This window comes from Tachysurus fulvidraco, chromosome 5, assembly GCF_022655615.1.
Source record: "Tachysurus fulvidraco isolate hzauxx_2018 chromosome 5, HZAU_PFXX_2.0, whole genome shotgun sequence".
NCBI classification, from domain to species: Eukaryota; Metazoa; Chordata; class Actinopteri; order Siluriformes; family Bagridae; genus Tachysurus; species Tachysurus fulvidraco.
Genome location: NC_062522.1, coordinates 7933282 through 8077460, shown reverse-complemented (window position 1 = coordinate 8077460; position 144179 = coordinate 7933282). Strand labels below are relative to the sequence as shown.

General features: G+C 37.3%; 1 protein-coding gene across 11 annotated transcripts; it reads right to left on the bottom strand.

Moving 5' to 3' along the window:
- Positions 1-49281: 49281 nt before the first annotated feature.
- Positions 49282-111933, bottom strand: brinp3a.1 (bone morphogenetic protein/retinoic acid inducible neural-specific 3a, tandem duplicate 1). 11 transcript variants are annotated; one of them, XM_047813059.1, is made up of 10 exons: positions 111708-111933; positions 111457-111528; positions 111299-111337; positions 108871-109151; positions 81521-81708; positions 78378-78562; positions 63973-64078; positions 63189-63425; positions 60849-61071; positions 49282-50988 (listed from the first exon to the last, which is right to left on the bottom strand). In XM_047813059.1, the coding sequence occupies exons 4-10, from the start codon at positions 109098-109100 to the stop codon at positions 49872-49874; spliced, it is 2286 nt and encodes a 761-aa protein (XP_047669015.1). In that variant the 5' UTR covers positions 109101-109151; positions 111299-111337; positions 111457-111528; positions 111708-111933; the 3' UTR covers positions 49282-49871. The 11 variants fall into 11 exon arrangements, with proteins under 11 accessions (XP_047669015.1, XP_027010206.1, XP_027010207.1 ...); XM_027154405.2 differs by having other exon boundaries at positions 108871-109154; positions 111244-111337; positions 111457-111933; XM_027154406.2 differs by having other exon boundaries at positions 111244-111337; positions 111457-111933.
- Between the last annotated feature and the right edge of the window lie 32246 nt (positions 111934-144179).

The window sequence follows — 144179 nt, the reverse complement described above, 5'->3', positions numbered from 1 at the left end:
ATAGATAGATAGATAGATAGAAAAGCACACAGATAGAAAAGCACACAGACAGACAGACAGACAGACAGACAGACAGATAGATAGATAGATAGATAGATAGATAGATAGATAGATAGATAGATAGATAGATAGATAGATAGATAGATATACTGCTCATAGATAGATAGATAGATAGATAGATAGATAGATAGATAGATAGATAGATAGATAGATAGATAGATAGATAGATAGATAGACTGAATATAGATAGATACAGTAGATAGACAGACAGACAGACAGACAGACAGACAGACAGATAGATAGATAGATAGATAGATAGATAGATAGATAGATAGATAGATAGATAGATAGATAGATAGATAGACTGAATATAGATAGATACAGTAGATAGACAGACAGACAGACAGACAGATAGATAGATAGATAGATAGATAGATAGATAGATAGATAGATAGATAGATAGATAGATAGATAGATAGATAGATAGATAGATAGATAGATAGATAGATAGATGTGATCAGATTCAGCTCTTCAGTGACTATGTTCCACAATGTGACTCCCTCTGGGGTTCTTTTCTTCTGTTGAACTACAGGAACAATGCACTTTGTACTGTACTGCCACATCTCCTTGACTCAAAAGCACCCAATCTGACAAGTGTAATAATGTTAAAATCTGATTAATTCTCACTAATGTTTTCATCAGTCACACTGGAATAGCACATGGCACAATCTCTATTTATAACATGGCCTACCATCTTTTGTGAAAGAATTGGCCAGTAAAGCCTCAAGGGAAAGACTCTCGTGGCTGTGTGGTTTCAGGAGACAGTGATGAATGAAGCCCACTGAGAATGGAGAATCGTTTTGTTTGTCCACAGGGCATTTGGTGACTTTTTGGGTAATATAAAATTAGAATGAGTTAAATGAAGCATTTAAGTAAAACACAAACCATTCTGAAGTATTCTGCTGTAGGAAAATAATCACTGATAGTCAGATGTGGGCCCAATAGGAAGCAGAGCTTTTACTGCCACGCTGAAGACATTAACAATTTAATCTACTATTTATATGAAAATAGACACATTATACATTTAATCTGTTTATAGTTTAATTTAATTTAGTTAGAGTTATTTCATATTATTTTCAGATTATAAACTAAAACATGAGGCTGACAGAGCCTTCAAATTTAACAGAATAGAAGCTTCCAGCAACAATAAAAAACTGATTAAAGAATTTCTAAGTAGTTACAGAGAGGAGAAGATAATGAAGAGAAAAGTGAGAGCAGACTAGTTGAAAAGAAGAGAAGAGAGTAGTTCCTTTGTAAGGACATGTCATTATATTGAACAGATCTGAGCGAAATCATTGACTGTTACGTACATTGGCACTGTTATTACACTGCAACATTCACAAAATCTTTGTCTGTCTAATACTTGTGAGCAAAATTATGACCAGGATGATGAGCCATTGGTTTCTTTTGGACTATGTTTACTGTTTATGTTCTGTAAAGCTGCTTTGAGACAATGTCTATTGTAAAAAGCGCTATACAAATAAACTAGAATTGAATTGAACTGTATAAAATTATACTGCATTTTATACTCCTAATAAATAAATCACTAAATACTAGATGCTTGTCTTGTGCTGACCCCAAATACAGATCCGCCACACACAAACACACACACACACACACACACAGATTATATATATATATATATATATATATATATATATATATATATATATATATATATATATATATATATATATATATATTTGATTAAATCATTTGATGATTAGTGATAAATTATTAGTCTTGGAGTCTGTTGACTGGCCAGCATACAGTACATATCTCTGTGCAAACTGTTCCAATAAAAATTATAATATAGTATAACAAAAGCTTTAATTTACATCAACCTATGATTTGATTTACAGATGAATTATTACAAACGTCTGTAATAAAAAATGGATCCACACCATATTTGACCAAACAGATTGCCCATGATTAATTCTACATCATTTTAAAGGGTAACAGAACATGAATAATCCTGCACTAATACCTGATTAAGACTTACTTAATGTGAACTAATGATGAGTAAGGCATGTACTATTAAAGATCTAACCTTAAACATGAAGTGAGTCTGATGAATTCATGTGTAAATAACAACCACCTTAAGTGCATGTTAGTGCATGTTAATGTATTAATTATCACATGGGGTAAACTTTGTAATAAGGGATACAAACTAAATGTGCATGCTTTCTAAAAGTTTATATAATTTGTGACATGCAATTGTTCACACAAACATCATTTGATGGCTTTGGATTATTCTTACAATTTACAATCATTCTTTTTCTAGAACATACAGTAGAAGGACACACTATTGATAAACACCTGTAAATTCATCTCAACTTATTTTGCATCTGTTTCTGTTCAAATCCCACTGTAGTACTAGTATGTGCTCTGGGTGGCTCAAGCCTTCTTTCATTGAAACCAATACAGTCACATGTATTTATTTAGAAGAAGCTATTAGCTACTAAAAGCAGTATTCTATATGATTATTTTCTGGTGACTTTTACTCCTTTGTCATTTACTCCAAAATTTTAAATAACACATTAACAATCAAACATATGCTAGTACGGATATGTGGTAGCTTCATCAGAAGGTTGTGAGTTCAAGTCCCAGGTTTACAAAGCTGCTACTAGGGCCCCTAAGCAAGGCCCTTAACCCTCAATATGAGTGTCTGCCAAATGGCATAAATGTCATCATATCCACAGTGTCGTGTTATGGTTATCTCCTCATTAGTACATGCCTTACATCTTCATTAATCCACATTTAACTAAGTAACGATTCAGATATTAGTGCAGGTTTATTCATGAACTGTTATTGTGAAAGTAAATGTAAATGTAAACTTGCTTTCTAGTTAATGTTGCAAAATCCCTTATTTTTACCACACGGTTATTCAGTCATTAAAGCTTTCCTTTAATAGCATGACTTCTTTCTGAGACACCTATCGAGTTCTGATATGACGGGGCAGTCCTTCCTTTCCATTTTATTTCACACAGCTTCAATAGATTAGTGACCTGCGTAGATTCTCTGCTGTAATTGCAAAGAGTGGTGATCGTAGTGGTTAAAGGTGTCTGTCAAATCAGCGTGTCGACTCTCCTACTTTCCCAGGACCTTTTTTCAGCAAATATAGCACCTACAGGCTGATAATTATCTTGACAGCAGTACTTCTCTTTAAAAAGAGCATGTGAAAATTGCCACTGACTTTTGTACATCTTGCGAGTATTATTCAACTTCAATGATAACTTTTCTCTCAGTGCACAATGCAGCTATTTCTGTAAGATTTTTTTTTTTTTCCTACATGCTAATTTTCTCAGCGAAAAGAAAGAAAAACAAAAGATACTGGAGCGTCTGTCATCTCAACTCTACTATTTCTCAAAATGATAGTACGATGCAAATTATAGTGACACTTCGGACATATGGCATCTGCTGAAATTTCTGACTAGCTTCTATAGCAATTTATTCTATGGGTTCATGACTTCCTTGTTTCACCATCCATTTCATGATGCTTTGTCATTGCTGCATGTTGCTGCAGAAATGTACAGATTTACTTATTATATTCCAAGAAATATTTTATCTTCTTTCTAGAAATAACGTTAGCAACGTCTATATCCATCTAGCAATTGTAGGAGCAATCACTCTATACTGGAGGAATACACATGGGATAGGGCTCTCTCTGTGTACTACCTCTCCTGCCTGAAACCCAGACATCTCATCCATCTTCCAAACAATAGAATTCTCTTTGCTGTTTGTTGCTTGTCCCAGATGCATATCTGACTGATTGACTACCCATTGTATAAGTACAAAAGTTAACATCCTCAGGCTAGCAAGGCATAAATATGACCAGTGATCATTGGAGTGTCATTATTTATGGTGAATCTTATATAACAGGTATTCTTTGGACAACAAATGGACGACATATTAAGGGTCCTTTTAGGCTTTTTTTAGAACAGTCATAAGTAACAGACTACATAGGAATACATAAACATTCAGAAAGAACAGATTTTATCTTTTAATCAGATACAAGGCAAATACAAAATAGCAAATGCACTCTTATAGTAGCTTTACCTAAACACTGCCTTACCGAACTCCAAAATAACTATAATGTCGCTATATTTCTGTCAAAAAAACAAAGAAATCACAGTAGAAATGTATAGCTCCATAAAGCCCTTCTTTTCTTTTTCATAACCCTTTATTGCTATTAAGTCAAAATGTGAAGTAAAATATTTAAATCAACAAAGAAAGAAAATAAATATATGAAATAAAATATAAATCATGACACAAATATTATCACTATAAAAAAAAAATGAAATGCTGCTTGCAAGTCTGATGTAGATTCTGATGTTGATGTCCAGCATAATAACGGAACACTTGTTTAATTAAACACTTGTATAATAAATAGTTGCCTGGGTTTGGAAAGACATTGTTTTGACATTGAGTCATAATGTTGCTAGTTAATTCATTCATGTATTAGGAAGCTTTATATACACTCGGTTAGTTAGATGATAAATTCAACCATTCATCTAAAACCTCTGCTGTTAAATGGTTTTGTTACAGTTGCAGCTGCCAAGAGCTGGGTTATTACAGTATTGGCAGCAAGTCAACAGTCAAGTCTCAAGTGTCAAAATTGATGTGTTGGAACCACAGTAAGCACTATGGGAAGAAAGAAAGCAGGTGGAGGTGGTGAGATGCTCTGAGCAGTGTTCTGATGGGTAACCTTGGGTTCTGACATTCACATGGATGTTACTTTGACATGTACCACCTACCTAAACATGGTTGCAAACAAAGTACACCCCTTCACGGGAAACGTATTCTATAACAGCAGTGGCCTCTTAACAGAATGCTAATGTATCCTGTCACTCTACAGAAATTGTTCTGGATCGGTTTGAAGAACACGAGCTCAAGGTGTTGACTTAGCCTTCAAAATCCCCAGATCTCAATCTGATCTGTTGGTGATAAATAGTAACCTAATTTAAAAATTTTACATTTTTATTTTGTTCCTACGCTTCCGTAAAGCTGCTTTGAGACAATATCAAATGTTAAAGGTCGAATACAAATAAATTGAATTGAAAATTGTTGGATTTGCCAGACCAACAAATCCAAACCTAGAATTTCTCACCTTGCATCTTACAGGACTTGAAGGAGCTGCAGCTAATCTTTTAGTACCAGATACCACAACACACCTTCAGAGGTCTTATGGAGTCTATGCCTTAATGGGTCGAAGCTGTTTTGGTGGCACAATGGCGCCCAACACCAGATTAGGTAACTGCTTTCAGGGAATGTTATAATTCTGTATAATTAGACCTGAAACACTTAGTTTGTGTTGTTGACTGTCAATATAACTTTAGTTATTTCAGATATCCGAGTATAAAAAAAAAAAAAACACTGATCTGAAAAATTAAATTCAAAGTGAAATACAGAATCACAGTATGAGATTATTAGCTTGGCCAAGTACAAAAGCAGCTTGAGTGAAAAAAAGCTACCCTTTGTAGCAAATACTCTGTACACTCATAAAAAAAAAAAAACTTATAAAACCACATTTGCTATGAATCCAGCAGACAAAAATGCAGAGACTGGCAACCATTTATCCATTTAATATATTCTTTTTGAAAAGTTGTCGGTGTTTAATTCATATTTTAAGAGATGTCATGATTTTACTCACTTTACCTGAACTGTAACAGGATTCTGGCTTACATAAATTTTATGTTGTTTTCTGATCAAGTCAAAGAGAGAAACATTCTAGCAAACGGATGCAGAGCTGATTAACTACACCAGGGGTATTCAATTAAAACTCCAAGAGGTCCAGTTACTAAAATTTCCTCCCAGCAAAGGTCCGAATCTTATATTGTCACTTAAAATAGTGTACACACATGTTAATAAAATCAATAACGCACATACATTTCTAAATAATTTATTGTTAAATTTCAAGTGTTTTCAAAGTCTGAACTTGTCTGGCACTCGAATGGAAAACAATCCTCTAGTTGTCTTTACTACATGTCAAGTAACAGACAACAGACACTGAATTTCTTCTGAATAAAATAAATAAAAAGTGTAAACACAGCTTTGTGCAGCCTGAACTTAGGGCCTATATTTCAAGTAATGTAAAACATTCTGAATCTTAAGCTGCCCTTTTTTAAACATTAACTACATTAATAACACAGGAACCTTGGGCAAAAGAAGATTTCAGGTAAAATAGAACAGGGCAGAATTTACTGAATAAAAGAAAAGTGCAGAGTTTTGAGCAGCTCCCTTTTTTCCTCTCTCCTTTCCACCTCTCCTTAATCCCTTTCCATCTTCCGTTCCTAGTGAGAGAAATGGGCATGTAACTTTCCTGCCAGCAGTTTCAATCTTAATTGTCCTTCCAGCGTAATTAGGTGCATTACTGCCACCTTCTGCTCTGGAGTATGGAACAGAAACAATATACATTAACTGTGCATGAACGAAAGATTTATCTTTTTATTAATATCAAAGAGCTTATATAATCCTATAATATTAGATTATAATAAGGAGATGCTTAATAAGATAATATTAGAATTTTAACAGGTCCGGGCAGACCCGTTACTCGGTCCGGATCCGGACCGCGGTCCGCCATTTGGTGATGCCCGAACTACACCAAACAAGTGACATAATTGTGAACAGCACGTTCCAACACGGGGCCTAATGGTTAGAGAGTTTGTCTCCTAACCCTAAGGTCGTGGGTTCGAGTCTCAGGCCGGCCACGACTGAGGTGCCCTTGAGCAAACCACAGAGCAGTGGCAGCCATTTATGCTGCGGCACCCCCCAACTGCTCCCCGGATGCACCAGCATAAATGGCTGCCCACTGCTCCGGGTGTGTGTGTTCACTGCTGTGTGTGCACTTTGGATGGGTTAAATGCACAGAACGAATTCTGAGTATGGGTCACCATACTTAGCCATATGTCACGTCACTTTCGCTTTTCACTTTCACTTTTCAAATAAATGACACAAATAATCTAAATCTAGTCAAACCGTCCTTTCTAAACATGTATTTTTTAATTCTGCTTTAATTGTGTGTGGTATAATAAAAATAATAAATAAGTCCCTAAACGTACTCAGTTATACATGACATTTTTAACAGGAATATACTGTTAGCATAGTTGCCAGGTATTCACTGTATAAACCTGCTTACGGTAAGCTACTGCAATGGCTGTTCACACTCATTATTATTTAATTACTGTAATTGGTGGCTGAAGTATTTTACTATGAACAATTCAATTGTACATTATCAAGCTTTAATTGTCGTATTTAGTCCATAATCAAGGTCCAAGAATACATTTAAAATACACTTAAAAATAAATGCATGCGAACACGAAGAGGTACAGTATGATAGCAGCTGAGACTTGACAATGAGCTGAGGTGTGTATACTGTATGTAGGGAGCCAGTGACACAAAGATAATGGGTCATACGACAGTTCAGGTAATAAACACTGTAGCAAAAGAGGACAAATCTACAGATTGAATTTATGAAGAACTTCCTGAATGATTTAAAATGATTGCAGTTGTTCAGAACTAGATCTACTAGATTTAGATCTACTAAAGGCGGTAGGGCGTATTCGTATTTAGCTTGCAAACATTGGAATAGCGTTCCTGACAGTGTTTTGGGGGCTAAGACCTAAATCTTAGAGATTGCGCTAGCTTCAGTTGTGTTCCGCTTCATGAAGATTTCGAACCAATAGTGAGAACAAGCCAACCATGTGAGGATCCTGATGCATCTAGGGATGTACTGTACCACCTCCAGTTGTCAGGAGCATGGGAGAGGGAAAAAGAAGGGGTATAACCAATTAGGAGGGTAAATAAATAAATAAATAAATAAATAAATAAACAAACCTGTCCAATACATGACCTCCAATGCAGAAATGAAGTGAGGCAGTGTCCCCCATGGAAAACCTGGAAGTGGAGTGGCGGCCCCCACAGGAACCGGAACGAGGCAAGGTCACGGGCACCAAATCAAAACAAAATCGCGACCGAAAACCAAAAAACATAGATAAAAAGTCTACTACCAAAGCCATCAGGTCAGGTGAGCTTGGGGTTATCCTGCTGGGTCTGTAAGTGTCAAAGTCCTTTCAGGAAAGTGAGCGTCTTCAAGAATAAAACCTGGCCCAAATGCAGGGATAACTAAACCACGGTTTATTAACGAAACAGGAGACGAGGACAGGGAAAAGGAACAACAAAAAACAGGAAAATAACACACGGCAAAACACTCTGCTGGAAAAAGTCCTGACAGTGTTTTATTCTTGAAGACGCTCACTTTCCTGAAAGGACTTTGACACTTACAGACCCAGCAGGATAACCCCAAGCTCACCTGACCTGATGGCTTTGGTAGCAGACTTTTTATCTATGTTTTTTGGTTTTCGGTCGCGATTTTGTTTTGATTTGGTGCCCGTGACCTTGCCTCGTTCCGGTTCCTGTGGGGGCCGCCACTCCACTTCCAGGTTTTCCATGGGGGACACTGCCTCACTTCATTTCTGCATTGGAGGTCATGTATCGGACAGGTTTGTTTATTTATTTATTTATTTATTTATTTATTTATTTACCCTCCTAATTGGTTATACCCCTTCTTTTTCCCTCTCCCATGCTCCTGTGGAAATGCAGCATGGTGTGGGCATTTTCAGGAGATGTTTCCTGCCCATCCACCCCCTTTAGAGTGCTCCTCTATTTGCTGGGCTGAGGGTGACACTCGGCCTGTTTGGCTCGGTTCTGGACTTTGCCTTGCCTTCTGTTTGGCGGTAGATGTCGCTCAGGACTCTTTGGCCTTGCTGCCATGTTCCTCGCTCCCCCATGCCTCTCCATAATCTTCGCTTCCCCCATGCCTCGCCATGTTCCTCGCTCCCCCTTGGGCCTCACTGGGACCCTTGCTTACTCTCTCAACCTCACTCCCCTTGCGCCTTCTTGGTTCTCGCCAGGATCAGGACTCTCCAGAATTTTTGGGCAGGGTCCATGATTGGCGTGTCGGGAGCCGCACCACGAGGGTGTTAGGACTGTTGCTTGGACATTCTGTTCTTGTCTCTTCTCACATGTTCTTAATTGACTGTCTATTACCATGTTTATTTATTTCATTGTTTGGCTCGGTTCGCCTTTTTTGTGTTTGTTTTGTTGTGTCATTTTGCTGGTTGTTGTTGTTCCTTTTCCCTGTGTGTGTTTCCTGTTTTGTTAATAAACCATGCTTTAGTTAGCCCTGCATTTGGGCCTAGTTTTGTTCCTGAAGTCACTCACTTTGCTGACATCCACTGTTTGTGTCCTAATGACAAGTTCTACTTCTTTTTTATTTATTTTTTTCAGTGCAAGGAATGTAAATTAGACTGTAAAAATAACTGCACTATGATAACCATGATCTATACCAATTACTGTACAAAAAGGATGGCAAAGTGTTTTATAATAGTCATTATTTAATAATCTGATCTTGCCAAGCGTCACTCACATTTTAATCCATTGTATTAAACGAAACGTGATATGCGTGCTGATTCTGTTCACTGCAGCGGCAGATTGTTTTGATCAGTGCAGCTTTTTTCAAATTCGCCCGAAGAGTGGAGTATACACAAACAGCAACCTTATTTTTCAGCTTTTCTCCGAACACCATGCTGTTAGATACATACAAAATACACCGACACGTCAGGCAGCGTTCGTGGCTCATGACGTGCATAAAATCAAGAGCACCGTGCAAGCGTCGCTCGGTCACTCCTACACACATGTCTATCGAGCATTAGTAACACTCGTGAGGAGTGGTTTAAGTCGACGGTGAGATGCTGCTGTTAATCAATATGTGATCTGATATTTCTGACGTGTCTGGAATCTACTAGTGAAAAATGCTTTACTGCCAGTTTTTAGTAGCATAAAGATTTTTTAAACATTAGCGATGTTAATTCATGGGCACCTAAGAAAACTGTTTAATTGTCACTATAGATCGATTCAAAGTATTAACATAACTTGAAAACCAACCTATTGTGTTGATTTAGGTTATTTTATGTACTCCATTTGAGAAAATGGAATGATCTGTTGTCATATCCAGATCTGTTGATATGTTGTCATATCCAGATCCTAATACAGAGCGTTAGAAACGTTTATGCTAATTTAAAAAAAAGTGTCTCTCATTCTTTTCTCCATTTGGAAGATTTATCCAGCAGCATGAAACTGTTAATACAAGTTTCCCCAGATCAATACATTTTAAATACCAAAAATGACTTGGAGCACTTTGGAGCAAAAAGTCTGATGACAACATTAAGAGGCACAGTTATATGAATTGATTACTAATACTTCATTTCTGGGGAAAGGAAATGACATTTTAAAAATCCTTGGTTTTCAGTGAAGGATGGTAGTCTCGCAAAAAGCACAGGCTGTCAATGAAAAATGGAAATAGTTGAGAGCCATTACATCCAAGCCATTAGAGAAAGCAGACTGCAATCTCTTGCAATCATCTGTGCTGTTTTTTCTGATATGCTGGGTGCGGGGCACAGAGGAGTATCTGTGAGTGTGACGTTGATCCAGACTATCTTGGTAATATCCGTCCATCCTTCCATCCATTTTCTGATCAGCTTATCCTAGACAGAGTCATGGGGAGCCTGGAGCCTATTCCTGGGGTCACGGGCCACAACTAAACACACACACACACTCTCACACACCAATTCGCACACTATGGACAATTTAAAGATGCCAATCAGCCTACAATGTTGCTGGCATGTCTTTGGACTGGAGCAAGTAACCGGAGTACCTGAGGAGATCCCTGAAGCTCACGGGAAATGGTTAAAATGTTGATTGAAGGGTTGAAATCCCAGTACCAGCAAATTGCCTCTGCTGGGCTCTTGCGGAAGACTGCCTTCAACTGCCTTTAGCTGGTCAGTTCAAATGAAATGTAAGCTGGTCTGAATTAAGACATCTGCCAAATCCCTTAAATGTAAATATAAATGCAGGAAATGAACCCTAAATCTTAGGGGTGTGACGTAAATGTGCTAACCACCAAGCCTATTGTGAATATCATGAATTATAATTGATCTCCAAGCATAAATCCTCTACCTGAAAAGATGCAGCAACAAGACTGAGAATGACATTTGACTTAATGCCATATTTGTTTCATTTTGCCTTAATCCATAAATAAAATGATTACTCAGTCTCCGTTCTAAGAAATGTCTAGACCTGCTTTACAGCATTTCTCAATTCTTATGACGTCTCACTTCATACAAGAGGACAGCACAATGGCCTACAATCACTCACAAAAGAAACATATTACCCATGTGAAATTGATTATTTCTTAATAACTGCACATGCCAGTTACTCTTTGTATATGTCTATTGTTACATGAAACAAGCTGGTTTGAATTACAGCTTCCATTACTGTCAGAGGTGCTGAGGAAAATTAATTAACACTTTCTGACCAGTCACTTTCAAGTTTGAATAAACCTAGATGTCTCCCACATTTACTCTAACATATAGAGTAAAATTTCTTTCCTAACTAGAGTTTTATTTAAATTATATCCCTTTTATAGTCTTTAAAATCACTAAAATAATTTCAGGTCAAAATATATATATATATATGGGGTGCACGGCTTAGTGGTTAGCACGTTCGCCTCACACCTCCAAGGTTGGGGGTTCGATTCCCACCTCCGCCTTGTGTGTGTGGAGTTTGCATGTTCTCCCCGTGCCTCGGGGGTTTCCTCCGGGTACTCCGGTTTCCTCCCCCCCCCCGGTCCAAAGACATGCATGGTAGGTTGATTGGCATCTCTGGAAAATTGTCCGTTGTGTGTGTGTGTGAATGAGAGTGTGTGTGTGCCCTGTGATGGGTTGGCACTCCGTCCAGGGTGTATCCTGCCTTGATGCCCGATGACGCCTGAGATAGGCACAGGCTCCCCAAGACCCGAGAAGTTCGGATAAGCGGTAGAAAATGAATGAATGAAATAATGAATGAATGAATATATAGATTTATGCGATTTGATAGACACCATCATCCAGAGTGTCATACTACATTTATCATATTTATACAACTGACCAATTGATGGTTAAGGGTCAAGGAGGGGCAGGTTGGTCGACCTGGCCTTCAAACTTACAACCTTCTGATTAGCAGTCTAACACCTTAAATACTGAGCTACTAGTTCCAAACAAGAGTGGTATTCTCTAAAAATGGCATTTTTACCTTCCTCAGAATGACGTTCAAGATAATGCAGCTGGATGCAGGCAAGATGTAGACCAAACAACACCAGGGGGAGTTGAATACAGTTCCTCAACACCCAGTGCATGAACTCCAAAATATTACACCATTTTAGAGTACTCTTAAAAAAAATAGCTGTAGTTAGAAAGGAGAAGTTAGAAAATAAATTCCTAAAATCTAACTCTTTCCCAAGTTTATTTCTAACTGTAACTTGCTGTGTAATGCTTCCTTACCTTGCCACCGTGAAATTTACATGGATATTTCAAATTTTTGTTTGTCTGCTTCACTGTCCGTGTGTTATTTTGTACTTTTGAGTCTTGTCTAGATCCCTGTCTTGTCAAAGTTTTATCTCCCCATTGTCTTGATTAAATGCACTCATTAGTTACTGATCAGTTTGTCTGTTTATATCTTAGTTTGTCTTTGTTTCAATGCAAATTCCACTCAAAACATCTGCCTTACAGTATAATGTCCGAGATTTGTTTCCAAGGACGTTTTCCTGGTCGCATGTTCTCTGTGACTTCCTAGTTTCTTGTTTCCTAGTTCCAGTGTCCTGTATGTGCCTTGCTCATTTTTTTTTTTTGGATTACATCCTGCTTCCAACCCTCACCTGTTTCCTTTTTATATGTTATTCAGTGTTCTGTCATTGTCTCGGAGGAAGCATGTGGTAGCCTTTACCTTTCCATGATTGGTAGTTGATGTGTGATTGAGGAGAGCTGGCAAAACCAGCAAAACTGGGGCATTAAAATATTGGGAAATATATACTGTAGGAAAGTTACCAGTATAATTTTAATTAGTAAAAATGTCTCTTGTTCCATGATCTACAAATGTCATGTCAAGAAAATGTTGTTGTCTTTTGACCATACATAATGAAATGAGACAGTTTCTTCAGGACCATGATGCTACATAAAACAACACAGAGCTAAAGACTTAAAGTAAGATGTCCTAGCAACATAAAGTCCATCATCTGAACCTAGTGCAAAACAGTGCGAGACAAAATACAGTGCAAACACGCTATACAAAACAATACAGGATACATATACACAAAATAGTCCTGCTCAGTGTGTATACTGTATATTATACAGTACATTGTGCAAAAATATAGGGGTGTAAAGAAAAAGGGCTCTAGAACAACATATAAAACATATACATTTGTTAAAACAGTAATTGAGTAAATATGCAATGTGTGTGTGTGTGTGTGTGTGTGTGTGTGTGTGTGTGTGTGTGTGTGTGTGTGTGTGTGTGTGTGTGTGTAGTAACAACATTATTAAGAAGCATACCATTATTAAAACAAAATTTTTATTAATATTTATATATATTTTGTTTGAATAAAGATCTAAGAAAAGTTACAAACTCTTTTAAAGCTCTAATTCTAATATCAGAAAGACGGTTGCTACAGAGTGGATAAAAAACAGACCCAAGCACGGGGATAACAAAACCAACATGATTTATTAACAAAAATAATCTAAAAACATCACCAGGGAAAAAACAACAGAAAACCTGGTACATGATACACCACCAACTAGAATACAAACACAGAAGAGACCCCAACTATACGGCAGGTCAAAAACGAAACAGAGACGAGGACACCGTGAAGTCACATGCAACGTGGAGGGAAGAAACAGGCAGGGTATGTGGAGGGAAGAAGGTCAGGCGAGTAAATGCGGAGAACAGACATGTGTAAACAAAACAAACAAAGACACGTGACGCAAAATCTCCCTGCCGTAACGCCCCCTTATGTTCTGGCAAGGAATGTCAAAGCATGACATACAGTATTACAATACAAACCATATTATTTTCCTAAACAAAGCATATGAATGAGAACATGATGGTTTAACCAGCACATACAGTACTACAGTCAATTTACAGTACAGACACAAATCCAATTAACTGGAGTGAGTAACATTCAAAATGTACTCGGGTTCCATTTCCCCGAATATCTCTTTATAAACTGTAATTGTATGAGAGTAGTTTAATCATATGTTATCTCCTCTTTAAGTTTGTAAAGAGACATTGCACTTTTACAGTACCTCTTTAAATTTAGCCCCCTTCTTCCATAAAAATGTACAGTAAATAACTACAATTCTGCATTTCTCTAGTATTTTTGTTGCCTCCACTCCTGATTCTTTAGCTTATTTAGCTTGGCATTGCTTGTCTCTTCCTCATATCTTACTGAAGTCATTGCAAGGCCATGCATTATAGGATTCTGTAGTTTCATTAAAACTGACAGCGGCCAAGACGGAAGAATTTAATGAAGAACGCAGTGATTCAGCAGAGGAAGTGTATCTCTTGCCACATAATGTAAACATCTCAGCTTCAACATTTCAGAAAATGTGTGCGTTGTCTACATTAGTGTTAGCCATGGGCATTTCCCCTAACTAGCAATCAGAAATTCCTGTATATGTTCTTATAATTCTTTCACAGATATGCAGGAGATAAAATATGTATGCTATGTGTTATAGTTTTATAAACTCTATCTACCTGTTTCTTAATAATAATAATAAAAAAAAAAGGCATGGAATTACGAGGTTCCATTAACATTTTTATCATCCAGATCCCCATAAAACAAAATTATTTTTTAGTTTTAATTGATTTTATATAATTATTTTAATTGATTACATAATACTCATGTTATATAATGAATATTATTTCATTTTGATTTATAAGGTCACTTTAACGATTAAATTATTAACCGAAATTATAGGTTGAAATTGATTATTTTTTTTTATTTGTTATATTTTAATTTAATCATTAGAGAATGTTCTTAGTCTCGCAATGATCTTATCAAGATAGCTAAAAAAAAATACAATAAAATAAAATAAAATAATAGTAAAAAATATCTCAACATTGTTCCCTATGAAAAGCAGAGTACAGCCACTAACAGCAAAGAAAATGAGATCCTGCTGCCTGAGGTGGGTGAACATGTATTTGAATAGAATATGTAAATATAAGTTTTTCTTAGATTCAATGCTGCACAATAAAAATCTGTTTTTAATTGTTACGAGAGCTAATCAGCGACGTTATTGTGACATAAGCCTTGTAATGTAATTTATATAAAACAAGATATGAATTCTTGAATAAAAATGGTTTCCTGGATACTGCTAGAGTTGAAAGGATAAAGATTTCCTAAACACAGAAACACATAAACATCTCCCCAGAGTTCAAATACACACTTATTAACCGCTCCATACAGAACTTAAAGTAATTACGCAGGGTTTGTGTACAATACAAACATACCAGAATAGATGATTTTTCTCTTTGTTTTGGCATCAGGATTGTAACACTGAAGTTTTAAAACAAGTTTAATGTCTTCAATTCCCCAAGCAGGTCCAGACCTACATTCCTCATGTAACTACACTCCTTTATTTTGAGCTTTGATGTAGATACTGAAAAGATGAATAATAACTGAATAAAGTTATGCGATTTAAAGTTTCAATCTTTTATAGTTAGAAATAAAGCATCTAAGATGACAGCATTATCAGTAGAGCATAACAAAACAACAAGGAAATGAGATGAGATGAGAAAAAACCCATTCAGATCGGCACTGACCTCCTGAAGTGACGCTGATGTTGCATGACTTGAACAGCTCACTTAATGATGACGGGGCTTATGTGTCTTTCGAGGGTTAGTCATAGGAATTCTAAGTTAAAGCTTTCTATGAAACTCACATTAATAAATCATTACAACAGTGCTCAGAATACGTCGTAAGTCGGTAATGATTTTTTTTTTATAGTAATAAAAAACAATACTAATGATGCTTCTGAAGGCTCAAATAATGAGCTGTTTGTGTTTGCTGTTAGGCTTGTAGTCTAGATCATCAATGTCAAATTCAAGACCAGAACTAGCAAAGATCAGTTCAAGACCATGTCATAAGCAGGTAAATCAAGGTCATGGTTCAGTTTGAATAACATCAAATCCCTTTCAAAAGCCACACTTTTATTTTAAGTTTGCAATCTGTGCTAAACCGAATTTCTATATTTTCTATATTCCCTAAAAAAATGGCATAAACCGTCAGATTTTTCAAGACGGCTAAACTTAGCAATGAAATTTCACCGCTGCCTGAAAAACATGAGTAAAGTCTCAAAGATAAACTTTATTTCAGCTCACAAGTAGTCAGGACAATGAATTACTTTAAGTAATGACTTAGAAAACTTCTAAACTTTAGTTAAATATAAGTGCTGTTTGACATTTGGTGTTTAATAGATGAAATAAGTTCAGGTAGCTTAGTGGGCTATCATATTGTAAAGTGTAGAATACTACAGAATCATTCTGGACAGATTTAAGAATGTAACTGACTTACCACTGGAAGACGACACAATCATCATTTATGCAAACTCTTGATCGAGAACAAAAAACAGTTAGTAAAACCAATGACCATTATCAAGGGAACTACAATACTATACATAATTCTGAGACATGTCCAAGTCGAAACATTTTTTTTTTTCTGGCTACTGGATTTGATAAAAATGCTCCATTTGACTAACATCATAAATGGGACATCAGAACTGCACTCACTTGAGCTACAATGTGAGGAAATAAGCCAAGGACGCATCAGTGTCTTTCTGCTTTAAGCAACTAGCTAGCTAACTCTGAGGAGTGATGTCTATTTACTCTCTGAACTATATAGTCATTTATATAGCTCTTAAAAACCTAGTAACCTTCAATATATACAGTGTTTAAGTATATACTACATACTTATACTGTGTATGTCATGTACAGAATATACAGTACAGTGCTACTTTGTTTGCTTTTCATGCAGAAAGCAGCCATGTTGCTGAACACATGGTTAAGGAGATGTACGAGGTTACGGTGCATTTTCTTAATGATTTCATTTCTAAATGTATCTTTCTGCACAACCTTTATGATAAAAACTAATAATAACCTATGAATAATTACAGCACTACTATAAAATTTAACAACATTACAAACATTACAAAAATTACATTTAATTCTAGACTTTGTCTCTCCATGTCAGCAGCGCGGAGTGACTAGTCCTCTGACAAGGTAAATATTCAGGCCCAAATGTGTGGATTGCAAAAACAGGAGTTTTAATAAAATAACAGACTCAACACATAGGAAAATCAGTGTAGTGTGTTATACTTGTCTAGTTTTGTTTCTGGTTATTGTAACAATACGACATTAAAGCTGTAGTCCAGCTGCAGTGTGTGCTTCATTTTATTTATTTATTTATTTATTTATTTATTTATTTATTTATTTCTCACTTCATGAGCTATTGTGAATTTTCATTATGCATTCAAATTCAAATTCAAACTAGGGGTGGCCACCAGTTGCCACCCCATGGGGGTGCCCCTGACACTAGGGAAAACCTAGGGCAGCTAAATACAAAACAAGATACAGGAAACCAGGAACATAAAACAAAGAACAAAACACAAAAGACAAATGCAACACAACGGGTATGAACGGGGACGCGGTAATGATACATTAGGAACCGCTATGCAGAAGTGGGAAAGGACTGAGGATCAAGTTCGCAATTAGACAGTGTTTATTGTTTTATTTGTTTTGAAATCTCAACATGGTAAAAACTATACCTCTAACCTCCATCTTAAGATCTTCTAACTAGGAGGTTTTAACTATTCTGTGGATCTGAATGAGGTTTAAAGGTTGCCCCTCTGTTCCCTGCTCTGAGATTATGGAACAACTTAATTGTTTTTCTTTTTTTTTTTGTAATAAAGCCATTCCCTCATTGTGGACATTTTTAAATCCAATTAAAAGCACATTTATTATCCCAAGCAATTGGATCTTTTTCATGTTTGCTTTGTCTGTTTTTTTTGTTTGTTTGTTTGTTTTATCGATTTATTACATTTTATTGTTTATTGACCTTAATTTTTATGTTTACTGTCTACACTTTTGTCTACACTATGTACATTTTTACTGTTTACCTTTTTTATTAAAGCAAATTAATGTCTATTACTGGATGAACCAAAAATGTAATGACAGTTGTACTGTAATTTGCATTGGTCATTAGTGTTATTAGTGTCACTTCTGGGTTACAAGCATGACCTCACCGGACTCACCTTCCCACAAGCCATCTCACAAGGTCACAGTCACCACCCTTCTAATTATGTTCACCTGTTTAAATGATTAATATTTGTCATTGTTACTGAGTAAAAGCACCTTCCCTAATCTTTCAGTTTTGTTGGTCTATGCCATTATCAAGCTTGCCTATTGTAAGTGATCTTTAAGTTTAGAAATTTGTCTCTCTTTTTTTTTTATTAATTTTATTTTATTTAATTTTGACCAATGAGCCAGCTACTGTATGTCCTTGTTACTCTGTTTCCACCTTGTTTTGACCACAGCCTGATCACTGGTTTTTGTCTATCATTTTTATACCAGCTCCACTTGGATTTCCCTTCACGAAGATTTCAGACATTCATCGAGAAGATGCCAAGTACATGTGGTCGTTGAAGACAACGACCTCCTCATCAATACACAATTGTCAGACTGTATATGATTGTAAAAAGGATATTCATATGATCATATATGCTTATTCATAATCACACACTCCAGTGTCACCCAAATGAGGAAGAGGTTTTGAGTCTGGTTCCTCTCAAGGTTTCTTCCTCTTCCATCTAAGGGAGTTTTTCCTCACCACAGTTACATCAGTCACCTCAATACAAACACATTCAAATATCAGTCTAACATTAATATTAAACCTTTTGTAATATATTTCTCATGTTCTGTAAAGCTGCTTTGAGAAAATGTTTGTTTCCTCACCGCATTGGGGCAGTGGTGGCTCAACTGGTTAAGGCTCTGGGTTGTTGATCGGAGGATTGGGGTTCAATGCCCAGCACAGCCAACCTGCCACTGTTGGGCCCTTGAGCAAGGCCCTCCCTGCTCCAGGGGCGCTGTATCATAGCTGCCCCTGCACTCTGGTATGTGAAGAAAAGAATTCCACTGTGCTGTAATGTATATGTGGTGATAATAAAGGCTTCTATGCCCCGGCTTGTGTTATGTTCTGTTCATTATAATGAATCGTAGCATGTGCATTATAAAGATGAAGGAATTACTTTTAGTGCATTGCAGAGTTTTTAATGTACGTATATGAGGCGTTATTACATACCTATTCAACAACACACACACACAAAACTTGTTAAACCCCTTGTAAATTTTTAGTTTGCATCAAAAACAATTTCCACATTCTGGGATTGTCAGCGCTCTTTGAAGATCTTAAATAAGAACCATATATTCATCGCTTTGTTTCTCTCGCTTTGTTTCTCTCGGAATAGAAAAGACTGCCAAGTGGAGAGTTTCATCTGTTTTTACAGTATTTACAGTCTCCACATGTACACAGTTTTTCTTTAATGGAAAGACTATAATTGCATTGTGCAAAAATCTCAGTGTGGGTGTATGTGTGTGTGTGTGTATATATATATATATATATATATATATATATATATATATATATATATATATATATATATATATATATATATATTCAAGAACCATGAAAAAAGCCATGCTTACAAATGATTGGCAAAATGTTTATTTGTAGTGTATTTTAGCTACTGGTAAAAATGCAAGGTTAGACTTTGGGCAGAAATTTGGGTGTATTAAAAATTAGTAAACATTACAAATTGTAGTAATGTAGCAAATGTAGTCATTGCCTTGCAGGTATCAATTAAATTCAGTGTTCTTTCTTATTTTAAGCCAGTTCATTTGCATCAGTTCTACTGAGTACTCTATATATTTCTATAACTTTAACATTAATATAATGCTTACTATGATACTGAGATTATATGTTAAGGGACTACAAAGAATAGCCTTAATATTAAAATGTGTGCGTGTGTGTAGGTGGGGATGTCTGCGGGTTGTGGGCTTAACATAGTTTGAAATATTATTAGTCTTATGTTAGTCTTATAATATTCTTTTTCATAAATATTATTACTAGAATAGGATTAGTCAAGGCTGTTTTTATTTAAAAAAAAAAAAAAGTATCCCAAAGAGCATGAGGAAAATAATTAAATAAATAAATACATTACAAATATGACTTAGTGACTCCGCTTTAAAAAAAAAAAAATTATATGTTCAGTTCAAACAAACACACATGTTGGAACAAAATGTCAAGGGGGTAAATACTTATGCATAAAGAGGCAGGATTAAATGCAATGAAAAAGCCATGTTTTTTCTTTATAAAAAATGCTTTGAAACATTTACATAGCCAAGACCCTGATGATCAAATGTCAGTCAGAAAATGAGTCTCAGTAGATAAATGATGTTTTTACAAGATTTCAGATTGTGTACTTCGCACTTGTTCTTGTAAACAACTCCTTAAAAGACTCCATATGGTTACCATGGCAAGCGATTGAGATTTGACTCAGATTGTTAAACTCCTTGAGGGAAGCATCATGTATTGTTAATTTGTTAGTTTGCATTGAGAACAATTTTCGTATTTTAGGATTGTTGGCTGCCTGAAGATCGTATATACAGTAAGAACCATATATTCAGCTCACGTTTTGTGTCTCTGTGCCTAGAAAAAAAAATGCATATCAAAAACTGCTGAGTGGAGATTTTTTACAGTGTTTACAGTCTTTAACATCTGCACCGTATTTCTTTAATGGAAAGACTATAATGGCATTGTGGCTTGTAAACAATAATCAGTGAATAAAGTCTGTAAATGATTAACAATCAATCAAGGTTTAATTCAGATTTTTAAATTATCATCTTATTATAAGGAAAAAAAAAAACCTTTTGAAATTCCTTTGACCTATCGTAAAAGTTTCTGCTAACAACATTTATTTTGTCTAGCCAGCATTCTGGGGAAACGCTTCTCTGTTTGCAATGAGGTTGCAATCTCCAGCATAATATTTTTGCCCTTATCACCATTTAAACAGCTGCTGGTTTATCAGTATACACACAAAGATGTATATGTTTTCCATAGTAATGTTTTCTATTGAACTTATCGGTTTAATTATTTCCTCTTTTCTAAATGCAAGTAGAATTGCACAGAGTAATCTACTGTTGTAGAAAAAATAGCCACCTTTTTATTGATTTCGGAAGTTCTATGAAGCAAAGAAAACATCTTCAGTAAATGTTAATGCATGGTTACTTTATATTTGTTCCATTATATATAGAACAATGAAATAATAGTACTGTCCTGTGTAAAAGTTTAGACACCCTTCCGCATCCAAGTCCCAGTCATTCAGGCCTAAATACATTTCTATGCCTTAATTGAGTTAGGAATTTTGGACATCGGGAAATTTGCATTAGGGATAGAAATTCCTGCATTTAATAAATTCTCTGACTCGTCAACCAAAGAGCTAACAGACAACAACCATGTGCCCTTAACGCAGCAGGTCTAGAAATGAACTTAAATTTTTTCTACAAAACAAAAGAAGGCTTTAAAATGTTATGGAAGCATTTTTAGTTCACAATTTCCACCACTGAAAATTTCATTAAATAAATGGGAGATAAGGAAATATGTTAAAGCAAGATCTGGAAGACCAAGAACATTTTCCAGTGCATGGTTTTACTAATTATGGACAGTGGTGGCTCAAGTGGTTATAGCTCTGGGTTGTTGATTTGTGGATCGTAGTTCAAGCCCTAGAATTGCCAAACTGCCACTGTTGGGCCCTTAATCATTGCCCTTAAACCTTTCTGCTCCCCAAACTGACCCAACCTCTAAAATTGGGATATGCAAAAGAAGAATTTCACTGTGCTGTAATGTGACAAAATAAAACAGGACTGTCAACTGTCACGCAGTGAGAGTGACAGTCACGCATTTCTGTCTTTTGTCACGCTCCTGCCACACATCGTATATCTCACGCAGAAAAACGTACTATTTATCATATATTTAATATGCACCCAAAATGTATTTGTCCGCCCTGCTGTCTCTATGGAACCGTCTCCCCTGGAGCTCTTAGTCAAGCCTGACACTTATCAGCCAATCAAAAAAAGAGGCTACACAATAGCCAATCAGAAAATAGCACTATTGTACCTGGGTAAGATTTAACATAACAACCAATAAAAAAAATAATAAAAAAAACATTCATTACAGAGGGTACTTTTTTAAACAAAACATCAACACATAAAACAGCTTGTCTCTGGACAGGACATTGTCCTCAATCATGGCCCTAAAAATGGCCGAACTGTTTTAAATGGGAGCAACATTACAAATGATAAAGGATTTAAATCCATTGAAATATAATCCATTAAGAGAATGAATTATTTTAACCTGGGGACAAAAATGAAATTTGTGCCTGTTTTGTTGTGTCCATGTCCAGCATTGAATGTCTTTGTCATGTCGACCTCCAGAGTGATGGTTAATATGATGCTCATATGAAAATAGACAGATCTTTAAAAATATATATATATATTTTTTTTCCTCAGTATTTACAATGGACAATATATTCATAGGTAAAATGGTTGTTTTTTCACACAAATCTTCAAACAAATGGTCATGTGTGTGGGAGGGGTTAAGGTGTCGGTCCACCAATCAGAAGGTTGTATGTTCAAATCCCAATTCCATCAATCTACCATCACTCGGCCCCTCAGCAAGGCATTTAGTCCTCAATATCTCAGATGTGTAAAATGTCACATGTATATGGCATCTAAATGTAAAAAAATGTCATTTCCCTGAGATTCCTTGTTCATAAACATCTAAAGTTTGAAGTGTATGTTTATCCCAACAGAGGTAAAAATATCTTACAGTGAAAGCCAACAGTGTCCTGGCTAATTTAATTTCAGACTTGGGGCCATAAAATAATTAATTTGTTTTTAACGATTAAAAATATCCACTAAGATTTGAATATCAGTGTACTAGGCAACTCTTTAGCTTAATAATGCCATGGATGTTACATTATGCAGAACCGCATGCAGTGGGTGAAAATGATGCTATTATTTGCACCCTGTACAAGACAGTTTCAGTTTTATTGCCTACACAGTTTTACACTTTGCTTCCTCTGTGTTCAGCATCCAAACCTAATAAACGCCATTATATAAGTCATGCGCTGTGTGGGAATTTTTGTATATCATATTAAATACAGAATTGGGTTCATGGCATACTTGCAGGAGGTAAAACAAGCGCTTCCTCATCTACAAACCGGGTTACAAATTAGAGTTTAGTGTTTTCAGTGGGGAAAACATGCTCTATCTCTACAAGATCCACTCAGTGAGAGAGGAGCAATGAGCATATGAGATGCCCTGTGGGCTATTAATCTGAATTTTTATACAAGATAATGAGCAACTGGAGTGTCCACTTGTCTCTGCAGTATCCGCATATTACTGCAGCTCTTAACTATAAACATCATATCGATGTACAGCATGGTTTATTTTTAATTTCATTTAATCTGCCAGAATTACAAAAAAGAAAAGAAAAGAAAATGAAATATAGTCAAAAGTCAGGTTTTTGACTGAGATATGTACTTTAATGAATAGGAGATACAGAGATGGAGCCAGATTTGGCTAAGCAAGAAAAGTACAGTCAATGTGGAACTGTCCTTAGGGGACTGAAGATGTCCTGAAGATGTCAGAGAACATGGTGGAACGAGTTTTAATGGATCAGGGGGAAAAAGCTGAGTTAAGCATATAAAATAACAGAGATAAAGAAACTCTGAGAAATTTCTCCCAGAGTTCCATGCATCATGAGGCATCACGGTCTAACATTTGCAAAGTTAGAACAACATGACTGTATGAAAACTGTTAAAGTTTAGGATTAATGGTCATAGGTGGCATTTGTACATTTTATTACGATGGTAGGAGAATATGAACAAAATTGAATCATGTAACTTTCATTTTTCATCAGTTTCAACTTAATTGGATATTTGGTTTCATTTTCTCAAGTTTATGGGTTTGCAAAGTAAAAAGAGAGAACTGATAAAAATACTTTGTACTATTTAGTAACTACATTACAGTTTATGTAATAAAATATATGTAAATAAACAGTATACACATTATCTAATTCTACATGAAGGACAACAATTGTTGTGTAGTGTTGTGTAGTGTAGTGTAGTGTAGTGTTGTGTAGTGTCGTGCAGTGTCGTGTAGTGTAGTGTAGTGTTGTGTTGTGTAGTGTGGTGTAGTGTAGTGTAGTGTAGTGTTGTGTAGTGTAGTGTAGTGTTGTGTAGTGTAGTGTGGTGTAGTGTAGTGTAGTGTTGTGTAGTGTAGTGTAGTGTTGTGTAGTGTAGTGTGGTGTAGTGTAGTGTAGTGTAGTGTTGTGTAGTGTTGTGTAGTGTAGTGTGGTGTAGTGTAGTGTAGTGTTGTGTAGTGTAGTGTAGTGTTGTGTAGTGTAGTGTGGTGTAGTGTTGTGTAGTGTAGTGTAGTGTTGTGTAGTGTTGTGTAGTGTAGTGTAGTGTAGTGTAGTGTAGTGTAGTGTAGTGTTGTGTAGTGTAGTGTAGTGTAGTGTGGTGTAGTGTAGTGTAGTGTTGTGTAGTGTAGTGTGGTGTAGTGTTGTGTAGTGTTGTGTAGTGTCATGTAGTGTTGTGTAGTGTGGTGTAGTGTTGTGTAGTGTTGTGTAGTGTAGTGTTGTGCAGTGTCGTGTAGTGTCGTGTAGTGTAGTGTAGTGTTGTGTGGTGTAGTGTAGTGTAGTGTAGTGTAGTGTAGTGTAGTGTCGTGCAGTGTCGTGTAGTGTCGTGTTGTGTAGTGTAGTGTTGTGTTGTGTAGTGTAGTGTTGTGTAGTGTAGTGTAGTGTTGTGTAGTGTAGTGTTGTGTTGCATTGTGTAGTGTATTGTAATGTTGTGTTGTGTAGTGTAGTGTAGTGTAGTGTTGTGTAGTGTAGTGTAGTGTAGTGAAGTGTTGTGTAGTGTTGTGTTGTGTAGTGTTGTGTAGTGTAGTGTAGTGAAGTGTTGTGTAGTGTAGTGTTGTGTTGTGTAGTGTAGTGTTGTGTAGTGTAGTGTAGTGTAGTGTTGTGTAGTGTAGTGTTGTGTAGTGTTGTGTAGTGTTGTGTAGTGTTGTGTAGTGTTGCGTTGTGTAGTGTATTGTAGTGCAGTGTTGTGTAGTGTAGTGTTGTGTTGTGTAGTGTAGTGTTGTGTAGTGTAGTGTTGTGTAGTGTTGTGTAGTGCAGTGTTGTGTAGTGTAGTGTTGCGTTGTGTAGTGTATTGTAGTGCAGTGTTGTGTAGTGTATTGTTGCGTTGTGTAGTGTAGTGTTGTGTTGCATTGTGTTGTGTTGCATTGTGTAGTGTTGTGTTGTGTAGTATAGTGTAGTGTAGTGTAGTGTTGTGTTGTGTTGTGTAGTGTTGTGTAGTGTATTGTTGCGTTGTGTAGTGTAGTGTTGTGTTGCATTGTGTTGTGTTGCATTGTGTAGTGTTGTGTTGTGTAGTATAGTGTGGTGTAGTATAGTGTAGTGTAGTGTTGTGTTGTGTTGTGTAGTGTTGTGTAGTGTAGTAGATAACAATATACACACACTCAAGACCATCAACGTTTCCTTTTTAGCTTTCACTTCATCAGGAAAGCTCCAGATTATAGTTTAATCCTTTACAGAACAGATACTTATCCCTAATCATATCACATGTTCAGATCCAGTTCATATGGACTCTAATGAATCGTGTCGTCAAGTGGTACTAATTATTTCAGCTCATAATAAATGGCAGATGTAATAATATGAGATGAGAGAGATCTCTTTTTTAAGGTAGGTTAAAAAGAATGAAATAAATAAAGTAAATAAAAGAAGGATGGAATGGTGCGAGAGCATGAATTACTATACTGTACGTATACAGCTGTGTGTGCGGTTTGAAACGACGGGCATCACTGACAGCACTCAAAACGTTTCTTCCTCAATTCTATCTAATCTGTTTTGAAATGCTTTGCTGTCCGACGCAGGATCTGTCACCACAATGTACAATAACTGATAGACATCAATGTCCCTGTCAGATAACTGTGAACAAGCATACTAATGAATATCAGGATAAACCTATCAAAAAGACCTACAAAGGAATGAGGTTAACAGTGAAACGTTCAAACCGTGCAAGCGCCACCTGGATCTTTCCAAGCTTCGCCTGCGTCCTGCTTTCAGGCAGCCGATAGGACTGTGCTGATTAGGGGCTTACTTCTCTGCTGTCAGCATTCTATTATTTATTTATTTATTTCCCCTCTTTCTCATCTCCTGCCTGGGAGTCTCTCTTGTATACTCAGGCATTCCATTTCCTCACTCTCTCCCCTCCATCACTTGTCCAGTCTTGTTATACAGAGCCCCATATTAGTCCAGCTTGTCCCTCCTCAGAGGCTTGCAGGCCTGTCAGCTCCAAACTTTAGTTAATCACTCAGTGAGCCTGGGCCTCCCTGGGCCAGCCACTCAGGCCCTGGACACAGAAAAGAGAGACGGGAGAAATCCAAACGCAACACCGGGGCCTCGTTAACACAGCAGGTATTTAAGGAAACAATCTGTTTCATATCAAAGGATGATTTGTCTTTGCATTCGAAGCCTGCGGCTCTACTGAGGAATAGCTGTGCGTTGTCGGCTCGTAAAATTCACACCAGCAGCACTGGGGAGGATGAACACGGCTGCTGTTAACACCATTAATTTAGCATTTAATATTTTTGGTGTCACACGCTGTATAATGGATCTTATAATACAGTGCTTTGATAATGTTAAGTGTTTTGTTGCCTGTATTTTTCTCCTCTTCCTCCCTCTTTCTGTTGTATTACGACTCAATAATGATCATAAATACTGTATGAGCCTCAGCAGTGTGACATAATCAGTGATGGAAAGATTACAAAACAGACAGACTGTATTTAGGAATAATACTGCTCTAATAATAATAATAATAATAATAATAATAATAATAATAATAATAATAATAATAATAATAATAATAATAATAATAATAATTCGTGCAAGTAAAAATAAAAGTAATGATTAAAAACATTTATCAAGTAAAAGAAAATGCTTCATTATATTTATACAATTGACAATTCTTCTAAAAATGTTCTTAGCTGGTTAGCAAATAGGTCAAATGCTACTGTTTTAAGTGGCTTGCTAGGTACAGTACATTCACACTTATGGCATTTGGGAGATGCCCTTACCAAGACTTAGATTTTTTACAACTAAGCAATTGAGGGTTTAGGGCCTTGCTCAGGGGCCCGGAGGTGGCATCTTGTTAGAACTAGTATTTTAGCTCACAACCTTCCTTTTGGTAGACCAATAGCTTAGCCACTAGGCTACACCAATGAAAGCCAATGAAAGCCTGATAGACTTTGCTAGCTAGCTTATATTAATTCAGACAAAGTTAGCTATCAAGCAAATATGCGTTTCCTTATGCATTTTGCAGATCGCTACAGAACATGGAAGAAAATGATTATAGCGATTTTAGATGTTAAACAACAAATCATCTTGCAAGCTACTCTAAATCATTTAGCCATGCTAACTGTTGCTTTTACATATTTCCGGAGGTTAAATGTTCGGCTGTGAAATAACAAGATACACATACACATTCTTGTATGCTTTACAGATCATTATCATGCAGTTTTCTTTGAAACTGATAGAACTGAGACAGAGATGTTAATCAGTCTTCACTGTCTCACACACTGCTGCTAAGCAACCTGAAGTAAAGGCCTTTGACATGAAGCTGCTTTATATTTTACCTAATGTCAATAGTGAATTATGTAAAATTGTGTTTTTATTGGCTTAGAGTCTGAATTATTACTTTTTACTCTGTCACAGTTCTCAAAAAAAAAATTTTTGGAAAACAAAATACCATGATGACTGTTACGCTGAACTCAAGTACTCTACGGAGAACGTGTAGTTAGTTACTTTCCACTATTTTACATAACGCTAAAGCTTTTGTTCTGCTTTCTGTAAAGCACTAGATAATCAAAGTAATTTAAAGTGATCTGCATAACCAGACTGTGTGTTTGCATTACAAAATAAATACATTACAAATGCACAAAAAGAAGAAAGGGAAAGGACAGGAAGAAAGAATTATTAGCGTTATCGGGAGTGAAACAGAATATGTTTTAAACTTTAATCCGACTTCGAACGTTGTACACTACTCTTCTTCAGTTGCTTGCACTACAAACATTGTCTTTTATGTATTAATAAAAAGTAGATGAAAAGGCGCAACCTACTTTTTTTATTTTTTCTTCCTTAAGACAGACTTGCCTCAGCTGCAATCCTTCTAGTCAGCCCACTTTCTCGGTTGGAGTTTTGATTAGTCTCGAGTATTTACTATTATGCTTTATTATTAAAGTGAACTTCACAGTGCTAAAAATGTCATATATCAGGTGTAATGAACTACGAGCCTGCTGTATTCCCCAAACTTCACCCGCTGCTGCTCGGGCATTAATCCACCAACTCTGTCACACTGGCACCGGTCCCTTCTCTCATTAGTGCTGGCAGGTAGGAGAATACAAATAATGAGGAACTGCCCGGCAGTCATAGCACACATACATATAAGAGAGAAAGAGAAGGAGAATAGGGAGGCAGTTTGGAAAAGTCCATGAAGTGTCATGAATGAAAAGCAATTACAAATCAGAAAATTTTTAGGAGAACCTGCTTGTTTGCACTAACTGCAGGGGGAATGTGCTGACAAGCAGTGCAGATTTCATTTTGTTTAGAAATGCCAGCAATCCCCTTCCAGTACTGTGTGCCAATCACTGTATACTTTGAGTCACTGCAGTGATCTAAGCTAGACAAGGACAAAAGAGTGGAAAGTATTCAATGCCAAAAATGCTCCTCACTGAGAGCTAAGATCCCACTCCTGTTTGCTTTGTTTACTGTATGGAAAACTAGGGATGTGTCTATAAAAAAAATAAAAAATAAAAAAAAAAGATTTTCCAGCCCACTGCATTTGTTCAACATTTCCCTCTGGGAGGAAAAAGGCAAATCTCTTAGTATTTCTGTATGTTGCATTGAAAAATGTCTCCTGCCTGGTCTTGCATGAAAGCATGGCAATTATCACAATCGACATGAGTAGTGCAGCCACCGGGGAGCTTTCCATTATAAGCCAAAATTGTTAGGTCACATTCTAAAAGATGAGGATTCACATATTTATATATATTTCTTTTTTTGATCTTTTTCTCTTCTCATTGTTTTTAATGTGCTGTTTTTATTAATGTAATAATTCATATGCACTTTGTGTTTCAGAAGCCTGATTTACCCACTGAACCTTAAGCTAAAACATGAAAACCACTTTCGTTTACAATTTGCATTTACAATTCAGCTGTAATGAGTCCGTGATTATACTGTAAATGCTCTGACAGTGGTGTATTGATTATGAGGTTGTTGTCCTCAAAGACCACATATAGATGGTATCTTCTCACTGAAGGAGTAAAATCTTCATGAAGATGAGCAGGTGGCCAGGGCGGCCCCCGGCAGAGCAGGAGGCCAGGGCGACGCCGGCAGAGCAGGAGGCCAGGGCGGAGCCGGCAGAGCAGGAGGCCAGGGTGGCGCCGGCAGAGCAGGTGGCCAGGGCGGCGCCGGCAGAGCAGGAGGCCAGGGTGGTGCCGGAGGCGGAGCCGAAGACCAGAGCAGGACCGGAGACCAGGGTGGTGCCGGAGGCGGAGCCGAAGACCAGAGCAGGACCGGAGACCAGGGTGGTGCCGGAGGCAGAGCCAGAGACCAGAGCAGGACCGGAGACCAGGGTGGTGCCGGAGGCAGAGCCAGAGACCAGAGCAGGACCGGAGACCAGGGTGATGCTGGGGGTGGAGCCAGAGACCAGTCCCACTCGCCTTTTGTCTCACCGTGTCACATCGTGACATCAGCAGACTCATTCATCCTCACCAATTTAACCCTTAGGAATTCGATGTTGGCGCCCGAGGGATCGCTTGGATTTTATTCTTATAGCAACAGGAACGAGTTAAAATACTCTGTTATTTTAGTCAGAAAAATAGAGAAAAGAGGACGACTTCATTCAAATCTGTTACAGGTTTTACCCTTTTAGTTGTGTTTGCATTTTAAAACTAGAGTAAAGTTCTAGGCTTTGACGAGGCAAGTATTCGCAAAGGTCGGTGCTTTTGGAGGCGAGTGGACATAAAACTTGTGAAATCTACTGGAGCGCTAGGGTGGCAAATCATTTGGAGGCAGGTGAAGACGAGCATGTGATGTCATCCGAAAACCTGTCACGCAGTTCCCCTTGTTTTGATGTCACATGCCCATATTATGCAAATTGTTTATTTTCATGTGACATCAAGTGACGTCACGTGACGTCATCAGAAAACCGTGAGGAAGTTCCCCTCATTGTGCTGTGTGTTTTGATATGTCACATGTCCATGTTGTAAAACGTTTTGGGAGTAGGGCTGCGGGACAACCAAAAGGCCAGTCGGTACACCAATTTAAAACTTTGTTCAGAGTATCGACCCTAAAGGAGCTGGCCGAGTTTGGTGTAAACAGTTTGAAAGCTTGCCGAGTTATAAACAGAATGTTGTCTTCTACAAAGCCAACATAATAAGAAAAGATACTAAACCAAAATCCAGTAAATCCACTGTGTCACTCTCTGAACGTCTGGGTCTCGTCTTAAACATTAACTGAAACTAAGCACATACCTAGCACAGAGGTGACATATATGTCTATAATAACCGTGAAGTTTTAAAATGAACAAATTTTTGATGCATGAAAATAAGCATAGGTAGTTTTTCTGGCTCAGCTCATTAGCGCCGATCTAGACACGTCCACCTGCAGAGCACTCTATTTTTATGGTAATGAATAGGGCGAGCCAAACAAACATGTTAAACGTCCTCATCAACTGTGACAAAATCCCGTACAAACATTAGGTTTTAGCAATCATTGTTGTTTTTTTTTTAAAAAGATCCATCTTTACATTTGAGTTTGCAATCCTTCTGTACTGCTTAGTTATGATTATCTCACATAATCCTCCTCTCAGCAATTCCCATTTTACAGTTAATGTTTACCTGCTATTTTTTTGTTTCTGCTTTGTTTCTATGTTGATCCAGACTTCACCTCTGTCCTGTAATTGGTTTGTTGTCCTATTATATGAACCTGTTCTGTGCCAGCTTCAGTTGTGTTCATCTTCATGAAGATTTTACTCCTTCAGTAAGAAGATACCATCTATGTGGTCTTTGAGGACAACAACCTCATAATCAATACACCACTGTCAGAGTATTTACAGTATAATCACACCCTCCAGTGTCACCCAAATGAGGATGGGGTTGACTTTTGAGTCTGGTTCCTCTCAAGGTTTCTTCCTCTTCCATCTAAGGGAGTTTTTCCTCACCACATTCACCTCAGTCACCTCAGGCTTGTTCATTAGGGATAAATACAAACACATTTAAATATAAATCTTGAACTTTTGTATAATAAACTTTTTCTATTTTATATTTATAGATCTGTTAAGCCGCTTTGAGACGACGTATTGAATTGAATTGAGGTTAGCACTTGATTAGTACGTTAATTTTTGTATCCCGTTTTGCAGGATTTGCCATTTTTTATGTCTTTCTTTTTCAAACCCCAGAAGTGTCAATTCTGAACATGTTTATTTAGATCATCACCTGAGACATTGAATGCATACAAAAATTAAGTTAATTATATTAAGGCAAGTGCACTGAGAAATGACTACATCCAGTTTTACATTGTGCAGACGTATTTTTAGATTATTATTTAATGAGCTCAATAAAGGCTTGGTAGAATTCTATAAAAGGCTGCGCTTTAATATGTTTTTCCTGTCAGATTATTCAATCCTCTAATGATAGATCAGTAATTAAAGAACATTTCTACATCCTGGTTACATCATAATCAATACGATGCAGGCTCGTGCAGCAACTAGGAGGAATATTCTTCACAGTGAGCCTGAGGTAATAAAGAACCTTTTTTCTTTTCTTTATGATGTTACATGTTTCATTTGCATTTCTCCACTGCCATGCTTTAAGCTGTCCCGGGAATTTTGTGTAATCCTGATACATTTAGCTATTGCTGGGGTTTAAATGAGTGTCATAGTAGGTTTTAAAAGGAGATTTTAATGAAGTTCATTTCTGAAGTTTTCCAACACTGGTTTTAGTCTCAGTGGAACTACACTGTTTGGCAGTGAACATCACATTATGTGTTCTAGGACCGAAAATCTATTTATTTATTTATTTATTTATTTATTTATTTATTTATTTATTTATTTATCTATTTATTTATTTATTTACATATTTACTTATTTACTTGTTTGTTTGTTTGTTTATGTATTTGTTTATTTGTGTATTTATTTATTTGTTTGTTTGTTTGTTTGTTTGTGTATTTAACAATGTGTTAATTTTTTCTGCCTCAGCAACACAAGCCCACAATGGAAAGCCAGCTTTAGAACGTAAAGCCCTAATGACATTCTGTGCACTGACAATCATGAGAATATCTTCTGAAAATTTCGAGGTGGACTCAAAGTTTCTGAAGTAAAATATTTATTAACTCTTCTTACCAGACCTTGTTTTGCAAGTGTTTAGATTTACAGCATTTAGCAGAGGCCCTTATCCAGAGCGACTTACATTTTATCTCATTTTTTATACAACTGAGCAATTGAGGGTTAAGGGCCTTGCTCAGGGGCCCAGCAGTGGCAGCTTTTTGGGTGTAGGAATCGATTTATATATCCCAACAAATTAACTACTAGGCCACCACATCCCTTTAATATGTTTAATATGTTTAATATAATACATTTAAATTAAATATTTATTTTCAAAATCTACAGGGAGCCGCAGCAGAGGGATGAAAGAGCCACTTGCGGCCACCGGAGCCGCTGGTTGCAGACCCCTGGCTCATACTGATTAAAAATGTTGAATGAGTTGTTTTTTGTTCTGCTGGTAAAACCGAATGATCCATTTGGAACTCACATGAATGTAAGAAGAGGATGAACTATCCTCAGGAAATAATACATGCTTAAAAATGATGTATTTGGCAATAAAATGCTCTTTTTTTTTGGCAATAACATACTGACACTTCTCTACTTTTGAATGATATGAAAATGTATGATGTGTTTATGTACTTGTTAATCATGTCTATGTCTTTCTGCAAATATCACACTGGTTAAAGGATCCAGATTAACAAATGCAGGGGTAAAAAATGCCTAAAGATTTCTAAAGCCATGGTAACTGAGTGTGATTTCTTTAGAAATTCAGTGTCATGCTTGGGCAAATTTGTTGTTAGATGCATAGCGGATTAAAGACTAATAAATTCAGTTTGTAATCAGTTATAGACTGTCAAAATGTCCACTGAGCCATCCAATTCAATTTTTCCAAATCCAATTTTTCACTCCTGGGCTTGTATTCATATATACTCTAATAATGATCTCAGAGATCTCCTAATTTAGCTTAAAAAATTCTAAGAAAGAAGTGATTCAGGACCAACCTCAGAGCAACTCTGAGCAAGGAAAAATACAACAACTTTTATCTTAGAGAGGAGGCGGGGCTTTCCGTGTTGCTAGGTATGTCACATTTTTTTAAAGAGTGATTGTTTGTGATTGTTAATTTTCTAATCACGCTTTTTTTTTTAGTTTTCTTTTGAGACTGCATCATGTAGGGATTGTCCTCAAGACCGATCATATTAGATTATAGCAATTCAGCTCTGTTTTCGAGATGTTAGTGTATCTAAATGGCATTGTGGTGTATATAAATATATATATATATATACAGTACTGTGCAAAAGTTTTAGGCAGGTGAAAAAAATACTGTAAACAAAGAATGCTTTCAGTAATATAAATATTGAGTGTTTATTTCTGTCAATTTACAAAATGCAAAGTGAGCGAACAAAAGAAAAATCTAAATCAGATCAATATTTGGTGTTTCTACCTTTTGCCTTCAAACCAGCATGAAGCGATGGCACGACCCCCACAGAGCCCCGATCTCAACATCATCCAGTGTGTCTGGGATTACATGAAGAGACAGAAGGATGTGAGAAAGCCGACATCCACAGAAGATCTGTGGTTAGTTCTCCAAGATGTTTGGAACGACCTACCGGCCGAGTTCCTGCAAAAACTTTGTGCAAGTGTACCTAGAAGAATTGCTGCTGTTTTGAAGACAAAGGGCGGTCCCACCAAATACTGAGTTGTTTTAGATTTCTCTTTTGTTCATTCACTGCATTTTGTGTGCATTTTCACACCTGCCTAAAACTTTTGCACAGTACTACTGAGTACTGATTATATATATATATATATATATATATATATATATATATATATATATATATATATATATATATATATACACTATATTACACTAATATATTAATAATAATTACTAATAATATTATTATATCACTATCATCATTAAGAGAGGAAAACAACAAGAGGACAAAGGTTATCCATAAAGCATTTTAACCCTTAAAAGAGCTCATAAGGTTAAAAAGTCTTAGGAGTAAAGTGGGTAACTTTTAAGACTTCCTTTAGCCGAGGAGAAAATGTGAAGAGTTAGAAAAAAAGAAGTTTTAAGGAGAAAACGCCCAAATTTCTAAGATGTTTCTTAGAATTTCGTCACAAGGAGAATCTCTTTACACTAAGAATTTTCATGAATACAGCCCTGGAATAAAAATAAATAGCTTGAGATGTATGCAAAAAGAGAAATAAACTTCGTGAAGGTTTTGTTTCCCAAACTGAAATTTTTGGTCTAGGAATTAATCCAGACCAAGGTGAAGATAATGCATTGACTTTTTTTGTGCTTGGCTCTACCTATTATTATATATTCATGGAAATTTCCCATTTTAATTACCTCCTATTCTGAATAGAGCTGGCTGTGTGTTTTGGGCCAGTCTGTCAGAGAAAGGAGAAGACCCCTGTAATTGCTTTACAACTGTTTTAGCATCCATGCTGTTCTTGGAGATGCAATAGAACTTATGCAAAGTTGAACCCATACATTAAAAAAATCGAGGTTCTAACCTTGAGTAATTGCTGATTATTATTGAAGTGAACAATTGAGATCTCCAAAGTCAGCTTGTCCTGCCATATGTTTCCAAAATAAAACTGGGAAATAAAAGGTTTCTCGACTATTAACACGGAGAGGACTAAATCAAATAAATAAATAAATAAATGAATATATAACAGAGAGAAGAATTCATGATGCCAGGAGGCTGGAAACAGATGGAGAATGACTGGAGTACAAATGATGTGCGGGATGAAGGCAAAGAAAAGCGAGTCCATGCAGTACTACAGAACAAGAAGATTATTTGATATAGGATGGTTGACATGGTGCAGCATTCCAACAAATCTTACACACTGATCAATATAACACAGTACACTCTGTCACTTTATAGACTAATTATGATAAATGCGCAGTAGAGATAATTTAATGATCAGGATATTATATGTTATGGATAATGCATGCTCTGAAAAACTCCACCAGGACTTCAATTACAGAACTCTTCCTTCCAGTGTTCATCTCTTTAATAAAAAACGAAATCTCGAGCTCTCACGTCGTTAAATATGTTGCATTAATACGGTGTCAGCACTGGTTGGATCCATATATTTCCTGATCCAAATGGAAATGATAAGTGCTGATTGAAACATTGACTGCTCCCAAGAGGGTTGCACTGGAACTTGGCCCACAAAATCATTACTTTTTTTATGGAGCCCTTTTCACTATTACATGCACTGGATGTTAATATAACTTTGGGTGCTTGGATTCCTGTACTCTATTAATTTGGTTTTATTGCCACTAAATTAGGTTCACTTGCCCCTTCTGGCAGAAGAAGCTAATGTGCATAAATATAATTCATGCACCTAAACATTTGCACCACAAATATTCAGCTCACACAAATGTCAATTAGTCGCTACAGTACATGCACTACACTCGGGCTTCCATAAAACACCCGCACTTTGCCTATTTATATTTAGGAATAGGTAATGCGAGCTGAAAAAACGTCTGGCGGCACTACCGGGGCACCTTGTACTCAAAACTGTAAAAGTTACGCAGTGAACAATTTCCTTGGAGAATTGTGTTTTCTTAATAATGTCACCTTGCCTTACTAAGGTAAAAAAAAAATGCAGGAGCAATTTCACTTTCATCCATTAACGATATCTTTCAGTGCTGTTATTATAGCTCAGTGGGTGCATATTTTATGTTGAAGGGGTCGGAGCAATGATGAGAAGACATCACTTTAGTAGAGTTCCTGATTGCATTTGTGTAGTGAACTATGAAGAACACGTCCAAAAATATGGCGTACAACCTGTCTTTTTGTTGATGTTTTTTCTTTTCTTCTTTATTTATTTATTTTTTTCCCGTTTTTAGAAATGCTTGCACTTGAAAGATGAAACAGAAACGTCACCACACGCATTAGTGCATTTAATGATCATGGTTAAGAGCGTACTTAGATTGCATAGTGCATCTGCACCATTTCTGGCTCATTGTTTATATTTTGCCCGGAATGGGCTGTAACACTTGAGAGCCAGAGGCAGAAGGGTATAATTGGAGAATCAGTTTAATTAGTTTGTTGGGAGAACTGGCGGCATAAAGCATAGCAGGAGCGAAGGTTAGAAAAGACAGATTTTTTTAAGTAGACTGCCACTAGCTGTATGTATTTCTTAGAAATACAAATTCTGAGAATGAGGATTAAAAATCAATGAAATTAATGTATTTAAGTATTTTTTTTTAATGTACAAGTACTACAACTTGGTATACTGTTCTGTTACTGTATTCATTCATTCATACTTTTATTCATTATTTTTTATTTACGTATAACAACCAAATTTTAGGGGGGCACAGTGGCTTAGTGGTTAGCAAGTTTGACTCACACCTCCAGGGTTGGGGGTTTGACTCCTGCCTCCGCCTTGTGTGTGGAGTTTGCATGTTCTCCCCGTGCCTTGGGGGTTTCCTCCGGGTACTCCGGTTTCCTCCCCCGGTCCAAAGACATGCATGGTAGGTTGATTGGCATCTCTGGAAAATTGTCCGTAGTGTGTGAGTGTGTGAGTGAATGAGAGAGTGTGTGTGTGCCCTGTGATGGGTTGGCACTCCGTCCAGGGTGTATCCTGCCTCGATGCCCGATGACGCCTGAGATAGGCACAGGCTCCCCATTACCCGAGGTAGTTCGGATAAACCGGTAGAAAATGAATGAATGAACAAAATTTTACTGAAATTTCCACCTGCCAATCTCAGACATCCATCAAATTTTCTTCTCTTTTACATCTCCAAACAAAAATAACCTTGTTGTTTATCCAGTGAATATTTCCTTCATCAATAGCTGGTGGGAAGTTTATCATTATGATACTTTTATTGACATAACGACAGCTGATTACACAAAGCAATAAGGAAATCAGGTATATGCTCAAATCAGCATTAATCTACGCTCAGGCATAAGACCTTGTCAATACATGCAAAACTTTTTCCAATATAGTCATGAGTGTGCTCCAGGGTGTGCTGTAAAAAGCCGAACAAGTGACAGCGGAGGCATTTGAGCTTGCAGAGAGTATTGTCTTGTCAATAGCAAGCTGAAGTGGGAAGAGTTTTGTAGGAGTCATGGAGAGATGATCGCACAGACGTGAGTTATTAAGACATCGACTTATTATTATTATTATTATTATTATTATTATTATTAATGATTGTAACAGCACATACCAAAAGAATACATATTAAATATTATAGATAATAGATAGATAATAGACATAGATAATAAATGTAAGTATTCAACCTCCTGAATTTAGAGAAAGCCTGAAACTTCAGACTGAAATGTCACAACTTTTTTCTTTTCTGGAAAATCGCTGTAGGATAAAAGCGTACCTAATAATCTTTCCTGTCTGTCTGCCTGTGTGTGTCTCTCTCTCTCTTTGTCAAGGTATACATGTACTCCTGCTGCCTGATGTGATGCTGCTGCTTGATCCTGACACATTTCTACTGCTGTGACTCCTCTCGCCCTCTGGATCTGCCTGATTCATCCTGATGCTCTACTTCCGCTTGGAGCTTTCCACACTGCTGATTCATCTTCTGCTGTTGTGGATGGCCTCACACGGATAGCACGGAAGATTTGCTTCCCGAGAATAGTGTACGCCCAAAACTCACCTTTTCTTCAGAGGATTATTTCACATGTACAAAACTGTACCTTTTTTAAACACTGTATTGGTGAAATATTATTTAAGCAGTATAATTGAAATCTAATAATCTTTTGAATTTAAAAAAGCACCTTTTACATACTTAAGGTACAAAGCTTGTACTAAGCTTGATTAGAGAGTAGTTAGTTAGTCCAATTTAAAGTTTAATCAATTATTTAGTTAAAGGTGGGTTTTCCGATTTTTGAAAAATGCTTCAGAAAACTGAGTCGGGCCGAAAACAAAAGAAAAATCAAAACAAACGTGTAGCCAATGAGCAGGAAGGGGCGGGGTCTGTCAATATGGGCGGAGAGAGTGTTCAGTGCGCATGTGTGACAGAATTCCCCCGAAACACGGGGAGAACATGCAAACTCCGACAGGAATCGACCCCCCAACCCTGGAGGTGTGAGGTGAACGTGCTAACCACTAAGTGACCGTGTCCCCCATGATAAAGACACATTTCTTTCCATTATTTGCCTGGGTTACGTATGTATGTGTGGGCAGAGCTATCAATACAGGGGTGGGACCTATTTGGGTTAGGGGCGTGTTTGTTTTAGTGATTTTATATGTCAACATTGGCTTTCAAAAATCGGAGACCCTGCCTTTAATGGTGTGTTAAGTGTCATGTACACCGAATATATGAAATCAATGCAATTCTGTTCAAATTGCAGGTTTTTGTAATGTAAAAAATTAAAGCAAGATGAATCATATCAAAACTATTTCCATCTTTATTGTGATACAGCAACGATAAAATTCAGGCAAAAGAAAAAAAAACAAACAGATAGAAAGACAATAAAGGGAAAGTTAAAGGGAAAAGAACAATGATCTGGTTTCAGAAGTGTGCAAAAGTAATTAGCATACATAAATCATCACTGAAATGATTCTGATTCCAAGTTTGGAATCCATCTGTTTATGTAGGATTTTAATGACATCATATTGGTTTCTTCAGGCTTCTGTTGCCGTGGTCTACAAAAAAGCATGAAGCATGTGCACTCCGAGATGCTGTAAAGCTAATTGTCAATAAGTGCAAAACTGGGCATCACTGTGACGTTACCAAGAATAGGATAGCTCTTTGTTTTAATCAGGGAGGATGCCAAGAGACAGATGGCAACATTAAAGGGACTGCAGACATGCCTGGCAAGTACTGGTCACTCTGCCTGTTACGTCAGTCTCTTGTGTTCTACACAAGTCTGGGCTTGAGCATGGTGTCTAGTTGGAAGCAAAGCAAAAAAAAAAAAAAAAAAAGGATTTGGGTTGGGGTAAAGGGTGAAGCATGGTGGGGCAACCCAGTCTCCCGGCAGTTTGTGAAATAGTCACGGAAATTGAATCTATTGATTCGTGTTCGCGGCCACGAATTTCCTTTTTTTCGTGTCACTCAGCACGACGTTCGATCTAATGTATTTCAGTGGGAAGCATCTTTCGTGTCTGCACCACGTTTTTCTTTCTGCCACTCGCAAGCATTGTTTTTGCTCATTTGTTATTCATTTTTAAACTTTAAGCACTACATTACTCAACATTTACTGAGGAGATTTTATCCTTGTTTTTATTGCTTTATATTCTGTAGGGTACTAAACATTGTGCTATGGTTTCTTTTCTGAGAAAAGCAGTTTTTCCATCTATTTGGTGTGTCAAATGGGACAGTAAACTAAATACTACAGTACCCATGAGCCTTATCTAATTTTACTGTGTTAAGGACGTCAGCTAAAACTACCTGATGACCCACCGCCGATTCTCTTTTAACACGAAAGTGTGCCTTTTCATTCAACAATACGATGTCATGGCCATCCGTTTTATTTGATTCTCCTGATTTCTGAATTCTTCCCGAATTCTCCTTCACTGCTCTCAAACCACTTCCCAGGTAATGTTACTTGAATGTAATAATCAAATTTGAACAATTAGAATTCGCGGCTTGCAGAAATCACCCAATCGCAAAGCAGACGCCCGCGTTACCCGTGAGCCTCAGCATCCGTTGCTGTGGAGACGGAGCCAGTCCGCTTTGCGATTGGGTGATTTCTGCAGGCTTTCATTGTTTCTAAATTTAAAATTTGATCATTACATTAGATCGAAAGTCTAATGGAAATCAATAGATTAAATCTTTGTGACTATGTCACGAACTGCTGTGAGACTGGGTTGGGTGGAGTGAAGCATGGTGGTGGCAGTACTATGGTTTGGTTCAGCTTCTCTTCACCTGGGCCTGAGGCTCTAGTTAAGGTATTCATGGATATATCATGATAGCATAAATATCAACCTATTTTTAGTCAAGAAATGCAGACCTCAGACAAACAGTTGAAAAATCAATTCAAACAGAAAATAAAACTTTGAAATGAACCAGTCAAAGATCCAAATGATATCAAAAATCTGTGCAACCTTGCATCCATAATAAAGTACTTTTGCACTGGGAAACTTTGGGTTTCATGTTCAATTCATCTTTTCATAAAACCTTAAAACTGACTTTTTTAATCTTTTATTATTATTATTATTATTATTATTATTATTATTATTATTATTATTATTATTATTATTATGTACCAAGTTTTGAGCTGCTGAGGGGATTTCCGATTTCAAGGTGAATTGCTGAGCTCTATTTTCAGATGTCTGAAAATCTGTAACTTAAAAGGTTCAGATGTCTTTTTTGAAAGACAAGATTAGTGTTAGCTCTGAGGATTACATTCCTCCAGTAACCTTGAAAATTATTGGCAACATTCCCGAACAAAAATGAAAATATAAAACCATTCTTATTGCATGTTTATGTATTCAACTCCTGGCAAAATTTCCATGGTCAAAAAAACGTCCAGAAAATTGAAACAGATAAATAAAAACAAGAGAGAGAGAGAGGGAGAGAGAGAGAGAGAGAGAGAGAGAGAGAGAGAGAGAGAGAGAGAGAGAGAGAAATTCAGCATTTCTGCATTCGTTATGATTTATTTATTTGTTTGTTTGTTTGTTTGTTTTTTTCACATATAAAAATTATAAAAATTTTGCCAAATGAAAGATGACAGTAGTTTTAAGGTCAGTAAGCCTACACTTTACTAGAATACTAGAACCATTCCAGCAATTTAATTAATCAGTCATAAAGGACTATTTACATGCTGTATAATATTATAATATAACTGATAGCTTTATTATTCCATGTAACATTTTGAAGCCCAGAGTTAAATCCTATCAATGCCCTGTGGAATGACTTGAGGGCTGTGCACGGGTTCTCTCCTCACAGTTTGATCTATCTGGTGATTTTTTGCATGAAAGTGTGGAATAAAATGACCAAATCAAGATGTGATTAATTTTGTAGGCTTGTTATGGCTGTGTTACAACCAAAAGGTGCTTTCACACTGAATTAATTAATCACACCTAGCAAGCCGATTTTTTGTTAGATTACTTTTCTGTATGTTTACTTGAATTCTGTTATTTGCTAAATCACATTAAAAGTTTTGTTCTGGTTTTTTATTTATTTTATTTTATTTATTTTTTTTTTAGCAGAATATCTGTGGTTTAAAAAGATTCATTTGGTTTATCTTCATATTTTTGTAACTTTTTATCAAGCCCACTTATGGACCATTGATCGTCGACCTTAATTTTTGTCTGTTCTGCCTACGGATTATTCCCTCCTTTATCCGCCATCTGGCAGAAAGTACTAGGGCATCCGAATCGCCACCACTAGTCCCTGCAACAGCTTTTACCCCGAAGCAGTCAGATTACTCAACCCCCTGCAGCCTCTTCAATGGTCACCTGGATTATTCTCAGTAACACTGCACACCTGCACGAAGCCTAATATATATTTTTTTATTTATGTATTTTTTTTTTTTTTTTGCTGTCAAGGTTACTGCTACTTTTATTCATAACACAATAGTTTAGAGCCCAGCTTTTGTCATTGACATTATTTAGTAGACGCCCTTATCCAGAGCGACTTACATTTTTTTATCTCGTTTTTGTACAACAGCAATTGAGGGATAAGACCCTTGCTCAGGGACCCAGCAGTGGCAGCTTGGTGGACGTAGGAATCGAACTCACAGCCTTCCGATTTTTTTATCCCAACACCTTAACCATTAGGCTACCACATCACACAACTATATTCTTTTGTCTTGTGTGTTCATTGTTCTGTATGTTAATTGTTCTAGTCGTAGTTGTGTAGTCTTGGTCGCTGTACTGCTATAGTCAAGTCAATTGGGTTTATATGGTCATTCCTTTGTATACCTTGTATACTGTACACTGGAACTAAATGTCCTTCAGGCTCGAGGTTCAACACACTGCAACACACAAAACTGGATAAAGTACAAATATACAACATTGTGCGACACATACTGTACAAGACACAACTTACACTGGACCATATGCGATAAACTGTAACACATAGACAACATGGACTATAACAGTGGACAGTGACTGTTGTACTTGGTTGGTGGAAGTTTGGGGTTTGGGGTCGTTCCTTTTCTATGCTTCAAACTGTGTGTAGAAATCGTTCAAAACATCTGAAGGTGAGGCTTCACCATCACATCTACAGCTTTATAATCTGTGAAGTCCTGAATGCTTTACCACAAACATTGTGTGTCCTTGATGTTTAGGAAGTGACCATGGATTCTTTCAGCATAGTTGTGCTTCATCTCTCTGATAGCTCGGCACAGATTATCCCTTGCTGTGCGGCGGACGGCCTTGTCATCAGACCTGAAGGCAGTGTCTTGGGGTATCAGTAGCACACACACCTCTGCAGTCATCCATGGTTTGTAGTTTGCATGTATAGTGACGGTCTTAGAGGTAGTCACATGATGCAGTTCATTCCTCTAAATTGTCACTGATGCAGGTTATTCCTTCACATTGTTATATTGCACCATGTCATTGGAGAAACCTTTTCAAATTAAAATGTATTTGTGTAGCTGTTTTAACAATGGACATTATCCCAAAGCAGCTTTACAGAACATAGAAATATACTACAAAAAGATTACTATTATACAAAAGTTCAAGATTAGTATTAAATGTGTTTCTATTTATCCCCATTGAACAAGACTGATGTTACTGTGGTGAGGAAAAACTCCCTCAGATGGAAGAGGAAGAAACCTTGAGAGGAACCGGACTCAAATGGAAACCTCATCCTCATTTGGGTGACACTGGAGGGTGTGATTATAAACTGTTATACATTTCCATTTACATTTAGATCATTTGGCAGATGCCCTTATCCTGTGCGACCTACAAAAGCGCTTAAGTCTCTATCACTGGATACATTAACTCTGGTTCACTAGATTAGATTAGATTAGATTAGATTAGATTAGATTAGATTAGATTAGATTCAACTTTATTGTCATTACATATGTACAAGTACAAGGCAACGAAATGCAGTTGAGGTCTAACCAGAGTGCAAAGTGCAGGATATACAGTTTGTACTAGATTTAGATAAGTTAAATAAAATAGTAATATGGAAGTGATTTACACATGTGTGTGTACTATGGACATGTCAAGACTCAACCGGGACTTTTGGCCACGTGCTGTTTTTGTCTATCTTCTTCGTCACGTGTCTGCCCCGCCTTCGTCTGCCCCTCCCTGTCTTCACACCTGATCCTTATTGTGTCATCGTGTCTTTTTATATTTAAGTGAGCCGCGTGTGTGTCTTCATTTGTATTGCTTTTGTTATCGTCTTATGTCTTTGTCTTTATTATTTATTAAACCCCTTTCCTTTGAAGCTATCCTGCATACGGGTCTGTCTCCTTCCGCTTCCGGTTGTGACAGGACATAATATACAGATGACTATAATTATAATATACAGATGACTATAATTATGAAATTTACAGAAGGATGTAACAAAATATATGGCTATTACTATAAACAGTAATTTACATATGTGTATGTACTATGAACATAATATACAGATAAATATATATGTACTATGAATATAATATGACTTGTGAGGCAAGTCGTGGCCTAATGGTTAGAGTGTCTGACTCGTAATCCTAAGGTTGTGGGTTCGAGTCTCGGGCCGGCCACGACTGAGGTGCCCTTGAGCAAGGCACCGAACCCCCCAACTGCTTCCCGGGTGCCGCAGCATAAATGGCTGCCCACTGCTCCGGGTGTGTGTTCACGGTGTGTGTGTGTGTTCACTGCTGTATGTGTGCACTTTGGATGGGTTATTAAATGCAGAGAACGAATTCTGAGTATGGGTCACCGTACTTAGCCGTATGTCACTCACTTATAATATACAGGTGAATATATATGTACTATGAATATAATATGCAGATGGCTAATAGTATAAACTGAAATTTACAGAATGGTATGTGCTATAAACAAAATATATGGCTATTAGTATAATGTATTGCTGTTACTATAAACAGAAATCAGGTGGATATATACAATGGTATGACAATGGTGAGCAATGCAAAAAAAGAGAGCAAGTGTGCAAGTGAGCATAGTTTGTGTAATAGTGCAATAACGTCCATTTTGTAAACTGTCCATTAGCGCAATAACGAAGTGTGAGGGGGGAGATGTAACAATGTATGAAGGAATAGGTTACGTACTAACTGTAAGATATCATGAGTCTAAAACGTTGTTCAAAGATTTTTTTTTCTTTTTTTTTCTGAAGTTGTAGTTGAAGTGTTTCCCGAATAAGTAAGTCTTCAACCATTGTTAGTTACTGTAGATAACCAGTGACTCAGCTCTCCGGACCCCTTAGGGGAAGTTCATTCCACCACCTTGGTGCCAGAACAGAAATCTTTGTAGTATTCTTACCTCTTACCCTGAGAGATGGTGGAACCAGTCAAACAGTGCTGGTAGATCTGAGGGTGCGAGGTGCAGTGCAAGGAGTGATGAGGGCTTTGAGGTAAGAGGGAGTTGGTCCATTTTTAGCTTTGTAGGCAAGCGTCAGTGTTTTGAATCAGATGTGTGCAGCTACCGGAAGCCAGTGGTGAGGGATCAACATGAATGTCCACAATCTTCATGAAGCGGAATCCAAGTGGAGCTGGTACATCTCTTGATGCCTCGGGATCCTCACCGGGTCGGGCTCTTCTCAATAAAGCTTTGAAATCTTCATGAAGTGAAACACTGGAGCTGTTCATCATATTATCCATCACTAGATAATGTGCATTTGATCAGAGCTAATTTCAGCCCAATATATACAAACTGTATAGAAAAATGACGATAAAAGTTCGACTTGACATACGTTTTGGACTGTGTATGTTAGATTTGTAGTCAACAGCACTTATTCATTCATTCATGCCTATCTCAGGCGTCATCGGGCATCGAGGCCAACAGCACTTATTTGTACTCAATATGAGTCGACAGCACTTATTTGTACTCAATATGCTTGACTGAACAGAATAAAAAAAGAAAACCAAGCAGCATCGACTGTACAAGGAAAAAAATGCTTTTTCACAGTAAATGGCACACCACCAGCAGCCCTGATGGTAAACACCATGCTTTCTGAAGTTGTTTATTGGATTCTAATAACCTGTGGCATATTTTTTTTGGTTCTCTCTTCCATTTCAAAGTAGTTTTACACCGGGAAAATTTGGGCAAATGTGCATGGGCTTCATGTTCAATTAGTGTAAAACTTTTTAACCTGTACCAATTTTTGCTTAGCTTTTGAGGGGATTTCAGATTTCAAGGTGAATCCAATGTGAATTTGTGAGCTCTACTTTCAGATGTCGAAAATGTTGTAACATAAAAGGTTCGTTTTTTTTTAAGGACAAGTTAAGTGTTTCGACAGAAGACGACTTAGTTTTGAGGATTACATTTTTCCAGTAACCTTGAGAACTATTGGCACCATTCCTGAACAAAAATTAAAATGTAAAACACTTTTTTTATAACATGCTCATGTATTCATGTCCTGGCAAAATTTCAACTGGTTCATTTTTTTTTTTTTTTTTTGAAACATTTCGGGAAATCCGACATGGTCAAAAAAAATTTGGTGGAGATTGAAATAAATAAATAAATAAATAAATAAATAAATAAATAAATAAATAAATAAATAAGTAAGAAAGAAAGTAAATAAATAAATAAATAAATAAATGCTATGAATTAATTATTCCAGTTCTCTTCAAGGATGACAATACGTTTAAGGTCAGTAAACCTATTCTTAGTTCTATTCCGTCAATTTAATGGATCATTGATAAAGGATTATTCTGCACATTACTATGTATATTATTCCGTGTAAAAGTTCTACGCTTGTCACATCTTGTTAAAATGTAATATATTAGAGAGTAGGTACCTGTCTTGACCATTTGTAGTTCAAATTAGTGAAGTAAAAGGGTGAAGGACCTCTTGGAATACATACCTATTTTAGTAAAGATCTCTAGTGCTAAATTAAAATAAAAATAACTCCTAAAGCACCGCTTTAATATTTACAGTGTCCGGCTAGACTCGTATGAAGACTGTTTGTGGTGATTAAACACTAGATATTGCTGTGTGCGTCCCCGCACGCACACACACATCCCAGCTGTGAGACATCTTCCAACCTCCAGTTATAATGAACTATAGTGAGAGAAATATGTGAGCTGATAGGATTTGATTCTTCGCATGTCTCTCTTGCTAGGCAATCATCTATCAGTGTAAATGTTGGAGACAGCCTGGGATGGGGACAGGTTACTCTCTTTATCAATGCAAAGTGGATTTCTGTCCACCTGGCTGACCTATGCAGAAAGCAATTTGGTCGTCGTGCATTGGCAGTGGACTAATACAGCTCAGATACAAACGGCCATTACATAGTACATCAAATAATGATATACTCCCTCACCGTTCATCTCTCTTTATAAATTGCCATCAAATTAAATAAATACCTGATTTTCATTTATTTATTTTTTTCTTCATTCTTCCTGCACATTTTATGTAATGTTAAGAAAGCAGCAATTAAAACATGAACTCTGTCAGGTGATAAAATGCCAGCTTATCTTGCATTAAGGGAACATACATTGGTTTACTTTACTAAGTTAGCTGGATTTCTGCCAATATGCAGCTCTGAGGCTTGTAGCAATGTCTGAATTCCCTGGGAGCCAAAGACAGGCACCCGCTATGTGTTTATTGTCTTGGCCATCTTAAGTACACAATGTCTAGCTCAGACATTTCCTGTTTTAACTGCACAGCATTCCCCGATGTGCCCTTTACACTCCCTATGGTACTATTTAGGCCACACAGCAGCCTCAGTCCAACTGCTCACCTGCTATGGAGCAGCGTTTTACCCAGTGTGTGATGGTTTTATCACCATGGCTTGTAGGTGTGCTGAACACCAAGCTCATACTATGGCATTCCACTATAAAATGAGTCTCTTGTCATCGTTTGCAATACTTAAAAGTTATATGACTTCAGGAAGTCTGTGCTGCTGCAACCTGGGGTCACTGTGAACATTCTACTACTGTACAAGGTTCTATTGCAAGGTTCTTCAGGTTTAAAATCAACCCAGCTATTGATGATCTCACTGTTGTCCTAAGGAATAGATACTGTAGCTAGGACATTTAAGCATCCAGTAGAAGTCCAGAATGCCAGTTCCATACATTGCGTCTGTCCTTGTTATTGCTAACCTTGGAATTTGAGATGATCATCTGTGGACTACTGAATAGAAGCCTGAGACTTTAATTTCCAGTATCACCAAGCTGCCAATGTTCAATGAGCAAGACCCTTAATCCGCATCTGCTCGAGACTATGCTATGTTACTTTGCTAAAAGAGGAAGCTTGTTAGGAAGTCGTTATACACCGTCCCCGCAGCAGGGAGGGTTAACGGCCTTGGTCAAGGGCCCAAGAGAAAAGTGTCTGCCAGACAATTAAAATGTTTTTTAATTAGAATGTTGGTCATTTTGTTGACACTTCTAAAGCAACTTGCATTTGTGACAGTATACAGCTGAGCCTAAAGAAGAGTACCTTCAAGAATGCTCTAACTGCAGCTTGGTGCTTTGGAGCTCTGAACTCATAACATTTTGGTCAGAATTGATCAGAGCGACCATTCCCATTATTGAAATATGTACTGTAGTCATACACTGTACATAACTGTAATTTTAGCTTTTCAAAATAAAGGTGCAAGGAAGAACCAAAACAGGGTTTTCAGAGTGATCCCATAGTAGAACATATCTTTCAACAAATTGACCTTTTTTGTTCCTTTTTTCTTATAAAGAATATTTTTTAGTCTACAGGAAGAACCTGTTTTCCCTACAAAGAACCTTTTATGCAACGGAAAGGTTCCATGGATGTTAAATGTTCTTCCTAGTACCATACATCCTGACAAACGACCATTTAAGAACCTTCATTTTTAAAAGTGTATGAACACCAGATAACCATCAGGGTTGCTTGTCCTTCAGAACCAGTAACTACCCCAAGAGAAACTGGAAAGACTTTGGATGAAGGTGGCGTTCATTGCAGATACTGTTCCATATGACTTTGCTGGAGGGTTTTAGAATACAGGCTCGGGTCGAATGATGTGAAGTCTCATCATCTCTGGGGTTTGCATTCACAGTACTACATACACAACTAACGGTTTTTCATTGAGATTAAATAACTTCCACTGGAAGCTCATTATTAAATATATAAAGTTATATATATATATATATATATAAATTTATATATATATATATATATATATATATATATATATATATATATATATATATAATTTTTTTTACAGAATTTCTCCTGATGCTGTATAGCACTATGGTTATGCAAAATCAACTCTCATCTATTAACCTAAATTAACCTTTAGTAACTATTGAAAAGCCTGTTCTGATAAGAAGTCCCTTTCACGCCCAAAGAGGTCTATGTAGAGAAGTCAAGGTTCGATGAGATTCACATTTTTAGATGAGATTGAACCAGTAAGTATTTTAGATGAACAAAGAGTCTTGTTGAAGTCCAGGGTTTACCTTGGCTTCTAGTATTTAATATCCAGCACGTGCCAAGCATCTGTACCAGAAGAACTGATGAATCGTTATGTCAAGAAAAAAATTCTCTAGCTTGCGATCCGAAGCCGTAACTTTTACACTTTAATCGCTACAAGCAGAGAGGATGTGATTCTATAGTGACAGCTGATTTATATAATCAGATCATTGTGTAAATCATGCGGATTACACTAAACTGAGATCGAATAGAGTCTGTTAAAACACAGAAAATCACAGCAGATAATGGTGAAAAGGCTATTGAAGTATTCTACCTTATTCGTGGTATTAACAAACCCTGAAAATTCAAACCATATTATCAGAGATGGCGCATAAAAATTTCATTTATTTAGTGTATTAACAAACCCATGTTCTGTACATTTTTATTGTCATTACCTCTGTAATATTTCACAAATAATATGTTTATAAATATAAAAGCACATAGAACATATAGTTAGGACATATGTCTTTTAAACAAAATTATTCCTATAGTTATAATGCATTTGTACAAATATCTGAGAAATATTTTTACCATCAAACTCAACTGCTGCTGAAGCAGATACAGTAATATGCGAGTGTTACAGGGCTGACAGATAGAGCTGTACACATGAAGAGGTCTGGATTTGTCCCAGAATGATGGTCAGATTACACTAATTTACATGAGTACTGTCTGTTATGCACGAGTGATGAAATCAAAACTGTCGAAACTGTGAAGCGAAAGCTAAATTGCAGTGATCTACATTTAGTCTACTCTATTATAATAATTATCAGTATGGAAATTAAATTACATTACTACTGAAATACCATAAACCTTGAATGTAGTTTAAACATGAAAAAGCAATGCATGGACTTCGGTCGTCCAATTAACGTTCCTGAAGTTAGAAAAACAATGTATGATTTAAATTCTTTAAAGCATGATCTGGTTTATGCTTTAGTGTTAGGAACAGAGTAAAATGTCTGATTAGCTACAGAGTTTAGTAGTTTCATACTCCATTGAGTTGGGCTGCTTTGCACTGAAGGCCTGTAAAGCAGCCTGAATTCGAACCACATCATTAGTGGAGAGTTTGAGGCGATGGCGCAGTAAGCAGGAGAAGAGGTCCAGAGGCTGCTGGCCTGGTGGAGACAGTCGGTTAACACGGTCTCGTATCTCTAGCAGCTGCAGCAGGGCTGAATCCCGGGATCCCTGTGTGTACGGATAGTCCAGCTGCAGGATCAAGTCCTGGATTGCTTCAGGATCAAAATGCATGCTGTAACCGAACAGCTGCATGCTGTTGATTTTCATATAACCCAGATTCCGTGACGAGTCCATGTATTCCAGTGGCTCATAAAAGATTGTGCCGTTTCCATGGCCTGATGGGGTTCTGACACGACTCCTCAGGTATATGTGTACGGTTTCGAAAAATGTCTTCCACTTGTTCCCCAGAGTGAGCGTCCAGTTATAACAGTCAAGAGGAATATCTAATTTGGTCCTCTCCCAGTCAGGGTAATTGTTCTGGTCTATGGGCATGATCCAGCTCTCTGAGTGACTCCCTCCAAACGGGTTGATGTAGATAGACAACACGGGTTCCAAGGTGCTGTTCTTAGTAAGGCAGATCTGAAGGGAAATCCCCAGGAGCATGTGCACATGACTGGACTTAAACTTGTTGCTTTTCAGCGTCAGGAGCATCCTCTTCCTCCAAGAAGGGTCAAACCAGTTGTTAAGCCTCACGTCATTGCTAATGAACATGGCGTGGATGCTGATTCGGCCGTCGCGTTTCTGAAGAAGATATCGCAACTCGAGGTCCTGGAGATCTGTCTCAAAACCTATGTAGTTATCAGTGGAGTCCGGGATGATGTTTCTACACAGTCCTTGGCTCAGGGTATACCCTGGGTTACAGCTGGCACACCGTGATCGGTTCTCATAGGAGCAGGAAGAACAAAGGTTCCCCTCACCCACCATGCATGGAATGATGCCCTGACAGGACAGGGTCTCATGCTGACAAAAGCAGGCCCTCCTCTCTTCCATATATGTGCCAAGATGATTATTTTCGCCGCAGTACATAAGGGAAAGGACGTAGTTCAGCCAGTAATTGTAAGATCTGCGTGGAGAGAGGAAAACAACTTTAAAAAGTGCTATATTTCATTTACAATAAACCCTGTATGAATATGACACGTGAATACTGTTGACGTGATCGCACACACCAGCCAATTAATACACTCTAAATCATTTCATGCATTATTTACAAAATGCATAACTGCCCTCCTTAGTAAGCGTAATCATAAATATTCATCATCAAATGTGCTAACCGGACATGCTCAGCATAATATTTTCCATGCTGTGATATAAATAACAGCTGATCATCTCCTCACAAACTCAAACTCAACCATCGACACCCTTATTTATTTTTTTTTTTGCTCACTGAACTGCAACCACACGTGAAAAGAGATCTCGGTATGTAGACAGTGCTCTAATGGGAACGCTTAGAGTTCTTCAGGGCATTGAACAGGAAAATCAGAAATGGTGGTCAGTGTGCTCACAGCACATATATTGCTGACTCGTTCTGTTCTGTGGATGTACTGCTGAATTGAATACATAAATCATTTGGTTTAGGCATTCTTGAATTGAATTATCTAGTGAACACTAATATTTCATGCATACATTAAGCCATGCTTAAGGATCTATCTATTATGTTTAGAAATACTTATCAGAAATAACTAATCACAAAGCAAGGATGGTAAAGCAGGTTACTCCCGAGTCTCTAAATTGCTCTTAAGTTTATATTTGCTCTTAATTTGTGAATGTGTAGGTTCATTGTGCTTTGTGATGGTCTTGTGTTCCATATACGTGGGTGTGTTCCTGCCTCATTCCAATAGTTCCCAAGATACTCTCTTATTAGAACTTACTGTAGTTGAATCCATTATACAAAGCGACCTATAGAATATTTTTTTTCTTTTATCCCTATCAAGGAATAAAGGGCTCTGACATGGGAGCTTACTTACAAACTATTATCTAAACACAGACACTAGGAATGGTCTCTTTAAACCAGCTTTACACTATTACGTCTCTGTCAAAGACTAAAATTCCCCATACAAGAGTTCTTTGCTCATGAGTGGAGACTACTGTGGGTAAAACACAATATTTTGTGCTTTGGGATTTAAAAGGAGATATATTTTGTGCTGGAAGAGAGAACATTTCATGTAAGGTCTTACATAAAGTCTATCATGATATACTTTAGATTAGGGCAAAAAGTTATGAGGCAGACATGACATGTACAGTAGCTTACCCCAATATAGTTTCCAGTTATGGTTATGACAAAAGGAAACTATTTCATGCTTCGCGATTTTCCATTATTTGGCTCATTCCTGAATTATGTTGAATGATGAATGCTGGATGTAGGAATTGTAAAAACTTCAGAGTCTGAAAAAGGAAACAGCAAGGCCTACTGAAGTATAAGAGCCAAGCCAGGAAATAGTACAGGAGCATGCATGTTAGGAATTATCTATATCTTGAGGACTGGTTACAGATTGTTGGTTATAATCTTCTCATTTGAAGGGGTTTTGGATGAATCTAGATTCAGGAGAAGAATTGGGATTGGTGTTTATTGTTGGACATTCATCACATTTGGTAGGGTGGATTATTTATCCTTGTATTATATATATATATATATATATATATATATATATATATATATATATATATATATATATATATATATACAATGACTGTTTGACCAAGGATTCTGATCTGTTCATTTTTCTGATTTGAAGTGTGTTCGTTTCTGTTACTGTACAGTGTATGCAGTGATGCATTGTGTACTTCCTAAACTTACATTAACATTTACATTTACAGCATTTGGCAGATGCCCTTATCCAGAGCGACGTACATAAGTGCTTTAATCTCTAACATTGAATACATTAATGCTGGTTCACTAGGTTACATACTTAAGATACCATGAGTTTAAAACATTTGTTCAAAGTTACAATGAAAAAGTGTCAAAGTTTTTTTTTTTTGTTTTTTTTTGCAAAAGATAAGGAAAGAAGTGCTAGTTGAATTGTTTCCTGAATAAGTAGGTCTTCAATCGCCGCTTGAAAATAGCCAGTGACTCAGCTGTCCGGACCTCTAGGGGAAGTTCATTCCAAACTTTAAAGTAACTAAGTAACTGCTGGATTTCCAAAGTTGTTACAGACAAACATGGCATAATGTGAGTAGAACCTATTAGATATAATAAATATCAGAGTAATCCTTTTCATTAAATAGTAGTTTAAAGCATTAACAGGGTAAGTCGTGTGTATGGAGTGTGTACAGTGTGTTTCAGGGTTGGACATGACATTATATTAACATTTGTCTTGTTTTTGTCTTTGAGCTTTCACTATATATTTATGTCGCTGAACTTCTGATCAATGAGGGAAAAAAAAAAACAGGGTCTCGTGGTTTAACACATAAGTGATGCCAAGCGGATGCATAAATATTCATGGCGCTCGCTTGACTGAGAGACAGTCAATGTGAAGGTGGGTGGTAGAGGGGGAAATCTCCACTGTCTGTCAGCATATTTCACTCAGAGCGAAGCGGAGATGTGCGAAAAGACAAAACACGGTCTGATCCGGTTAATCCAAAGAGAAATGATTTGTCCAGGATTACCTGTTTCAAGAGTGTTCAGAAATGGAATTGATGCGAATAAAAAGAACAATAACTGCTTAAATATTGCTAGCGTCTATCTTTCTATCGATTTAGCCAGATAAAACCAGATCCTTTCATTATTCTATCTTTTTTATACCAGAATTTTTGAAACTTTTGGTACAGATTTGCTAAAGTTTATGAAAATAAATTACATTTAATTATACAATTACAAACAATTCATTAGCTTAATATGGGAAAGCAAACTGTTCATACATAGACATATACATGCTAATTTCCACTGTGAAAGCAATCAATTCTAAAATTAAAATAATGTATATGTTACAGTATGAACCTGGCTGTGCAAGCTTATTATGCCCTCTTACACCCACACACACTGAGAAATCTGTAGAGAAGCAAAAATCTTCATCCAGGATCATGGTTGAAGATTTGCAGACAATGGTAGAATTTTCAGCCCAAGTCTCCAAAGGGACTCCACCTTTATGCCAAATTATTTGGAAGACATGATGGAACAAAGCCATTTCTTTCATCTAAACACAAATGTACTGTAAGTGCCAGGAGTTTCCTAGACACTACTGGAACATGGGTAGGAACTGGGTTATGTGGCTAATGAGACTAAAAAAGAGGTTTTTGGCAGCGCTCGTAGTTAGTTTAGTGTAAAAATAAGGACGGTTATACAGAAAATAACCTAATCCTTCTTAGGAAGCACAGTATGCAGTGGGTTGTTTTTTTTTTCTTCCTCCAAAGACCCTGGAAGCCTTGTTAGAATACGCTGCATCATGGACTCCGTGAAATATTAGCAGATGTTAAATTAAAATCTATCTGCTTCTGCCAAGAAGCTGCAACTGGGTCATGGTTGGATCTTCTACTGTAGCAGTTGCAATAACAGAACAAATCATTTCTCTGAGGAACATGGTTACAGATTTAAAGAAGACAAATGGATTTTAGGGGTCATCAAGTCAAAAAATACTTAATAAGATTAGCTCTAAGCCAAACACTTTGGAAGATGTGGCAGTAGAATGATTTTTTTTAATGACATATATAAGTGTTGGTTAATGTCTCATTTTTACCTAACCTACTATAGGCGATATACACTTAATAACAGTGTATATAAAAAAACATATTTTTATTTTCTTTACACAAATGTTTCTGTCTTCAAAGTCATTGGTAATATAAATCCTATTTCAATATCCTATTTCTGCTCTCTGAGATGTCTAAAGTGCAAATTTGTAGCCGTTATCTACCTGCTGCTTTCAGAATGTTTCTAGAAATTTGGTCTCCGAAAACAAAAATAAAGCTTTGTGGCAATAGGACCACCTCAGTATGATATTATTATTATTATTATTAGCAGTGTTGGGCAATAACGCGTTACTGTAACGCAGTTACTTTTGACAGTAACTAACACTCTAACGCATTACTTTTTAAATAAAGTAACTCCGTGGTGCAGTTGTCCGTTACTTTTTTAAATTAATTCATTTTGGCTGAAGTGTAGCCTACAGCCTAACCTGTTTACAGCAGCGACGCATTGTAGGATTGGTGGATGCCAACCTGTAAACACGAAGACGCCGCACTGTGGGTGTGTTTCCGTTTATTCAAGTATGTGCGGGAGTAACGGCGTGTCAAGGCGAGATCAAGACGAGTTTCTCAAAGTGGAAATATGCTCATTATTACACTTTAGTTGAGCATAAAGACAAAAATCCTTTAGTCAAATGTAAGCTGTGTCTTTCTGGTTCGAAGGTCCTATCTACTGTGATAGACAGTAACTCCAATCTGGAGGTAGAAACTACATGCTTCGACGAAGCTAGAAGCTAACCCTGTGTCGGTGGACACACTCGAAGTGAGTCAAGCCCCTCCAGCCAAACAACAGCGACTAGGTTTTAACCGGACTGCCAGGGACAGATAAACAAACAGTTTTGTGTTTGTATAGACCATAACGCATAAAAGGGCGTTAATGGGTACATTAAAGAACGTTCTTTAAAAAAGTAACTTAAAAGTTACTTTTAACAATAACGTGTTACTTTTTGGTGTAAGTAATCAACAAAGTAACTGAGTTACTGTTTGAATGAAGTAACTAATAACTGTAACTAGTTACTATTTCTTAGTAACTAGCACAACACTGATTATTATTATTATTATTATTATTATTATTATTATTATTAGTAGTAGTAGTAGTAGTAGTAGTAGTAGTAGTAGTAGTAGTAGTAGTAATAGTGCTGTTATTAATTACATGATTTGAAACTGAACACTGGTAAATCTATTGATGGTATAGTTATTGTTGTTACATTCACTACAACATGTTTGAGATATTTTACTCAGGTCCACTGAACAAAACAGTAAAAAATTATTATTATCATTATTAATTGACATTGGTCAAACTTATTAACATTAATATTCTTTCCAGGATTCGGTCGGATTGTTATTAGCTCAATATATCCAGCTCATAATTATAGTGTTCTGCATCAATAGCTTAAAGGTGGATTATGAATTATGCACCGATCTGGAGTTTTATTATTGTCAATACAGCAGGCAAACCAGAAGGATAAATCCTAAAACAAATATTAAACGATAACAATACAAAAAATCAAGGCAATATATTGAATTCCTATGTATGGAATTCTGTAGAATCTGTTGTTTCCTAATTTGCCAGTTATACTAGATTCAAGATTGTATTTGTCGCTTACATACATTATACGAGGAATAAAACTTGCAGTGAAATGAAAACCCAGCCATTCCTCCTTTACTGTGCATATAATAAACTAAAATTGCCATGAACTATAAATATGTACGGATTTTGTGAAGAAAAAGTGCACGTTTGTCACTGGGACATAGTGACATGTCGTAATAAAACAGAGCATTGTTGCCTACGTATTCAGCTTTTATTCAATCAATATACTTTATTCTACATTTCATTTATATCTCTTTAAAATGTCTCCTACCTTTCTACCTTAAGACAGCAAGGAGTTGTGGGCTAAAAAAAAATCCACACAGATCCACACTTTAAAAATTTACCCTAAATAGTAGACCATCTGGGTACCACTGGTACCTTTGGGACACTAATTCTAATCTCGGATACTGTTTAGGACGTTTAGTAGATGCCATGTGACTACTAAACATGTGGTGGAGCTTGTATTGTGGGAAGTAGTGTTAGTAGCAGTTGTGGAGGATTCTGGAATATTCATGGGAAATTTGAGTCAAAATACAAGTATAAGTATAAATTTTATAGAGCTTGCTAAACAACAAACAAAAGATGATTAGTGTGCCTTTAATATTAGAGGAGGATCGTAACTAGGTCAGGGAAAGTCACACGATGTTGTTGGTGTCCTTCGGGTGCATCCTGTTGAGAGTTTCCACAACAGATCATCTGATTCGCATATTTGATTTGGCACAAGTTTTATGTCGGATGCATTTCCTGACACAACCCTGCCATTTTTCCTGGCTTGAGACCAGCACTAAGGGTTAACCCCTCAATGGCTGTGTTGGTTTCCTGCCTGGGAATGGAGCGCAGGATCCTGCTGCTGGACCACCAGGGACCTCACAAAATGTCACTTTAGTGTTAGTGTTTTGTCCCTACCTATATTACCACCCAGGTAGAGTCATTAAATAAAACCTGGCAACCGCAATGTAATAGATTTGCCTACACGCCTAACTGGCAACACTGAAAACAAGTTTGTTGTGAAAGAATTGACTGTAGAACTTAATCTCTGTTAAAGGCAGGGTCTCCGATTTTTGAGAAATGCTTCAGAAAACTGAGTTGGGCCGATAATAAACAAAAATCAAAGCAAAAATCAAAACAAACGTGTAGCCAATGAGCAGAAAGGGGCGGGGCTTGCAAATAGGCGGCGGAGAGAGTGTTCAGTGCGCATGTGTGACATTAGCAGAAAACGGTTTTAACATTGACATGGAGGATAAAAACAAAGAAAGAAAGAGAAGAAAGGCTTACGATAAGGCAAGAAGTAGGACGTGTTAATATAGGATCAGCTTTCCAGCGCTGGAGAGAACTGAAGGAGCAGGAAGTTGGCCACATATTCACAGGTTGGAGTTTCCCGAGTCAATAACTCCTGAGCTAAACGCTGTTACTACACAAATAACACCTCTTTTCTATCATAGTAATGTAGAGAGGCAGCTACAACCGCGTTTTGTGTAGTAACAGCGTTTAGCTCAGGAGTTATTGACTCGGGAAATTCAACTTTACTTAAGACGCCGAGGCGCTTTTGTCCTTCTCGATAGGTGAGTAACGTTGGTTTTGCTTTGTTACACAGAACTAATATATGCCTTTGTCCTTTACATGATTATGCTTGTGTGTCATTTTTGCTTGTTTGTTTATCTGCAATCGTATTGTTCTTCCCTTCAGCTATGATAAAGACACATTTCTTTCCATTATTTGCCTGGGTTACGTATGTATGTGTGGGTGGAGCTATCAATACAGGGGTGGGACCCATTTGGGTTAGGGGCGTGTTTGTTTTGGTGATTTTATTTGTCAACATTGGCTTTCAAAAATCGGAGACCCTGCCTTTAGTATATGGAGTATATGTGGGGGTTTGGGGCTGTTTTTCCTCTAAAACACATGGGTGGGCAAACCATGTTAGGGTACACAAGACTTTGATTATAATTACTTCTTGTATGCTAAGAGATTTTAAATAAATCTCTGCTTGCCTTTGACAAGAAGTTACAACTGAGTCAAATTTACACCTTTCTGTAGGACAATCTTCCACTACAAGTGGTTTCATGATTGCAAATTTAGCCTTCAAACATGGCCATTCCAATGACCTAAACTCTACTGAAAGTCATTGAAAAAGCTTGACTATATAGTGTACAGCTATATTTTAACAAACAACGTTGCTAATAATTGCAGACCTGACTGTATTTTTACAGGGCAGCATTTCAATATGGACATCATTTAACAATCAGGGACAGCTGTTCATTCTACTTATAGTTATTTATTTATTTATTTTTTAAACTTTAATGTCACCGTAGAGATTTCCTTTGCAATCCTGCCTTCTAAATTTGTCCAAATTAATTCTGTCCATATGGTGTTTGCATGATAGACATGCCTTTATATTAGGAAAGCACAAATACAGTATAAAAAAAACAAAACACTGCTTTGAAATGTCCATGATGTAGGCTGTGCCAGGTTGTCTTCAGAGTAACTTATATAGCCTGCATTCAAAGACCAAGGATACTCTACACTGTTGTTACTATAGCCATTTTAGTCAGATCCTTCGAATGTATTAAGTAAAACCAGGAATCTCTAATCAGCCTTTGAGTCAAGTTATGTGACATGCTAAATAGTGAGATTTTGAATGTAGATAATATGGCCTTTGCTCACTCAAATTAATGAGCACATATCTGAATAGATAAAATTGTGCTTCTTTAGAAAACTGAATCCAATTATTTTATTCATCTTTTGACTTTGAAGACATTCTCATAAAAGAAGGTCTTATAATTACTAACCGAGTCCTAAGCATTAAAAATGCTTTTAAATGAAAAATTCTCTCTGGATGGGCATCCATGTCACGCATCCATGTCTAATCTAATCTAATCTATTTATCTTATGTAGCATGGCAGGCAAATTCTTTTCCAAATGGAAAATAAATAAATAAATAAATAAATAAATAAATAAATAAATAAATAAATAAATAAATAAATGGCAAAAAGAAATTAGCATTAGAATCATTAAACATATCACAAATGCACTATATGGCCACATATAAATATAAAACCTACTCATCGCAATCATACTACAGTACGTGCTTGTTGAACTTCCCATTACAGTCTTAGCTGGTGTAATGTTCCCAATTTTGGGAAGGCTTTATACTAGATCTGGGGATGTGGGGATTTCTGCCCATTCAGTCTGTTGAAGGGGAAGGAGGTCTGTGGCGTAGATGGTGTTTTAGGTCAGCCCAAAGGTGTTCATTGGTGTTGAGGTCAGAGCTCTGACACAGGATCTTCAACTCCATCCTTGGGAAACCATGTCGTCATGGGGCTTGCTTTGTGCACAGGAGCCTTGTCATGCTAGAACAGGTTTGAGGCTTTTTTTACTTCCAGTGAAGGCAAAAACAGCATACAGTACAAACACATCCTACACAATAGTGGGAAAGACCCACATATGGGTGTGATGTCTATATATGGCCATATAGTGTATTTTAAAATAAATGTTTAACACATCTCACAATGGATTTATTTTATGTAGCTCTTTTTACGAGAGGCCAAATGATGGAATTTGCCCCAGTGTTGTGCAGATATTAAGTGACATTTCATTGTCATGTCCCACTTCATCGTTATGGTTCATAGCCACTCGGACCTAGGGTTAGAATTTGTCTGTTTTAATTTGAACTTGTCTGTTTTTTTATTTTCTTCAGATAAATATTTCAACGTAAATGTTGATCTCAAACCAATATCTGCTTTATGAGATTCCACAAGTGCTTGTTTATAAGCATCCAACACTTGAATTTGTAAACTTCAACCATTAAAATTCAGGTTTTCCCAACATTTTACACTGAAAGGTTTCCTGGATAATTTGATATCAGACTTCCGTCAATAAAATAATTTATTTGTTTAGACGATAAAATGTCAGATACGTTTTCAGGAAAAAGGGTTAAACTCCTATTCGTTGATTGACCTCTTTGGATCCATTTAAAGCTCATAAAGTTCATGCTTAGAAGCAATTCTTTTACATTTACCACCTCCAGTCAAGAGCATTCCATTACCTTAGCCTGTATTTCAAACGGCAAGATAATCCATCTTTCCCTGCTTACACTTTTATACACTCCCACTCCATCAGTCTTTAGATGGAGAGATAAAACCTACTCATCCAGTTACACTAGGAATTATTACAGATATCCTCCGTGATTTGAGTGAGACTGGGATGGAAGCCAAGACACCAGCTTTAACATGATTGTTCTACCCATAACTGACCTTGGGTATGACCTGAACGGAGTGTTTAAATGCATTACCTAATTAATATGTTCAAAAGACTGACCTCCGCTAACCCTGCATCACATCTGCTTTGAATCTTTGCAAAGACAGGAACAAAAGTTTTGTGCTTTTTTTTCTGCTTTTTTTTTCTTTTCTACCCAATTCAAACGCTTGAATTTCCATTATATTTCATTTCATTTCTTTTCAGCTTATTCTTTTTTTTTCCACAGAAGAGACATTTCAAGCAGATTCTGTGGACAGTTAAAAATAAGCGAGTTCGTGCAAAGTCTCTCTGTTTGGTTACGATAATTTATTTATTTCCGCCAAGTGCTCATACAGTGAAAGATAATTACTATCCCTTGTCATGCGGGACTCGTGGCATAAATTCATTGCTCTGACATTTCTTACCTTTCTTTGGGCACAGATATTTTGGGCTGAGTTCGACACCTCTTGCTGAGAGTGAAAAGCTTGCTGACAATCCGCTGTGCTTTGCCGAGGAGCTGTCGAGTGCTAGTTTCCAGCAGTTGAAAGCGCTGGTGTATAGCCGGGTCCATTTTCCAAAAGTATCTTATAGCAGATGTGTTGAGAGCGTAGAATGTCGGTAATCTTCGCACAAAATTCTGGAACTCTTCTGGAAACCAGACAAGTGATGAGGATCAGCGGATTGAAGGATTTCCATATATTAGAAGAAAAAAAAAATGAAATCAATCCCGTATAAGGCAGGAAAATAGTGCAATTCTTTTTATCTCCTTTCTTTTTTGCATTCTTTTTAAAGTTTCATGATTAATCTTAATGCCAGCTGTTTGCTGAAATTCTGACAAGTCATTTTTGCATTGGAAATGTTTCACAAATGTACATTTATTCACAAACGAAGCTTTGTCTAATTTAATGTGCTTTCATTTGCATAATTAAACATCCTAGCCTCGGAATGCTGTTAAAATATAAACGTATTTATATAATTAGAGAGATGTTTTGAGTGATTTAGAGCTTTTAGTGATTTAAAGAAATGGAAAATAGTTAGAATACTAGAAATATATACACCTAGAAAATACTCACTGCTAAAAACATTACACTCGTCTTCTATATGAAATCGAACACGTTAATTTATTTATTTATTTATTTTAATTCCTCTGTAATTAGCATCAAATTAGGGATAGGAATGGATATGTAAAATATTATGAATAAAGATCATCTGCAAACCAAGCTTTTAAGAGATAAATGATATGGCACGGTTGGGTCAGATTCAGATTTCACAGCCTACTTTAAATCGTTTAGTTTAATACCTTTCAGGGGTCAAAACAGTGAAATAATCCTTTAATAAAACCTTAAAGAAGTTTTGATCGTTTCGTTACTAGCGCTAGAGAAGATATGATTATATATATATATATATATATATATATATATATATATATATATATATATATATATATATATATATATATATATATATATATATGCAATTAATGCAAATAAATTGTGAAAAACAAGTCAATAGTGAATTAGGAGCCTTGTCAGACCCTTCTCTTTTTCAGTGGTTTATTGTCAATAAAAAAATCCCAATACTGCCATTTCATAGATAGCCTTGGAAAAAATAGAAAATAGTCAACATTAACACGGTGACAAGATATACAGTACGAGCAAACACACTTCAGGTTGATGGAAGATTATTTCCATTGACAGCCAGAACAAAATCAATAACTGCATCATATAATATCCCTGGGTCAATGTTAGATAATATCTAAGCAGAAATTTGCTCAATATCTCTAATTAAAATCAAAGGTTCCCATAAAATCCTGATAACATCCCACTGGCATCTAATTGGCTTTTTTAACCATAACAGGTAATTGAAATAATTAAAATTTGGAGTGGAGTTGATCATGTGCAATATATTAAATCTAAATAGAAGGGACTTGATTTGAGCGATGATTTTAGAAGTGACAGCAGCTCTACAAAGAACGAAGCCTCAGCAAAGAATCAAGAAGTGATGGGGATATCATTTCACTACGCTGGGTGATTACTGCTTCTCTGTTAACTTCACAGTCATTAAGCACAAGTTTTTTCGAGCCTGTTGTAGCTACAGGAGGTAGAGATCCAATGACTAAAGCGGCCGGTTCTGGCCGCATGCCCGGTGCAGGGAAATCGATACAGGCCGTGTTTAAAATCCTGTCTTACTGCAATGATAATCAATCGCTGGAAGCACTTCCCACCATTTTCTTGCGATATCCTTAATGCAACATTGCGACTCTTTATATTCACAGGACTGAATACTTCAACTAAATGAACTCAAGTCATGGCAGAGCATTTATTTAGAGTGTATGCGCAATAAATTGATTAAATCGATCGAATATCTCTGAACTATAATACGTTTGCATTGTTCTAACTTGGAACTGACCTGAACTTTGTGGCCCAGACTTCATTCATTTAATGTTGGCCTTTTAAATTCTATTTAAACGTGACTATTTTATTTTATTTCATTATTCATTTATTTTTATTCCTTTACCTTTGGTACCACAAAGATGCTCATATTTACGTTTATTTACTTGTTAATATTGCAGAATTTTTGAGCTTTATAAGATCATTTGTAAAATATTTTGTTTTTTATCAATAAGCTCTAACAACAAGCCATAATATATTATATGCATTATTATGTGGCTAAAAAAAAACTCTAAGAAAAAAGAAATACATTAAAAAATTCAATCTACATTCTACAAAAATATATTCTACATACAATTTCATCTAGAGGCTCACCTGACTCCTCAAACTCATGGTTGGCTTGGTCCCAGGATTCTCTGATGTGCCTCAGGCTGTCCTGCATGGCCTCCAGGTTCTCAGTAGGGCAGTTGCACTGGGGGAAATCCACACTGCACTCGCACCAGCAGTCATTGTCCTTACACCTAAATTGGCCTTCGGAGTGGCAGCTGATGTAGCTGAGGGCTGCCTGGACAAATCGGCTCTTCAGGTAGGGAGGCAGAATAGCCTGAAGCCCTGAGGGAAGGACATAAGTGCCTTTCATTAAAGACCAGAATCATAGTCTATGTTTCTACCACAGTTGTGCAAGCAACTAAACAGGTAAACAAATACTAGCTTATTTACAGCAAGAGTTCTCAAATCAGTCCTCAGGGCCCTCCACAGTTTTTTTCTGAGTTGCATGAGTTGGGAACAAATGTCATTCTGGGGAGGGATCCAGTGCTTTTATAAAATGTATCTATAATCCAAAGTAAGTGATATGCAATGTATTATATCTAAGATTTCAGTCAATGACAAAGTTCAATTGTAAAGGTTATCCAAATGTTATTTTTTGTACGATGCCCCTTTTTCTAAAAGAGACATGTTTAAAATTCTCATAAAGAAGAACAGTGCACAATCTGATGTCTTAGCAAAATGTATGAGTAAAATTAACCAGTTACAAGATGCTGAAACAAATTTTGTTGGAATAGAATTAACTCAATACATTTAGACATTTTCACTTGCTATTCAGAGGCCATTATTATTAGTTTTGCAATGTGTGGCCAGTCAGTTGTGATTGTAATACCTTGTAAATAAATCTTGTTCTCAGGACTCTGAACCAGAACCGAACTGACAGAATCCAGGTTGTCATAGTTACTGCATCCTAGAGGGCCTGTCCTTGTTTCTGTAACCTGTAAGAGAAAGGAAAGAGACCTGTCAATGGTAGGTATTATACCTGTATATAACAAGCTCAAGTGGAATCAAGACTGCTGTGTCAAATACAAAATGGTATTAATCAACAGACAGTTTCTGTGTTTCTACAGTTATATACTATGTGTATATAGTGATACTATTGTGGATATACAGTAGTGATATGGCATTAGATGAGGTCTGGAGAACTCCGCTTTAATCCTAAAATTGTTCTTAAACAGTTTTCTCCAAAAGCGGTGACAACTGGAGTTATAACTGATCTGGCAATTATTAATTATTCTGTCATGTCCACTATACTGTATGTCCACCAAGCCACTGCCACTGCTGGGCCCTTGAGCAAGGCCTTTAACCCTTGTATGTCGTTTGGGTCTGTGGGACCCATATTCATAAACATCAATAGTTTTGAAAAACTTTGCTTCTTTGTAAATTTGTTGATTTTTTCCCACTCATAACTTGAATAAATTTGATTTTCTTTTTTTATTACATTTTATTAAAAAAACAACAAAAAACGAGTAGCACTTTAAAACTTTATATGCTGTTTATATTGCTTGGAATTGGGATGAAGTAAGTAAACATCTGTAGAGTATTTTAACATAAAATTAGAATTAAAATTAAATTAAAAATGAATTAAAAACCCAAAAATGCAGCGGGTCACCAGACCCACGGACACTGGCTGAGTAACACAGATACGAACAACATACAACCCTCGATTGCTCAGTTGTATAAAAATGAGATAAAAATGTAAGTCGCTCTAGATAAGGGCGTCTGCTAAATGCTGTAAATGTAAATGAACAGTTGCTCACGCGGGAGAAAATAAAGTCTAAATCCTTCCTTTCAAAATGTCAGATGCAAAAGTCACAGTTAATTGATTCATATCCATTATTTTCCAAAAGACCTTCACATTTTCAGTTCAGTGGTACTTTAACTCATAGAGCGTTGAATTAACATCCTGAGTCAAGAGCTATTACAAACTACAAAACCCATAGCACATTCTAAAGTGCAAAAAAGCATATAAATAGGATAAATAGCATCTTCTCAGTCAATGATATTACCCGCCAGCCTTTACTCATCCACTTGTGTACGAGGCGCAAGCACATTTTGAGCAAACTGTCACTAGGCCTCCTTGAATTGATGAAGTCAAGTGAGCTTGAAATGCAAGTTCAAGCTCTTTTGCTATCTGAAAACCGCTGTGCGATGCAAAAAAAAAAAAAAAAACATAGTTTGCTGATGTCAGGAAGGAAGTGAAGGTTTGCCTGAAAAATTTACATATCTATACTTTGTATTTTAACTAAGAATTTCAGCGGATGCATTATAGGGTCGAGTGCTGGCGTATCTCTAGAGAAAGTGCTGGAAGGTACAGTAAGAAGAGACAAACTACTAAAGTAACAGAATAAAAAAGTAGATGAAGAAGTCTCCTACAAACATGGTGAAGGGTGAGATCCTCTCATCTTCACAGCCAGAGCCTGGAGAAAACTGTATGCGCAATGGTGCAGCCTCGAGTGCGCTCTAAACCTGATTCCTTATTGTCTACGCAGGTACACATTCCCCTTTGACAAAATTCATCAGCCGTCTTGTCTAAGAATGTGAAGTAGGAAACATGGATGTAGCTTGACACCATATGTAAAGGGTATTATTGCGGTTAATTTCTTCTTAAAATAATAAACCATTGTTTTGTACTTCATCGCTAAGAAGCAGTAGATGATATTGACCTTGATCTAAATCTCTAATGAGCAACCCAAAGGCAACGGCGATGAGGGAAAAAACTTCCCTGAGACAGAATAACAAGTAAAAGCATTCAAAGAAGCAGACTCAAAACGAATCTTGTGGTCTTCCTGGGGACACGGATAATGAAAAGGAGCACGATATGTGAATATGATGAAGATCTATCAGATGATGAGTATGAGCATATTGTGAAAAGAGGCTTGAGGTGAGCATAATCACAGCTGCAGCTCTTGAGATGTTTCGAAAATAACTATGTGATATTATCTACATGGTAGGAAGTTGAAGTGCGAATAGCACTTAAGTGAAGAAGGACAAAAAAAAACAACAAAACAACAAAACATAAGGAGTAGAACATCAGGCTCGTGCATCAGTGTCATTTCTGGCAGGTCCAGAGAGAGAAAGGAACCAATGTACATGCAGTTCAGCTTCTGCTTGCACTATTCATTGTATTATTTCCTCTGAAATGTCACTGTGACATTCCAAAGTCTGTGGCTATATTCTGCAAACACAACGTGCCACACTCTCATATGGCTGTTTTGTTATCTTTCAATGAACATGTCAAGCATCCAAAATGTTTCTGACAATATGAATGTAAACTCAATCACAGTGTTATCTCCAAAAAATGGATCGTTCAACCTGCTTTGAGTTATTGGTGTAATATACACAGATCAGCCATAACATTAAAACCACCTGCCTACTAGAGTGAAGGTTTCCCTTGTGCCACTAAAATAGTTCTGACTCATTGAGCCATGGACTCCAGAAGACCTCTGGGTGGTTCCTCAGCTGTGGTATGTGGTATCAAAATACCAGAAGCAGATCCTTTAAGTTGGAAAGTGGGTGTTCCAAGGACCGGACCTGTTTGTTCAGCTGGATCATATTGAGATTTGGGGAATTTGGAAGCTAAGTCAACACCTTGAACTCTTTATATTTCTTAAACGGCTTCTAAAATATTTTCTGCAGTGTGGCAAAGAACATTCATTCATTCATTTTCTACCGCTTATCCGAAATACCTCGGGTCACGGGGAGCCTGTATCTCAGGCGTCATCGGGCATCGAGGCAGGATACACCCTGGACGGAGTGCCAACCCATCACAGGGCACACACACACTCTCATTCACTCACGCAATCACACACTACGGACAATTTTCCAGAGATGCCAATCAACCTACCATGCATGTCTTTGGACCAGGGGAGGAAACCGGAGTACCCGGAGGAAACCCCCGAGGCACGGGGAGAACATGCAAACTCCACACACACAAGGGGGAGGCGGGAATCGAACCCCGACCCTGGAAGTATGAGGCAAAAAGCATTATCCTGAATATTGTATCCGTAAAGAAGTGGTCTGCAATATTGTTTATGAAGGTGGTACATATCAAAATATCATCCACATGAAAGCCTGGACCTAAAGTTTCCAACAATTAGAAATAAACATTTTTATTAATTAAAGGATACCATACATCTTATTCATTGCGAGAAATATTGCGGTTATTACTGTAAGTTAGCTCCTGTTATCACTTACATTTGCAGCAGCTATAACCAACACTGTTGTTCTTTTACCAGCATGTTATTTATTGCTCTTTTAAAGTTAATGCCTTCAAGACTGGTACAACGTGCTTACTCTGGATCACGTTGGATCCACCTTTGCTGTGTTATAAGGCATTATAATAAGCCACGTACTGTACTGTATGTTGCACACAACAGTGTCTTAATCACCAGCAATCCAAAGCTGCAGCTCTATGGAAGGTTTAAGGACTCGAGTATGTACTATAAATATAACTCAGCTCTGATAGATCAGGCACAATCGATAATTCTCAGGACCCTGGGGAATCAATTGTTCTCATCCGTGTGTAATGAATAACTGTGATGGGAGATCAGTAAATCCAAGTCAGGAGCTCGTTGCCTGCATGCGATACACAGGCTCAGAGATGAAATGCTGAGTAGAGCAGGTTTTATTTGTGCAACAATGAGGAAGCCTTGGTGACCCAGAGTTCCCTTTTTTGGACTGTAGCACCAAAATCAGGCATGTTTCTTTTATCTTGTCCTGTGGGAAGATTAGAATGGACTAGCACACCTCCTCTTACCAGAATTTTAGTGACAGTTATTTATTTGTTTGTTTGTTTTGCTGCATTATTCCTGTATCTGCTCCTCACAATGCTTTCCATTGTGCTATTTTGTGTATTAGATACAACAAAGCATCCAAAGGCATTCATCAGGAAAAAATCTTCCTTCTTCAGGATGTATCTAACACTTGACCTTAGTGGTCTGCACAATTGCCATTCACCTCAAGGATCAGGTTCAATTCCCACCTCGGTTCTACAGGATGTGCATGGGGATTGCATGCTCTCCCTGGGCTTCCGGGGTTTCCTTAAGGTACTCTCTTTTGCTTCCCTAGACCAAAGACATGTGTTAGAGTCTGAATGTCATTTCTAAATTGTCTGTACTGTGAGAGTGTAAGAAAATGCCATGGAATGGGTAGGCACCTGACCAGGGAGTCCCTCATTTTGTGCCCTAAGACCCGTAGGATAGACTACAGTTTACGCCTGACCTTGTGAAGGATAAGTGGTACAGGAAATGGAAGGATGGACGGATAGATAGATAGATAGATAGAAAGGGTGGGTGGGTGGGTGGATGGATGGATAGAAGGATGAGGGGATGGATGGAGGGATGGTTAGATGCATGATTTCTCACGACATTAACTTTAATCAAAACCTGGGTTACATTACTGTACAAACATTTCTGCTAACATTAAATAACAATAAAAATGAGGTAAAAATCATTGATACATCTACAGGATTCTTAAAAAAAAAAATAAGTGGACGCATAATAAATAGATTTGTGGATCATTGCTGATTTTTTTGGGGTTTTTTTTCTATAATGTCTCCAAAACTGTTATATAAAGAACTTTTTTTGGGGTTCCATGTTTGAGGCGACCGATAGAACCGTTCCTTTTAGCGTTATAGTGTTATATTACTCGTCCTTATCGTTCCTTCGTATACTATATTAAGCTAAAAAAAAAAGGACTCAAGTCTGAATGTGTTATTTGCTCTGCCTATCCATTTTGGTTCTTGGTGATAATAAGAATTTCAAAATATGAAATATGAAAAGAAATCTGTTTTTCAAGAGACCTCAATATTGAGTTGCCCTGCTAATAAAACCAGATCAGTGCCATTTCAGCACAGCATTGCGGAGGAGTGATCACAGCCCAATCACTCCTGACAAAAGCTTGATTTAAAGCTCCTCTATGTCAAGGCTCTGACATATGGGAAGACAAAAAGGCTGCCTGAAGGCAAATCCATCTTTTTTTCCTGACACTTAAAAATGATTCTTCATACCATAGAAAGCTCTTTTAATATTTTCCCTGAAGGCAAAAAAAAAGTAACCACTCTTTCCTCCAGAAACTCAACGTTAATGATAGTTTAGCGATTCAGAAACGGATGTGTTTTGACATTAACTTTTGAGTCATATGTAGAAGTATGTGTGGAGGATGGACGAGAGAGGCAGAAAAATGGACTGGACGTAATTGTGTTGTGAGAAATTGATTCTAGGCGAACTACAGAAGAATGACTGCGAAAACAGAAAAAGTTTCCGGGATCTTGCTAATAAGTTACACAAGCAGAAAAATCTTCATTATGGTGCTTTATTTAATTTCCGTTCAATGAGTTAAAATAACTTTCATAAGTGGGAAAACAGGGAATGGAGAGGAAAGCGTTCAGCGAGCGGACCACTGCCATTTAAATTCCTTTTATTGACGTGCCCATGCAATTAATTAAAATCCAAAGAGCTTCTACAGGGATCAGTAGATTAATTTTTAACAGAGACAGATGTCTGACTTAAATTGAAAATTGGCTCAATGCAAATATAAAGATGGGTTTTCTATGCATAGCAATGAGCAAATCTGCAACAAGGGCAAAGTGGAATGGAGCTCAGAACATTTAGATGTTGGTCTTAATGTAAGGAAGAAGAGGAAGAAATTATACTACACAGGGTTTGCTTAGGTAAATCTCTCTACTTAGTTTAAACACCTGGGTTCAAACCTCTTTGCATACACAAAGCTATCATTAAAGTATAAGTTCCGTGTGAAAAGTAAAAGTCCTAGAAAATAAAAGATCATTTCACACTGAAAGCCAACAGCTTCACAGAAGCACGCGTACTGTACGGTGATTCCAACCCATGTGTTATTTGTATAGCACTATTAATAAATTGAAACACAAAACAGATTTACAGTAATCTGGATGTAGATGGATTGTGTTAATAAGCAGGCAAGAAGCCACAGCAGCATGGTGTATCTTCCTGAGATTTAATGGGAAAGAAAACCTGACAGGCACTACAATCGGTAGTGAACCCATCCTCTTCTGGCTGACACCAATAATTAAGCATCACTTCAATGAACAAATGACTAAATGGAGGACTTGACATGTGAATTTAAAACCCTTTTTAAAAAGAAAATCAAAACTAATTCTCATTTCTTTTTTTTAATTCTGAGGATTTTTGGAGGATCCAGGATTTGTTCGCAGCATAAAGATGACTTTTCCTTTTAACCATCATCCCAAATCATGTGTCCGAATAATGCCCTTTTTTGTTGTTCTGCTTTATATATATATATATATATATATATATATATATATATATATATATATATATATATATATATATATATATAAGAAATATAGAAATTAGAATTAGTTTTTATTTTCTTTTTAAAAGGGTTTTAAATCCACATGTCTAGTCCTCCATTTAGTCATTTGTTCATTAAAGTAATGCTTAATTATTGCTGTACAGAACACTTACCACTTATAATTTAATGAAAGACTTTATATTAACTCTCCTTGAACAGAACTTATTAGGTCAAATTTACGTTATCTGAAAACCTTACTCAGGACTGTCAAGTGCACGCATTGAGAGTGACAGTCACGCACTTGGGTCTTTTCTCACGCTCTCCCGCCACACATTGTATTTCTCACGCAGAAAAACCTTTTGACTATTTACCATATATTTAATATGCCTCAGCGCCCAAAATGTATCAGTCCGCACCTCTGTCTCTATAGAACCGGGCAGGAATCAAGCGTGTCTCCTTCTTAGTCGAGCTTGACACTTACCAGGCAATCAAAAAAAGGAGGCTACACAATAGCCAATCAGAAAATAGCACTATCTGGGTCAGATTTAACGCAACAAAACATTCATTAGAGAGGGTATTTTCGATGGTCGGTTTGAACAGAACCTCAACACAAAACAGCTTGTCTCTGGACAGGAAATTGTAGATGTCATGCTTGCCTGTCTTCAAAACTTCAGAGCCCTGCTTAATTGTTACTTTGTATTGGACTCTTTTTGAGTGGCCGATAAATCCGAATTATCGTCCTAATTATAATTATAAGAACACATTATATTAAATATAATAACTTATGATAATGGTGGGTTGTGATTTACAGTACGATAAAAGATCATGTACTACGATCATGTCTTAAATGGGGTGTTAAATCAAATGAGTGTCACGTTTGTAATGTAGGTTGCATTTGTTTGCTTTAAACTTATAAGGCTTCTGAGAGTTAAAAAAAACAAACAAAAACACCTTAATGTAAGTGTGTGTTAGAAACATTCATTTCTCATGACTACACTAATTGCATACTTAATTCATTAAAGGTGAATTAACAGACACTGAAAATCTAATAAGTTACGACGAAAGTGAAAAGTGTTATATCCAACAACGATGGATACTTATGTACGAGTGTGTGCATGTGTGTGGAAGCGACATCAGTATTCAGATAATATTGTTATGTATCGACATCCCTAGTGTTGAGTTAACACCAGAGTGAATTAAGACCAGCTAGACATTAATTAACGCTACAGGCGTTCATTCAACACTGGAGATTTATCCCGTGTAGCATTCTGTATAGGAAAACTAATTATCAGTTTTAAATGGTGTTGAGTTTTACACAAACAGCTAATAAACAATGCCGTGCTGCTAAATTGTCTTAACCCGTAAATTGGGATGAGAACAAATGTGCTTAATTCTGTGCATGTGCCATGAATAATTATGCTATTCAGAAATTTTCATAAAAGCATTTGTTAGAAGAAATAGTTCCTGGGTGTGCCTTAATTTATGCTAATAACATGAATCAGTCTTACATTCTGCTAGAGTGCATTAATATGGAAAGCATATTAAAAGGAGTATTGAAGCATTCGTGCCCTGGCTGGGATAAAGCGTGAATAAGGTCTTTGTGCTTTTCTCTGCTGCTGCTCAGCTAGGAACTGCTCAGCAAAGCTTTCTATAGCTTAGCAGAGAGCTGGAGAACTTTGCATTTCAGATACTTGGCTCATAAAACATAATGAGCAACTTCAGAGTAAAAGTGCACTTTGGTTGGGTGGATGTAGTCCTGCACCATGAGCATGACTGCTACCATCTATACATACTTTCTTATTCTATGCAGTCCTGATCTGACTATTAATCAGAAAGTTTAAAGTCCAGCCAAATTCGTCATCATTTAGTGATACCCTTCAGTGTCTTGCCCGTCACCAGGAAACTGGTGTGTACTGTATTTAAGACTAGTTAAATGGGTACACGATAGTATATAGGTGCTTACAATTGGTTACAATGGATATTGTATTAATACTAACTGGACAGGATGGCAGATTTAATAATTGGTCTATGAAGAAAAAGCCTTAATTTGTCATATATAGATCAGAAAACATTGAAATGCTTTCATTACACATCTCAGCTTTTTCGGGGGGTTGGGGTTATTGTGTAGGTTCAGCCATATTGCAGAACACCTGAGGATAAAGGGACACTCTCCAGAGTCCAACAGCAGCAACCAGTGCCTTTATCACTCGAGCCACCACTGCCCTGTATGGGCTGCCTAACTGGGCCAACAGAAATGTGTTAGCCAACAATGGCGAGGCGTGTGGGTGAGAGGAATCTGCAGCTTTCTGTGTCAGAGGATTTATGCTCTACCCTGTAAATTCAGACAATACTGGCCAATCGAGGATGTCTCTGAGCTCATGTATGTAGAATTTGGCAGTATCTGTTCTAATCAAGAGTATAACAGGCATGTGAGTGTCCCAGTTGCGTAAAATTCTAATAAATTAATTAAATAAGGATTGTTTATATGAGCTTTTGTCAGTGAACATAAATACAGTACTTCATTACACAACATGTGTCATTAAAACATCAATATAAACCAAACATTTGCATATATCATAGATGCATATATAGCATATAGCATAGAAAAGGATGGATCGCAGGTGGCTTTAAAATATGTATCTGCTGTTCACAGTATTTTATATTTATCCTTGAATTATTATTATTATTATTATTATTAGTAGTAGTAGTAGTAGTAGTAGTAGTAGTAGTAGTAGTAGTATTTTTATTATTATTAATGTTATAATACAAAATATTATTGTAATCATAATAATAATAATAATGACTACTAATAATGACTACTAATAAAAACTATTTAAAAAATAACTGAATCAAAGTAAACAAGTCAATATTAAATAATATAATATAATATATTATATATATATATATATATATATATATATATATATATATATATATATATATATATATATATATTATTATTATTTTGTGGGTATAATCCCACAAAAGCAGCACAAAATACACTGAAAGCTGCAGCGATCAAAATAATAGTGTTATTATTAAGACAGCTCAGTATTCTATAAAGGAAGCAAAAGGACAAACTGATTTCAGTTGGTTTGTTTCTTTTCTAGCTAAAAGCACACATTCAGCCACTGATCCGTAATTCACAGTCATATCCATATTAGCATCACATACACATATATATTTCTGCATATTGCAGTAGTACTTTTGAGTACTCCCGCAGCTGCTGGAAGTTTTATCATATTTGGCACCTTTTGTGTGTGTGTATGTGTGTGTGTGTATATGTGTGTGTGAACTATAAAAAAGCTTGTCGCTGGAAGGAAGTTTGTATCAGAATGAGATTATACTCTGCTCCATAGAATTTGGAGCCTTATTGAAATCAGCAGGAATCCTCAGCGAGCGGGAAGTAGTGGTTAATATGTTCAGCTTTGGCTTAGGCTTTTAAATGAAATAATAATGTGCACTATACAAGAGACCCCATCTGCTTGCATTAAGCAGAACATTCCTTTTGATTTTCTAGCATTTTTTCCATCTCATGTTCTTAGTTGGGTCGATTCCAATGGAAAAAAAAGAGAGAGAGAGAGCGAGAGAAAGAGAAAGGAATCACAGAATCGAGGTCGTTCAAAGATCTTTCGCTCCTCCCCGTTTTAACAAGGGACGTTTTGACTGATGCTCCCAAAAGAACATTTTATTTATTATTTATTTATTTATTTATATATTTCTTCATTCCCAGCATGTTTCCACATTGATATGCACATTCACCAGCTGCCAGTTTATTAATTACTAGATTTGTATATCTAATTTACTATCAGCGCCTACAGAGAATTGTTTCTTTCAAGTAAGCGTGTTTGCTCGTTTGCATGTTTGCATGTTTGTCTTATTAAATATGCAGTGTTGAGTTTGTAGGTTTCTATTCAAGGGTGCAAAATACAGTGTGGCATTCATGCAGATGTATTCATTCTGCACCTGTAGTTTGATTTAGCACAGCCTGAAAATCACTTCAGAAACAGTGTGCACAGATTGATCCATCCGAAGGGTGTCTTACGTTTGAGCGAGTAAATTTGCAGCATGTTAACGCTTAGTTTATATAAGAAAATACTACAACTACAACAACTATTACTACTACTGTTACTTGAAACTACTTTAACATATACTACTACTACTACTACTACGTCATCTACCACTATAGCTACTACATCATCTTCTACTACATCTTTTACTACTGTAGCTACAGTACTACTACATCATCTACTACTACAACTGCAACTGCTACTAAAATATCTACTACTTTCTCGTTTACTGCTACCACAACTGCTCCTAACAACTAACACATCTTCTACTACTTCAACTAATACAAGTAATACTTCTGCTACTAAACTACTACATCATCGTCAACTACTACATCATCGCTCACATCTTTTGTCCTGCACTGGCTTTTTTGTCTTTTGTCCTGCACTGTCTTTTTGTCTTTTGTCCTTCACTGTATTTTTGTCGTTTGTCCTGCACTGTCTTTTTGTCTTTTGTCCTGCACTGTATTTTGTCCTGTACTGTCTTTTTGTCTTTTGTCCTGCACTGTCTTTTTGTCTTTTGTCTAGCACTGTCTTTTTGTTTTTTTCTGCACTGTCTTTTGTCCTGCACTGTCTTTTTGTCTTTTCTCCTGCACTGTATTTTATTCTGCACTGTCTTTTGTCCTGCACTGGCTTGTCTGCCTTTTTTGTCTTTTGTCCTGCACTGTCTTGTCTGTCTTGTCCTGCACTGTTTGCACCAGGTCACACAGATGCACTTTATGTATCTAGGACTACTTACTAAGTCCTTAGCTCTGTCTTTGTTTTATGTATCACCCTGGTCCTGAAGAAACGTTGTCTCATTTCACTGTGTACTGCAACAGCTATATATAGTTATAATGACAATAAAAGCTTCTTGACTTGAATTAACTTGCAACTGCTACTAAAATATCTACTACTCCAACATCTACTGCATCTAGTACATCTGCTACTACAACTAGTACATCATCATCTACTACTACTACATCTACTGCATCCAGTACTAAAACATCTACTACTACATATACTGCATCCAGTACATCATCATCTACTACTACATCTACTGCATCCAGTACTAAAACATCTACTACTACATCTACTGCATCCAGTACTAAAACATCTACTACTACATATACTGCATCCAGTACATCATCATCTACTACTACATCTACTGCATCCAGTACTAAAACATCTACTACTACATCTACTGCATCCAGTACTAAAACATCTACTACAACATCTACTGCATCCAGTACTAAAACATCTACTACAACATCTACTGCATCCAGTACTAAAACATCTACTACTACATATACTGCATCCAGTACATCATCATCTACTACTACATCTACTGCATCCAGTACTAAAACATCTACTACAACATCTACTGCATCCAGTACTAAAACATCTACTACTACATATACTGCATCCAGTACATCATCATCTACTACTACATCTACTGCATCCAGTACTAAAACATCTACTACAACATCTACTGCATCCAGTACTAAAACATCTACTACTACATCTACTGCATCCAGTACTAAAACATCTACTACTACATCTACTGCATCCAGTACTAAAACATCTACTACTACAACTACTATTTATAATAATAACAACAGATTTTTCTGTAGTAGAAAGCATTGTTATTTTTGCATAGTTTTTTTTTTTATATATATTACACTAACAAAACTGCAACTACTACTACTACTACTACTATTATTATTATTATTATTATTATCGTTGTTGTTATGATTATAATTAGCAACAACGATAATAATAATAATAATAATAATAATAATAATAATAATAATAATAATAATAATAATAATAATAATAATAATAGATTTTGCCTTAGAAATATAATCTGAAAATTTTGTAAACCGAAGTCAGGTTAAAAAAGAATACAATAATATAAAGATGAATAAACGTTTAAAATATAAAGAGAAATACTTTTTTTTAATCCCTTTTCTATTAGCCTAATGACGTGTAGCTGGAATGAATGTCAGGGATGCTGTTTATATATATATATATATATATATATATATATATATATATATATATATAAATTTCATCAAATTCATCAATCGAGGGTTCAACAGAGCTGCGCTGTGTCTGTGACTGTATACAGTAGGTACGGATACAGTTCCTACTTATTAACCATTAATCTGGGAATGAGTCTTTGTAACCTAAGGAAATGATCAGAGTTTTTTAACACAGGTTCCAGAGTGAAATGCACTTTGTCGACTCTTAAATTAAAATTAATATCCAAGATTGATGTCAACTGACACTTTCTTGGTGTTTCCTGATTCAGTATCCCAGCACACCAATGAGGTTAAAAATCCATTTATAACCAATGGTGCAGAAAATACTTCTCATCTGTCTCGTGCTCATTAGAGAATAACACCTTCGTTATATTGAAACAGGTGACAAATGGGTAAGGCGCTCCGAGAAATATTGAAATTGAAAGATAATTCCTCATGCTGATGTATAATTGTACATGCAATTTCCCATTTATTTATTTGATGTATAGCCACTTATTTCCAAAATAAGTGCAGCCTCTCATCTCCCATGCACAGGCCACCCCTGATACAGCGTCATGGGCTGTAACCAGGACACAGTCGCCATTTCTTTTACCTTCGCATTCACATCCATCTTTGCTCATCGCTTTAATTAAGGTTGCTTAGAATAATTACCATCAATCACTTCAAGAGGCCAAAATAGTAAAAGCAGCCATAAAAGGCTTCTGTCTATTCGTCTCAATCAGCACACTTCAAAGGACTCCGGTCTGGATCAGTCCGAAAGACTCCTGTCCTGCTTCCCATTACTCTAATGAATTCTCTATGGGATGTGAGAAGAATTCCAGTACATCTGTCTAACAGCCTTATGCAATACTGTAGAGTTTTAACCGTATTTTGCAATTAAGCCGGGCTTAAAAACAACCAACACAACACGTTTATTCACACCTGGGCAATGTTTACTATAAAAAAAAAAAACTGCCTGCCAGTCCACAGTTACTGGCTGTCCTACCAATCCTGATACCGAGGCAGGATGAGATCGGTGAGAAAAACTGGTTTTAGTTACAACTGGACTGATACACACACCAGCTGCAGCATGTATTTAAGTATAGAGGAACAACTCGAATAAATATAAGAAAGAAAGAAAGAAAGAAAGAAAGAAAGAAAGAAAGAAAGAAAGAAAGAAAGAAAGAAAGAAAGTAATCCATAATTCTTGCAGTCTTTCGGTCAAATCTTAAAGTATCGAAAAAGGTTAGGGTTAGAATTAGGGTTAGGATTAAAATTAGAGTTAGGGCTAGGGTTAGGAATGTGCAGAAAAGTCACAACAATCACAAAAACTCCTAAGAAAAATGTCCCCAAACCTTGGTTGCCTCTGCCAGTTGGTTAAGAGACAGTAAACTGTCACTTCTCAACAAAAAGATGACTAACATATGCAAGCAACACCTACGTCATTCTCCTGTCTGATCTCTGTGGTCTGAAAAGATGATTGCACCTGTAAGTATTCTCTAATGCATGCACAAGGGTCCAACATCATGCTGGTTCGGTAGTACAGGTGCTCTTTTTTTCATATAAGACTTTATGTCTTAGGATATAAAAAACTCTCTAATTGCGTATACTTTGTCTCATTTTCTTGACACTCTACATTAATAAATATGCATGCCTTTAACCGATCGCCATTTCTTACATTCATCTACCAGGCACCTGACTAAAATACAAAGAAAACAAAACGCCTCCTGTCCTCCACTTGCCCTCCAAAAGAGGCAACTGCATCCTCCAAACAATAGAGATGGCCTAGCTTAACTGTAGCTCAATTCTAAATATAGCCACTGAAGTCTGGGGTTAAGTCCCCAGGTCTGTGAGCATCTAGGCCGCAGGGTTACCTTGATGGCAGTTGAGGCGATCTGGAGGTGGTGTAGTTTACGTAGTGTGCTCTCTCTGTCTATAAAGTAGGAGGCAGCCAGCTGGTGGAGTGCCTCCAGAGTCACAGCTGTGCTGTTGGTGTCAGTCGGGTCTGCAGTGCGGCTCAGTCTCCTCTTGTCTACGAAAATAGTTAAAGCCTCTTCACCTGCAACAGGACGGAGATCAGTGAGGAGGGCAAAGGAAAGAAGGAAAAGGGCAGAACAGCAGAGTGATTTATTATATTAAAGAATAAAAACATAATTTGCTCCATTTTTCCTGGCAGATATACTGTAGGGTTCTCACTTTTTTTTATTTTTTATTTTTTTGGATATAATACTGGCCTACAATTCTAGTTCTGCTCGATTTATTATTCTCAGTTCATTTTTTATTTTTTTTTTATGAATGTGTCCATGCTGACATGGGTGGAGTAACACAACGAAAAGGTGTGACATTCAAAATACACCAGCAGTAGAGTTTTCATTTACACTTAACTCTAAAATCACACCACACAAATTACAATTTCCCTGACCCTTTCTTTTTGCCTTCCCACGCTTCATTTAAAAAAATACAGCCTTTATATTTCTCTACAGGTTTCAAATGAATGTGCAGGCTTTAACGAACACACCGGGGTCACCATTTACAAGAAATTACCCACAATTAATATAAATGAGCATCAGATTTACAAAGAGCACGACCTTATCTTGTCTTCGGGGCATTTTTTTTATTTCATTTATATAATCAATTATTTTCAGTGTACAGAGAAATGAGGTGGTAATTTATGTGTCAAAGAATGGCTTCTGTTTTTTGTGCCATCTACAGAAATGGTAATGCAATGCTAATTAGAGAAATATGGTAATTACCAGTAAGAAAATACAAATAAATATATAAATAAACACAAATTCAAAAGCTTTGAAGAAACCCACTAATGCATTTGAAATCAGATTGAGTTAAGCCTGATTCAACCCACATATAAAATGATGAGGGGTAGGGGGTATATTTTATTTGTATTTTCTTTTATTATCTTACATTTTGTACACAACATGTTAGTGCGTTTTAGCTCAAAGTGTTTTTCAAGTAGCTTATGTAAAGCAGATTTTCACAAATGCTAACCAGGGTGTTCTTGTACTCGTAAATCAAGGTCAGTTTCCCAATTTTCACTTCACTGTTCCCATGTGCACTTGTTTTATTGTGTTTTTTTGTTTTTTTTTGTAAACCTGTCCCATTTTTAATCAGTAATTATAACCCTCGATTCTCTCTCTTTCTCCCTCTCTCTCTCTCTCAGTCTCTCTCACTGTTGAGGAAGACCCAACACTGACAGAGCGAAGACCAGGGGCGGTTCTAGGATTTCATCTTTAGGGGGTTTTAGCCCTCAGTGAGAATTTAAAACAAGAAGAGTTTAATATTATATATTATATGACTACATAGTAAGCCAAAAGTTATGGTATTATTAAATGGCAAAAGTGGACACCAAAATTTTATCCATGATGTAATGATGCCAGTCTTGAATCAGATCAGTTCATGTGTGTGTGCATTCTCTACAAACAGTGTGTCCAACAAATATTATCCAACAAAACAATATCCAACAAATATAAAAATAAACAAATATTCACAAGGCAAAGACCAAATCAATAAATGTTATTTTTATTTAGTATTGAATGGATTGTCTGCATTAATATTTTGTTTGTGCTACAACTCTGGTAATAAGAATAGTGACATTTCACTGCTTTTGGTTGCTGTCTTTGTGTCTTTCCGCCGATTAACATTATAGATACTGTAAATGCCTTCAGCTCTGACTGACGTGCACGCTGCGCGTACCTGTGCTTCTCCGTTCAAATAAAGCAGACAGCCGATGACGCGCTATTGAAAGACTATAACGCATGCGCGTAAAAGCAAAGTAAAAAAAAAAAAACGCTGTCAGATCAAACTGTTAAATAATTTTATTTCCCATCGATTACATGTCCTGCATTTTAACGTAATTTTTATTGTTTATTTATGAAAGTAAAAATTATACTTTTAGTTTTAGGGTGGCTGAGATCACAGACAGGGGGGCAGGAGCCACCCTAAAAAAGGCACCTGGCGAAGATCACCATGAGTTCACTGTGGATGGCGCTGTATGCATACTATATAGATGTCTTGTTTTCTTCTTTCCACACTTGTTTTTTGACCTTTGACTGTAGAACTAATTATGGATAATCCATGTTTGATGTTTATTGCCTTTGTTTTGACCTTTGCACCTTTGGTATAGACTCTGATTTCGATTTTTGGATCTCCCCAAATAATGTCCTAGCTGCAGGAATTTAAACACTTGTCTCTGCAAATTTGTAACAACTGAATTTGAAGAAAATCTTAGAATTTTACCTGAAATCCCAGTTCATTTTTGGTGGATAAAACAGCTTTTTTAAGATTTTTAAGACATGACCACTACTTAATAATGACCAGCTCCTTTATTTCTTTTTTAACCAAACAGATCACGTTTCTGCACTGAACAGCTGATATGGTGTTAACAATCACCACTGTACTGTCACTTTTCTTCTGTGTTTTGCACTATTTTGCACCACTTTAAAATCATGCATCTGGCACCACCCAAAAACTATCATTACACCTCTGTATGTCCATCCATATTTATTGTGTCTAGTCTATATATATATATATATATTCATAATGACATTCCTTTTGTACAGCTATATCTGTCATACTTATATAAAAAAAAACACACTATATTTACCCTTATTCAGTTATATGTACATATTACTACACCTTCTGTATAACCTCATGCCCTTATTTATTACACTGACAATAAAGTTGAATCTAATCTAATCTAATTTCCAGACCCATGGTTTCCTATGGAGTTGTTAGAAGTATTAAACAAGTCAAAGTTTACTTTCTCTTAGATCCACATGTCTTGCATCATTTCAACTTTCTTCCAATGCCATTTTAGCCAATTTTATAAATGTACGGTCTGATATGCGCTGATAGAGCACGACGTGATTTCTTTTTTTAGCCTTCTCCTGAACCGACATAACACTAGGAACTACATAGCGCATGATAATTGTTGAACAATTGTTTCGTATGTGAAATATATTACTTGTTATGTAAGGATACTATTTTAGCCCTATCTCCGTACCTCCCAGTGTAGCCGAGAGCAGGAAGTGTGTTCCGTATTTCTTGATGATGTTTTCAGTGATGGCACTGAGGGTGGGACGGCGGCCCAACTGCCTGATGGTCTGCATGAACTCTGGGTCGAGGGGCAAAGCAATGCCATTGTCTTCTCTTTCCAGTGCCAAGCTGTTCACCTTCCAGCGTCCGAACTCTCTGAAATGTCGCACACACACACACACACACACACACACACACACAGTTAGAAAATAAGCTCCAATCTCACCAGAGAGAGTGTAATGGAAAAGCAGTGAAAGACTTTTAAACCACGCTGATTGACTTTTGTGTAGTTTCAGATGTTTTGAAGAGGCTAAATTGATATCTTTTTCTCTCTGCAATAGAAAAAAAAAGGAATCACAAAATGAGTTGCAAAATAAATCATCACATAGCTTGTGAGTGAGGGTGTGACTCATTCAGATGAGACCTGCTGGGGAGAAAATGTGATGACTGCATGACCCCAGTAGCTGCTATTTGAATCTCTCTTGTGTATTTTGTTTTTTTCCCAACAAAAGAGCCATTATGTTCGAACTCTATTTCTAGGCATCGCTCCAACCTCCAACGGCTTTAACCCCCATTGTCCCGCCCCCTACGGTTTTACATAATGGTGCAATCTGGGGTTATTTTGTCTGACTTTTTTGTTACTGCTGATAAACATTAGCTAGACTTTGTGGCATGTGGAGCGTAAATCAAAGCTATTTATAAAAAGATGCTATTGCAAATAAGACAGGTGCAGAAACGATAAGATGGGTGGAGTTGTAGGGCGGAGAAAGAACAGGAAAAGGAAAAAAGGGAGCATTGTCACTCAGCAGAAGGAATCTGGGGTGCATCTGCATAATGAAAAGTGATAATTACTTGTGTGGTAAATGCAAAGAGACAGCGAGGACAGACCGAGAGAGAGAGAGAGAGAGAGAGAGAGAGAGAGAGAGAGAGAGAGAGAGAGAGATGATCGACGTTGTGTCAGAGCATGCGAGCTGACGGACAGTTTGTGGATGGAGCCGGAGGCTAATCCAGCACTGTGCTGGTGCTGCAGGTGCACAGCAGGAGAAGGATTACTGAAGAACTACCTGCTATGCTTCCCTACTAAGAGCTCTGGCTGCATGGATTCAACAGAAAAGAACACACTCTGGTGAAAACGAGGAGGCCACAGTAAAGCTGTCACTCACCGGAAGCCTCCGAGACCGCCTCCGTTACATTTGACGAACGTTAAGGAGCTCTGAAAAATGAGCTGCTTGAAAAATTGTGACATGGTTTAGCACTCGTTTACAGACCGCTACCTGAATGTCGTTTATTCTACAAAACAAATTTCAGCTCCGAAAGTCACCGCATACTTTTTCTTTCATTTAATAATGCAAAAGAATGTAGCCAAAACAATCCAGACAAAACAAAGCTACCCAGGCATGAAATACATGAACGGTTGATAATTTTAACCTTAAATTTTGCATCTCTACAAATGAGAGCAGTTTTGGGACACAGAAAGGCTTTTGATATTGAGATTATTGTGAACTTGAGAAAGAAAGAAAGAAAGAAAGAAAGAAAGAAAGAAAGAAAGAAAGAAAGAAAGAAAGAAAGTCTTTCATATGTTGTATATTTACATCCATCTCTCTGTCCATCCATCCATCCATCCTATCATTTTCTGTTCTACTTATCCTACATGAAGTCACAGGGAACCTGGAGCTTATCCCATGAGACTCAGGGCACAAGACAGGGGACACTCTGGATGGAGTGCCAACACATTACATCACGAGACACAATTAATATAAATGCACTCAGACTCTATGGACAATTTAGACGCTAATCAGCCAGTTAGATCAGCATGTCTGGACTGAGGGAGGAAACTGGAGTTACCCAGAAACCCTAAAGCACAGGGAGAACATGCACTAATGGAAGACATCAGCTAGTTCCATGTCTCATGTGACAAATAAAGTTAGAATATTTTCAAATCTTGCATGTTTTCGTGCTGAGTGAAAACACAACAGAAGATTACATTTACAGTACAGAATGTGGAGCAGTTGATCAAAGTGTGCCATTTATTTTGTGAGAAAATGACATTTACTTAGACATCTATAAACAGACAGACAGACAGACAGACAGACAGACAGACAGATAGATAGATAGATAGATAGATAGATAGATAGATAGATAGATAGATAGATAGATAGATACTTTATTTACAAATTCCAGACGTATCCATAAATTTGGGCAATAAGGCACACAGGTAATGCTAAAAAAAAAGTAACTAGGGTGAGAATTTCTATTCAAGTCTAATATGCTTAAAGATGACGTATTAAGGATCAGTCATTTAATTCTATTTGGACACAATTTGATGCTGTAACTATAACACACTATTTTTTTCCCCAACGGTTGAACTACAGACATTGTCTAAGGATCCTTCTATGTGATTATCTTGTCAAAGGTCTTGTTCTAGACTGCAGTCGCTGACAATTTATGCTTACTTCAATTGTGTTATTTTCTCAGTCAAATTAGGCAAATTGCATGGCTTTTACCTGCATGGCTAATAACTGTGTAGTTTTAAGGGGTTTAGTCTTCATGGCTGTGGCAGAAGGTCAAACATTTCTAGCTAAACTGAACTGAATAAATGAACTCGGTTTGTTATTCGGTGTTGGGTATTTGTGCTTCTGTTTTTATGCGGTAAAGCGATATATTAAATCCATCGTGTCAGCAGTTTCACAGGAAGATTGTAGAAACAGACAGCAAACATGTATCACGGTGCATGCAGCACAGTTACCCGCTGTCAGGGAACGAGAGAGGAGTCTGGGTTTTAATGTAACACAGCACTAACAGAGAAATAATTCATTCAGGTGTTTTACATAAGTTTCAATAAGCACAGATTCTTATGGAAATAATTATTAACAGAATCAGTGGGAGCATGTAATGAAGGGAAATGTGACTGTGACTGTGAATGTGTTGCTGCTTCTCCTGAACAAAAAGTGGGCTGATGACATGAAATGGCTGCATGGATAAAGAGGATCATAGAGACAGAGATAAAGTGTCCGGACTCAGGCCATGTGTGTTTGTTTATGTTCTGAGTCACGTGTCTGCCTCGCCCTGGTGTCTTCCTCCCTGCCTCTACACACCTGTTCCTCATGTGTTGATTGTCTTGTCTATTTAGCCGTGTCGCGTTGCCATGGCAGCGTGGAATCCTTGTCGTTGTATTTGTCGTCCTTGGTCTTGTCTCTTGTTGTGTCTTTGTCCCTGTTTTGTGTTTTTTAGTTAATAAATCCAGTTTATTTTAGCTATCCTGCATTCGGGTCTGTTTTTATCCCCACATCGCTGACAGAGACACAGAAAAGCCCAAAGCAGTCAAATGCAAATAGCTTTCTTTCTTTCTTTCTTTCTTTCTTTCTTTCTTTCTTTCTTTCTTTTCCTTTTACTGTCTTTCTTTCTCTCTTTCTTTCCCTTTTATTTATTTTTTCTTTCTTTCTTTCTTTCTTTCTTTCTTTCTTTCTTTCTTTCTTTCTTTCTTTCTTTCTTTCTTTCTTTCTTTCTTTCCCTTTTATTCTTTCTTTCTTTCTTTCTTTCTTTCTTTCTTTCTTTCTTTCTTTCTTTCTGCCTGTCTGTCGGTCTGTCTGTCGGTCTGTATGTCTGTCTCTCTGTCTGTCTACCTCTCGTCTCTCTGTCTGTCGATCTGTCTCTCTGTCTGTCTCTCGTCTCTCTGTCTGTCTGTTTTGTCTCTCTCTGCCTGTCTGTCGGTCTGTATGTCTGTCTCTCTGTCTGTCTGTCTCTCATCTCTCTGTCTCTTTGTCTGTCTCTCGTCTCTCTGTCTGTCTGTCTCTCGTCTCTCTGTCTCTTGTCTCTCTCTGCCTGTCTGTCTGTCTGTCTGTCTGTCTGTCGGTCTCTCTTTCTGTCTGTCTGTCTGTCTGTCTGTCGGTCTGTATGTCTGTCTCTCTTTCTGTCTGTCTCTCGTGTCTCTGCCTTTCTGTCTGTCGGTCTAGTCTTATCTGTGAACAGTTGCTGCGTCTCCTAACACAAAGTGTGCTAATGAGGGAAAACGGCTTCATAGAAAATCAATCATAAAAACGTACAAACAAAAGGCACAAAAAGCCCAAACACTTGCAGATCAATACGCATGTAAATATAACAGACATTTTGTCTGTATGTTCAGGATGAAAGACAGCTGAGGAAATCTTCAACAGTGTGCAGAGTTTCAGTGAAGTACATGAGTCAGTGAGTCTCTAAGGAATCCCAGAGGATGTGCAAGCTGGACACATCTGTATGGGTACTGTTTGATGGTCTGTAAATGTATACATGTTATTCATTTATTTATGTATTTAATCATTTTTTTGGTTATTTATTTTTTACTGTGGCATCTCCGTCATACAGATATCTGGGTTGATCTAACTGATCTAATCTGTGATTTCAAATAATCCTGAGCTTTGCCTTTTTTTCTGCTGTATATAATTTCAGCTTGCTTATTTATTCTATATTCAGCTCACGTACATAATAAAAAAAAATAAAAAAAAGCAAAAGGTGTGTTTATTCTGATCGTGACATACAGTGCAAAGGCTTTAAATTGGGTCCAATTCTAATAATTTGCACACTAATCCAATGTCAAAGACCATATCTAACCATTCAGTATTGCACCATAATTACCTCCAGATGTTATCCAGAATCATGAAAATGCTACAGAAAAAAATGAGCCAACTCAAACAGCTAATGCATTAATAAACAGATCTGTGTCTCGTTTAGGTGATGATAAGAATGTCACAAGACAAGGTCAATGCGAGGCTATTATTCAGAGCCATGATACATTTCTCCCTTTTCACCTTGCAGTCTGATAACTAGTCGCGTTGTCCGAATAATAATTTTGCATTAGGAATAAATTTGCAGCTAACAATGAGGATGTCATCTGTAAACAATGAAGAATAAACATTCAAAACACTTAACTGTCACCTGTATAATAATAATGTACTACTTCCCATTGGACTGTGGTAATAAAAGGCATTATTAAAGTGCTCAGACTTTTATTATTGACAGGACAGCACAAAGCATAAATTCATTAGCTAGCACACCTAGGATGCCAAACATACTATGTGCTGCTCGGTCTGTTGCCTGGGGATCCAGTTAACTAGAAAAAAAAAGCATTAGCTCTTTTAAAGCATCTCAAAAATATGAAAGCTAATTATGAGTATTAATATAGACAGTGGAAAACAAGTGAGTACTTTAAATCCCTTTATGGAGCTAGACGGCTTCTCAGATTTCATGTTACGTAACCTTATTTTTTCTTCCTCGTTCTGCATTGCACTAGTTTGCTCTCTTCACAGGTTGGATTCTTGAAAGATTGTCTAATGTCTGTTCAAGCTGAGCAATCCTGACCACTTCTGCTCTCCAAACCTGCCTGATCTATCCTGATGCCCTACTTCTGGCTGGAAAAGAAGTCTCATCACTTGGAGTCTGTTCGCTCTTGTTGCTGAGATCGGCACCACATGGACAGCCTGGGGATATGTGTGATTGCTGTGGATATTACCACTTACAGTAGAAACCGTGAAGACGAAATCATTTTGTGCTCGTGTCTTTATCAGTGAACGGTAGATATTTTAGACAAGATAAACTTAATATTGAAACTAGACTGAATATCCTGCTTTGTGACAATATTTATTGCTAAAAGTTAATGAAACTAAACTGAATTAAAGCTAGTTAATATGCCCAGTGCCTTAGTGGTTAGCACGTTCGCCTCACACCTCCAGGGTTGGGGGTTCGATTCACGCCTCCACCTTGTGTTTGCATGTTCTCCCCGTGCCTCGGGGGTTTCCTCCCCCGGTCTAAAGACATGCATGGTAGGTTGACTGGCATCTCTGGAAAATTGTCCATAGTGTGTGAATGTGTGAGTGAATGAGAGTGTGTGTGTGTGCCCTGTGATGGGTTGGCACTCCGTCCAGGGTGTATCCTGCCTTGATGCCCGATGACACCTGAGACAGGTACAGGCTCCCCGTGACCCGAGAAGTTCGGATAAGCGGTAGAAAATGAATGAATGAATGAATGAATGAATGAATGAATGAATGAATAATATGCCCAGTACTAATTCCTACTTACTGCCGACTACACCCGTGGGTAAAAAAGTCAGCGTGTGTACATGCACGGGTAAGAACACCTCGACGTTATTTAAAAATGAGATTCTCTTACATCAGATGTGAGATCAGATGAGATGTACATAAACTCAGTGTGTTGTTTACAAAGTGTATAGCGAATGAGTCATATTTATGAGTCATAATAGTCAAGTCAAGTCAAGTCAAGAATAACGTGAGATAGAGAACTAGGAAACCAGTACATGAAAACAAGACAGGATAAAAGAATGATAAGGTTTTGCAACATGACAAATGCTGTATAAACAGACAAACTAATCAAGAGCTGAGATCAGAGGAATACAATTGGGAAATGATAGAACGGGGGCAGAGACAGGACCAGAAAGCAAAACAAAGAAAGTGTCACAATAAGAGCACTGGCTGTGAAACGTATCATATGGTGAGAGGATTCATGACAGCTTCGATTTCAGTAGAAATGTAAATATGAGCTTTTTATTCTCAGCCTTAGTCTGTTAAGTTTAGCAGCAAATGTTCATTTCTCTGTTTGCTTAATCAAATGTTAGCACAATTTCTAGATCATGTAAAAATGTATAGCATTTCAAGACTAATTATATTAACGACTTTTCAGTCATATTGTACGTATAGCTTTTTTTATGTGTAATATTATTCTGCCTATTTGCACTCGGGGCTTTGATGTATTTGCGTTGTGTGTATCTGGTGCCGCCGTCTACATTCAGCGGAACAAGGTAGAAATAGAATTTTTTTTTTCCCCCCAATAAAGTCACAGTATTGGGCTAACATTAGCTCAGGTGTTTTTGGACTACTGACCAGAAGGTTGTGAGTTCAAATCCCAAAACCACCAACCTACTATTGTACGACCTATAACCCTCAACTGCTCCTTTGTATAAAATAGCTAATATAGCTAAATAGCTAAATGTCTGTTTCTCTGGATAAGGGCATCATAAATATAGCCAAACATTATTAGGATGAATGCCGTTGACATACTGTATATTTTGGTACTGGAAGCTGAATTGGGTTTGAAAACAGTCAACAGAAAGATGTCATTTGTTATCATGAGTTCATTCAGGAGGTCAATTTAGACAAAGTGGGCTCTAGATTATTGAGTATTGATTCTCTGGGAAATGATTAAAATCAAGCAAATTGGTGTCACCATTTGTTTTAGTATATGTAACAGATAATCAAGAAAAAAAGGATAAATCACAAGATATTCACAAGGCAAGGTCAGCAAATAATATTCTGCTATATAACATTTCGACCATCGTAGCACACCCAACAACAATGGCTCTGTCAACACGCATTAAATTGGGGGTGAGATAAGTAACGCATTTGAGACCTGAAACATTTCTGATGCACAAATTGCACATGCACAAAGTGCTACTGCATATCTAACATGTCAGTATAGAGGTGTTAACCAGATAGATACGATTTTAGCTCAAACCCCTAACCAAAACATGCACACCACTGCAAATCTGTCACTTTGCGCTGCCTCTTCATCTTCCACGTCAACACATTCCCACAACACAAGGGAAAAATTTGCAAATAACCATATGCTCAGCACACTTAAACACAGACTAGAGTTAGAGCAAAAGTTCTCTTAGTGCTAATCGGAACCAGGGATGTTAGATTAGACCTGGCCTCGGGGGGTGATGACAAGCCAAGAGCAAGCCAGAGGCAGTAAAATGTAAGCTTTGGTCATCCTTGCATGATGGACCTTCATCAATATCAATATGTTAATACAATAAATAAGACATGTTTTATTTCTTTCTCGATACTAATCGAGAAAAATGCATTGGCAAATACAAGGTCCTTCTCACAGACTTTATATAATTAAGCAGGTGCCATGTTGTGTCTCTCGTCTCATGTCTCCGCCACTTTTTCGTTTGTTATTACTTTATCCCAATTAATCGACTTGTGCCTTTTCAAGCTTTATTAAAAATTCCCTGCTCTCCTCTACCCTTGCTCTGATTATGGATTATCCTTTGTAATATTCATATTTATTGACCGCTACAGTACGATTATTGGATTGTGTTTAAGCTGCATTTACGTATACATACTGCAATGTTTATCACGGTAGGTCACCAGTAGCTCTACTATGCAGTCTTCAGTGGTCTTTCCTTCTACTGGTTGCCATAGTAACAACGTTTATCAATGCCACTTGACAACAAAATCGGTTTTCTTGCTGCTAAAATGAAACGTTCTGGAGGGAGATTTGTCGTCTGTATATAATGCACAGGGGTACATATGGATCGTATCGTAATAGATGAAGGAGAAGCAGAGTGTACTCTTCACTCTAGTGTCTTCACTCTTATTGGTAGTCGCTGCACCGAGCCACTCTATATTTTCATAAAGTTAAACTTTTCTCAAATTCGTTTAGTTGCTGGACAAAATGAAAATGAATGGTCTCTGTTTAATTTCATACTTCATGTGTGAACCTAGCATTGTGAGTTTATGTGCTTGTTTCCAAAATCATGAAGTGGGGACATGGAAGCCTTTATTATCACCATATATACTGTACATATCAGCACAGTGGAATACATTTCTTCGCATATCTCAATTGAGGAGGTTGGGGTCAGAGCATAGGGGCTACTATAATACAGTGCCCCTGGGGCAGGGAGAGTTAAGGGCCCCTTACATCAGCAGCTAGGCCCTGAACCCCTAATGAAAAACAGAGAGCATTAACCACTTGAGCCACCACTGCCCTGTCATCATTCCACAAAGTACACATAAGCTTACATTTATGCCATTTGGTAGACACCCTTATCCAGAGAAACATTCACTTATACAGCTGAGCAATTAAGGGCCTTGCTCAGGGGCCCAGGAGTGGCATCTTGGTGGCCCTGAGATTAGACCCCTCAACCTTACTATCAGGAGTCTACCAACTTAACCACTGAGCTACCACTTCCCTATGCTCCAGTAAGTTCCAGTGTGCTGCATCGTCCCATATTTTGCTTGCCCAGAAACCTAAATAACTATGCTAAAATATAGTAGCTAACATAATGTAATAAGATATGCTGAGCTCGCGAGCTGGCTCAAGAGTATATATAAATTGCCACGTAGGAGACGACTATGCTACGGTCAGACTTAAGGTAGCGCATGCATACAGTAGCACATGTGTTTATGGCCTTAGTTATATATATAAGGATAAAAAAATCTAAACATTTTGGTTATGAGCTTTGCTGTGATTCTCAAATTGTAGCAGCACTACTTCAAGCTACAAACATCATGTTTTTATTCACAAGACATCTGATTCTGGGATTTTTTAATTAAATGCAAATTCACCTTTTTGCCTTCCAAACATACATTTCTTTAAAAAATACAGTACACATCACTGCTTTGGTTTCTGGTTTGTAGCATCCATGAATGACTGCACAGGATTGTCCCAGATATCTGAGGCAAAGGAGGCACAAAATGCCTGAAGGCAATCACTGCAGGTCATCCATATTGTAGCTATTATTGAATGGCTTGCACAGGGGTGCTTGATCTCAGTCCTACAACCCTCTAGAAACAAGATGAAAGCTCAGCGAGGCCACATGAAGAAAACAATTCTGTTCCCAAACAGAACAGCTAACACCAAATGCACTCCAAACACAACCGGGAAGAATTCGAGCATCTTTTGACAAAGAAGGGTTTGAGGCTTGACACACCTGAAAGCAATACATGACCAGGGTGAAGTGGCTGAACACCATGCTTTGAGATGTAGCCAAAAGAATTATTTCAGGTGTCAGTGAACTGGACAAGACACAGGTTAGGAAAGACAAACCAAACATACTTATTGGTCAGTAGTGAGAGCAGCTCTGCTGTATGGGTTAGAGACTTTAGCAGTGAGGATAAGACATGATGCAGAGATGGAGGTAACAGAGATGATGATGTTGAGATTCTCTTTAGGAGTGACGAGGATGGACAGGATTAGGAACGAGCACATCAGAGGGACAGCTCAGGTTGGCTGTTTTGGGGACAAGGTCAGAGAGACTAGATTGAGATGGTTTGGACATGTAAAGAGGAGGGAGATGGTTATATTAGTAGAAGGATGTTGGAGATGGAGCTGCCAGGTAAGAGGTCAAGAGGAAGGCCAAAGAGGAGATATACAGGATGGATGTGTTAAACGAGGACACGAAGGTAATTGGTGCGAGAGTAAAGATTTCTGAGGATAGAGTTAAGTAGAAACAGGTGAATCGATGTGGTGACCCCTAACGGGGAAAGTCTAAAAGTAGAAGATCAGACACATGAAAAAAAATAATAAATAATTATCTGCATTGTCCTGGTAAATGTTCCAAAACTGAATTCTCTCTCTATATACTGTATACTGTACCCTTGTACTGCACTGCCTAATATCATTTTTTCTTTTAAGAGCTAGGCGACATAGATAACTCAGTTCAAATCAATTTTAGTTCTATAATACTTTTAATAATGTATACTGTCACAAAGCAGTTCTTTTTTTTATAGAAATTCAGGATACAGATTATACATTTGAAATTTATCTCAAAAGGGCAGGCTAGAGGCAAAGGCAGCAAGAAACTAAGAACAAAATATGGCAGTTGTCAGCAACGCAATAAAATGTAGTAATCACCAGACACACTTCTGCTTGCTGACAGATATACTGGTATATTTTGTCTTATTTCAGATGTTTTGTCTCATTTATTTGACTCTGTGTAAGATCAGAGTCGAATACTTTATAAAACATATAACACACATTTTAAAAGAGAAACCCCATGACTACCTTTAACAGCCCCAACACCACTTAAATCCCACCAAATCCCCCATCAGTCCGTTGTGTCCTCCCCTCAGGTTTACCTCAGACCCGTGGGAACCACTGGGTTCCTGAAGGTATTTGCAATGTAGGACACTGCATTTGCAAAGTGCGCCGAGAGAAAAGCTAAGCAAGATTGGACATTTATGGAGGAAAAATAAGTAAATGTTAACTAGAAGCTACGAAACTAAACTATTGATTAAAAGAACATTGATTTAAATTTCAAATGACAATTATATTGCTTTATAATTGAAAGCATCACTTCTGTTTAGAAATAACCTTTTTTTTTTAGAAATAACCAATTTAGCCAATAAATATTTCTGTACATTTCCAATGAAGTAAAGCAGTCCTTATGGGACATTCTCAGAGGAAAATAACACTCGCAAATAAGAATAGCCAAGATATTTTACACTTAATTAATGACTAAATTACGATTATTTCCTGAAGCAAATTATACTTTTGATACAGTTTTTTTCAGTTAAACAAACAAACAAACAAACAAATAAATAAATAATTTAATAAATAATTTAATAAATAATACATTTATTTATTCATTTTCTACCGCTTATCCGAACTTCTCGGGTCACGGGGAGCCTGTGCTTATCTCAGGCGTCATCGGGCATCAAGGCAGGATACACCCTAGAAGGAGTGCCAACCCATCGCAGGGCGCACACACACTCTCATTCACTCACACACTACGGACAATTTTCCAGAGATGGCAATCAACCTACCATGCATGTCACTTTTTGGACCGGGGGAGGAAACCGGAGTACCCGGAGGAAACCCCCGAGGCACGGGGAGAACATGCAAACTCCACACACACAAGGCGGAGGTGGGAATCGAACCCCCAACCCTGGAGGTGTGAGGCAAACGTGCTAACCACTAAGCCACCGTGCCCCCTCAGAGGAAAATAACACTTCCAAACAAGAATAGCCAAGTGAGGATATTTAACACTTAATTAATGACTAAATTATGATACAGTATGGAAATAAATTGTTGATTATACTGTTTAGTTGAAATTATTTTAAGTTACCCACTCGATTATTTCCAGTTAAATAAACAAAAAAACAAATAAATAATACATGCAATTAAATATACAATTAAATAAATAATACATGCAATTAAAAATGATAATTTAAATATTTTTAAATAATTAAAAATATTTTTATTATCATTTTCCTGTTACCAGGAAACTGCTAGACATAATATAAATGATCTAATTGGTGATGTATTCATCTGCTCCAGGTTTGAATCTATGCTTAAGTCCTGTTAAGTGACATTGTATAAATATATATATATTTATATGGGCATCATTATATGTGGTTGGGTGAACACTAATAATTAGATTACTGAACATGGGTTAACCACACATATCCATTAGTAAAGATAAACAAACATGACACTGATGTTTTATAGATCAGAGAGCATCGTCTGTATTCATTTTAGCGAGCAAAGTACCAATGGCACTTCCATTAAGTAATATAAATGATGCTTTATGTTTATAAAGCTCTGTTGAAAGTTATTGCACCTTTAAAATTAATGCATTGTATGTCCCAGAAATGTCTGGGTGTTGTTTTGATACAGAAAACGATTAGTCAAACATGCTGTCGGAGTAAATCCGTGATTCTTGGCAGCGCTTTTGAAACGTCTTTCTGTGTCGAAAAACGTTGTTCTGTTACACAGAGATTAAAGGCATGTCAGTTCAGAACACTTGATACGGGAGATCAATATAGTATTGTTCCATACAGCAAGGTAAAAATTGGACTCTTCTGACACATGTGAACCAAAACAATTTGTCTTAGAAGTGTGCATCGCGTCTAGGGTCACTCGGGACTCGCCGGACTCGTAAAAAAAATTGTGTATGGTGGTCACATGTGAAGCTCATGGGACAAGAAAAAGCCTCATTTGTTACCATAAGTGAATACTCAGTGCTGTGTGACACATTTACTGCATTCATTCATTCATCTTCAATAATTGCTTGAACCTGGTCAGGGTCGCGGTGATTTAAAGCTGGTGGTTTCAACAAAAGCAATAATTGCATAAGCAGGAGTCAGTATTCCCGTGAGGTAATATAAAAAAAGAAAGAAAGACTCTGCACACCTCCTGTTTGTCTCTCAGTGTAGAATGATGGCCTTCAAGGGATGAACTGGGTAAACAGTGTCACATCAGCGGCTAAAGAAAGAGTAAGTGTTCCGTCCTTGTCCGGGCTACGAATGCAAGTACAAGAACGCTCAAGAGATACGTATGTCTTTAAACATAAAAAATGAGACAATTAACTAGGGCGTAACTCCACTGGCCTCTTTACCCCCGTCTCCCTTCGGCCTTGTAAATAAATTTTCTTCTGTGGTCCCTCCGTATTGAGTAAAGCAAACAGAAGTTCTAACCCTTATGGGCCAATCAACACATTAGGAGTTAATGAGAGTTAGATTACTATAGAGGATGTTCTGAACACACCAATATGGTGAGGATTAGACTGGCACAAATGGCATTTTGGTCAATTTAATTTCAAAGTGCTGTCAGTTTGGTGTGCAGAAAACTGAAATAAAAAATACTGTTGAATGGCCCCAAAAACAAATACTGTTCATGCAAGAGATCGTTTAAGATATGACGTCATGATCTGATTTGATATGTATGTGTATAGATAGATAAATAGATACATAGAGAGAGAGAGAGAGAGAGAGAGAGAGAGAGAGTGAGAGAGAGAGAGAGAGAGAGAGAGTGAGTTATATATCAGAGAAATAAGAACCACAATATGATATTTTTCCTCATAGCGTCCACTCCTACTGATCCCTAACACACTTCTAATAAGACCTAACAAGGGCCATCTTTTCCTTGAGAGGTGATGGACCATCTCAACCAAAGCCATCCTGTGTGCTCTACACCTACAAGATGAAAGGTGAGGGTCAGGTGCAATGCCAATCAGACAGCAAAAACATAATGGATAGCTTTAGATGGTACTAGAGACTCTTCATTGGAATTCCCAGTGATGCCAAATTCATCTGTGACCAAGCCTGGCTGTACTCTTCCTGAACTGGAATCCTGGCTTCCTCCCCTTGTCTCTATCAATACAGAGCAATGCAATTCGATCAAGGTCATCTGCTAGGACATGTGTACAAAATTGGATGGTTAATCCTCTCCACTGGCATTCCATGAGTATCAGCTTGGAAAGATGTGACGAATAGCTGCATGTGTTCGAATGCAATGTCACACTTGTAGCAGAGAACGCCCTGTGGATCTCCGCGTGTGCCGCAGAAAAATAAAAAGATAGATTCCTATAAGTGACTGCTAAGTAACTGCATGATACATATTTTGGTGCTTTTACATGGCAAAATGGATGCATGGTACTGTTCCATATCAAGCTTGTATCTGAGCATAAACTCTTCCTAGGTCTATTTTTGAGCCTCTTGCTTAAAAACGACGTTCTCGATTTAAGATGTGTTTATTTCAAAGACTACAAGGAGTATTGGAATTATTCTGCTACTTCTATTATGTCAGAAGGTCAAAGGAAGAGAAGGTAATTGGTGGTTAATGAAAAAAAAAAAGTTGTTTGCTTCTGGTTCTGTGAGAGTGCTCGTCATTATACCGTTGAAATCTGTAGAATCTGCTCGTGTTTGTAACGCGTAGTGGCCGGTCGCTTGTGTCAGTTTTGTTACTGTATGTACGCAATGTTTATGCATTTGTTTTGTCTGTTCATTTAGTCTCTTGGTGTTGCACTTGTGTTTTGTTTAGATGCAAATCTTTTTGTAATCTTATTCCCGTACTTCTGCTATGCTGCATGTGTAGATACAATCAGGCTTTGTATATTTAAGAAAATATGTATAATTACTTTCCTGGCTTGGAAGGGGTTAACACTATTTTATCTAATTACTAAGTACTCTGTCTCTTTGTTTCTAGCATTTGCAGAATTTTAGAATTTAAAGGTACAAATATTTGCAAATATCTTTTTTTATTAAAAACAACGGAGGTTAAAATCGTTGCACATGAAAAAAAATATTATATATATACAATAAAGCTATTTTCTCACATCCACTTAGTCATAAATGAGAAAAAAATTAGAAAAAAAGGCTGAAAAAAATGTAGTGTTTGTGAAACATGGGATGTTTAGTGGTCATGTTGTATATGTAAAGAAAAGGAAAAATGCCACTGGGAATGAAGAATTCTTTCCAGATCCTTGACTGCATAAGACGACCCATTGTAATCTATACCTACAGTACTTTAGTATTTGTTAATTCAATTCAATTCAACTGAAGGTTATATGTATAGCGCTTTTTACAATAGACATGGTCTCAAAGCAGCTTAACAGAACATAAACATAGAACAAAAGGTTAATATAAAGAATAATATAAAGATTAATAGAATACAAAAATTCAAGACTAATATTAGATACTTAGTTCACAATGTGTATTTATTTATCCCTAATGAGCAAGTCTGAGGTGACTCAGGCAGCAGTAACAAGGAAAAAGTCCTTTAGACGGTAAAGGAAGGAACCTTGAGAGGAACCAGAGTCAAAGGGGAACCTCATCCTCATACAGTATGTTAAAACACAGAGAAATTTGATTAAAACTCTGTCTTTTTTGTGCGTTTTAATTATAAGGTATATGTTTGTTCATTCTTGTCTTGTCATCTTGTCTTGAAGTAGAATTGTCTTCAAGTACCTTGCCTTGACTTTTAAAGCATATTAAGTGTGTAACAGCACTGAAGTGCTACCTCATTTCATCCTGCCAAGTGCGTAATGGTAAACGTGACTGTGCCTTATCCTAAATCGTCGGCTTTAAAAGTGTCAGTGATTGAGTGAATATATCAGAATATACATAGAAGAGTACATATTAATGAGGAATGCTTAACACACGCTCTTATGTTCTGTAAAGCTGCTTTAAGACAATGTTAAATGTGCTATATGATTAAAATTGAAAGCTATACGACATTTCTATGATAACCGTGTACACAGTGTATGTACTAATGCAATAAAAGGGTAGTTGTCAAACATGATGCGAAATATGTGATGATTGAAGTTGTTGATAAATGTGTATTCATTAGCACAATCTAAACAGCAGAACGGTTTGGGCTTGAATGGTGACAAATTATCCAAAGTGTCTGCATATTAAAGTCGGTCTGATTGCAATAAACATTAAACTTGTGCATATGGAAGCAAAGCAAACTGGAATGTGTTTGTGTTACATGTGGGCACTAGAAGCCGAATGAAATAATATGTGTGATATATAGACAAATTTTGGGGGGGCACGGTGGCTTAGTGGTTAGCACGTTTGCCTCACACCTCCAGGGTCGGGGGTTCGATTCCCGCCTCCGCCTTGTGTGTGTGGAGTTTGCATGTTCTCCCCGTGCCTCGGGGGTTTCCTCCCTGGTCCAAAGACATGCATGGTAGGTTGATTGGCATCTCTGGAAAATTGTCCGTAGTGTGTGAGTGTGTGAGTGAATGAGAGTGTGTGTGTGCCCTGCGATGGGTTGGCACTCCGTCCAGGGTGTATCCTGCCTCGATGCCCGATGAGATAGGCACAGGCTCTCCTTGACCCCAGAAGTTCGGATAACGATAGAAAATGAATGAATGAATGAATGAATGAATGAATATAGACAGATTTGTGCAGTTCTTCTATGAAATCTCAAAGCAAGTAATTGGAAATGACTTTACTGCCATGAAATGGGCTTGGAAAATGAGCAGAGAAGAAAAAGCTCTATTGTGCTGCCCACAATACCTCTTATTTTTACCTTTTTTTTTTACCTCTGTTTGGATAACCATACACAGCATTTTAGTGGTTAAAGATAACACCTTTACATTTTTAGATGATTATTTGCCTCTACTTGGGGCATCTTGGAGAACAGACATGGGTTTAATATCACCATTTACTTTAAAGATAGAAATATGTTGTTCCTTTAGTTATTAGGTCAAAACAGCAATATGTAGAAAGAACTACAGTTTCTTAAACCCTGAGTGTCTACTTTTATATGAGCTTCATATTAAGCACCAAGACATGTGAGACATGACCAAGACATGGCCACAACTAAACAGGGGCAAATTCCATTTGTTGGTCCCTGGTAAAAAGAGTTAATACAGACTAAGGAAAGTGAACAAGTGTATTTTGAAGTATCACCTTGTGTTTGCACCCTTGTTGCTGAATGTTTCAGCAGTGTGATGTGGAGTTCTGTTCTCAAATTACATGTATTTATGAACCAAAACCCTCCTGTATACCTGTGCATACCTGATTCTTTCCACTCTTATGTTAACATCACAAAGGCAAACTAACACACAGGATAGCGAGAAACACACTCAGAGGCAAAGTAACACACCCAGAGACAGAGTAACACACTCAGAGGCAAAGTAACACACCCAGAGACAGAGAAACACACTCAGAGGCAGAGTAACACACCCAGAGACAGAGAAACACACTCAGAGGCAGAGTAACACACTCAGAGGCAAAGTAACACACCCAGAGACAGAGTAACACACTCAGAGGCAGAGTAACACACCCAGAGACAGAGAAACACACTCAGAGGCAGAGAAACACACTCAGAGGCAGAGTAACACACTTAGAGGCAAAGTAACACACCCAGAGACAGAGTAACACACTCAGAGGCAGAGTAAAACACCCAGAGACAGAGAAACACACTCAGAGTCAGAGTAACACACTCAGAGGCAGAGTAACACACTCAGAGGCAAAGTAACACACCCAGAGACAGAGTAACACACCCAGAGACAGAGTAACACACTCAGAGGCAGAGTAACACACCCAGAGACAGAGAAACACACTCAGAGGCAGAGTAACACACTCAGAGGCAAAGTAACACACCCAGAGACAGAGTAACACACTCAGAGGCAGAGTAACACACCCAGAGACAGAGAAACACACTCAGAGGCAGAGAAACACACTCAGAGGCAGAGTAACACACTCAGAGGCAAAGTAACACACCCAGAGACAGAGTAACACACTCAGAGTCAGAGTAACACACTCAGAGGCGGGGTAACATTTAGAGACAAAGAAACACATTCAGAGACAGAGTAACACACTCAGAGGCGGGGTAACACACTCAGAGGCGGGGTAACATTTAGAGACAAAGAAACACATTTAGAGACAGAGAAACAGGCAGTGTAACACACTCAGAGGCGGGGTAACATTTAGAGACAAAGAAACACATTTAGAGACAGAGAAACAGACAGTGTAACACACTCAGAGGCGGGGTAACATTTAGAGACAAAGAAACACATTTAGAGATAGAGAAACAGGCAGTGTAACACACTCAGAGGCAGAGTAACACACTCAGAGGCGGGGTAACATTTAGAGACAAAGAAACACATTTAGAGACAGAGAAACAGGCAGTGTAACACACTCAGAGGCAGAGTAACACACTCAGAGGCGGGGTAACATTTAGAGACAAAGAAACACATTTAGAGACAGAGAAACAGGCAGTGTAACACACTCAGAGGGCAAAGACAGAGAGACACAACACAGAGTAATACACTGTAAGACAGATCAACAAATACAAGAGACACATTAATTTAATTTGAAGCAGTGTAACACTCAAGAGGCAGATTAATCCACTCAGCATGCCTAGACCATACTCAGAGGCAGAGAAACACACACTGTACACAGAGCAACACACTCAGAGGCAGTGTAATGCACACAAGAGGCAGTGTAACACACTCAAGAGGCAGTGTAACACTCAAAAGAGAGTAATACATGCTGTGGTAGAGTAATTTAATCAGAAGCAGTGTAACACACTCATGAGGCAGAGTAACACACTTAACACGCATAGATATTACTCAGAGGCAGAGAACCGCACTCTACACACAGAGTAGCACACAGATGCAGAGTAACACTCTACACACAGAGTAGCACACAGATGCAGAGTAACACTCTACACACAGAGTAACAAACTACACACAGAGTAACAAACTACACACTACACACAGAGTAACACACTACACACAGAGTAACAAACTACAGATGCAGAGTAACACAGAGAGGCAGTGTAGAAAACTACACACAGAGTAACACAGAGAGGCAGAGTAGAAAACTACACACAGAGTAACACAGAGAGGCAGAGTAACACACTACACACAGAGTAACACAGAGAGGCAGAGTAACACACTACACTCAGAGTAACACACTACACACGGAGTAACACAGAGAGGCAGAGTAACACACTACACTCAGAGTAACACACTACACACGGAGTAACACAGAGAGGCAGAGTAACACACTACACTCAGAGTAACACACTACACACGGAGTAACACAGAGAGGCAGAGTAACACACTACACACAGAGTAACACAGAGAGGCAGAGTAACACACTACACTCAGAGTAACACACTACACACAGAGTAACACAGAGAGGCAGAGTAACACACTACACTCAGAGTAACACACTACACACGGAGTAACACAGAGAGGCAGAGTAACACACTACACACAGAGTAACACACTACACACAGAGTAACACAGAGAGACAGAGTAGAACACTACACACAGAGTAACACACTACACACGGAGTAACACACTACACACAGAGTAAAACACTACACACAGAGTAACACAGAGAGGCAGAGTAACACACTACACACAGAGTAAAACAGAGAGGCAGAGTAACACACTACACACAGAGTAACACAGAGAGGCAGAGTAAAACACTACACACAGAGTAACACAGAGAGGCAGAGTAAAACACTACACACAGAGTAACACACTACACACAGCGTAACACAGAGAGGCAGAGTAAAACACTACACACAAAGTAAAACACTACACACAGAGTAACACACTACACACAGAGTAACACACTACACACAGAGTAACACAGTACACACAGCGTAACACAGAGAGGCAGAGTAAATACACTACACACAGAGTATACAGAGAGGCAGAGTAAAACACTACACACAGAGTAACACACTACACATCGAGTAACACCCAGATGCAGAGTAACAAACTACACACAGAGTAACACAGAGAGGCAGAGTAACACAGAGAGGCAGAGTAACACACTACACACAGAGTAACACACTACACACAGAGTAACACACAGATGCAGAGTAAAACACTACACACAGAGTAACACACTACACACAGAGTAAAACACTACACACAGATAACACAGAGAGGCAGAGTAACACACTACACACAGAGTAACACACTACACATCGAGTAACACCCAGATGCAGAGTAACACACTACACACAGAGTAACACTGAGAGGCAGAGTAACACAGAGAGGCAGAGTAACACACTACACACAGAGTAAAACACTACACACAGAGTAACACACAGATGCAGAGTAAAACACTACACACAGAGTAACACACTACACATCGAGTAACACCCAGATGCAGAGTAACACACTACACACAGAGTAACACAGAGAGGCAGAGTAACACAGAGAGGCAGAGTAACACACTACACACAGAGTAACACAGAGAGGCAGAGTAACACACTACACACAGAGTAAAACACTACACACAGAGTAACACACAGATGCAGAGTAAAACACTACACACAGAGTAACACAGAGAGGCAGAGTAACACACTACACACAGAGTAAAACACTACACACAGAGTAACACACAGATGCAGAGTAAAACACTACACACAGAGTAACACAGAGAGGCAGAGTAACACACTACACACAGAGTAAAACACTACACACAGAGTAACACGCAGATGCAGAGTAAAACACTACACACAGAGTAACACAGAGAGGCAGAGTAACACACTACACACAGAGTAAAACACTACACAAAGAGTAACACACAGATCCAGAGTAAAACACTACACAAAGAGTAACACACTACACATCGAGTAACACCCAGATGCAGAGTAACACACTACACACAGATTAACACAGAGAGGCAGAGTAACACAGAGAGGCAGAGTAACACACTACACACAGAGTAAAACACTACACACAGAGTAACACAGAGAGGCAGAGTAACACAGAGAGGCAGAGTAACACACTACGCACAGAGTAACACAGAGAGGCAGAGTAACACAGAGAGGCAGAGTAACACACTACACACAGAGTAAAACACTACACACAGAGTAACACACAGATGCAGAGTAAAACACTACACACAGAGTAACACACAGATGCAGAGTAAAACACTACACACAGAGTAACACAGAGAGGCAGAGTAACACACTACACACAGGGTAACACAGAGAGGCAGAGTAACACACTACACACAGAGTAAAACACTACACACAGAGTAACACACAGATGCAGAGTAAAACACTACACACAGAGTAACACACAGATGCAGAGTAACACACTACACACAGAGTAACACAGAGAGGCAGAGTAACACACTACACACAGAGTAAAACACTACACAAAGAGTAACACACAGATGCAGAGTAAAACACTACACACAGAGTAACACACTACACATCGAGTAACACCCAGATGCAGAGTAACACACTACACACAGAGTAACACTGAGAGGCAGAGTAACACAGAGAGGCAGAGTAACACACTACACACAGAGTAAAACACTACACACAGAGTAACACACAGATGCAGAGTAAAACACTACACACAGAGTAACACACTGCACATCGAGTAACACCCAGATGCAGAGTAACACACTACACACAGAGTAACACAGAGAGGCAGAGTAACACAGAGAGGCAGAGTAACACACTACACACAGAGTAACACAGAGAGGCAGAGTAACACACTACACACAGAGTAAAACACTACACACAGAGTAACACACAGATGCAGAGTAAAACACTACACACAGAGTAACACAGAGAGGCAGAGTAACACACTACACACAGAGTAAAACACTACACACAGAGTAACACACAGATGCAGAGTAAAACACTACACACAGAGTAACACACTACACATCGAGTAACACCCAGATGCAGAGTAACACACTACACACAGATTAACACAGAGAGGCAGAGTAACACAGAGAGGCAGAGTAACACACTACACACAGAGTAAAACACTACACACAGAGTAACACAGAGAGGCAGAGTAACACAGAGAGGCAGAGTAACACACTACACACAGAGTAACACAGAGAGGCAGAGTAACACAGAGAGGCAAAGTAACACACTACACACAGAGTAAAACACTACACACAGAGTAACACACAGATGCAGAGTAAAACACTACACACAGAGTAACACACAGATGCAGAGTAAAACACTACACACAGAGTAACACACAGATGCAGAGTAAAACACTACACACAGAGTAACACAGAGAGGCAGAGTAACACAGAGAGGCAGAGTAACACACTACACACAGAGTAAAACACTACACACAGAGTAACACACAGATGCAGAGTAAAACACTACACACAGAGTAACACACAGATGCAGAGTAAAACACTACACACAGAGTAACACAGAGAGGCAGAGTAACACACTACACACAGAGTAACACAGAGAGGCAGAGTAACACAGAGAGGCAGAGTAACACACTACACACAGAGTAAAACACTACACACAGAGTAACACACAGATGCAGAGTAAAACACTACACACAGAGTAACACAGAGAGGCAGAGTAACACACTACACACAGAGTAAAACACTACACACAGAGTAACACGCAGATGCAGAGTAAAACACTACACACAGAGTAACACACAGATGCAGAGTAACACACTACACACAGAGTAACACAGAGAGGCAGAGTAACACACTACACACAGAGTAAAACACTACACACAGAGAGGCAGAGTAACACACTACACACAGAGTAAAACACTACACACAGAGTAACACGCAGATGCAGAGTAAAACACTACACACAGAGTAACACACTACACATCGAGTAACACCCAGATGCAGAGTAACACACTACACACAGATTAACACAGAGAGGCAGAGTAACACAGAGAGGCAGAGTAACACACTACACACAGAGTAAAACACTACACACAGAGTAACACAGAGAGGCAGAGTAACACACTACACACAGAGTAAAACACTACACACAGAGTAACACACAGATGCAGAGTAACACACTACACACAGAGTAACACACTACACACAGAGTAACACACTACACACAGAGTAAGCCGTGGCCTAATGGTTAGAGAGTCTGACTCCTAGAGGCAGAGTAACACAGAGTAACACACTCGACACACAGAGTAACACACTCCACACACAGAGTAACACACTCTACACACAGAGTAACACACTCTACACACAGAGTAACACTCAGAGTCAGAGTAACACACTCTATACACAGAGTAACACACTCTACACACAGAGTAACACACTCTACACACAGAGTAACACACTCTACACACAGAGTAACACACTCGGAAGCAGAGTAACACACTCAGAGGCAGAGTAACACACTCTACACACAGAGTAACACACTCCACACACAGAGTAACACACTCGGAAGCAGAGTAACACACTCCACACACAGAGTAACACACTCCACACACACAGAGTAACACACTCGGAAGCAGAGTAAGACACTCCACACACAGAGTAACACACTCCACACACAGAGTAACACACTCGGAAGCAGAGTAAGACACTCCACACACAGAGTAACACACTCCACACACACAGAGTAACACACTCGGAAGCAGAGTAACACACTCCACACACACAGTAACACACTCCACACACACAGAGTAACACACTCGGAAGCAGAGTAAGACACTCCACACACAGAGTAACACACTCCACACACACAGAGTAACACACTCGGAAGCAGAGTAAGACACTCCACACACAGAGTAACACACTCCACACACAGAGTAACACACTCGGAAGCAGAGTAAGACACTCCACACACAGAGTAACACACTCCACACACAGAGTAACACACTCGGAAGCAGAGTAAGACACTCCACACACAGAGTAACACACTCCACACACACAGAGTAACACACTGGTGTTTGAGCTGGTGTTTGAGATCATTTCTGATTAATTGTGTCTAGCGAGAAAGCCTTTGTAATGGTAGAAACACACACACACACACGCGCACACACACACACAAACACACACACACACACACACACACACACACACACACACACACACACACACACACACACACACACATTTATATACAATTTCAATGTGTTTGCTGTGAGAATGTTGCTGTCAGGTGCTAATAGCAAAGCTCCCTGTGCGCAAGCTGACAACGCTTGTCAGCTTAGCCAGCGCTTCTTGAAGATACAATGAATATCAGCAGTAATTCTCCACAGAAAGCGTCGTCCTGCTAATTCTTTGCACGGTACCTCGGTATAAGCCTGCATACACACTTCTACATGTCAACAGCTCTATAATAAGTAGCGATTTGCATGCTGGGAATAGAGGACAAGCGATGTGCGCTAATTCATTCATCACAGCGAAGAACTACATACTCAAGGGTTCATCTGGTAAAAGATGAACTGTCACATGTCTCATAGATACTGTATGTCTCAAAAAGAAAAGAAAAGAAAAAAAAAAAAGGAACGATGTGGTTCCTCCGTATGTATGACGAGGTTGATGGAAACCGAACGGGCTTTAGAAAAAAACACACTGTATCGTGATGGTCTCTCAGGGAGCGTGTGCTTTTCTAGCCCAGGAGACATCCAGGGATAAATCTATACTGCTCCATATAGGTCTACAAGTTTCCAGAGCAAGACTCAAGAGGAATATTAAATGACAGACATGTCCAAGGTATGGAATATATGTGCAGGAATTCAAGGGTGTTTCCAGGACCAGAGAGTTATTCCTGTTCCAATGAAACTGCCTTTACAAATGTGTGTGTAAAGCAACAGTACAGAGCTGCAGAGCCCCGAGCTCCAGAACGACCAGACATAGGAACAGTTTCTTCCCTCAAGCAATCCATCTGATGAACAATTAACACCATGGAACACACAACACCTAATATTTGTACTATGTATACCTGTATACTATGTGGACATATACTATGTACATACATACATACATATTGTCTACATGTTTACTGTTTACTCCAAGTGCACATTTCACAATTACACATGTGTACATACAAATTGTATATATTGTATACTTCAATTGCACATTTCTCACACTTGCAAATTTGTACATACAAACTGTCTATATTTCTATATGTATATTTGTATATGTATATTTGTATATGTATATTTCAACTGCAGATTTCACACCTGTAAATGTGTACATACAAGTTCGTCTATACTGTATATGTCATTCTGTTACACTGTGGAGCTTCTGGCACTAAAATAAATTCCTCGCATGTGAAAACATGCCTGGCAATAAAGCTGATTCTGATTCTGCTATTTTTTTTTTTTTTTAGAAATGCCATACAACAACGTCAACATTCATTTATTCACCCAGTTAGGCACTTGATTTAAACTCAACTGTATATATTTTTATTTGTAAAACACATATTCTCAATACCACAGAAATTGTTCTGCACTTTTGTTGGTCGATTTTTTTTGTATGTGCTACAATACTTTTACTGCTTGCTTGATATTTATCTCCAGTTTGCCACAGCAAGAACTGGCCAGGGATGAAAACTCTCAAGCTATCTCAAGCTCAGTTTCACTTTTCTCTCCATTTCGTCTCAGCCTTGTCCCTATCAAATAAAAATAAATAAATGAACAAATAGTATTCCAATCTATTTTAACTACGCTTAATGCTGACATATAATGATTAAACTCTTAGTATAAGATAAATACTATTTACTCTGTGTGTGTGTGTGTGTGTGTGTGTGTGTGTGTGTGTGTGTGTGTGTGTGTGTGAATCAATTTAACAGCTCCTTATATATATTTTTTTAATAAGTAATCCATAACAGGTTATAAGCGTTCACATTGATTCCGGTTCCTCGCTATTCGCTCTGCTACCTGAACACATTCACCCGTATGAAATAGTTCAGATGTTCGTCGTGTCCTAACATTCAAGTTGCGTCATCCAGCTTCCCTGATGTTCATAAGAAGAAGAACATGCACTCTGTACACACAGTTCTCTTCTCCAAATGATCAAACTAAAATGGATGCAGTTTATAGACTTTAAAGCCATGGTCAGAGAAGAAACATAAGAAATAGGCTTGTTGTGTTATGAGGGTTAAGCCACTGGGTTTGATACACATTCCCTTAGATTAAAAATGAATACATTACAAAGTAAAAGTAAAGTGGAAGGCTAAATGCCAATAGTGAAATCATCTCCAACCTTTTAAGCAACATTGAATTACGAACAGATATAAACAATACAGGAAGATTGATTTGTGCCGTGACGTGAACACATTAGACAGCCTTCGAGTCTTAAGTGATATGAATACATATGGATATAAAACAAGAAGTGTTTCTGCTGCAGGGTGTCACATGACTCGGCACGGATGCTCCAGACAGACAGACAGACAGACAGACAGATAGATAGGTAGGTAGGTAGATAGATAGATAGACAGACAGACAGACAGACAGATAGATAGATAGATAGATAGATAGATAGATAGATAGATAGATAGATAGATAGATAGATAGATAGATAGATAGATAGATAGATAGACAGACAGACAGACAGGTAGACAGACAGACAGATAGATAGATAGATAGATAGATAGATAGATAGATAGATAGATAGATAGATAGGTAGATAGGTAGACAGACAGACAGACAGACAGACAGACAGACAGACAGACAGATAGATAGATAGATAGATAGATAGATAGATAGATAGATAGATAGATAGATAGATAGATTTATTGTTATTGTTTTAACAAGATTATGAAGGCCACCTCTCCCAGCATCAGACCACCTTATTATTTTAGATAAACGATAGATAGATAGATAGATAGATAGATAGATAGATAGATAGATAGATAGATAGATAGATAGATAGATAGATAGATAGATAGATAGATAGATAGATAGAGGAAACAAAGATGTTGAAACGCATGTACATATGTTTGTTTGTTTTTTTTCATGTCATCAAGTTACTCACACAATCATGGGTGAAAAGCGTAGCTCAGAAAGACACACACACACACACACACACACACACACACACACACACACACACACACACACACACACACACTACTCCAGCGTCCCAGCCCACCAGCAGGGGGAGATCCGGCTTAACACCAATTTAGTGCAGCTGAAAAAAATAAGCATTCACAAATGTGCCGAGCTGTAGAGGACAGCATGCCTGTCTAACCCCAGTGTTGGCATCTCCATCTGTGCTGGGCTGCATGGGCACTGAGCTCTGCCAAACACGCATGTCACTCAGACTCATTTTCAGCTGCCTTTTGTGCTGCTGTTACTTCATCTAATCCACCATGCTTGAACTCATTTCAACTTCTGTCAATGCCTCAGCTGTCACGAAGTACACGTAATCGTCAAATTCCACTTTTCAGTACACGCTGCCGAACTCCTGAGTACGGAGATCACAGCATGCTTCACGATGTCAGGCTTGCAGGCGCTAAAATCACCTCAATTTTCGAAAACTGTCAATCTACAACAATGCAATTGTGGGTTTATTCAATTTAAAAAATGGCTACAAATGAATCTGGCTGCTTTGCATGACTCACCTGTATATTTTGTACCTGGTGGTGAAGCCCTGTTGGTAGCGCTCCACAAACTCCGTAAATTCCTGAGTCTGATGAAAAGGCCCTTTGTCTGAAAGGAGCCAGCCGAATGGACCAGCAGCATCCCGCGAGCCTGTGGCCGAGGCTACAACCCAGCAGTGGAGGCTTAGTAAAATACACTCCCATGGACACATGAGACACGCCAGTCTAAAAGCAACACACCGGCAGCTCATGCTTCACCCCACGACTCCACATTCTCTCAGGACTTTCCTCACCTCCTGAAACTGCTAAGAGAGAAAAAAGCTGCGTTAGGTGGCACATCAGGTCTGTCTGTAAAACTCAAAACAAACTCAAATAAGCCCCAAAACAAGCATTTAGGATTAATTAAGACCTTCTAATACATGTCATAGGTGGGTTATACAATTTCCCTTAGCTTTAAGCCTATAATAATTAGGGATGCGTTCACTGATCTGATAATACTGAGCAACGCTATTTGAACTTTTAATGCAGGAGTTAGGATCATTATATTAAAAAAAATGCTAAAGGGAAATAAAATGCTTAGCTTCACAGCTACATCTACCAAAACATTGACCACGGGACAGCATATAACTCTCACACACACTGTCACACTGTGCCATAAACACTACCCACAGCCACTGTCCCAAGGGACAAAACACTACTACATAAATAACACGATAAGCTTCATGTTCAATCTTTGTAGCTCAATAAAAGGTCATTACCTGTAAGAAAACAGCTTAAAGTGGTTTAATGAATTAAAAGTAACAGTGACGTATTTATTATAATGAGGAACTAATGAGGAACTAATCGGTTAAATGTGTTAAAACAGCAAGATGGGGGAAAAAATCCAGATACTGTTTTAACTAACTGTCTGCTATATAAATAATGACCCCAGAACCAAACATACAGTAATACATCAACATGGCATTGTTTGGGCTGTTCTTTTTGTACAGTAAGAAACATTTACTTTTGATACCAAATCTTTTTAGCATTTTCACTTAGTGAAGTCAATATCAGATCGGGCCTGGCATCATCGAGTATCATGTGATACTCAAAAAAAAAATGAAAAAGAAAACATGATTGCTTTCGTGTCCTTTGAGAAAAATGACGTGACCTTCACATGTTACTAATCACACAGTGCACGTTGTGGACACTAAAGTCATGTTGGGTTTTACATGCAGTACATCGTGTTTTTGTTTTTTTTGTTTTTTACACGTGAATATTTTTCCATGATTCTTTTATGATCACATGGTAATATTTTCACATGTGATTTTTAAGCATGGTTTAAAAAACAGGTGATTTGTAAACATTGTTAATTAATTTAATAACCCCATGTGATCTCACATGATTTTTTTTTTCCTTTGGCATTATTTTAACAAAATTTGTTCATTTTAACCTGTGATGTCATTTTGCACATTTAATTAATATACAATAATTCTTTATTTTCTAGGTGATTTTTAGACTTTTTTTATTCTAGCAGGTGATTTTTTTTACATTAGTTTATTTTCACATGTGATTTTTCTTTCTTTACTTATTTACATGCAATAAGTACCATAATTAAATAATCTATTACCTATACTTTGTTTATTTTCAGATTTATTTTTACACATTGCTCATCTTTTTTTGTGTCTTACACAATTGAATTTATTTATATCTCTTTTTAACATGATTAAAAAAATATTATTATTATTATTATTATTATTATTGTTGTTGTTGTTGTTGTTGTTGTTATTATTAGTAACAATAACATTTATCAATAATACCAATAATAATAATAATAATAATAATAATAATAATAATAATAATAATAATAATAATAATAATAATAATTTAAGTGTTCTGTTTATTAATACCAATAATAATATTAATAATAGTAATAAACATTTTTTGTTTATTACTATGATTATTATTATCAATAATAATAATAGTAATAATAATAACAATAATAATAATAATAATAACAATAACAATAATAATAATAAAGATAATAACAAAACACTTTATTACTAGTATTCTTATTATTATTATTATTATTATTATTATTATTATTATTGGTATTAATAATAATAATAATAATAATAATAATAATAATAATAATAATAATAATAATAATAAACATTTTCTGTTTATTTGCACATTTGATCCATCAAGGAAATACAGTTAATTTTTTTTTCCCTATGTTTTCACGTGATTTTTACACACAAATCCTTTTTCAGGTATCAGGTTTTTCAGGATTTATATATATATATATATATATATATATATATATATATATATATATATATATATATATATATATATATATATATATTTCCACACATGTAGAGCGTTGTAACTTTTAGACACGATTTAACTCACATTTACACGTTTTTGTAGCATGATGTCAATTCCAGAGCATAAACGTGAAACGCACCTGCGTAAGACTTTCACGTATTGATTCTATAATCCTCACCTGTGGGGGATAAAAATACATGTTCACACGTGAAACCCGTTGTATTGTTCCGTCAGGATGCTGAACGCATCCATCACACTTCCACACAAGAAGATGTCCATAAATGACTTTTTCTTTACCTTCTTTAAGTGCTGTGATGTTCACTCACTCACCCACTTCCCATCTAATTCCCAGTTTTCCAAATCACAGCGCTAAAAATGAAATAAAACAATCTTGAATCAGTTGACACGCATTTTTTCAGACGACCTTCTGCTCACTTCAGTCAGCACTCAGAGATCCGCGCGTGCACTCTTCCAGACATCCGAGTCCAATACGCGGCGATATAAAATGCACTTGATAAACATTTAAAGCTGTCGTTGTGTCGACTGACCCGTGCAATCTTCTCCTTTTAATCTCAGTGCCTTTGTGCATGAAAAAAAAGATGTCTCAGGCTCCTGAAATGAAAGTTTTAACCCCGTACAGCAGTGCACGAGCTGTAAAGCTTTTGCTTATCGATGTAACACGGGACGTTCCGAGCCTGTGCATAGTCCATAGATCTGACTTCGTGTGCGTGTGTTAGTGTGTGTCCGATGATGCTCCTGTACGCCGTCGGAACGTGCCATTTATTTCGGAGGCAAGCCTGGTCCACTCCTGATTGGCTGTGCGGAGTATAAAGGGGCGGGGCTCTGAGGAGTGAGGTTCATAATGCTTTTTCTTCAACATCCACCAAAAAATGAGTTTAACCTCAAACCAAACCTCATTATCTCAAAAGCAAGTCACGTTTGCCTGATTTTTTTTTTTTTTCACTTAACATTTTTACAGTTAAAACGCTTCCTGTCTACAAAAAGTTTAAGAACCCAGTTAATATCTGAGGTCAGGGTTGTGGTAGATATGTGGCATTTTGGGAACACTGGGCCTTTAGTGTAAATACACACTGGAGTGTGTGTCGCTTCCATCACACCATACACACACATTCACACCTAGGGGAAAATTTAGCATAGCCAATCCAACTACTTTGATAATTCGTGACTTATATACTTAAATATATTATTAGCAATGTTAAGGTTAATATTTCCATCTATATAACACATATCTTATATATCATTTATAACACATATCTAATTATTTAATATCTCATTGTTGATAACAAACGATGTCCGTTAACTCGAGATAATAATATGTGTAATGTACAGTCTACCAGTTAGTTCAAGAGTTTTTGATCTAGGTTCAAGCCACAGCATTGCCAAGCTGCCACTGTCGGGCCCTTGGCTCTTAACCCCTTTTTCTCCAGGGTGCTGTATCATGGATGTCCCTGTACTTTGAACCCCTAAAGTTGGGATATGCGAAAAAAAAAAGAATAATGTATATATAAAAAATAAAGACTTCTATTCATTTGTACATTCATCTTTTTGAGCACAAATCCTACACAGGGTTGGGGGGAACCTGGAGTTTATCCAAGTTGAATCAGGGCACAAGTTCACACAAATACTCACACAGGACAATTTAGAGATGTCAATCTACTTCATAACATTTCTTTTGAATTGGGGGGTGTGATGGAAATTTTTACTAAGAAGCTGTTTGTGAAGTTCTGACCTTCTATGTGCAGGACTAGAGATTGTTATTACTAGAGATTGTTTGTATAAAATATTACAGGGTCGAAATGAGCTGGAGACGAGTTGACTCATAAACAACTCTAGAAAGATCTTTGGTAAGGGAAAGATTATCTTGATCAGGAGATGATCAGGTGTTGTCCGTCTTCCCAATGGTAGATGATGTTTTCCTTTCTTTAGATTCTGTGTCTGAATCATGTTTATAAAAGCTAACTGTAACAAATTATCAAGGCTCTTCCTCTCTCATGCTACAGTAGACGTGTTGGGTCCTGTTCCGCAACAGCACACAATAAATTGTGAAACCTTTTTAGTCTTGCCCATGCCTTCTTTTACAAAACATCTACAACAGGAGTAAACCAGAGTCTCCAGAAGCAGTCGAGGTAGAGGTAGGAATCAAATCCCAACCCTGAAGGTACGAGGCAAACATGCCAACCACTAAGCCACTGTGCCATAGACTAAATAGTAGTTAGTGCAAGAAATTTAACATAGCTAAACCACTTAGTGGAATGTTTTTGCGAGTTAGGAGGAGACACATGGCGAGATCCTGCACTAAACTCTGTACAGACAGTAACCCAAACTCAGGATCTAACCAAAGACTCAGCAGTGCTACTCACTCCATTACTATGCCACTGTAAATACAATTAATTATCTTTATGGCATTTGGCAGATGCCTTTATCCAGACTGACATGCATTTTATATAACTGAGCAATTAATTATTAAGGGGCTTGCTCAGGGGCCCAGCACTTCATGGACCTTGGGATTAGAACTCACAACCTATTGATTGGAAGACAACACCTTAACCAATATGATACCACAACCTCAGTTATTAACAATTATTAACAGTTATAAAGTTTCCTTCAAAATGACAGTTTGTCTTTTCATCATCTTTACTGTCATGAGTATGTCATGGCTTGGAAAACAAATGGGCTTTAAATAAAGGGTTAAAAACAATGTGGTGCTGTTAATGGAAATTAACCAAAGGCTGTGCTGGAAAGAGGAGTGTAGCAGAGATACAGAAGTGTTTCTGGTATGTTTTATTCCTCTTATATCAAACAATTTGCCAGTTCACTGTCAACAAGACAAAGACAAAATGTATTTAAGAACAATATGGTCCACTTGATCTACTTCAAGTTACATTTAAAAGTGTCGGATGTCCAAGAAACAAGTTCAAATTAGTCGCTTTTATAATGAAGTAACAGAGATAAAATTCAACTTTTCATGTTATATAGAAACAGAATATTTTCAGAAATGTTTAAGTTAAACCTTTGTCATAAACAAAGCACCGGATCCTATAAATACCCTACAACCTACAGTATAATTCCTTTGCACATACACAAATAGCATCTGATAATGGAGTCACAATGAATAATAATGAATCCGTACAACTTTTATTCAAACTTGTTGTCATAGTTACATTGTGCACATACAGTATAGGGACCTTTCATTTTTAGCGATCATTATATTTACTTTAAAGGTTTGCTGATATGTTGGAATAACAGCCATGAGCCAGCCAAAGAGAAACAAGTCTGTTTTTCTTTGACGCTTCTTGAAGAACAAAGGCTTGTTTCTTTTTCTTTCGTATTTTTCAGAACGTTCGATTTGTAACCTCATCTGAAAGCGTTCTTTTACACAGCAAAACACGATTGGTTAAATGCTAAAGCAACTTAAACGCGATAAAAGAACAGGCATTAAGGACGCGTCTCTTCTGTATGAACAAGATATTCACGTAATCTCTTAATTTACAGCATGTTGTGCATTTTCCTTTCAAATATTTCTGTGACGGCTAAATGGCAGAACATCAAATAGAGGCTGTATTGTACGATACACACTGCAGACAATTTTATTTTTTGGAGCAAATAAGAGCAGAAGCATTACTAATTCAGTTAGCTAGAGGAAGTGTTGCAGAGAAAAGGTTCTCTATGGGTGAATATAAAGCTATTGCACTCAGTGGCATAGGTGAAGTCGTGTCACAGAGTGTGATGTAGAGGAAAATTTCCAGGTTACAAACAGTTTTGTGGGTCCAAAACTGATTTCCAGGTTGTGTGAGACAGCCGTATCATGCATACAAGAATCGACGTGATAACAGAGGTACAAAAGACGTCAGTTCTGCGATCATTTATCCACATGCAGACAGCGTGTCATTACGAGAGGTAAATATTCTCATAAAATGCACTGGGCTTAACAGTGCAATGCGAGTGATGTCATTGTGATGAGCGATCTGTGGGAGGAAGGCAACAATAATATTTTAATAAGCCAGAACCTTGACAGCTTTGTCAGCAGATTTGGATGTGCTCTTTCTCCACTCCTTTCATCACCATGCAGACAGACCTTATCGGCTTGCTTGGCCTTTTTCTTTCTTTTCTCTGTATAAAAATGTGTTTTTCCAAAAATAGACCCGGCTGGGAAAATGTAGAAAAATGTAGAAATGCACTCTTTGGAGACTTTGTGGGGATTTGAAACAACAAGCAGTGTGCATTTAATTGTTTTTCATTAGCTTTTGCAATTTAAAGTGTGAATCAGATGTCAAGTCTTTGACTTTATGAGTTAAACATGTAAAGAAAGTGAGATTTTCTAATCACTGCAACACTGTAGGACCATAAGCCAAATTTGTTGGATATTTAATTAAAGTTGGCAACAAAGAGCACCAGCATTTCTACTAGCTATATGAATCATGATGCATGATGCAGCCAAGTCTTGCAGATTTTCTCTGCTTTGCCATATGTGTCTGTTTGTTTTTTTTTGTTTTTTTTTTTAATTGACAAAAGCACTATAGTATTTCTGAATAAGGAATTGTAAGGATGACATCTAAAAATTAAAACCAACTTAATCTTCCTACAGAATGAGCGCCGTAGGTAATCGCAGCTGTGCTGATATTCAACGTAATCACATGACTGCCGGTATGATATTGCTTTTATACAACACTTCTGTAAACAGGAAATTAATATCAAGTAACTGCTGATATTTCAGCCATAATGTGTACGTAATTTCCATTAGTGAAGCTGGATCGTGGAGAAGCTATACTCACTGATTCATTAGTGTAGCTAGCTTACAATAATTTGTACATTTATGTTAAAGTTGCTTCTGTAAAAAATGGGCAGCTCCCCAGTAGGTGGTTTTATTTGACCCGTTCACGTTACAGTTTAATTCAGAAGTGAAAAATATACCACGTGTCATATTCGTTGAAGATGTTGCTAACTCTACTATAGTAACAATTTTAGTGACTGTTGGTAGAATTCTAATTTGGCGTACTGAATACGGACAAGTGAATATAGACAGATTATTTATTCATTCATTCATTCATTCATTCATTTATTCATTCATTTTCTACCGCTTTTATCTGAACTTCTCAGGTCACGGGGAGCCTGTGCCTATCTCAGGCAGGATACACCCTGGATGGAGTGCCAACCCATCACAGGGCACACACACACTCTCATTCACTCACGCAATCACACACTACGGACAATTTTCCAGAGATGCCAATCAACCTACCATGCATGTCTTTGGACAGGGGGAGGAAACCGGAGTACCCGGAGGAAACCCCCAAGACACGGGGAGAACATGCAAACTCCACACACACAAGGCGGAGGCGGGAATCGAACCCCCAGCCTTGGAGGTGTGAGGCAAACGTGCTAACCACTAAGCCACCGTGCCCCCTAGACAGATTAATGATTTATTAATTCTATGCAATAGCAAGCCCACATTTAAATAGTCATTCATGTAAAAGCTGGTAATTAATTCAGCCAAAACTCTAAAGGAAACATTTTCATGAAGTATTACAATACATTATTAATTGCAGTTTATTGTACAGAAGTTCTAATGATGACAGATTCATCTGCCGTTATTACACAGTATATGAAGTCTAGTGGGTTTTTCATGCGTTGACTGACTAAAGATTAATTACATGCAGTTTTGATGGTATATTATATATATTATATATATATATGATATATAACGTTGCAGGCTCACAGCTCTGGTGTCCGGGTTTGAGGTTAAACTTGGTTTACTATCTGTGAAGAGTTTATGAACCTCTCAGTGCCTGTGTGGGTTTTCTTCCATTTTACAGAAATGTAGCACTGGATAAGATCAATTGATCTTAGGACTAAATGAGTGTCTACATAGGGTCATGGGTTTTCCATCTCTTGTTTAATGGCTCATTGATAAAGCTACACCCTGTGTTATTGAAAATGAGTGAGTGAGTGAGTGAGTGAGTGAGTGAGTGAGTGAGTGAGTGTGTGAATGGATCAGTGAGTGAGTAAGTAAGTGAACGAGTGAGTGAGTGAGTGAGTGAGTGAATGAGGAGCGAGTGAGATAGTGAGTGAATGAGTGGGTCAATAAGTGAGTGAGCAAGTGATTAAGTGAGCAAGTGAGTGTGTCAGTGAGTGAGTCAGTGAATTAGTGTGTGAATGGATCAGTGATTGAGTGAGTGAGTGAGTGAGTGAGTGAGTGAGTGAGTGAGTGAGTGAGTGTGTGAATAAATCAGTGATTGAGAGAGTGACTGAGTGAGTGAGTGAGTGAGTGAGTGAGTGTGTGAATGGATCAGTGAGTGAGTGTGTGAATGGATCAGTGAGTGAGTGAGTAAGTGAGTGAGTGTGTGAATGGATCAGTGAGTGAGTGTGTAAATGGATCAGTGAGTGAGTGAGTAAGTGAGAGAGTGTGTGAATAGATCAGTGAGTGAGTGAGTAAGTGTGTGAATGGATCAGTGAGTGAGTGAGTAAGTGAGAGAGTGTGTGTGAATGGATCAGTGAGTGAGTGTGTGAATGGATCAGTGAGTGAGTGAGTAAGTGAGAGTGTGTGTGAATGGATCAGTGAGTAAGTGAGTGAGTCAGTGAGTGAGTGTGTGAATAAATCAGTGATTGAGAGAGTGACTGAGTGAGTGAGTGAGTGTGTGAATGGATCAGTGAGTAAGTGAGTGAGTCAGTGAGTGAGTGAGTACTGTAAGTGAGTGAGTCATTGAGTGAGTGTGAATCAGTCAGTCAGTGCATGAGCCAGTGATGATGTCCAAAAATTGAGTAAGTGTGTGAATGAATGAGTGAAAGATTATACACTGTAATATTTTTACATTGTGACACTCTGACATGTTTCTAAAGCTTTCCTGAGCTGAAATATGTTTCTATTTTGCACAATCTGGCATCCACTTTATCCCCCAATGTAAAAGGGAAAAAAGGGATTTTGACAGCTGGTATCTTTGACTACAGCCTTAACTGATTAGGTTTATGTGCTTCCTGCTTCAGCAACGTAACTCTCCAACATGATTAAACTGGGACATTAAGTGTGTGTGAAGAAATTACATTTAGAAAGCAAGGTTCCAGTCTGGTTTGGATGAAAGACTACTGGTTAGGTTACAATAGCTGCTTGCCCAACATGATTTCTGCAAAAAAAAAACAAAAAAAAAGCATAAGCGAAATAATAAATGGATAAATAAATAAATAAATAAATAAATAAATAAATAAATAAATAAATAAATTTTATGTGAGGTGTCAAGGTATGGTGGTTTAGAGGCGAGCATTTTGCCTAACAGTGTTTGGGGTTTGGGTCTCATCATGTTCAGCATGTTTCAGGATTTTCGTCTCCAGTCCAAAGACCTGCTGTAGTCTGATTAGCATCTCTAAATTCCCCATAGTGTCTGAATGGGTGTGTGAGTGTGTGCATATGTGTGTGTGTGTGTGTGTGTGTGTGATTGTCCTTTATGCCCCAAGTCCCCTGGTATAGACTTCAGCCTCAGAAAATTGATGGATGAGGTGTCAAAGTATGTTATATTGCGATTGTTAATCCAATGGCATTAATAAAGCACCAGATACTGATACTTCACATAGAAACTCATATACTCTTGGCTCTCAGGACCACAGATATTGAAGACATTTTTGAAAATATTTGAGAGATTGCTTTTAAGTGATATTGACACTAATGAAAGTGTAATGAAAGCAGTCTTGACCTTTTTGACAAAGTTAAACATTTTTCAGAGATGTTCAGAGTCGGTGACTTCGATACGTCAATATTTATGCAGGTCAAGATTTTCTCACTGTTTGTGAGTCTCAGGAGATTTGATAAGAGATTTATTTATTTATTTATTTATTTATTTATTGTTTGTTGGTAACACGTTCAAAAATGTATATTATTTTATGCACAAAGCTATAAATGTGTTTAGTTTAATGTGGCCCATTCAAGATCATTAAATTTCAACTGTAACATGGTTTAATAAATATGCTGATGAGGTACTAAAGAAAAGTTCACTGTAAGCTTACATGATTACATCTGAAATAAATCAACAAACAAACAAACAAACAAACAAACAAACAAACAAACAAATAACAGAATTCATAGACCATAAAATATCATGCCATATGAGATGTTGACCCTGAGAAAAAGACATTGTCCCGCATTACTCTTAATATTTTCTTCTTAACATTGTCATTATATATATTTCAAATTGCTCATCAGTGGCATTTTTAGTGTGCATTTAACTATCCAGGACATGAATCTAAGTATAAAACACTGTGGGTATGATAAATAGACAGTATAATACTTTTATAAACAAAAAATAAAAAAACAGTCATTTGTTTAAGGACAGAATTTATAGTGTTTTTATACTTTTTTTTATATTAATATAATAATTCCAGAAAAGTTTGTGAAATCTATTTGTTTAAAAAATGTATGAATTAATGAATTAATTTAAACTACAACCACTTAAACTTATAGTACGTTCTTCAACATTATTTTATCAACATATCTATTTAACCATGTTACAATGAAATGACCTTGATGTAATGCCAAATGAAATGAGTCTACGCTTTTGTATAAATATAAAACACAAAAACAATTTTTTATTTCAATTTAGAAAGACAATACACTACCACCTTCAGAACATTCAGCTGTGTTTAGTAGCCCTACATGCCCCAGTCGGTAGCTGTATATCTAACTGACAACACCAGAAATGTCTTCCTCTGCGTACGTGTGACCAGAAATCTAACATGATAAAGGTTACAGAAAACATCTTACTGCCTTTAAATCACTGTCCTTTTCACTTTCTGCCTATAAATCATACTTCAGACAAAAAAAGGTAGGTTTAAGAAGAAGAAGAAGAAGAAGAAGAAGAAGAAGAAGAAGAAGAAGAGGAGGAGGAAGAGGAGGAGGAAGAAGAAGAAGAAGAAGAAGAAGAAGAAGAAGAGGAGGAAGAAGAAGAAGAAGAAGCAAATCTAATTCGTCTTCGTAGTAGTCACGACTCCTCCTCCTCTACTCCTCCTCATCCCTATCTTAGTACTCGCCTCCTGCCTAATCAAGAAGAAGAAGAAGAAGAAGAAGAAGAAGAAGAAGAGCCCTGTGCTTTGCTTTATGTGCACTGTTTTTAAAAATACAATCATCAGCTGTGATAAAATTAATTACACTCCCTAAGGAACAACAGCAAATGTCAAGCTTTGAATATTGTTATAAACATTCTGGCTTGATTTTGGCCAAACAGATATGATTATAATTGAATTATCTCTGACACATAACATGGAAACATTAGCAGTACTAATGATATTAATAATGTATGTTAGTTAAAAACAAAATCAAATATGTCTTTTTATTCTGTATCTAATACCAAGGCAAACTGTACACATAAACTCTACATAAAGCACGTATCCAGTCTTATAGCATCCAGCTTTTTCTCTACACCCCATGATGCTTTGCACTGATTATTTGTGTAAAGACAAACGAACCCTTTGCTGCAGTGTCGCTGGTCATTCATTCAAAGTGAGATTTGGAATCACAGTCTAACCAAGGAATGGAAGAATGATTGAAAAAAGTAGACAGATAAATTACAGTAGCGTATTTATTGTTCTATTTTGTTGATTCAATTACTTGTGACGGTCAGGAATTGAGCGATTTGGAAAACTCAGAGGCTTACCAGGACCTTTACGGTAATAAAGTCGAGTTTTGCGTCCTTAAAAGTCAAAGCCTGAATGTCTCACCGTAAAGCTTCGGATTTAGGGCCAATGTCAGGTGACATACAGACTGCAGAGTACTTATTTATCACAGGTCCAGGGAGCCATTGTAGTCATACTGCTGCACGGTCAGTGTATTAAGGATACAAAATTCTGCTAATGATAATTATTATTAGTAGTAGTAGCTGCTCTACTAGTGTTTTATAGTAAGTTAATCAAACATAACTAAGACTTATCTTAGTTTCATCTAAATTTGGAAGGAGAACCTGAGGGGGTTTTTACATCTGGTCACTTCATGTGTTTTCTGTGATCCGATAGCTATCCGATGGTAAAAAGACCAGGTCTAAATGCCTCCGAAATGTTTTCGAGGCGGATATAAATCTGATCGCTCAAACCACTTCAGGAGGTGGTCTGGGACGCATTTCAGATGAAACTGGACAGGTGTAAATGCATGTGGTTGTTCAAGCCACATACGTCAGCGCTATACTCCTCCCAAACGGAAGTACGTCACTCGCAGGTGACTCGCGAGTCGCGCATCGCGCCAGAAACAAATATGTTTTCCCACCAGCGCTGGCTCCGATCTTTCACCCAGGGGTCTCGTAGGGACTTAAAATGCACTGCTGCCGCCAGCGAAAATGCAGCAAACAGTAATTGCTGTTTTTTTGTAGCGACCGCATACACCAAAGTGTGTTCCGTTTCAATTACCCCGGAAATGAGGTAAAATATATTTGCATTTTGGCGGAAGTAGGAAGATCGGATCGATACCCGATTCACCAAGACGCGTTTATGTAGTCTAATGTAAATGGAACAGTTTAATAGATCAGATAGCTATCGGATCAGAGAAAACACATGAAGTGACCAGGTGTAAAAAGGCCCTGATACAGTCTGAAACAAGACCAAAAGGTAATCGCTTACATACTTAGAAGGTGATGATTACTCTGTTCATTGTCTATAACAGCACTTCAGGCAATGATGACAGGTGAAACTTGTACTAAGACTTGTATTGCAAACATTCTATATAAACTGATTGAAAAACCTCTCTGTCTTCACTGATTTAAAATTCTGTGAGGAAATGTAGCATTTTTTAGTTGGAGTCTCAACTATTCGTTTCCACGAACACGAATCAAACAGATTACATTTCGTGACCTCGGTCACGAACTGCCGTGAGACTGGGTTGAACTATCAGCACTTTCTAACCCTTAGAGCTAAAGCTGTTCTTTTATGCTTACTCAAGATGACATACTCATTTTTTTTTACTCATCAGTATAAAAAGACAACAAAACAAAAAACAAAAGAGATTCTAATGAAGGGACAATTATCTGTAGCTACTATAATGTAAGTGATAAGAAGAATGGACATTCCACTGCATTAAATGTACTAATGATAGGATAAAATGTATTGTTTACTGAATTCTTTACATGATCAAACATATAAGTAAATAAAAAATCCTGGAAATTGCTGTGAATAATAAACTGCCACAGCAACACGAGTATACGAGAAATTTCAGACACAATTTAGCCAAACAATTTAGTTCATGCATTCATGATCTCCAGACTGGACTGTTATAATGCATTAGTAGGTGTTTGTATCTAAATAGTCTTCTAAGACGTTACAATCCTTCACGCTCTCTGAGATCACAAAACTCAGGACTTCTGCTACTGTAGTTCCCAGAATAACAAACTCTACTAAAGGCGGTAGAGCGTTTTTGTATTTAGCTCCCAAACTTTGGAATAGTCTTCCTGATAGTGTTCGGGGCTCAGACACGCTCTCCCAGTTTAAATATAGATTAAAACCTATTACTTTTGTCAGGCGTACACACAATACATCCCATAATAATGTGTTCTTGTACATCTGACCAAATGTACAGTACATTATCATCTATTGCTTGCTAATATTATAAACAGCAGCTATGCTAATTCCTCTTCACTGCTTCTCTCTCTCTCTCTCTCTCTCTCTCTCTCTCTCTCTCTCTCTCTCTCTCTCTCTCTCTCTCTCTCCCCCCCCCCATCCCGAGGCATCCAGAAAATATACCAGCTTGTCTTCCATGAAACACTTTGGGAAACCCAGTAATGTTTTATTCCCTACTAATTACTTTTTATTATTAATTCAATAATATGTAGTTTTTGTTGTATTTTTTTTTATCTGTCAGTGACGCAAATTAAAACGAGAGTTTCACAGGGAAATGGATCAAAGTTTTTATAGCCATGAGCATATAAGATCCTAGAAATCGTACTTCATCATGTTTATGATAGACATCTTCAGCTACAGCATTTTGTCCTCATATTCATACAGCTACATGGGAGAAGTTGCCTGAAATATATCAGATTGTCTTTTCCAAGTATGTCATATTGCCTGGTTTGTTCTCACTCTGTATTGTATGGAGCACATTTACATTGAGATATTTATATTGCATATAATAAATTTTTAGCGAATATGTTACATCTTGTCCTGTTGTATTTTATATATTTGCATTTAAAGCTCTTTACTATCACTACGAGGCCAAAAATGAAGTCATCAATGTACATGTTGCTAAAATGATTCTATAGTCATTTCATATTATTATATAAGAAATGCTACAAACTCAGTCCCTTAAGCTCACTCATTGGTAAAGCAGAATGCACACTGTGTAAGCTTCAACCCAGTTTTCTTCTTGCAAACATGGTTTCAGAACAAACCAAAAATCTTTGCAGGAATTCTTTCTAAATGCTTGTTATGTGTGAAAATCTCTGAGACATGCTTCTCTGCCTTTGTGGTGACATACAGTACAAGCTTCAAAATTGTGAATCAACGGTAATACGGTATCTTTTGCTATAGTACAAGGTCTACACTTCAGAGGTGCTTCACACTTACATGATCGGAATCTCAAGCTAAATTTTGGTCAGGTGATTATTTTTGTGCTTCAAGCACAAAATTTTTATTTGTTATTCAGCCCAACTCTGACACATTGGGCCTCTCCAAACTGTAGTCTCTGATTCCTGTGCTTGACTAACAGGATTGTAACCTAATATGTCTCTTGTTTTAGCCTATCTTCCAATATGTTCCGTATGCTAAGATGATTTTCTGCTAACTCAAGTAACTTAAATCAGTTGAGTTACTGTTAATAATAATAATTTTTTATATGTGCGTGTTTTTACTGATTAACGATGTCCATAACCAAACTGACCAATCACGTCTGACATCAGATTTCTTGCCCGCATAACTGCCGCTCAAAGGCCGTGTCATTATTTTGACTTGGTATATTATAGTAGTATTATAGTATAGTATAGTATAATTTGACTTGATTATAATAATGAGATCCAAGTTAAATGTACAGTATAGGAGACTAACAGACTAGGTGAAAATAACATCATAATTCATAATTAATTACATAGTTGGTTTAGAGATTCCGTAAATATTTAATTTAAACATGTAATGAAGAAAATAAACGTTAAGTCCGGCTATCATGGCAATGATTACTTATGCTATCTCATTTAAAAAGACAAATAAAGAAGTGAAAAAAATCAAACAACCAAACATCACCCAACCAAATATCAATCAAACCAAACAAACAACAACCAAATAACAGCCAAACACCCAACTGACCAACAAACCAACCACCCAACCAAACATTCAAACAAACAACCAAACACACAAATGATTGAAACAAACAAACATACAACCAACCAACCAACCAAATAAATGAACAAACAAACAAACAAATAAACAAACAAACAAACAAATAAATAAATAACCCTTTTCACCTGTAGTGTGTTAATTATCTTGGATTTATAAACATTTTTATTACTGGCATGTTTTTGGTCAGATAAGGTACCATTAGTTTACCACTAAGACGCCCACTATGACACCACTGCAATAGGTATCCACAATTATTTGAGCTGAAATCTTGCCAAGAGCAGTGCAAATGTTAGGGCTGCTGATTAGAACCGCGCTTTTGTGTAATGCGGCCATCACCTTTGGCAAGAGGAGAGGTCTTACAGGACACATTCCATTCACAGCAGGCTGGTAGCAATAAATTAACCAAATCCCACTGCTCAAGTGTCAGGTAATGATTTCACTAATTACACTTTAATTCAATTTCAGAATATATTGACACCCTTCAGTGGCTCTTAAGCATCTCCCACACACTCTCCCTCCCTGGCTATCTTTTAGAAGAGAATAAAAAAGACCAGAGTCTTGATTTTCTTCTGTGGCTGCTGCCCATGTTCCTTTTACAGTCCAAAATAATAACACCATATTACCTTGCTTTTGCTGCAATGCAATGATATATTTATTCAGGCAAATTTCAGGAAATGTGCCAAGTTGGAATCTAGCCTATAGAACTTTTTTCTTCTTAGTTTGTATGTGTGTGTGTGTGTGTGTGTGTGTGTGTGTGTGTGTGTGTGTGTGTGTGTGTGTGTGTGTGTGTGTATGTGAAAAACAGTTGTGCCAAAGCTTTATGGATCACACCAACCCAGATTCAACACAAAGTCAATAGAAGAATCTGTGCAGTTAGCTGCAAAGCCGAATGAAAAGTCATTGCCGGGATAACAAGCAGTATGTTTTCTTCAACTAAGAAGGAGAGGATTAGCATAGCACTAGGCTGACACAGGGAATCTCGGAAAGAACGAAGGCACTGCGGAGACGGGTCGAGCATCCAAGAATTCAGATCTCAGTGCTGGAACAGGTGCAAAGCCAGAGCACAAAGAAGGCAAACAGAGAAGTCAGTGTTCTGCTCTGACGGAGGGATGAAATATTTAGGGGACTTGGTAGAAAGGGGGGTTCTTAGGCCCTCTCTGACATCACTAAAGCCTGCTGTGCTTAAGAAAAAAGCACTGAGAGAAGGGGAGATTATGGAAGACGGGGAATTAAATATCCTCCAGGCGAGATCTTATATTCACAACACAAACACAGAGACATGTATTTACTAATGTGCAAATACATAGATCATTATAACACCTATTTACACTTGGCACTTCACTCAGAATAATAATTCTGCAATCAATTCATGGTTGTTTGCATCATCCATCCTACTAAAAAAATACAAAAAACAAAAAACAAAAAATTGTTAACTTGATCCTCATTTTTATCTTTATCAAGTTCATTAACCAAAACAATAACATGAAAATAATATGCATTGTATGGCCAAACGTTTGTGGACACCTTACTATTACAGCCATATGTGGTTCTTTACCGAACGTTTCATAATAAGACTTTGTATGTTGTATGTTGTACAAATCTAGTGTCTAGGCCACTTTGTTGGCCTGCACCTCAACCCTACAGAACAGCTTTAGGATGCATTAAATCATACAAGAGAATTAGTGAGGTCAGGCACTGATGATTAGTCTGGTGGTTTGGGGTCCATTTCACATTATGTATACAAGGAGCTGACTTTGTGCACTGGGGTGATGTCATGCTGGAACCCATTTTGGTTCCAGTTGTACCTGTACAGCATACAATGACCTCCTATAGAATTGTATTAAAATATTTGGGTGTGAAACCTTTAGCCATAAAGATTATTATTATTATTATTATTATTATTATTATTATTATTATTATTATTATTATTATTATTATTATCCAGAAACCAATTCAGGAACCACTGGGAATATGCTGATCAAAAATAATCCTGGAACAGGTTTACACTTCAGTCCCACTGAGAGAAATCATATGGTTAATTATGGTCAGGTCTCCACATAGTTTTGGGTATATGGTGTAACCTGTAGTACTTTTAGAGAAAGTGATTCTAATCATGTCTGTTAGACTAAGATCTCCAAAATATTGTGATTAATAACTGAAAAGGGTCTTTCTTCATCAAGGGGCTTTGATTTTGAACAGGTTTGTTCATGATCACAGCACAGCTCGGTCAATGGCCACCATTCTATGATGATATCATTGCAGGACAATCTGCAAACGCAAACACAAATAAATTCCAGCACATCACTAGCATAGTCATTTTGGTTTAAAGATTATTTTACCTTATTAATATTTTTTTTCTTGCTTTCTGCTTTTAAATGATTTGCTTTTGTTGTTTTGTTAATTAATAGCATCTCATGTTTTAATTCCACACTTCACTAGTTCACTGCTAATCTTGTCAACGTTAAACATTATCCATTGAGGTAACATGATAGTTTACATCTACACCTGTATATACAAAATCGATATCTTTAGACGTTTGAACACAATATCCTTCCTCTCTCACTATGCCATCTGTTTTCTCTTTATATGAGCTAAGAGATAAGAGAAATATTGTCAAGGCTTTAAATGCCAGATGTGAAGCTCTGCCTGAGGCTGAATGTTTAATGAGTAATATGCATTGAGCTTCCTTTCCATATTCCATTCTCATTCAAAGAGTTACATTTAAAACAAAAAGACGGCTCAGACGCAATATTCTGAAATGCATTTATTCACTGTCAGCCTTGTTTTGGTGAGGCGATATGTACAAAGCACATTGTATGAATTTTGTTAGCTGAGTATAATGAAACTTTTTCTAAGAGATATGACACTTTCAACAAATGTTATGTCTGCCAACAATATTTCAGTTTCACACAATGTTTTCAAAAATAGTTAGCATTTTAAATGTTAATAAGAGACTGACTGCGTAAATATTAAGGACACTGGCTTATTTTGGTAAGAATACTCAGTGTCAATTGCGATGATAATCGTCTTGACAAAATACATTTTCAAGAAGCAGCAATGTGATCGATATTTTCTCTCATGATGCCTTGTATATATATACAAGGTCACGGAGAGCCTGTGCCTATCTAAGGCGTCATCGGGCATCAAGGCAGGATACACCCTGGACGGAGTGCCAACCCATCGCGGGGCACACACACTCTCTCATTCACTCATGCAATCACACTCTACGGACAATTTTCCAGAGATGCTAGTCAACCTACCATGCATGTCTTTGGACCGGGGGAGGAAACCGGCGTACCCGGAGGAAACCCCCGAGGGAGACTCCACCCACAAGGCGGAGGCGGGAATCGAACCCCCAACCCTGGAGGTGTGAGGCGAACGTGCTAACCACTAAGCCACCGTACCCCCTATATATATATATATATATATATATATATATATATATATATATATATATATATATATATATATATATATATATATATATGTATATATATATATTTTTTTTTTCTTTTTCTTTTTTTTTTTCTCAAATGTACCATAACTTAGTTAGCTAGCTATAAGATATTTATATATCTTAAACTAGCTATAACTTAGTTATCTGTTAAATTTAGCATCTACAGTATTTAGCAGATGTTGAAATTTCTTCCCTATAATGGAATGAGGCTGGTCTCCTCATGATGAAACACCATGTGATCCTTCACCCATCCAAATGTGAATAGACATGAGGGTAAAAAAGAAAGAAATGTGAAGGACAGGATCAAATCACAGGCAGACAGGAGTAAACAAGGATCATTTGCGTTCAGCAAGGAAACAGGACAAGGCACGGGGTGAGCAAGGTTTTGACTCGTACCTTAAGAAAAAATAATCAATGGACTAACACAGAACAGGTGAAAACAATTAGGTAATACACCAGTGACAGGAAAAGCATAGAGTCGGAGCTAAATCATCAACAAGGCACACGAAACTGTAAACAAAAGCATGTAAAGAAATAAAAATAAAATAAAAAAAAAAACCTAAAGTAATGTGTCATCATAGGAAATGTGTTGGGAGGAGATTACTCTGTGATATCTGTCGGCCCCAGAATAGGAAACACTCAAATATGGCATTGTATACCTCTAGTTATGTTTATGCTGACTAAATATAAGAAGACTAAAAAAGTCAGAAATTCAGCTTTGAATACAGCAACGTTGCAGAAAAATCACAAGACTGAACTGCTAATATTGGGCAGATTGACAGGTACTGAGTTTGCAGTTGCCATTTGGGTGTAGATTAGTAATTGAAATGATGATTTGATCCTCTACTTTCCTAAACTCGCACTTTACAGTACATTGCTCTCTCTCTCTATCTCTCTCTCTCTCTCTCTCTCTCTCTCTTGATGCCGATAGTGTGGACTTTAATTATGCCCTGCTATTGTGTGCTGGTGTGTGGAGGGGAGAGGGAGTTTGCTGGGTGAGCAGACACCACAACTGCTACCGTTATTTACTGGGACATGCAGTGTGAAAAATATGAGCACATTATGCACAAGCTTTCAGACCCACTGCCCAAACTAATCATGCTGGAAAATACCCCTCTCTCTCTCTCTCTCTCTCTCTCTCTCTCTCTCTCTCTCTCTCTCTCTCTCTCTCTCTCTCTCTCTCTCTCTCTCTCTCTCTCCATCTTTTCACTGTAGGTTCCTTTTAAAAGTCAACAGAGGGGACCAAGCTCTCTGCTAGTGTTATCTGTGCGAAGCAGGATGCATCCTTGATGGGTTTTCTCTCTCTCTTTTTTTTCTTTTAGCAGGTATGTACCAGGAGAGGTTGAGCATGTGTTCTTTTCATTATTAACTATGTTGGACGGTCCTTCTTACATCATTTGCTATGCTTGGCATTTAGTTATCTGGTCTTAGCACTCCAAGCAGTGAAGGCTGCAGGAACTGAATGAAAACAGCACAAGGAAGGCATTTTTTTTATTTGTTTGTATTTTTTAATCAAGCGGTATTTTGTATACAGTATATCAGATTTTTTCCTGCAGTATGTGCATCAAACAACCATATCATTATCAGATAGGACATTATACATGTATTCTACCTCTATATCACTATTGTAGTATTGTTAAACTCTTATACTCATTAGAAGAAAATACATCCCTTGACACCTTTATGGATAATGTTTATAAGGCAACAGGATCCGTATAGAAAGCTCATAAGAACTAACATAATGCATAGATATGCATTATAAAGTCTAATTCCAATAGCAGTCAGATAATCTTGTTTTCATCAAACATCCATGATTTAAAGAAAAGCAGTCAAGTTGGTGAGAAAAAAAAAAGTGAATTACAATGTGCAAATGTCATTAGTGACAGAGTGGCAAAACATTGCACGCTGAAAATCAAAACCTTCATTGCGCTTCTCGTACGTCGCACTGATCTGAAAAACAATCAGCAGGAGATTACATTTTAAGAGTGGAATGCTGACATCTTTACATCTGATGCTAATGTAATTTCCTTTTCCCTGTATTTGACTTTCATCAGTATGTTGCACTCGTGTCACACTGAAATGCAGTCATTATTAAACCACACCTGGAACCTGACTGTTAAAAGGATTCACGCTACAAAATGAATAGGAAGTAATTTCAGTTATAGAAGCTGGGGCAGAATACTGAGCTCGTATTCATGAAAATTCTTAGTGTAAAGAGTTTCTCCTGCTGACAAAATTCGAAGAAAATTCATGGAAATGTTGCCATTTTCCCTTAAAATTAAAGAGAAGATCCTAGTAAAGATAAAAGTTATACATAAAGCGTCTTAACCCTTGAAAGAGCTTGTAAGGTCAAAACGTGTTAGAAGAAGTGAGGAGGACCTTTAAGAGGCTTAAGAGTTTCTTCAGCAGAGGAGAAAATGGCCGAAAGGTGAATAGGGAAAAGAAATGTGTTGTATACAATTTTTAATAACGATAGGGAGTTAATAAGATGATACAGATTAGATCATGTAGGGATTATTTTTGCGAACAATCATATTAGAGCTCACATCTCTGAAACAGTGCAGAAATATATGTATATTTTCTGCCACTATGGCATTTAGAGATACACTAACATCTCTGAAACAGGGCTGAAATAGTGGCAAAATACTATGCTGAAGATGTTTACATTTACATTTACATTACATTTATTGCATTTGTAACATACAGATGTTAGCGCATCTCTAATATGATCGGTCATGAACGTAATCCCTACACGATATAGACTCAAATATCTTAAATATCATAGAGACAAAAAGGAAAGGCTTATAATAGACCAGATTTAAAAAGCACTCCTAATTTTTTATTTATATATTTATACACAGGCAAAAGAATGTGTCATACCCAGTACCAGGGTTAAGCCCCGCCTCCTGTCTAAGATAAAAGTTGTTGTATTTTCCTTGCTCAGAGATGCTCAGAGATTTGTCTTACTGGTTAGAAAGTTTTAAGCTAAATTAGAACCTCTCTGAGATCATGTATGAATATGAGCCCAGGTTTCTAAATGCTATAGTAGTCATTTTGTAAGTTTTATATATATTATTCAGTCATTTATTTGAAATCCATATAGTTTGTTTTCAAGGACTCTTGAAGGACATTTTTTTATCTCTCCTATGTATATATTACGGGGGGTCACGGTGGCTTAGTGGTTAGCACGTTCGCCTCACACCTCCAGGGTCGGGGGTTCGATTCCCGCCTCCGCCTTGTGTGTGTGGAGTTTGCATGTTCTCCCCGTGCCTCGGGGGTTTCCTCCCTGGTCCAAAGACATGCATGGTAGGTTGATTGGCATCTCTGGAAAATTGTCCGTAGTGTGTGAGTGAATGAGAGTGTGTGTGTGCCCTGCGATGGGTTGGCACTCCATCCAGGGTGCATCCTGCCTTGATGCCCGATGACGCCTGAGATCCGAGGTAGTCGGATAAGCGGTAGAAAATGAGAGAGAGAGTGAGAGATTATATATTACGTATATACATATGGTAAATGTAAGATCACTGGGACAGACGTGGTACACATATTAACATGCACATGTGTTTGTGTGCCATCTCATTAGGAACATACTTATGCACACAGCCTGTTGTATCGAGAAGCAATATGTTCCATGGATTCATGGCTTGTTCAGGAGGAGAATGAGAATAATTTTTCACAACAGCTGTATCTAATGCCATATAAAACCACAATGACATTTTTTTTTTACAAGTTTTTCCCTTACTGCCAGTTCAGTAAATTGCTACCTGGCATCTGAAGCAGAGGAATTTAATGCTTAATCACTATCCACAAAAAGACAGGTCATAATTCTGTGTTCTGTTTCAACAAGCCGTGCTATCACATCAGGATTTCCACAACCCTGTGTCTCTATTAAAGAGCTCAGGCAAAGGAAAGAGCAATATTGAACATCACACTTATTGTGTTAAGGCCTGAGCTTATTATATTGCTCCGAATTTCCATTGGCCTTGATGGCTTGTTTTTTATAGGTGAAATGTTGAAATGTAATAAACTAGTGCACATACCACAATGGTAAGACCTCAATACGAGCTGAAATGTGAAATTGGAATGAAATAAAGGGAAAAAAATGTCAGCAGTTTTTATTGCATCACTGGCAAAGATTTTTTTTATTTTTTTTTATCTGAACTTCCATGCTCGTCTCCTGACTGGGTTTTTATAAAAGTTTGGATTTGTCTGAGTATCTTCCAAAATTTATATACTCCTTATCTAGAAGAAGAAGAAGAAGAAGAAGAAAGAAGTTGAAACTTACTAACAATGACAGATGGGACTATTGGATAAGCATAATGTTCAGGTCAAATCTCCCACTGTTGGGCCCTTGAGCAAGGCCCCATAATCCTTTCTGCTCCAGGGGTGCTTTATCATAACTGACCCTGCACTCTGACTTAACTGGCTAAGCTGAGTGATATTAAGAAATGAATTTCACTGTGCTGTAATGTATATGTGATAAATAAAGGCTTCGTCTTTATCCAAGCAGCTACATACTAGTTCAATTCAATTCCATTCAATTAAATTTTCAATTCAATTTATTTATACAGCACTTTTAACGATTCACATTATCTCAAGCAGTTTTACAGAAGTATAGGAACAGAAGAGAGAAAAAAAATAATATATATAAAATATATATATATATATATAAAATATAAATATAAAATATATATTTATAAAAAAATAAGAATAATAATAGGTTTTGTGGAATTTTCCCTTTTTCTTGTAATAACATGTAAAGCCATGTTCTGTGCACAGCTTTCTTCATGTAACCCAATAGGTTGATCTGGATGGAGACTTTGTGTTGTTTTTGTGTTTATGTGGTGACATTATTTTTCATCTTCATGCCACCACCACCATGCTGTACTGTGGGTAATATGTTCTTTTGGCAAAGTGCTTGCTTGCACCAAACATACTGTGCCTGCTGAAATTGGTCTCATCAGACCATATCACAATTTTTCCACATTGTTTGAGGTGATTTCTTTGAGCTCTGATGTTTTTTGTGAGAAAAAAGACCTCCGTCTGAGAGATTATTGTCACCTGTAGAGAGTAATCAGTCCTTGTCAGATGTTCCTGCAGCTCCTTTAATATTACTGTATGTCTCTTGCCAGCCTCCCTAGCAGGTATATTTTTTTATCCTTATCCTTTTTTGAAGGAATGTCTTGTTCTTGGTGATGTCACTGTGTCACTATGGTTCTCTGTTTTCTCTATTTATTGATGACGGCCTAATAAGATGTAAAGAAAAGCCTACAGCTGATTTTTTTTCTTCGGGGGGAGTTTAATCAAAATGAATTTAATTGACATCAATATAATTATTACTTATAAACATGAGATTGAATGGGATAGTGAAGGGTGTGTATACTTATGCAACCCGGTTTTTGTAACTGTTTATTTTTCCTAGTTTTCTCCATTAATGTATTTGTATTTAATTATCACACAGATGTCTTTTTGATGGATTTTATATATGAGTCAGAAATATTATATAATATATTGAGAAATCCAGGAGATTCCTCCTTGATTGGTTCAATTCCAAATGGCTGCCTGCTACCTACTGTGATGCAGACTCATTTGGGAATCAGCTTATGTCTGATTATTTCGTCAAAATATTAGTCATTGGTGAAGTGTGAACTGTCAGCCAGCTGTTCACTGTTCAGCTTAACTTGCCGAGAGTGTAATATAAAAGTGCACAGAGAAAGCAAAGTTTTATGATTTTAAACACGGTATTATATTAACATAAATATTTCTTGTTTACAAAGTAATTATTTTTGTCATTACATAAAAAGTCAGGGGGGGCACGGTGGCTTAGTGGGTAGCACGTCGCCTCACACCTCCAGGGTCGGAGTTCGATTCCCGCCTCCGCCTTGTGTGTGTGGAGTTTGCATGTTCTCCCTGTGCCTCGGGGGGTTCCTCCGGGTACTCCGGTTTCCTCCCCTGGTCCAAAGACATGCATGGTAGGTTGATTGGCATCTCTGGTGTGTGATTGTCAGTAGTGTGTGAGTGATTGAGAGATGACCGATGATGCCTGAGATAGGCACAGGCTCCACATGACCCGAGGTAGTTCGGATAAGCGGTAGAAAATGAGTGAGTGAGTAAAAAGTCAGATTCAAGCCATGTTGATATTTATCAGGGATGAAAGTAACCGAGTGGACTCAAATATCCAACTCAGAAATATTCTAAATGTTCTTCTTCCCATCATTATCAGGAAATTCACATGATCTACATTTCTCAAGTCAAGTCAAGTCACTTTTATTGTCACATCACCACAGCACTGGTGCCTTGGTGAGTGAAATTCTTTGGAGTGTAGACCAGAAATTCCAGAAAAAATTAACATACAGAAAATGAAATTGACAGGTGAAAATGTACAATATGCTCAGACATATAGTCAGTGCACACAGTGCACTATTAGACATACATACAGTAGCACTACACATTTTATGCAATATGTACTTATAATATGATAAGGTGCAACATATTTTACGGATACAGAAATGTCACGGTTGTGCATCGGATGGTATCCAGTGGTAACAGATAGATTGTTGTATTAAGTGCAGTGTGTATGTATAGTCCGGTGTTGAACTGATGAAGTTAAAGTGCAGTGTGTGGCATACCATATTGTGGAAGTATGCTGTAGGGTGTATTAATTTTGACTGTTAATTAGTCTGATAGCCTGAGGGAAAAAGCTATCCCTCAATCGGCTAGTGCGGGATCGGATGCTGAGGAGACGTCTTCCTGAGGGAAGCAAATTTCTATTGAACATGTGACTTTTCCTAATTGAAATATTCCAAATATTTTTAAAGGAATTCTATCTATCTATCTATCTATCTATCTATCTATCTATCTATCTATCTATCTATCTATCTATCTATCTATCTATCTATCTATCTATCTATCTATCTAAAGAGACATTGTGTTGATTTACTCATAAAACTCAAGTACTCAAGTATCAAAAATCTGGTAGACTGTCTATATTGAATTAAATAACCAAAAACTTTAAGCTTTTAAACTTTAATTTATTTAGAAATGTAGCACATAATGTGTTTGTGTTAGATTTATATTTATAGCCCTGGCAGACGTCCTTAGAGGGACTTACAGAAATGCATGATAAAGTCTATGAATGCACTGATATTGGTTCACTAGGTCATGGACTAAGAATATCGTCAGACTCTAAAAGCTCTGTTGGGAGGAAATCTAGCAAGAAAATCACAAAGACAGTACATTTTCTGTGCTAGTTGAAGTATTTCAGAAAGAGGTAGGTCTTTAGATGGCGTGCTGCTGGTGAGTCAGTCGTTCAGACGTCTAGAGGAAGTTCATTCCACCACCTACAGCAGGATAGATGGTGGGATCAGTTGAACAGTGATAGGAGATCGGTGTTGGCTCTGTAGTGCGGGGTGTAATAAGTACTTTTGGGGTAAGTACAGTAGGTACTAGTCCATTTTTGGCTTTGTCTGCAATGATGCGAGAAGGTACAGGAGGCCAGTGGATGGGATGTAACTATGGCATTGTATGGGAGAACTTTTGGAGGAACCTTGAAATATGTCCCACAGCTGGATCCTTGCACAAATCACAGTTTGAATGCCTTTTGTACTTACAATATTATAATATTCAAAGATTTTCAAATGTATTCTTAGCTCTAAGTATTTACTCATAATGACTCATAATGACTCAGCACATTTTACCTTTCTGTACCTGTTTACACTTCTACAGACATTACTACTGTAACTGTGCTGTATGGTGAAAACAGGCAGAATTGATACCCAGAAAAGAATTCAGAAGGCATGTTATATGTTTCCTTCTTTTTTTTTTTTTGATCAATCAGACCTGATGAGCCAAATTAGCCCTGAGCATAAAATGAAGGGAGGAAATACGTACATTAAAGATGCATGATAAAGCCAGGTAGGATGATAATTATCAGATGAATAAGATGAATGTTTTTGCTCACAGCTTCTTGTTGATGAATGACATGTCATAATAACTTCATTAACCCATGCACAGCTTTATTTTAATTAGAAAAAATAGACTAGAAATATATTTAACCTGATAGTCTATTCGAACAGAGATATATGATGAGTAATATCAGTGTTATTTAATTCTCAGTTCTGATTGGTTTGAAAAAATGTTTTTTTTTCTTTTGTAGCAGCTCAAACAGGGCTCTTGTTGACAAAGACGAAGTCTACGGGGACTTTACAGTTTGTTGTAATGAGACGATAAAGATTAGTTTTTGACTCTGATGGGTTCCAGACTGTATGGCATGGCTATTTGCAAGGGTGAGGAGTATGATGAAAAATGCATCATCAGTAAAACATGTGGTGCTGCTGTTCTTGTGTTGGGTTGCATGAGTGCTGCAGGTGTCGGGGCATTGCATTTTTATAGATGGCATCATAAATTTACAGACATACTGTGAAATACTGAAAGAGAAGGTGCTACCATCACTCCATGCCCTAGGTCACTGGGCGCTCTTTCAAAATGATAATGACCCAAAACATACATCTAAAATCACTGGTTGATTTCTGAGAAGGAACAAGGTAAAAGTGATGCAATGGCATGTCATCAGACCTCAACCCAATAGAACAACTTGTGTGGGGCATTCTGAAAACACAAGTTGAACGTATTTCTCTATCCAACATCTGAAAGTGTCCATATTTCAAAAATAAAAAATGATAGATCTAGCTCTACTGTATGTCGTCAACTTGTTCATTTAATGTCTAGAAGAATCGCTGCTGTTCTTAAAAATCAAGGAGCCCTTGATTTAGATACATTTGTTGTAGGGTGTAATCACTTTTGCAACACCTTATTTGAATTAAATGTATTATTTTTTCTCATTCTAAAGATGGTAGGTGACTACACACATTTTATTTTAAAAAAAATGTAAATAAAACTTTTTTTTTTTGTAAAAATGCAGCAATTGCTCTAATATTCACTGAGGATTTGATCAAAATCTTATTTTTTTTAAACATGGCTATACCTTATGCCATCTAATTATTCTATAATCTAACATTATCACTAGGAAATGGCTATTATATAAAAAAAATCAATGTTATTGGATGTGGTAACAGCGATAACCCAATCCCATCACCTCAAAAACAGTGTTGTGCAACTATACATTAGATTTCACCAAGCCTTTATATTGTGTTTGATTATGTGGATTTGACTTCACCTACAGTAGTTCTTTAATTTCCATATTTTACATACTGTAGTCCCATTGTTACTGTTTGACTGATCACATGACTTGTGCTTGATTTTGACTTCGCCTAATGTTTTTATTTATTTATTTATTTATTTTTTACAATCACTTCATTTGCATTCTCTCAGCCTTTTATTATCTTGCACGTTGACTTAATAACATGGGTAATGATTGTAATAATAATAACAACAACAAAAATCACCATCATCATCATCATCATCATCATCATCATCATCATCATCACTATATGTGTCTTATATCGTAACCATGCTAGGAGTTTATAACGAAGGAAATTATAATCCTTTATTTAAAGCATGCCTTCATGATTCAATCAGATTGTTATTTGCCAGGTTGCAATGCAATGTTAAACAACAATCTTCTTCAGCTTATTATGAGGTCTGGAAGGACTCGAGTGTGTCTCGGGGATAAGTAGTTATATGCTGTGCATGATAAAGCAAAATAAATAAATAAATAAATGAATAAATGTGATATCTAAAATACTAATATAGGTCTTCAGTTAGGTCATTAGGGGATGTGGTAGCTTAGTGGTTAAGGTGCTATAGCACCAATCAGAAGGTTGTGAATTCATATCCCAAGGCCACCAAGATACTTCTGCTGGGCCCCCGAGTGAGGCCCTTAACCATCAATTGCGTATTAGATAAAAGTAAATTGCTCAGGATACGGATGTCTGCCAAATGCTCTAATTTGAATCCAGACCAACTTACATAACTTTTATATCATTTTTAAACAACTGAGTAATTGAGGGTTAAGGGCCTTGCACAGGGGCCCTCTTGTGACAGCTTGTGCATATTCAAATGATAAGTAGCGGAAAAACCACTGAGCTACCAACTATCTATGCACAGTATCTATCTATCTATCTATCTATCTATCTATCTATCTATCTATCTATCTATCTATCTATCTATCTATCTATCTATCTATCTATCTATCTATCTATTTCCTCCATTCTTATCTATCTATCTATCTATCTATCTATCTATCTATCTATCTATCTATCTATCTATCTATCTATCTATCTATCTATCTATAAAAGAATTAGGACGTGTTTATTTAGTCTGCTTGACCACACAATACACCTTTTAAGTGATGCATTGCAGTGAGCACAACAGCCTGTTTCGAAGAAGCAATGTTTACTGGCCTTTTAGCGGGTTCAATAAGTCTAGTTCCTACAAAATACAGTACATTGATTTTATCCACCCATTTTGTATACATGTGTTACACCTGGTCATTACTTCCTCTTGTGTGGTAAAAAAGGTAATTACTCAAGTGCCTTTGTAGCATTTTGCTCCATAATCACTGAGGACCCGTGTACATGCACTCAGGGACAAAACGGTAATATCAAGCCAATTTTGAGATGATTTCCCTGCAAGGGAAGGAAACAATTTAGCTGGAGCTTTTATCGACTGTGCAGAATTGCTTATTGTGCAGGAAGATATAACCAGAGTAAACTCCATTAAAAGAATGACCAGGCCAGGATTTTTTTTGTGTGTGTCCGTACTCTCTCTCTCTCTCTCTCTCTCTCTCTCTCTCTCTCTCTCTCTCTCTCTCTCTGCTACTCTCTTTCCCTTTCTTTCTTATTGCTTTTATTACCCTGAATAACGGAGTGTCTGTTTTATAGCTAAAAAATAATTCAACTAGTAGAAGTTATAAGCAGTCCATGCTTTATTAAAAGTTCTCTTTCCCTCACTCTCTCTTACTCTCTTCATCTTACATCTCTCTTTGTGCCTTTCCATTTGACCCATGAATAATAAGCTTACGCAGGGTTTAACCTGTATTATAGCATTTGCCCGGTTCTTTTAAGGTCCTGTACTACCGAAACCACATAATGCTTTCCTGTTGTTCATTATTTGTATAAAACTTTTCATTCATAAAATGTGGTTTAAAGAGGTTCATGGAAAATAATTAAGTATTGGTTCAGAAATATAATAAGTACAAGAAAAAGGTTGATAATAGTCAAACAGGGACATGATACAAGCAGAACAATTAATGATTTACCAATGACATGAAGGGAAAATAATTATATGAGAATAAAAAAGATAATTCTTAAAAAAGATAAATTAATTCTGTGAAATAATCGATTTTAATTTATTTATTTTTTTAACCAGTACACTGTCTTTCCATTCCTCTGTCAAAAGGAATAAATGATTTGATCTCAATAATTCTGAAGTCAAAAATTAATTGGGATAAACTAATGCAGAATTTTAGTGACTAAAGATATCGCCTTCACATTTTAAATGCTTAGGAACAAGGAGTGAGAGTTTCATATAACCAATTGCTTACAAAAAAAAAAAAAAAAAAAAACATAATGTATATCAGACCAATCAGACTAGACTTCAGTCCCTATGTGCATCACTGAGCCTTCCGTGCCCATGACCCTGTCATTCATTGGTCAGTTCATTGGTTGTCCTTCCTTAAACCCCTTTTGTTAGGTACTAACCACTGCATCCCAGGAACACTCCACAAGACCTGCTATTTTGGTCACATCCACAATTAGGCTCTTGTCTCTCACAAAGTCTCTCACATCTTTACATGCCCATTTTTTCTGAACTGAGCTGCCTAACATATTCCACCCCCTGTCAAGTGCCATTGTAACTACATATGATTTATTATTACATTACTACTCTTTAGTACCTTTTAGGAATATTTAGTTGGTTTGGGAAATGTTCATAAATGTTTACTGACTGACAAATTTAGCAGAAGCATCAACAAACCTATATCTATAATCTATAAACATATTACCTACAGGTTAAGCAGTGGCGGCTCAAGCGGTTAAGCCTCCGGTTTGTGGATTGGCGGATCAGGCTTCAAGCCCCAGCACTGCCAATCTGCCACTGGTGGGCCCTTGAGCAATGCCCTAAACCCTCTCTGCTCCAACTTCTAATGTTGTGATATGTGAAGAAATAATTGCATTGTGCTGTAATATACAGTATACTGTATGTGACAAAACAAAGGCTTCTTCTTCATCTAAGCTTTGGCCACCTCACAAGCCCAGGTTCGATCTTTGCCAAGGTTTAGGTCTGTGTGTGAGCTTCACATGTTCTCCCTGTAAACATCTGCCTCTTTATCAGAGCTGCCTGTTTTCCACCCACCACCAACAGCATGCCAGAAGGTGGATTAGACTATAAAATTACCCCTTAATGTAAATACAGTATGTGCATGTCTGGTATAATGAGATGGACTGGTATCCTATCTATGGTGTGGTATGATCTGAAGGAATCATGACAAAGAAAAAACATCTCCGAAAGAACAAAAGTACAGTACATGGCATCACTGATCTTTTTCAGCATTGTGTATGTTAACAGAGCTTTCTTGAATATGACACTGGTAGCAAAACTTAAAAAAAAATATACTCAGAGAGTTCGAATAATAAATATCGTAGGTGGAATGAACAGGTGGATTATAATTTTGCAAGTGAAAATTGTATCGTTTTGCATATTTTATCACGTTACAGTATGTGATGATATAAATAGCACTCAACTTTAAAGCTGGTTATAGGTCTAAACCTGTTACAGAGCATCAAGGCTTCATATTCAACCAAAATGAATCATGAATAATTGACTGCGTTTTCCATTAATATACTTACATCTTTTGATGTATTGTAATGTAGCACGCTGTTAAAACAGATTACATGAATATGCATGGAGAAGCAATCAGGCGGTCAGTGTCCATCGAGAGAATAGCACTAATGAACCGAGTTGGCTCTGTGATTTCCTCCATTATAATCCACTGTGATTAAAGAGATTATGATTTGTAGCCATAACACTAAACAGTGTCAGCTATAAACATGTTGTGTAACCGGCACGTGGACGAACTACAAAGAGTTTGTGAGTCATCCCAGGGTATTGTGTGTAACAATAATTGTGTCCTACTTTCCCAAACCGAGTGATTGCTCTTCAGTTAATTCCATTTCTTGTAATCAATTATATGACCGCTATCTCTTTGTATAAAGAGAACATTTTCATTTCCACATGCTATCATTTCTGTGGTTGTTTCTCAGAGAGAGAGAGAAAAAAAAAAGATTTTTGATGTACAGTTCCTGCTTCCATTCTTCTTCAAACATCTGCACAAGTAACAATCTTCAAAAAGTGTTGAAACTAAGGACTTTTAGCACGACAAGAAAAGAGTTTAATAACACATTTTTCACTCTCATGCTAGAAAAAAAAAGAATAAAGTCTGTTTCCAGAACAAAAATCCAATTATTTTACAGGAGAGCTTTGACTGCGCTGTTCATGGAGCATAGACGGTACAATGTGTTAGACAAGGCCTAGAGCGGCCAAGGCATTACACACACAAATGAACTTAACTACCAGGGTGCTTTTGTGAGAAGCACAGGCAGAAACATGGGGCTATGTTCAATAAATAAATAAATAAATAAATAAATAAATAAATAAATAAATAAATAAATAAATAAATTGCTAACATGGGGAAAATATTCAGAGTCGGGTTATACAATTCAATTCAATATTTAATTCATTTTATTTGTACAGTTCTTTTAACAATGTCTCAAAGAAGCTTTACATAAGTATAAAAACAAACAAACAAAAATTAAATGAAGTTACTATTTATCTCTATCTTCATCTATCCCTTAGGCAACGGTGGCAAGGAAAAACTCCCTGAGATGATATGAGGAAGAAACCTGGAGAGGAATCAGACTCAGAAGTGAACCTCATCCTTATTTAGGTGACACTGGACAGTAAATAATGTAAATGTAAATAATGTCCTTTCTACAACAGTTTATATTTGAGGAGAATTGTGCAACCAAGAGCTCCTTAGGAACTAGAAAGTTAGTTAAGTCAGTTTCTGAGCTATGCTTGTAATCATGTGATGGTTAAAGACAATGTACTGTACATGTTGTGTAGTCAACTTTTTAGCCTAACTAAAAGGTAGAGCCTGAAGGTGACACAGACATGAGTGAAGGGATTCCTGAGACCTAAAGCACCCAACCATTCCTCATTCATTATATTTGGAACCCTGTAAAGAAAAATGACTAATGCTTGACAGAAAGCTGACCAAGCTCACTCATTCACTCACTCATTTTCTACCTCGGGTCATCTTAAGTGTCATCGGGCATCAAGGCAGGATACCCCCTGGACGGACTGCCAACCCATCACAGGGCACAAGCTGACCAAGCACTATTATTTAATCCTAAAAGCTCACACTAACTAAACAAATAAACAAAAAAAAGAATAGACTTTATGTATACATCAAATGATGATCCATGTACAGTAAATTGTTGCAGGTAATTTGATGATGCTATAAATTTACAGTAGAATTCTCGTATTGTCTTCATACACAAATGTCTGTGACTCAGTGGTACTTGCTCTAGCAAACAAAAAAACAAACAAATAGAAATAAGACAAATACGATAGAATAATGCCATAAAATATACATGCAAACATTAACATTAACATTAAGGCCCAGGTCAAGTGTACTTCATTTCCACATATACTTATAGTGTCATATTTATGTATTTAACATTAGCCCTGAATGACATTCTATATTTAGTTAAAGCCTAAAACAAAAATTCAGCATATCCTGAGTATGTCAGACAGAAGAGGCAAACCGTCCTTGATTAAGCTGATGTTCTGCTAGAAAACCGTCCCAAGGTCAGAACTGCACACAACAGATGCGTAGTTCTCGAACGGTTCTCCGCATAGCTCCGAAGTCCGTAGATCTAAATCTGCTGTATGAATACCAAAGTGTATAATTTCAGTATTAACTCCTCACTTCTTGCTGAACAGTGATGCATTCAATCCCGCCCTTGCATTATCCACCGTGAAGGTAAGTCCTGATGGTACAATACGGAGGCGTAGAATCTTAGCGCAGTGACCCAGTTAAAGCTTAAGACGCTGAACAATTTATCTGTGATGATTTGAGCAGCCAAAAGGCACATGAGATAAGAGAATAAAACGAGAATGCTGTAATGATGATCAGAGAGTCCTTGTGCTTGGGAGGGCCAAGAGAACAACCTCTGTGTCTGCTTTATGCGGGTTTAGATGCTCACGCAGCAGTCAGGCAGGAAAATTCATCGCTTTTTCCAGCCATAAATTACCCTGGGGGACTTGAGCTCCTGCATAGGCAAATAGCCACTGTTGGGAATAGAGACTGTTATTTTCTACACTGAGGAACAATTTCATGTACATTGCAAATTGATGTGTTTGCCTAAGGAACAAAATGGTTAATAGGCAGACTGCATGCTGAATTAAAATCTATATGAGCAAAGAAATCACTGTGGGTACTTCAGTACTTACTGTACATCAATCAGAAACAAACTAAAGTAGTGTATAGGAAGTAATTAAATTTTGACTTCCCGAATAGCTTTTTATTCTCAAGTTATTACCATGTAATGTGACCTGCACCTATTTTACTTTAGAATCGTAACAGAATCAAGCCATTACCTTATAATTCAAAGAAAAAGAAGCAATTAAGGGGTCTTCAGGAGTTATGGGCTATTAGCTGTTAGATTTAAATAGCCTTTCTCAAGGGGAAACAATTAAATCCTGAACAATTAGTACTTAATTGTTCATGCAATTTAAACAGTTTTATCAAGCTAACACTGCAGGAGATTTGTGAATCAGAGAGGGTTAAATGATGTCATGTGTATCAATGAGAAATCGTTGAAAAGTGTGTGTGTGTGTGTGTGTGTGTGTGAAATCTCAGAAATTTCTAGAAGAGTATCTGCAGATTTTCTACACGCTTCCATAGACACAAATCTAATTTAATCTTATTTAATGTAATCTAACCGTATAAAGCAGTAAACATTCATCGTTGTTGAAAGGTACACAAAATAAAAGTGTGCATGAACGACATGAACGTGTGTCCTGTTAGCAAGTCAAACTGTGATGTTAGCATTATACGATTCCATCTGTGATCCAGTCTTTACCCAGATATTACTAAGGTGATGAAATGGAGAGGAAATCTTTGCACAGGCTTTTTCTTTTCTTTCTTTCTTTTTTTTTAAACAGTAAATAAAGGAGTAAAAAACTGCTGTGTTTAAACCTGCTAATTTTAAGCCTAAAAATGACAAAAAAAAAAAAA

Bases quoted from the DNA above. Each gene is read 5' to 3' on its own strand.
- brinp3a.1 (XM_047813055.1), bottom strand. From the start codon at position 109,100: ATGAGCTGCCGGTGTGTTGCTTTTAGACTGGCGTGTCTCATGTGTCCA. The intron at 81,709-108,870 runs GTGAGTCATGCA...GCGACATTTCAG, and splicing joins ACCAGGTACAAAATATACAG to AGAGTTCGGACGCTGGAAGG. The intron at 64,079-78,377 runs GTAACCCTGCGG...TTTCTCTTACAG, and splicing joins TCGCCTCAACTGCCATCAAG to GTTACAGAAACAAGGACAGG.